Source organism: Cornus florida, unplaced genomic scaffold (genome assembly GCF_030987335.1).
Source record: "Cornus florida cultivar Cherokee Brave unplaced genomic scaffold, ASM3098733v1 CherokeeBrave_3.0.0_Hap2_Chr05, whole genome shotgun sequence".
NCBI lineage: Eukaryota > Viridiplantae > Streptophyta > Magnoliopsida > Cornales > Cornaceae > Cornus > Cornus florida.
Window position 1 is genome coordinate 69,094,562 of NW_026775575.1, and position 144,179 is coordinate 69,238,740.

Consider the following 144,179-nt stretch of genomic DNA (forward strand, 5'->3'; position numbering starts at 1 on the left):
AGAAGAGTGCAAGAACAATATTTGAAATAGAAGGATGCTAGCCACAATAATTGCAGAGTTGCTGCCTTTAGCAGCTGGCAGGCATTGTTACAAATTTCACTTATTACTTCTATAGTTAATTTTTCTTAAATCTCTCATTAATTTGTATTTACCATATTATCCTTATTACCATTCTAAAAACCTCTCTAAAATTTTGCCCTCTAAAAACCTCACCATCTCTCATTCTACACCTTTCTTCTTCAAAATTTACAGGATTTATAGTCAAATTTAGACCAAATTAATCTACTAATCTTGATATATATGTTCTGACGACATACCACTAATTTTAGAAATTCAAATTTCTTTAATGAATTAAATGGGCGAAATGAGCTTTGGTACCTCGTCGGTCCGATCATCTTTACCTCGATTGTTCAGCACTCCCTCAGTGCCATCACTCAAGTTTTTGCCGGCCATTGAAACTCTTCACCTTGCAGCGGTCTCTGTTTTGGTGAAGGAAGAAAATTTATCATTTTAGTTTTTAATTTTTTTAAATAAGTGAAGTGAGAGTATAAGAATCAAGTTTGAGTATCATTTTCCTTACCATTACACAAGTGTATAAAAAAAACATAAAAAAAAACACGCAGAAAGAATGAAAGAAACATGCTAAAATTTTACTTCTATTTAGAAACACTTAGAAAGAAAAAAGAAAGGGAGAAAAGATATAATAATAATAATAAATAAATAAATAAGAAAAAGAAAGAATGAAAAAAACATGCTTAAATCTTACTATTTAAAAAGGTTAAAAAAATAATAATAATAAATAAATAAATAAGAAAAATAAAGAACGAAAAAAACATGCTTAAATCTTACTATTTAAAAAAGTTAAAAAAACAAAACAAAGAGAGAAAAGGCAATATATATATATATGTATGTATGTATAATAAAAATAATAATAATATAAAGAAAGAATGAAAGAAACGTGCTTAAATCTTACTATTTAAAAACGTTAAAAAACAAAACAAAGAGAGAAAAGGCAATATATATGTGTGTGTGTGTAATAAAAATAATAATAATATAAAGAAAGAATGAAAGAAACGTGCTTAAATCTTACCGGTGCTTAAATCTTACTATTTAAAAACATTTAAAGAAAAAAAAATGGAAGTACCTTTAGCAAAGTTTATGGAAGTGACTGAGGAAACAGAGTTTTGAATTTTGGATACAAAACATGACTAACCCCCAATCTTCATACGCTGATTTTTTTCTCCAAGTCTGATGGGTACATAATACATTCAACTTTCTCATTTGAGTCATTTGACTTCTTATTTTTCGAAGTATTGAAATACGGCACAAGCAACTTTTTTGTTCAACTATATATTTCCGAGCTTGACTCTACACACAATGTTCACATGTACATTATCCGCCAGAAATTTTTCAAGAAATTTTTCAAGAAGTCACATTCTAATAGTATTTCAGGTTGAACACGCTTAATTATGGAATTCTGGTAAATTCATGACCATTAGTACTTTAAATTGCAGCTATAGAAAGATGTTAAATCTACATATAACACTTGCCGGCGACATGGGATTGTGAACCTGTAACTCTCCCAATATGATAGCTTGATGCCACCTACACGCTCACACACACCTAAGGACGGATCCAGAAATTATTAATGGGATGGGTTAATATTTTTTTTCGGTGATCTAATACTAATTTTTTTTTTTTTGCTGGGCTAAAATTGCCTATAGTAAAAAAACAAAACATACACATAGATCCACTCTCAATAAATATTTGTAACAACTCTCAACCTAACCAGACATAATGTTATTTATGAGTCACCCATCATCTTAGTACTATTCCGGATTAAGCACGCTTAACAATAGAGTTCTGGTGGGTTCACTACTATCACAGCTTTAAACGCATTATGTCATAAAAGGGTGTTGAATTTAACGATAATACTTGCATTTTTCACACCTAGGTGATATGAGATTGTGCACATATACCTCACCCAATGTGAGCATCAGCCCATGCACACCCGCTCACATGGTGGCCACAACATATATATATATGTATTGATACCAAAAAAATATGAGTAATAATAATAAATAAATAAATAAATTATATATATGTGGTTTCCAGGTCCCAAATACATAAATGTGGATTTGGTAGGTCTAGCTAAAATTACATCTTCCTTTAACAGTACTTGTCTAGCCTTTTTCTTACTATGAATGAACAAGTTTTTTCGTGAATTAATATTTCAAAATATCTTCTCCAAAGTGCAACGATACCAAATTTTCGAACCCAAATTGTTTTCTTCTCTGTCATTACGGATCATAGTATCATTTCTAGAAATTTAGAGATACAAAATTGTATTATCTAAAATTTCATAGTAAAAGCTCGGACACATATATATTATCTTCCATAACTGCATTTTCAAATTATTTCCTTGAATAATAATTAGGGAAGAAGTTGTGAAATGTTGAAAACAGTTGTGATGATGTAAAAAGTTTATTTTTTATTTTTTGCGTAAGGGTGGTGATGTAAAAAGTTTGAAATATAAGGGATCCTTCTGAAATATTACAAACTTGGAAGGGGGTAGTTGATAAAATCCTGGTGGGCACACGCCTTGACTGATAAAGATTACAAAACAACCCATAATATTATTTCATGTCAGACTAATCATTTCATGTTACTTGTGGTGTCGGAGTTGGAATTGGAGATGCACCAAATTAAAGAAAATTAAGTGCACAAGAAACATCAGCTATCAAATATCGATTTTAGAACGAAAAATTGTTATTCTATTCTATTTATTTATTTTTAGAAATGGAAACAGTGAAGTGTAAGTGTATATATCGGAATTACTTCTCTGTTCAGTATTTTTATTTGAAAAATTACGTTTAGATGTATTTGATAACAATTAAAAGAGCCGGTTACCAAATTTAAGTTATTAGAGAATTTGAATTTAGAACTTTCAAAATTGAGTTTTCGGTAGAAGTTGAATTTTTGAGGTAAGTCTTTTTTATTAGACAATTTAAAGAAAATTAAGTGCACACGAAACATCAGCTATCAAATATCGATTTTAGAACGAAAAATTGCTATTCTATTCTATTTATTTATTTTTAGAAATGGAAACAGTGAAGTGTAAGTGTATATATCGAAATTACTTATCTGCTCAGTATTTTTATTTGAAAAATTACGTTTAGATGTGTTTGATAATAATTAAAAGAGCCGGTTACCAAATTTAAGTTATTAGAGAATTTGAATTTAGAACTTTCAAAATTGAGTTTTCGGTTGAATTTTTGAGGTAATTCCTTTTTATTAGACAATTTCGTCCTTTTATTTTTTTTATAAATATAATTATACATATTCCTTAATAAAGTTATTATTATTAAATATGGTAACATCCTATTAAATGATATTATTATAAAATTAGGAATAAAAATATTTAAATAAATATTGTTACCAAATAAACTAAAAAATAATTTAATTATGAAAAGTACTTATGGGTTACGAAACACTATTTAATGGCTATAATTTTTTGACAAATTTACTGATAAAATCACTTTTTTATTCCAACAACAACCCCAAACAAACTCAATAAAGTTCAAATATCATTTTCTTTACAAATACCCAAAAAAAAAAAAAAAAATCCTATTATATATACAGAATGTTCAAATATCTTCAAAAAAAAAAATTCCCTTGAGCAAATAAGGACAATCTATCAATTGATTAAAATGTCTAAAATACCCTCACAACCAAAACAAAGAAAAAATGAAAAAGCAAAATGTCTTTTGTTTTAAAGGGTATTTTGGGATTTAAAGAGCTTTTTCGTCAAAAATGGTCAGAAGGTGCATTTTCCTGCAAGTTTTTTAAAATTAGGAATTTATGTGTACATACTAAATACTACTTAGAGTGTTTTAATATTTTATTATAAAAAACATTAAAAAGGACAAGGAAAAAAGAAAAGAAAGAAAGAACAAAGAAAAGATATGCCTTTAGCAAAAGTGGAGATTGCTAGTTCATGAAAGTGATCATCGAGTCAAGAGAGTTTTGATTCAAAGCATGACTGCGTATTCATGGACCCCGCAACCTTCATCTGCTGATTTTCTTCTGGTCTTGGAATGGGTACGGCCAAACTTTCTCATTTCACCTTTTCTACTTTCAAAGTAATGAAATAGTGCACAAACACCCTTTTTTATTCAACCATATATTTATTTCCAATCTTGACTCTATCTTATTTTCATTTTTTTATTATTTATTTTATACTTCCTTCTAATTAATATCATTTTGACTTCCCAACAACATAAATGTGGTGAATTTGATAGGTCTAGAATTCTAAATTACCATCTTCTTTTAAAACTTTTCTAGCCTTTTTGTTCTAAGAATTAGTAGTTTCTTTATGAATTTATATTTAAAAAATATATTCTCATTACTCTATGTTGTCTTTGGGAGCCCAACTTTGAACCTTCGCACCTCTAACTTTTAATCTAATATTCTTGCACTAAAAAAAACGAAAAAATAACTTTTTTTAAGAAATTTCAATCAATACGAATCATAGTAATTTTTTTAAAAAAAATTTGTTTAGTTCAGTTTTCTTTAAAATTGTATTTTATAGTTCTTAAAAAATTATGAGTACCTGATAATTATTTTCGAAATAACGATCCTTCACACGTTTGTCCACAGTTGAATGAAATAGATATTGTTGTGTGGTTCACACCATTATTAAAAAAATATATTCCAATGTAAAGAAAGTGTCCAAAACAGTCATCTAAAAAAGCTACTTCCAATAACAAAAGCATCCATTGACTACCTCTACAACATTTTTTGTTTTTTTCAATTCAAATAAAATGGTAGGTTGGGACACTACATTTACATTCAACCAACAACCACTCATAGTCACTTTCTTGGAACAATTTTTTGCCATATTGAATACCGTCGAGCTTTAGATAGAAAACTGATATAGTAGGTATGTGAGCAACCAAAGTTGATGGAATTCAATGCCACACATTAAAAGGGTATTTATGAGAAATTGTACGAATCATTAATGCCCACGTTGACCCAGCCATAAAGTGTTTTTATGCAACACATATCTTATAGTCAAGAACAGCATAAATGAATCTCACATTGTTTTCAATTTCCAAATATCTACTTTTTTTCATTATTTATTACATCACAAATGTACCAAAGAGGAAAGGCAAGACATTAAATGTATAAAGAACGGTTGAACTAGTCATATAAAATTAACCTAGGAACATTAACCAGGTATATTCTCAGGAAGGTTGAGTGTTCAAGCCTTGTTGGAGGCAATGTTGGAAATGTATCTATGGTATACGCATACCTTAGTATAAAGAGAAACCGAACTACGCAACCACGTATAGCTATTCACCAAGGTCCCATGACCTAGTGGTATCTTTTCTCCTTCCAAAGTGAAAACGTAGAGGGGTAGGGGGTTCGAGTCGAGTCTCTATTACAAAGAATAACAAGATTTAATTTGCAACGGATAAGGTGCAACTTGCCTCACTAAAAGGGCAGTATTGAATTATCTATACGCTGGTGTATATTCTAAGTAGGTTCCTATAAGGGCTTCCCATATGTAAAACCCCAAAAGAAGGCCGTAATTCGATAGCTTCTAACTGTATTTTCGTAATCCTCTGTATGTACGAATTTCGATAGCTTCTAACTTCTCCATTCTCAAGGACTTGTGTGTGTCGTACAGAAAATCTAGCCAGGACTAGCTAGAGTAGCGGCGTCTCAGATATAGGAATAATGCTGTTGAAGCAGCCACTGCATATGGGAAGACAGTCCAAACTCCCTGCATGACTATACAAATTAGAGTCCTTTAGGTAAAAGGTTAGAACTTGCTGCAAAGGAGTAGCTACGTACCACTACTGTTGCAACAGTAGCCAATGCGAATACAGGGCGTTCTCTCAACAAAAACCCAATCCCCAACTGAGCTTGGAAAGAAAAGAAAAGAAAAACACATCAGCTAGCAAGTTGGTCGATGAGCATTTCTATCACGTTTAGAAATGAGCAAAGGAGAACTTTGTAGAAATGATTGGAAACAGTAATACCATTTGATTCATCAGACTACATATTCAATTACTCGTATTTTTAATCTGGCGACATCCTAAATTTTGCAAGGATTTGTGTTCAATGCATGTGAAACAAAATTTTAAATTCTTACTAAACATTGTGATGGTGATGTGTTTCGTGTGTAAATGTGTTAGTCTATTCTAGCAGAACTCAAATAACCTGGAGTGGAAGGGTTAGTAAGCCACCACAACAGACACCGGCAAAGAAACAATCTGGAGAAATGTCCTGCATTCAGATAAAAGTATTCGCTGAGATGATCAATCCAATAATTATTCAAGATATAAAGTTAGGTTTCAACAGCCGTGCCAGAGAATTACTCAGGGAAAAAGGTCTAGTATTACACAAATCCATCGTTGATGAAAGCAAATTGTTAAGGTCACTTGACGATACAAAAATTTTGCATGTCCTTTTCAGATTCCAGATTTCTAAAGAATGTTCAATTGGTGTATGCAAACACAATATGAAAAGTGACACAAACTAATACACGATATGCTTTATCTCTGTCATAATCTTTCATGGATGTGCCTACCCAATTAGAATATAACCAGATAGTTAAGTGGATCAAGCAGATGCTAACATTAATGCATGCTCTGCTATATATATATATTCCTAATTGCTCTGCTGTGATTTTGAAATGCCAAAATCAATATATATAATTTATAACCAATATGCATAATCCAAATATATATATATATATATATATATGTTTAACATACTAATTGGATAACGGTTTACCATCTCCCTGGAAATGGGAGGTGGGATCTATATTTCAGACGAGGTTGACACAAGTATAGGTCTACCACAGCTCTTTTGTAGTCTCAAAAGGCCATTACCAGTGCATCCCAGCTACATGGAGCGCTTGGAGGGGAAGACTAGAGAAAACCCAACCTTTGAATATATTTTGCAGAAAATAGCTGCCCTCATACTCGAATCACTATTTATTAATGTCTCACGTTGTCAATCCAAGCTTTTACCATTACATCAAGTAATGGCTTCGATGTATTAAACTGTAGGGTAAAGTACAAAGACACCCCCTAAGGTTTGGGGTAAGGCCATGCAGATGAAAGTTTGGCTATCTGTGGACAACCACACCCCCTTGTGAAATTTGTCATTTAAACATAGCCTTAAAACATGTGAAAAGTGCATTTTACACTTCACTAATTTATTAATTTTAATTATAAAATATTAAAATACTTAAACGACCAAATTACCTTCAGCACCCAATCAATCCTACAACCCTACAACCAGATTCTGGCACTGCTACCACACCAAAATCCACAACCACCAACACATACCCGCCCCCACAACCACCACCATCCCCACCCCATCGATTCCGGCAGCGATCTACATATTACCCTTACCTCTCTCTCTAAATTACCCTGTCTCTCTTTCTCTCTTTATATATATACCCCCCCAAACAACACCCAAACACACACACCGACAGAGACCAACATAAATTTCTTCCTTGCAGAGACCAACAGAGAAAGAAAACTGGGTATGGCTTTTGGGTGTTAATTTTTAGGGGAGATGGTATTGAAAGCGAGTGGTGGTGGTCCAGTGATTACGGTGGTGGTGGTGTATATATGTATAGGTGTGAGGGTGTGGCGGTGGTTACAGTGGGTATTGTGTGGCGGTGGTTACAGTGGGTATTGTGTGGCGGTGGTTGGCGGCGACTGCAGTGGGTATTGTGGCTCACCGATAACCGATAACAGTGCAAACGCATTGGGCACGTGAGGGGCACACTATCTGAAGGAAGAAGACGATTGTGGGCGCGTGAAGTTCACGCGGTTTGCAGCGTGCCGGCGCGTGAAGTTCACGCGGTTTGCAGCGTGCCGGCGCGTGGATGCACGTCTGAAGATTTGAAAATTGTCGCCACCTCTGCCGCCCATCGACATCATCAAACCCATCTTTCCAACCAACCCATACTGGCCGCGGGGGAGAAACGACGACTGTGATAAAAACCCGTGGCCGCACCTCGTCGGCTCCCTTCACCAGAACCTTTTCTGCATAATGGAGAGCATGGACTGAACCGGTGAAATACTGCCCAGCGAGACCATCGGTAGATCTCTCTGCCATGGAATAGCTGGAGCTCTGTAGAAGATCATGCGTTGGCGAGGAGTGGGCCACGACTGTCGGTGGAGCTCTTTGCCATGGACTCGTCGAAGCTCTGTATAAGAATCACGCGCTAGCGAGGAACAGGCCACAACCGTCGACGGGTTCTTATCGACGTGCAACTTTGGCGTGTCCATTACAACCGTCCTCCTCCTCCGTTGTGAGGTCAAGAAGACACCGAGGTAAAGGATGCGCCGTCCTCTTCTTTGATTATATATATGTGTATATACAGATTATTGAGAGATAAATATAATATATATATATATATATATATATATATATATCTAAAAATATAGAGGTTAGAAAGGTAATTTCAACATTCAAATAGGTCAATATAAAAATCAAAAGGCAAAAATGTCAATTCATTACCATTGGGCTGTCTTAGGTAACTGTATCAAACTTAAGGGGGTGTTTTTGTCCCAAAATAAACTAAGTTTCATCTGTGTGTCCTTTTGGCAAACCTCAAGGGGTGTCGCTATACTTTACCCTAAACTGTATATATATAAATCCATATTCGATATTATTCACTCATTCATCAATAGAAATCAGTTTGGTCAAAAGTAGTCATAATGATAGACAAATTGGCTTGTAAAAATGATCGGTTCCGATGAAACCGGATGGGCGTGCCAGGAACTGCTGTAGTTTCAAAGAAAGATCCAAACAATATTCCAGATGGAAGATTGCTAGACTAGGTGATTGTGAAGAGGTCTAGAATGAACACCTCTGGGTTCTTTTAGCCTTTCAAAATGGACTTGGGGATTGTTACTTGGCTAAAGAGGATTGAACTACTTATGAAAGTAATTGGCATGAATGTAAAATACTGGAATGTAAAGCAATAAAGTGCGGAACTTAAGCTAAACATGTTGAAAATGCATTGCAATGAAAAGAAAGATTGTATTGAAATGCTGCTGTAATTGTGTTGTGTGTTTGAACAGTCCATCTAAGTAACAATAGCATGCCCTATTTATAGAATTTAGTAATGGTAGTTAACATGTCCCATGACTTTCCACTTGCATGTAACCGCTCGCTTTCTTGGCTGCCACATGTCCCATGACTTTCCACTTGCATTTAACCGCTCGCTTCCTTGGCTTCCAGGTCCCGTGACTTTCCACTTGCATGTAACCGCTCGATTCCTTGGCTGCCATGTATCCCATGACTTTCCACTTGCATGTAACCGCTTGCTTCCTTGGCTGCCACGTGTCCCAAGGTGGTTACTTCACCAAATGGATTTCTTAGATGAATCCACGTGTTGCTTTATGATTGCACCCACGTTTGCATATCACCCTTCCATTGGAATCGGCCATAACAACTTTCCATTGGAAAGTGACCGATGATTATGGTGCAAATAGTTAGAGTTGTGGCCTTTTTATTAAGCCACGTGTCCACCTTTGATTGGTTTTTAGCCAAAGTCTTTAGAAGACAGTGATTTCCACTAGAACGTCGTTCCATTGGAGTCGACCAGGGCAATCCTTCCACTGGAAAGTGTCTGAAAATTATGGTGTAAACGGAATTGATATATGGCAAGTCTTATGTAAAACTCGCAATGTGTTAATTAGTCATTGGCTGAAATATAGGGTGTAAACATTGCCCCAAATTTGATGTGCCTGATATTCTTTGAAGAATTGTAAGGCATATCAAATTTTAGCTATGAGTGAGAATTTGCCATGTGATATTCTTGTTGGTAAGGAATTGAACAACTAAAACTTTTCAGCTGGAATGTACCATTGGGCCGAAAACTTTAATCAGCTTATTAACTAGGACGAAAGTTATAAGCTTAAGGATTTGAAGCCTCACGTCCAATTTTGTTGCCCCCCCAAGGTTTGGAGGTTTACGAGGAGGACGAATTTGTACATCTTCTGGCCAAATACATAGTTGATTGGCCAAGTTTTGCCCCTAAAAGATCACAAGATGTGAATTTGGGACAAATAAAGTACTAGCATTTTTTTCCCAAAATTGGAAGAAAAATACTATGACATTTATATTCTTCGGATGGAAGTCTTCAGATGGAAGAATATACAACAATTAAGAAAATTTTGCCGTTTCCAAAAGAAAATCTGACTGTGGAAAATCTTCTTGCAATGGAAGAAATGGTAACGGCTTCTTATGAAAATGTTTGTCGGCCTTCCTCATGGCCAAGCCACAGTCTTGCTGGCTCAGCGAATTGGCTATGATCAAGTACCATAGGTTGGGGTACTGAAATTATATTTTCTGGGCAACCTTTAGGTAGGTTGTCCATTGGATGCCCCCCAAACACCACTGGAATTGGGTTTGGGTCTGCCAGAGAAATACTCCTCTGTCTAATTTGGTTATCTCCTTGGTCAGGAGGTTTCGATGGAGGGCGTTGCGTTTCGAATGCCATTGCGAAGGCCATAAGTGGCCTTGGTGGTGTGTTTGTAGGTTGTTGAATGTTTGAAAGTGAAACATTCTGTTGGACCTGAAATTGAAAAGTTGCTGGACTGCTGCTGGTGGAGGGTTCTGCACCTCAGATGGAGTCTGCACCTACGATGAAAGTGGTTGAGCTACTGCTGGTGGAAGGTTCTGCACTTAAGGTTCCACTTGAAGTAGAACTTGAATTGGTGGTGGAATCGACTTCACTGCTGGTGGAGTCGACATCACAGGTGGTGGTTGTTGCCGAGCTCGTGGCGTTGTTGACACCTTTTTCTTTCTCGGAGATTTTCCTTGAATTCTCGAGAATATTGCTCACATTTTTCTTCCATCCTTCGGTACCTTTGGTAGCACTCTTCATGTTCTTTGGCCATCTCTAGGTAGTACTCGTCACGTTCTTTGGCCCTCATTCGATAGTACTCTTCACGTTCTTTGGCCATCTTTTGGTAGTATTCTTCATGTTCAAGGCTTAGCTATGCCATAAGAAAGATCTTTTACTAGTTGTCCCACCGGGCGTGCCAATATGTTTGGCCTGTAAAAATGGTTGGTTCCGATGGAACCGGATGGGCGTGCCAGGAACTGATGTAGTTCCAAAGAAAGATCCAAACAATATTCCAGATGGAAGATTACTAGACCAAGCGATTGTGAAAAGGTCTGGAATGAACACCTCTGGGTTCTTTTTGCCTTTGAAAAAGGACTTGGGGACTGCTACTTGGCTAAAGAGGATTGAACTACTTATGAAAGTAATTGGCTTGAATGTAAAATACTGGAATGTAAAGCAATAAAGTGCGGAACTTAAGCTAAACATGTTGAAAGTGCATTGCAATGAAAAGAAAGATTGTATTGACATGCTGCTGTAATTGTGTCGTGTGTTTGAACAGGCCTTCTAAGTAACAATAGTATGCCCTATTTATAGAATTTAGTAACGGTAGTTAGCATGTCCCATGACTTTCCACTTGCATGTAACCGCTCGCTTCCTTGGCTGCCACGTGTCCCGTGACTTTCCACTCGCATGTAACCGCTTCCTTCCTTGGCTGCCACGTGTCCCATGACTTTTCACTTGCATGTAACCGCTTCCTTCCTTGGCTGCCACGTGTCCCATGACTTTCCACTTGCATGTAACCGCTTCCTTCCTTGGCTGCCACGTGTCCCAAGGTGTTTACTTCACCAAATGGCTTTCTCAGATGAATCCAAGTGTTGCTTTATGATTACACCCACGTTTGCATATCACCCTTCCATTGGAATCGGCCATAACAACTTTCCATTGGAAAGTGACCGATGATTATGGTGCAAATAGTTAGAGTTGTGGCCCTTTTATTAAGCCACGTGTCCACCTTGGATTGGTTTTTAGCCAAAGTCTTTAGAAGATAGTGGTTTCCACTGGAACGTCGTAGTACCTTCCATTGGAATCGACCAAGGCAATCCTTCCATTGGAAAATGGCAAATAATTATGGTGTAAACAAAATTGATATATGGCATGTCTTATGTAAAACTCGCCATGTGTCAACTAGTCATTGGCTGAAATATAGGGTGCAAACATGACCAAGATCAGATATATCAGACAAATGGCATTGTTAACATAGTAGCAAACGAATGTAAGAACAACTATTAGAGCTACAGGGATAATTAGTGATTGAAATCACCGCCAAGTGATTGAAAAGTAACACATGTAGAGCACAGATGAACACTAACCATCACCCCCGCTAGGAAAGCTGTTGGATTTCTCACTCCGAAGGAAAATCGTTCAACTGCAGGTCATCACATACAAAACCATCAATAAACAATAATGAGGATTCAGGAAAGACATATACAGGATACTCATGTTCAAAGAATGCAGAATAAGCTGTAAAGATGTCGAAATATATATATATTGTTATAAATACATGCCTCAATTATTGAAAGGAGCTACACAAGTTATGAAATAGATGGATAATACAAAAGAATCTATAGAAATATATCTTCTCTTGAGCATTTTGTCCAAGTTGCATCTCATCTAGGTAATAAACTTGTTTGGCAGAGTTAACTAAAAGAGTAAAAATAAGCGGGGTAAAAAGGGAAAGAAGAAAAAGGCAGCTAGCTGTTGGTATTTGGTAAGTCTACTGGGGAACAGGGGTTGTACCAAACAAATGGGTTCAAGTCTCCGCCTAAGTTTGAACGGTGTCTTCACAAACACTAGAACAGATGGGTTCATCTGCTCAAGCCTCAAACATAATTGCAATAATTTTTTTTGCAAATTGCAATGGAAGAAAAATCATCGGAAATTATGTTGTTTCATGATGATATTTTTGTATTGTCAGACAAGGATATATCAATGTCTTGAAAATACTGATGTATCCACGGTACATAAAAAATATCGTGTATATTTATTCAATGATGGGACTAACAATTAGGCTTTTGTACATGCACAATGACATTTTTTGCCGTCTTGACACCATTCCAAGCACTGAGACCTATCAAAATTCAGCTAATTCCAGAACACCATGTCCCATAGTTTGCTTTCGTCAATGGCTTCCGTTAGATGGTGAAATTCTTTGAAGATGATCTAGGAAAGGGTTCAAACTTCATATTAAATGGTCTAGAATAATCTTTAGCAAACTAATATGGAAAAAGAAGAGCCAATTACATGTGAATGTCCAATTATTTTGGGTAAATTTCACAAAGCAACAGCCACAAAACTTCGTCACCTATCTAATTGCTAAACATCCATCTGAATAATTGATAAACCGTAGATTGATCTCCCATACATTATGAGAAAATGATGAGGAATCTGGTGGAGGAATTGACATACTGCTAGACATTACAATATGTTGACTGACACTATGTTCTATGCATGCACATATAGAATTTAGAAATGAAAAACATGCACAAAAAAGTTAATATGGCCATGAAACTCACCGAAACCTGCGAGATTTCCATATCTTTGCACAATCCGTGTAATGCTCAGTGCTTTCTCTTTACCAATCCCTAACTACAGTCAATAGTAGGATTATATATAGTTCAAAACTTATTAATACATACATTAACACATAATATCCTTTTAATAAAAGCATAAATAATATATTCTCCATTAGAGAGCTTGATATAAGTTGTTGGGCCCATTTCATAACAGCTTAATATCAAAAGACCAGTTCCACACCCAAAAGGACTAGTCAGTTGTAACCCTCCTGGCACCCACTTAAGAACCCTATGACCTCCCAATACACAGGATTTGGGACTCAAAAAAAAGACTGTGGCAGGCTTCGCAGCCTAGACTCGAGTTCCCTCGCAAAGGAGAAATTATTAGATAGTCCTGAACCATATGCCACTTGGGGGTCTAGTCCAATCAAAACCATGTTCAAGTTTCTTTATAATATCTTATTAAACTTTTGGGTCCACTTTTCTTTATTGGAGAGTTTTAATTGGATTGGACCACATGGTCCAGGACGATCTAATAATTTCTCCTGGCTCCTTGCAAAGGGTATCCATGCCTCCACGGAATCACATAATAGTTCCCTCGAGCCACATGGACTGACTCTGATACCAGGGGTGGAGCCAGGATATATGGTTTGGGGGGAGCAAACTATTATAAATTTTATCGAGAAGATTTAATACAAGACTTTTTAAAAACCAAAAGCATTCCATTCTCTATTACATGTATACAAAAATATATCTAGCCAAAGTTTGGCATACTTGGTTACAAAATTAGATGGAAAAAGTTACATCAATCGAGTGCACGATAGTTTGAAACCACTGCACACTAGGGCTGTAAATGAACCAAACTTTCGACAAACAGCTCGAGCTCGGCTTGTGTTCGTTTGTTTAGTAAACGAACCAAACTCACGGTTTTTCTAAGCTTGTTTCGTAATCAAACCAATCTCAAACAGCTATGAGCTCGGCTTGTTTGTTCGCGAACTAAGCTCGTGAACAGGCTCGTAATCAAAGCTCGTTAGAGCTGGATTATTTTGTCTCTGAATAATCCAGCGTTAGAGCTGATATATATTTCTTGTATTACATATAATATATATTACATATAGAGTTGGCTTCCCAAGCACACTCCTCAGTCCTCAGACATTCAATAATACAGATCAATAATACGGCTCTAGAGACTTCCATTTTGCTACTTTTCAAGGTGTACTCAAGTACACTACAGATTTCAAAGTGACTTCTCTTCTTCTGAATTTGCCTTTAATTTTCTCTCCCTCTCTCACTCCTCTCAAATTCTCAAAGGCTTGTGGTCTCTTGAATCCACAGGCAACAAGTCGGGTGACCTTCTGGTGAATTTCTCTCTCCTTTCTCCCTCTAAATCTCTCATTCTACGATTTATATCTCTTCCTCTCTTATCTATCATTGTTTACTCTACTTTTAGGGTTTAGTTCTTTCTAAAATTTTACTCATATCAACGTATTACAGAAGGGTGTTTTAAACCAGTACTATTTCAACTTATTGTTTTTAAAAATATGTTCATTTGCAAGGTCTGCACCTCTGTTGACTGTTGGTGAAGGATTGGATTAACTAATTACAGAAGGGTGTTTGAGAAGATTGAAGTTGCAGCAATTTTTCTTTTTGGATAGTTTTTCTTATTATTGTGAAAGAAATTTTGTAATTATACACTGTTAAAACTTGTCAATGAAAATTTCTTAGTTCCATGTTTGATTATGCTTCACAATATCGTATAGTTCTTCTCTATCTATGATTCTATTCAGAGAGCAGCTTTAACTCATAGATAGCAAGCTTTATAACGAGCTCCTTATCGAGCTCGAGCTTGAAAACAAGCACAAGCTTGAGCTTGGCTCGTTAAAATAAACGAGCTAAGCGAGCCGAGCTCAAGCTTGCTCCTCTAAAGTTGAGCCACGCTCGAACAGTAATATGGAAGCTCGGCTCGAGCCCGAGCCGAGCTCAAACAACCTTGTAAAAAGGTTGAGCCGAGCTCGAACAGCCTATGGCTCGGCTCGGCTCGGCTCGTTTACAGCCCTACTGCACACAAATACACACAAAAAAAAATATTTATTAAATGTACAAAGGTATATAATATATACATATTGTATAAATGTACATGGATAAATGTATTATACTGTATATATAGTATTAAATGTCATTATGTATAGGTGTATTCAATATAGACAAGAGTATTGGAAAATCATAAAAAGAAAAATAGTATTAGGGCTTTGAAGAATGAAAAACTAGTGAAATTTTTTAATAAAGAAAATGAGAAACAGGTGAAAGAGGATTAAGAGAGAGAATGAACTTACATATTTAATCTTTATCTTTTCCCCACCAATGAACTCTCATTGCAATAATTCATACAGCTGATACAACTATACAAGCTTTTGCATCTTTGCATTCGTGTTTTCCATTTGGTGCTTTCCAAGTCTATGCTTTGTTATGTAGCTTTAGGTAATATTACATATATTTATATATATATATATGGTATCATACTGGGCAACTATATATATTACAAGAGGTTGTGATTGGGTTGGGCTTAAAATAAAGAACTAAATGTTACTTTCATGTAATTGGGTTGTGCTAATATTATATTACAAAAGGGCTGATATTTTATTTCTAATGGATTCAGCTAATATTAACTAACTAAATGTTTAATGTAAGTGGGTTGGGTTAATATATTTGGGGGAGCCAAGTTTGGGCTTACGCAAATTTAAGACTGATGGGCCATACTACTATAAAAAGTTTCAAAATTTTTGTGGCTCCGCCCGTGATACCACTGCCACCGGATTGTTTTGGCACTCAAAAAGATTACTCACTTTTGAGGTTCCTTGCACCTACTTAAGAAGTACTCCATGACCGCCCAATAATGAATAACCTGGTGTGGGATTCAGAACATGCTTATGCAACAGAACATTAAGCTTTAGAGATACTGGTTGTCTAAGATAATATAATAGCCATGGTTATGGAAGGTCTTGGGTTCAAGTTTGTTTCACCATTCTATTGGTGTCTAAGTTCTGTCTGCTTGCCTCTCTGCATATGAGAAAATATCGTGAGGCAAAATGCCAGAGAATTTGATATACATTGTTGGGTCCATTCTTCAACAGTTCAAAATATTGAATCAATTGATAGTCTAACATTCTCAACATTGTAAAGCTTAGGTTGAGTGCAAATAAATTAGCTGGATTATTAGTGTGCATGTGTCAAGAATGAGTAAGTAGAACAAACCTTTGAACAAACATCATCGGATGCTCCAGACTGCCTAAAGAGCTTCCCAAGGTAAAATGGTACCATATCACTTATACAAACTCCCCTGAAGAGTTATGGAAGTATCACATGATAGGGGAAATGAATACTAACTTTTACATAAAATTATGAAGCACCACCGAAAAGAGTGTTACAGCTTCAAGCATGTTGCTACAGCCAGAGAGCTCCTATATATAATAATATATAGACAACTGAAATTGCAACAATAGCTCATAGAGAACTAATGAGAGAAACGGAATTGTACTAACCAGTATACCCACAGAACTGTAGATATTATGTACGGACCATTACTGGAGAATGATGCAACAAATGACTTCCATGTCCCATCCAAAGATAACAACCGTGCTAAGGAGATTCCAACCTGCAGTTAATTAGCTAGAATATGGATTACAAGTTCAAATAAACAAGTGAATCATAAAACGCTTGATATAAGAGTATAAGACAGAAGGTCTAATAAACTACAGAGGCGTAAGGTAAATGAAGGGTAAACGCTCGAGTCTGTGAAACAAAAATACCAGTACAAAGGACAGACCCAAATATTTAAAGCCTCTTCACTAATGAAAAGCCCACAGCCAGCAGCCATGAGTAACCAAAAGTAGATCCATCTGCAACAAGTCAACTAGGCAAAGTATCAAAAAAATGGAATGGCATAAAAGAATAGGCTTTAAGAGGCAAGATAGTCTTGCCAATCTCTTACACATTGAAATAAAACCATAGCACCAACAGATAGGGTATTGTTCAATTCTTTATGCATTTAATAAACCCATCCCAATCACAATTTCTAGTGTAATCATTGTAATAACGTTAACAGAAGATGACAATCAAGTGGAAAAATACTTGAAAGAATTAACGAATATAAAGTAGAGTAATTTTTTGATGAATTGATGGAAACAATTTGGCATATAGGCATACTCAGAAGCAAAATACTGATTTCTATCAAGTGTGGAGTAGAACCAGATATATACCCTGGGGCATAAGCGGGAAGTACAACTTTGTATCCAAAAGCTTTAAAAGTGAAGCCCGAAGAGGATGCAGCTAAAGTGGAAGAGGATGAACCATCAGCCAGAAGCTGAATTCCAAGTGATGATCCATGAGCAGGCTGCTTCAGGCTGACAGATACTAGTGTCACTGTTGCAGCTATGCCCAGGGCAATTGCTAACTTTGCCAGGAATGAACCTTCTTTACCAGCAGTTTTACTTTCATGATTTTTTAATACCTCGCCAACAACCTGATCTTGTCCCTCTCGAGCAACTCCAGATCCTGCAGCCTCATAAGATTCTGCATCCTCATGCTGAGAGCTTCTGATCCTATCTCAACCAAATTAATATATTATATATTTATGCAAAAGTAATATGCAGTAAACATCAAAGGATTGCCCATTGATTGATCAACATGCATGAACTAAAAACATCAAATGAGAAACACGAACGTGAGTTAAATGAAAATTTGAGCATGCATCAGAAACTATGTTCCTTTGAGATGAGCAATCACCACTAAAAGTGATGTAGAAATGCTATTGACAATAATAAATCCGTAACAAAGGTAAAAATATTGACTAATTTTCAAATGAAATCCATTATTAATATATTGACTAATTTTCAAATAAATCCATTGTTAAAGCATTAAATAGAAGAATAGAAGATAGCACTGTAAATAGGGACTAGAAAATTAACAATAACAGGAAAAGCAATAATCTCAGCAGGACATGATTCAAGATCTGCTCCTTTAGGAAACACAGTTCATTTCCAATTAGTAGTTACGACCATCTTCAGATTTTCCCAAGAATGGATCTGCACAACTTGAAGTACTTATTATACTTAATATGAACTGAATTATTATCATTTATATTATGTGGGCTAATCAAAGGTCAAACATCACAACAGGGCATCACCCAAATTTCTTACCATATTCTCTACTATTACTCAAACACAACAAAATCAGTTGATCAATTATGACCAAGTGAAACAAAACTTTTTAAACAATAATCATGCAGAAATAATATAGCTTCTATATGTGTGGATAAAAATTATCATTTGAAGATTCTGAGAAATCACTACACAACCTATAAAACTACAGAACAGTTTCCAGTCATCAATCCATGGCTCACTTGGCCTAGAAGAATAATTACTACTATAATTGTCTAACTGTCCAGCTGTTGAAGGTTAATGGACTTGTGGATAAGAAGAACCAAAACTCAAGCGGCTGATCAATAGTCCCTAAGAAAACAAGTTGTAAGATGTAAGACCAACAACATTTTGGTAGATGATAAGCTAAAGATGTGTGATGCATGAGGTGAATGATTTCAGATCCTTTATATAACAGCAAACCTTTGTTTAGACTTTAGAGAAGTCAGGAAATCGTTAATGAGGATGGGTTAGTTCATCAAATAGTTGGGGGGCAAAGGCATGTGTTGGATCTTAGTTCCTCGCTGGACAAATTTGGGAACCTTGAAGGAGAGAAATGGTGAAAAAAGTAGAATTTTCTTTGTCAAAGACAGCTATCTCATATTTTGATAATGGTGTGGCAGATGTGGTCTTCAGTAATCAATATAGAGAAAACATTAGTTTCAAATCCTATGGAAACTTTTAATTCCAACTGAAGTAATATTTGGCTCGAGAGGTTGTACATTGGGGGCTCAAGCCGTGAACTCTGGAGGGTTACGCCTTTATGCATTTGGTGGTGTATTTGGCTCGAGAGAAATAGGAGATCCTTTGAAAGGAAGGAGAATCCTATTGGAATGTTGAAGTTCTCAATTATTAGTACGCTATTTTGTTGGGTTTTAGGAAAAATTTGAAAATCCATAGAGGAGTTTGTAGATCTTTTGGGTTCTTTGAGGGTTTAGAGGTCCTATTTGGCCTTTTGTATCTTTTGAGGGATGTATTCCCCTTTTGCAAGCTCTTTATAAATCTTTACTTAACAAAAAAAAAAATTCCAACCGAAGTAATAAAGACATGAATGATAGGCCAGTGGTTCAATTGGTTTAGGATGATGAGAGGAAATTAGAAATGAATCAACTGAGGTTTCAAACTGAATTCTCAGGAAGAATGAAGATTTAGTAGTGGTGAATAAGGTGGATTAGGCTGTTAGGTGTTCTACTTCAGTCCTGATTAGAACTTTACAAGATCTGCATTTGGCGTTGTATTGGAGGTGATTAATATGATAGGATCCTTTCTGAAAACAAAAGCCGTATCAAAATTTATGTATGTATGAGAAGTTCATTTTATTGATAGGAATGAGCTTCTAGATTTTCCATTATTAGCTGGGGGGTGTCATATGTGGCCCAATGACAAGAATCACGAGTGCTAAATCATGACCAGCTTAGGTGAAGATTTCTCATGACACCATGGGGGAAGCACTACTTTGATATGAAGAACATTCAGTATTACTGACCCATCTAAGACTATGCTCCTATCATGTTAAACTGTAGGGGTTTGAGGAGACCTAAGAGTCCAGATGGAGAAACTTCCTAGCTGTTTAATATTAGCTTCAGGTAGAGATGCCAGGATGGAGGATTGTGTAAATAAATCCAGAGGATCTCTTTTGTGATTAGAAGATGGAAGAGATGATTGTGTTCTTTAAGAAGCTTTACTCGGCCAATGAGTAATGTAAGAAGGTGAATGTAATTCAATTGTTTAATTTCTTGTGCAAAAACATCTTTCTGGATATGAAAGTGCAGAGTTATTTACATCATCCGGGGCAACAATTCCTTGTCTGTGTTTCATCACTGAATACGAGCGACCATTCATCATTTGATTGCAGGACTTATATTCTCTGAATTTGTGTTATATTTTACATGAAGAATAGAGATGTTAAGTCTGTCAATTATACCTTTTTCCTTTCAACTCCTCAGAGATATACAACAAAATACATCAGCATATTATTTCTAAGCTCATGTCAAGTCCCTAAATTAATAAGAAAACAGTAGCCCACCTCAGGAAACAAAAAATTAAAAACCTCCCACTGCACAACTCCTAAATCACAGCTCCATCCATGGTATCTTCAAATTAAACAACTAATTACATCATCTTCTTCATTAGCCTCTTGCATATAAGAATTTATTATCTATATTTGATGCTTCACAACTTATTATGCTTCTTCGCAACGAAATGACTGACAATAAACCCACTTAAAATTATAGCACAAAAAAAAAAAAAAAAAAAAAAAAAAAGACTCTGTGATTGCATAAACACAAATTTAGAACGAAAGAGAGAGACAAACACAATCAGTCAAAAACATACCAATAGCAATAAACAGGTATATATTTATATATGCACATTTGTATATATATACACACACACACACACACACACACGAGCTTGAATTATATTGAAGCTATATAAACAATCCGTTACCGGGAACTCGAGGATTTGAAGAAACGGGTTACATTTACAAGCTTCGCTTCCTCCGAGAACAATACTCTGCGACGAGCACTGAAACAGCTTGAATGCTTCAAATTTGGTCGATTAAAGAAAAGGGTAGTCGGCAAACTTGGTCGCAAAGAAGGCCCATGTGTAAGAGCCGCCACTGCAGACATTGGCGATCTTTAATAGACCCACTTAACTCAACTGAACAATGCTGATTCTACTACAGTTGGTGATGAGATTGGGCGCAGAGCAGTGGTAGTTCAGGAGAGAGGCGAGAAATTGACGGGGGTTTTGGTTCCATGTGACTGGGTTTGAACTTTGAATGAATGAATGAATGGTTAGGGAGAGAGAATCAGTGGGGATATGCCAAGTAATCTGTTCGGTGTGCTGTGGCTGGGTTGATACATTGTGGGCCATATTGTGAGGATTGGGTCCCCTGTCTTTGTAATATAAAACAAATATTTCTTTGCCATGTTAATTGCCAGTAAGAGGTTATGTTTGGTCCGCAAATTCGGGCCAACCACTGTTTAACAACGTACCGATCACAAGGGAGAAAATATGGTACGTGCTTGCTGCACCCATGAACATGGTAGTTGTCCGCACGTGTTGTATAAGATGTGTCCGATGCACTGTACACGAATACAACCACCGAATGAGAGATTGGACGTAATCAATTACATATTAATGACGTGGGATTGAATATTAATGCATAGTGATAAGATCCACCAAAGTAAATTCCTTTTACTTATATAGTAAGATATAATTGATTGTATCATCGGTGTAGAGAAGTCTTTCTCGTCCCGACCAATTACAACTCTATATATAGATAAATGTGTCTAATTTTTTTTTTTTTTAATAAATCACGACTCAACATACAAACAAATATAATTTCACTCAAATTTTTTAATTGCATAACTACTACTTGATTGGTCAAATCATGTAGGAGTTTCTCCTCAAAATAGGCTCGGTTGGTCTCTATGGTGCCATTACATCCACTCTTTTTTCTTTTTATGTTTTTTTGACTTCTTATTTTCTCTGTTCAAATAAAAAATTGTGTTTGATAACACAATTTAAATATCACTAAAAACAGTAAGAGCCACTTAAAATGGTATATAACATGACATCACTTATCAATTTCCACTTAAAAACTTTAGAACTTAAAATTCAACTTTAATTTTTTTTTTTTTAAGATAAATTCAACTCTTAAAATTGTCTATACTTAATTTTCAATTTTATCAAACATCACCAAAAATGTACATGAACAAAAATAATGGGACTGTAGTTCGATTTCAACTTTCACTCTCTTAAAATAATGAATACACAAATTTCTTCAATAAACTTGTCTAGAGTGTTGTGGAAAAGTCCACATATTTGTAGAAAAAATATAAATACAACATTCATACACAATGATTCAAACTAATAAACAATAACACCAATGAATAATTAAAGAATAATTCTTTATTAAACTGAATAATACATCATTTGAACAATATGGATATAACAATGAATATGAATTTAACAAGATAAATAATTCAGCAATATAATATTAATATTAGCTCAATAATATAAATTAAGAAGTAAAGCGATAATAAAATAAAATAATTAAGAAAATGCTGGACTGATTATTGAGACATATATAAATACATTGACCTAAAGCTGATAGTCCTCTCTTCGTGAGGGTATTGACAAAACTAGTCAACTCCAAGATACAACCCAATCAGCTTGCAACGGCGTCTTCTCCATATGCATGACCACATAAAGACTAGGTTCAAATATATATGTGTCTTATTGCTCACAAACTCAATATGTAAAAACACTTCTATCTAGAAAAATTAGAAATCTTCCTCTTTATGTAGAATGATAACTAAAATGGTTATTCACACTTAATATGATAATAAGTAAAAGTAAAATGATTAGATTAAATATAATTTAATAATATTTAATATATTATGACTGTACTACGTATTTATTTACTTTTATTAAAATATTTCTCAAGATCTACAATGTTTAACACATCAACTATGCTCACCAAAATAAGTGGAGTTCAACAGTAATCTCAACCAAAAAAGTTTAGGGATTCATTGTGGATTTCAAGCAAAAAAAAAAAAAAAAAAAAAATTGGGTTTTGGTCTCATTGAATGGGAAAAAATCAAAAGAGTATTTATAAAACTAATAAACTTAAAAATGATAAGCCAAAATTTTGAGTGGGTAAATGTAAAGAACTCGTCGCTGTAAATTACCAAATAAATTTTGAATGAAAACAAAGTAAAAATAAACGTGGAATGCAAGTTAACAATAAGAGCAATTTTCTTCATAAACTTATTGTTCAATTAACACGTGTTAGATGATGATATATTATTATCATCAACATCATGTTTTTTTTTTTTTTTTTTTTTTCTTAGTCTTTTTAAAATATTTGAATCAATTGATTTTATTATTTTAATTTGGTTTAACAATATTCAGTATTATTCACTTTCATAATTAAACAATATTAATTTACCAGCAATCAATATGACTTGTAGAATAAAAAGATTCGTTATCTATTTATAATGTATCTTAACATTTTTTTCAATGATTGATTTTTCTGTGAGGACATACTGATGAATATATATTTGTGTCTTAATTCTTGAGATATAATAATCACCTAAATTTTTGATGGGCTTCATACGAAATATATAATCTATATTTGTTTATAAATTGTAGTCACCTTTTTTTTTATTGAATGAGGTGACAAATTAATTAATTAAAGAAGTAGAGAAAATGAGATAATATATAGTATTATATAGTACAAAATAGCGAAAATATATAATCTTTATTTGTTTATAAATTGTAGTCCCCATTTTTTTATTGAATGAGGTGACAAATTAATTAATTAAGAAGTAGAGAAAATGAGTAATCTCTATTGATTTATAATTAGATATTTCGCATATTTCTTATTACTTTTCCATGCACTAGAAAAGCAAGTGTTAAAAAAAAAAAAAAAAAAAAGGGCAAAGTATAATAAACTCCTCTCAACTATTGGTCTTTTCAGTAAATTTTTTTTGTCTAATTTTTTACCAAAGAATCCCTTCCAACTATTCAAGAGGGGTAAAAGAGTGGATACGTGGACCAAAATATCCTTATTGCTGTTTTATTTAAATCCTAAATCATTCAAACTTCAAAAATTTATATATCACAAATCGTACATCCAAAAATTACAAATAATATATGTACGAAAAACTTATGAAATAAGGAATTCAGAAATATAAAATTTGTACAATAAACCATCATAACTAGAGAGAAATAAACAACCTAACAATCTACTCCAGTAATCTTATTTTATTTATAAAAATTAAAATACTCCGATCAGAAATTTTTTAGAATTATTCATTTGCATATGAAGCATAACATAAAAAAAAATTTAGCCCTAATAAAGATCGATTTTATGAAAAATCATATTGTGCGTTGAAGTATTTTTATTTTCTTATAGACTCATTATTTAAAAATAAATAAAAAAAATTCAAAATGAATAATCAACCTCTGCTAGAGCTAAATTTTTTCTAACCTCGGACTAAAATGAATTATCAGAGAACACAAGCTTATGAGCTTTATAGAACACGAGACGAGGAATTGAATCACATATACCAAAGAAACGTGGAAAATAGAAAGAAAGTGATGTTGGAAAGATACATTTAGAGGGAGAGAAAATGATGTAATCATTCATGCGCGTGACTCACGGAAAAATTAAACTAATGAAAAACATGTAAAAGTATACGATATTACAACCGACAACATAACTCGTCATATTATTTTTACACAAAACCATCAACATCCGACATTTAAGTAATTAATATTATTTTGTTAAAAAGGTACTCCAAACTTAACCCAAAATTAAGCTTAAAATAATAAGAAAAGGCTAATACTGTAGTCAAACTAGCTTCAGACTTGGTCCGAATATTTTTATATTTTAAATTGAGTTCTTGTTGATCTATGGATCGGTCCATGTTTGAATTGAAACTTAAAAATTCAAACAAAAACCTTTGAATTTCAAAAAGTTTCTAGTGAAATTTTGAACCGTGATTATAGTGGTTTATGGAAAATGATTTGAAATTAGGTTTCATTTGATTAAATGAATGAATTTTAAATGAAAAAATTTGAGTTTAAACAAAAGATTGTTTATTGAATGCGGATCACCAAAATCAAGGAATATTACAATCCTCGTTTTAATTACTGAAATTTTTGTCAACATGAATTTAAATAACTCATTCCATATAGTTATTTGAAATTCGACTCAAATCAATATATTTGGATTATTAAACTTGAACATAGATTACTCACTTTTTTAGGGGAAAGAAAAAAAGGAAGAAAAAAAAAATTCAATATTTAAGAGTTCTTTTATAAACTTGCTTCCAAAAATATATAGGCAGTTCTAAAGTACTCACAAACCAAAAAATTGTTACAAGTCCTTTTTTTTTTTAAAATTATTTTTATTTTTTTTCAGGATATATATATATATATATATATATATATATATATTTTAATCCGGCCAAATCGAGATGGCAATTTATTCCGTTTATGACAATTTTGGGAGGGCAGGTGCGGGATGAGATCGCTACACGTTTAAATAGGTAAATTATTAAATTATTTTTATTTTATAGACACATAACATTAGAAACCCTAAATCTCATATTTTCATTCGGCATTTGTAATGTTGAATTTTATGTTAAGGTATTGATGACTATTTTTTAATGAATTTTTAATAGTTATATAATTGTATTTGAGGAGAAAAAATTTTAAAATGGAGGAAAAATTATAGGACTAAATGAGCCAGGGCTAGCGCTAGCGCTAGGAAGGTGAAAAAGTGAAAAAAAGGGGCAGGATGTGGTGGGAAGATCCTTGGTTAGCCGGGCTTGGGCTTGGGCTTGGGCTTGGGCGGGGCGGAGAGGGTACACTCGTCAAAAATATTCTCGTTGCTATATGTGTTACCAAAATTAGAGGAGATGAATTCAAACACGGATATATCTTTTCAAAGATTGAAAAATCAACCAATTAAGCAACTAATAATGTCATTTTCCTAATCTAGAATATTCGATTGAGTGATCGAATTTTTTTGTACAGACTGAAAATAACTAGTGTCTCTCTTGTCACGATTATATAAAATTAGGCCTCTCGTCCTAAATGTTTACCCATGACACATCATAGTAATAACAAACGATCGGAATTCTCATCTTTTCTAAATACTAAAAAGAATTATTGTTAGACGCTAGTTATGGGAGTCCACAAAAAACAATTCAGTTATTCTAGCATTAATCTTCATAAAATAATTTTTATAAATTGATAATAGTACAAATTCTTTTTTTCTTCTAATTATTATTTAAAAATAAAAAAAAATTATAAAAAAATGGAACCAAACCAGCCTAATATTCTAATCCCCAAATGGACACACAAAAAAGTGAACCCAATATGCCTAACGTCCTTCACGCCTCATAACCTCCGTCCCTCACCAGACGGCGCGTTGCCTAGAAGCACGAAACGTTCGTAACATCAAACAACCCAAACAACTATCTCGCCGGTTTCCAGAACCGGCCGTTGCACGCTACAGTCCCTTTCTTTCTCTCTCTATACTCACTTTCTCTCTCTATATCCACTTAAGACATTATACACACATATAGATATAGATATAATTAAATAGAGTTATACATATAGAGAGAAATTTTATACAAAAAAGAGTTGCGAGAGAGCGCTCCCTCCCACGTAACCAGATAGCAACTTCAGCTCCGTTTCTCCGCTATTGTAGTTTTAGACAGAGAAAGAGCTAGAGAGAGAGAGAGTGACGAGAAAGCAACGCTAACTACGCTCACGCTTCACATCAACTATGCATATATAAAATATATATGTGTGTGTGTGTATATATATATATCGAAGAGAGTTTAGATACGATTGTTCGTTCTCCGCATACCTGATTACCTGCATTGTTTGAATGTGGCTTCTTTCAAGGTGTGTAGACTCAATTGATCGTCACTTTTCATCGTTAATCTTTGATCTTCGTTTCTGGATGTTTTCGTTTCAATCGATGTTGATTTTGATTACTTATTGTATTGAGATTATGCTGAATTTCTTCGTTTATACCAACTTTCCCTGAATTCGACTCGGATTTGACTGGTTCAGTGACTACGCGTTTTAACGGAGAATCTTGTAGATCTATGCATAATTTCTTTCTAGATTCATGACTTCTGTTTTATTGTTTGATGCAGAGACATTGTAGATTCGAATTGTGTGTGTTTGAGATACAATGCCAGGTACTTTTATGCTCATTTTTGTAGGTCTTGAATCAATTTGAGTGCCAAATTTTGGTTTTTCTTGTGTTTTAATACCTTTTGATTGTTTGATTTTAGGAGAAGTAGTTCTGAATCAAGAAAATGATGGAATGAGAAGATCTGACCTTGACACCTCCGAGGACGAGAAGAGAAGCACTCGGATCAGATCTTTGAAGAAGGAGGCAATGAATGCCTCATCGAAATTTAAGCATACACTAAGGAGGCGCAGAAAGCGCGTTGCCCATTGTCGTTCCGCGTCGATTTCGATTGAAGATGTTCGAGACGAGGAGGAAGAGAAGGTGGTGAATGCGTTTCGGGAGGCCTTGATTGCGAAAGATCTACTTCGAGATCGCCATGATGACTACCATACTTTTCTGAGGTCAGAAAAGTTAATCACTTATGTGAACAGTAATCATAAAATTAGAAACAGAGTTTTTCTTTAGCCAATACATGGAACATTTATAATCATTGCGATGACATTAAGTTTTGAACTTTAGGACATTTCTTGCTATGATGCCATGTTAGTCACCATCAATTCAACAAACTTTTACTATCATAGAGGGAGACTTAAATTATTTATCCTCTAACAGCTATCATTTGTTTGTAGCATCAATTATAATCATTGAGATGACATTAAGTTTTGAACTTAGGACATTTCTTGCTGTGATGCCATGTTAGTCACCATCAATTTAACAAACTTAAGTTATCATAGAGGGAGTAACTTAGTTATTTATCCTCTAACACCTATCATGTGTTTGTCTGTCTTAAATATTTAATGGACCATATGTACAACTTTGTTCCTCTCAGTCCCTGCCTCCCTGGTACAGGTTGTGGAGTATAGAAGAAATACTTATTTTGTTTTATGGGAGAGTAATATGGGAATTACGAGCTTGAGTCAAGTTCATAGATGAACAATAAGATTAGCTGACCTTGTTGGATTAAACTTAAAAGAAAGAGTCACTACCCAGTACTGATCCCGCCTACAATTGGGACTTAGGAGGAAGAGATTGTAGAAAGACCTAAGTTTTGGCATTGTTTGGCACAAAATGGCTGTCTCAGCCTTTTTTTTTTTTTTTTGGTTGACGATTTCTTAGTCTGAGACTTAAAACCATGTCTTCATGCTTGTCAGTCTAACTTATTGAATTTATATAGAAATCAGATGTTTTTTTCCCAGAAATCTACAAAAGATAATCCTAGTTGGTTAATGATACTATTGATTTTATATTTACGAAAATTTGAGATGTTTTTTCTATTCATATTTGTTCTCAAGGATTTGTCTACAATGGACTCAACTTGGATTTCTGTTTTTGGCCTATTTGAGGAAAGAGGCTTGGCAATTTGGCTTCTTTCCATGTGGGAAATTCAGCACTAAGCACCTAGGTTGTGATCCAAATAAAGTTCTTTTTTCTAGTTTATATTTGACTTGAAAGATAATAAAAAATTTGCCAAAATCAGTACTCAACTTGAGTTTGAAATTTGGTTCCATACAATTTGTCCACCTAGGGTGTTGAAATATAATTAATTTTCTAGATTCATCATTTTATGCACCTCATTGAGTAGAAAACCCTTCGAACAAAAGGAATTCCTAAAGTTCTCTTTTTTTGTACATGGTGGTGCATGCCTTCCTTATGATAAATAGAAAGAAATAAATTGCTGCAGTTTTCTCCTATGTCTTCTTGAATCGCCCAACTATTATGGAGATATAATTGGTTGGTGATAGATTTGGTGGATCTCATATGATCATAGTTATGGAGGATCTCTAGAATCTCTTCTCTCTTCTGATTACATCACACTTTTGTTCTTTTATCTCCTTTAAACAGTTTAGCCAGTCAGAATTTCTTAAAACTTGTGTTCTCTTCTCTCATTCTCTACCGAACATGGTGTAAAGCTCTTTCTACAATTTATTTATTAATCAATGAAATCTTAATCGGTTTGATATGCTTGTATTCTGTCTGTAGACTTCAGTATGGTAACTATTGCACCAAAATCCGTAGTTTTAACAGGATCAATAGATTAAGTATGTGACAAGGCTTAATTGTCCAAAAAAGCTTCTACTACCTTGACCGTTCTGGATAATGAAAATTTTGCTTCTATTATCTTTTTCTATTCCTTTTCTTTCTCATAAGTTGTTAAGAGGAAACATGGATCTTATTCAGATTTTTGAAGGCAAGAAAGTTTGACATTGATAAAACAGTCCATATGTGGGCAGAAATGCTCAATTGGAGGAAGGAGTTCGGAGCAGACTCTATTATACAGGTAACATTGTTAGTTATAGCATTGTTTTAATTTTATTATTGGTGCATTTTTTTTCAATGGTTCTGATGAATAATGGGGATTTTAGCCAATATGAGCTCCAAGGAGGGGCAAGTAATATAAACAATCATGGTAGTGATTATAACGTAAAGTTTATCTTACCTGTATGTGCTGCATGCAGCTTTGGACTTTTTAAAATCTACTCGACGTTGGCCCTTCATAAAAGTTTCATGGTAACAGCAAATGTTTATGATGTAACAATTATATTAGTTGCTAAAAACATTGGGATTGTCAAAAGGTTTAAATAAATGAATAATTGCTCCATTTTTATTTTTATTTTCGTTTATAGGAAGTCAAAAACTCAATAATTTCTCCATTTTTGGATGTGGATAATTATAACTATAATATGTTGCCACTCGTCCTTTAGTTCCCCAATCTTTTGACATTGAAATTAACCTTGGGACATGATGAGGAAAGTGTGGAACTATATTCACCTAGGGAATAGTCAGAAACAAATTCCAAAAATTGGACATTGACTAGAACACAAGTTAATTCTGGTAATTTTTTTTTTTTTTTTTCATTGGCTTAATTCTGTTAACTTACATTACATGTAAATGTTTTCCAAGGAGCATTAGGTACTACCAATGAACCATGGTTAATAATATTGTATCAGATATCGTCAACAGGCAGGTTCACTGGTTTAAACCTTGTGACAAATATGATAAACCTTGTGACAACAGTCAGTCAACAGGCAGGTTCAACCAGTTATATAACTGAAAAATTAAAGAAGATAGAAATATATAGAGAAAATAGAAATATATGATAAAAATAATTGGTATTAAATTGTGAACAAAGATATGCAAATTGCTGGGGGTGTGTGGACTGTAAAAGAGCCCACTATTACTATAATTCCTTGAAAACCACTTATTTGAGTACTAGATTACAACAATTGACATATAAATGATAACATTTGAAGCTAACCCAAATGTTATTACATATACCTAAACACAAAATATATATAGGAACTTAAAGTGGAATGAGCCATTTCTAAGGTTTCGTTATATCATTTGATCGTCCTATTTATTTTCTTTATGTAAAACTCTTTTATACTAAAGACTAGAACTCTGAGGTTAGGTAATAATGTCCTTCAGACAGTATTACTAAACCCAGTCGCTTAACTCGCTTCTTATTGAGCTTGCTGGTTTGAGTGGTTCATCAGCAAACCAATCAGGTAGCTGGTTCCTATCAGTTCTTTATTTAGGCTGTGCAATAACTGAAACATGCTAGTTTGGGTTCCAATTCCCTGATCAACAGGTTAAATCGATTGGTTCAGTTCGGTTATGATAACCCCGTATGAACGATATCAATGTCCAGTCATCACTTGGTGCGATTGTATCCGTAGAACATAAAGACAAAAAAAAAAAAAAGGACTGGAGGAGCTATTTTGAGAAGGATCAGGATAATTAATTTAAGAATGACCACTGGTAGGGATATGGATTGAGTTTCAGTCAGTAGTTTTAGATTATTGACCATTCCTATTTGGATCATACCATCATGACATGCATCTGTTCCCTTATGTAACCTTGTTAGATATGTGCATCTATCTGATCTGTCATTCTTACTTGCATTAAGTGGTTGACATGAAATTATTGCCATTTGCTTACTGCCTTATTTTGGAAACCATCTATCTACAATACTTTCTCCAGCGAAGGCTCTAACCTGGTAGATTACCTCATTTTTGTATATTTGTCCAGCATTAATTTCTATTATTTTTTCTTTATGAGATTAACTTGCTTCTGAATCCGAAAATATGACAAAATACACGGTGGTAAGTCTCCCAAAAATTTAGTGAGAAATGTGCGACCTTTCAAGGTTGTTACGGTTTCATGGTAAGAAATTGGTTGTTGGACTGGTAGTTTACCTGCTAAAAGTTGTAGATAATCTACTCACATTTCAAATCAATTTTCCATTCTCTTTGTTTTGGGTCTGAATAAACTCAAAGCCGGGGTCTAAATTATGCCCGATTGTTTTCCCAACATTCTTCAATCTGGGTTTCCGAATTAATACAATTTTCCATTCAGGAAGGTCTGTGCATTAACAGAAACTTTAATTTTGTTTTTTTAAGCCTTGCAGAGAATAGATGTGAACTGAGTGGTTTTATATGATCTTTACTGATACCAATACTTAAAAGCATGGTGCAATTCTTGTACCAATTGTGATTGTCAGGGGAGATGGTGTTTAAATTTATCAGCCTGTCAAATGTTTGCTGTTGCTGGTCATTCCCTATCTCGTCTATCACAATGTGAAAAGTTCACATGTTGGTTTAATGTGGAGGGAGATTGTGAATTACTTGATTATGTATTTGTTCTTACTCCATAGTCCTTTTTGAGCAGTCCATTGTTTTCATCATCTCACTACTTTGGAAGCCAACTGTAGTGCCTGAACCACTCACCCAAAAAAAAAAAAAAAACACAAAACAGGGAGAAAAGAAGAACTGCAGCACAAAAATTTGTTAGTTAAAATATGAACTCTAGTCCTGTGACCTGAAATTATGGTGATTAAACTAGATGGTTTTTCTTAAATCAATTGAACAAAATGAGGCAGCTGCATTCAGAGAGCGAGAGGCTTCAATAGCATCAAGGAAAGAGTGGGTATCGTCAACTTCACTTTTTGTTTTCTGTTGCAAGGGATATTCATAAAGTTCCTGCCTCACTATTTTTATTATTATTTTTTTCAAGTTTTCATGTGAAAGCTATGGCTTCTTCACTCAGTACACTATACAAATACTTATCTATCTATTTTCTTCCTATTTCTTTATAACAAAGGGGAAAAGAGAGAGATTACTGGAGTAGTGGAGTGTTGATTTCTTTAACCATGTGTATAGTCTATTGCGCGATTTACAAGAAGTATCTGCTATATTTTGCCTTCTTTTTAATGATATTTCTCAACAATTGATAGATGCTGTGACACGATGTTCTATGTGCAGGACTTCATATATGATGAATATGAAGAAGTTAAGCATTATTACCCTCATGGTTACCATGGTGTAGATAAAGAAGGACGACCAGTTTATATTGAAAGACTTGGCAAAGTTGAACCTAATAAACTTATGAGTGTCACCACAGTGGACAGGTTCTTAAAATACCACGTCCAGGGGTTTGAGAAGGCTTTCACTGAGAAGTTTCCAGCATGTTCAATTGCAGCCAAGAGGCATATAGATTCCACAACAACGATCCTGGATGTTCATGGGGTGGTTAGTTCTGAGCCTGCAAAAGTATCAATTCACTTATCCATAACATTTTTATTTTCAATTTCTATTCTTATTATTTCCTTGATTCTGCAGAACTGGATGAGTTTTGGCAAGGTTGCACATGATCTAGTTATGCGCATGCAGAAAATAGATGGTGACAACTATCCTGAGGTGCCTCCTCTAAAAACTAAAGTAAAAGATAATTGAATATTTTATTATCTATGTGACCTGATATTTTTTTTCTGATACTAACTCATTCTTTGCAGACATTACATCAAATGTTCATTGTTAATGCCGGTCATGGATTCAAATTTATATGGAACACGATAAAAGGCTTTCTTGATCCAAGGACAGCATCAAAGATACATGTAACATGACCTTTAAATAATTTTACATATTTTTAGATATTTGGAGGTCATATGAACTCTGTTAGAGTATGATATGTATCCATGACACAGGTTCTGGGCAACAAATTTAGGAAAAGGTTGTTGGAAGTTATAGATTCAAGGTTAGCCTTCTGTTTCTGTTATTGTATCATCCTTCATATGGCTCCTGCTGGATAGTTTGGGGACTCTCAAATTTAATTTTAACTCCTTTAATCCAAACAGCCAGCTGCCAGATTTTCTTGGTGGAACCTGCTCATGCCCAATTGATGGTGGGTGTCTGAGCTCTGACAATGGGCCCTGGAATGATCCAGAGCTGATGAAGGTAGGGTCATAGTCTTTTGGTAGCACTATTTGATCATAAATACTGATAAATGAGCAACATAAGCTTCAAATTATTCCCATATTGTTTCGTAAGGTTTTGTACTGCACACTTATGTTACTACTTGTCTGACTCTTACCTGCAGCTGGTACATATTAGAGAAACAATGCTTTTAGAGGAAAATACTAGTTTATCTGATGGTGATGATTTTGAAGTCACTTCATTTGCTTCCAAGGTGAATTGTTGATAAATTACCTTTGCATACTGACTCTCAGGCACCTTATAGCCATATCTTATGTTTTAACCAAAACTTTTCTTCTTTATACAGGTTCCAAGTACTAAAATAATGTCTGCCAAGTCAGGATCTGATATAGGAGTTCATAGTTATGACATAGTGCAACAAACGCTGCTTATAGATGAGGTACATGTTACTGACTTCTGTTTTCAAACTTTTGAACTGGGTTTAATTTGAAAATAGTTAGTTGGTATATATTTCCATCAATTTGTACACTCATTTAACTGTTTCGAGTGTCAGTTTTCAAAAATTGGAGTTTCCACTCAAAAAACATTGCTACTTTTTCCAGGAACAAAAGCAACATCTCTATAATCTGAATGATCTTTGTATTTTCATGATACAATCACAGAAAAAATTATTTACTTCTGTATTCTTTTGCTTTGTGCCTTCCTTGCTGTAGGAAAGGATGGAACCTGAATCTATCCGCAGCCTTGTTGAACCAGTTACTGGTGGGGCTGATGATGAATATGCCAGTTCAACAAGTAAGTGACCATTCAACCTATTATCAATTAATTAAACTTTTATTTTTATTAATATTTTTCAAATATCTACTTCATGATTAATAATGTTCAAATATCCCCGGAGATTAACTCAAGATTCTCAAGATATACTTCTGTAGTGATCGTATGGTTTGATACTCAAAACTTATAGACCGGTTATTCACTGCCAAATTGTTGGGTAGTAAGCGTCATGATGTTCAAAAAAGGATAGGCAAAAAAGCAGTTGGGATGGAATTAAAGAAAAGTAAAACCATATCAATAGGGTTGACAATGGTCAGTGCTTTGTCTCGGATCACGTTAGGACATAGTCCTGTAGGGTGAATTTGCAATTGAGCTGGGATTGTATATATATGGCCTCATCCATATTTCAGGGAAGAAATGAACTATAAATTCAAGTCTAGCTTATTCTAATCCTGTGATGATGCTTGATCCTTTTACTTTTTTCTTTTTCTTTTTTTTTTTTTTCTTTTCTTCTTCTGAGGACTGCTCTAGCGATGCTTAACTTTTGTAAATCTATTATTGGAAGATATGGCTTCATATACGATGTATATGAATATACGTATCTTATATGACAAATGAAGATAGATGGGTGATGTAGTAAGTATGATTGGAGTAGGGTGGACAAAATGGAGGCAAGCTAATTGTATCCTATGTGACAAATGAAAATCAAATAAATTAGGAAAATTCGATAGGATGGTTATTAGGATTTAGGCCACTATATTATATTAGTAATAAAAGAGTGAGGGGAAAACTAGGACTAGCGTCTATTAATGATAAAATTAGAGAAAGTAGACTTATGTGGTATGGTCATATCCGAAGATGCACCAGTTATAGGAGGAAGGGTTGTTTGCCTAGAAGGTAAGCGATAAAGTGGCCAAGCAAAACTTACACGGGATGAAGTAATTAAAATGATTTTAAAAAATTAAACATAACAGGAGACATGGTATATAATGAGAAATTGGAAAATACATAATTCTCAACTATTACATTAAAAAAGTGTGGTAAAAGGTTCTCAATCTGTCAATGAGATTGCAATTTGCAAGTATCAAATGAGAACCTCTCTGATTCAGAAAACCACAATCTCTGGTGCCGTTTTTAAGTTGCATAGGAAAATGATTTATGAGCAAAGAACTAGGTCAATCACGTATATAGTGTTTGATGTTTGAAATTGTGAGGCTTATAGTTTTTCTTCATATCTTTAATCTTCCTTTAGCATGTATTAGTGCCAATAGAAACTTTAATATTTTCTTTCGGAAAATGTTGTTTGAGGTCTAGTATAGAAAGCATCAATTATTTACTATTCAATAAAATTTTGTTAGCTTCTCATTATCAAGAAATTTAATTTTATTTAGTGCTGAGCTTTTTCACATCACTTTTACCCTTGCAACAGATAATGTTATAAAAAGAAGGCTGCCAAAGAAATTCATAACAAGTTTGGTGGTTGACCTCATATTCAAATTATTAGCATGTATTTATGTATTAGTCCCAGTCTTGGGCAAATTTTTTGTGGGGAATAATACGGACGAGCAGTTGAAAAGGCAACAGAAACCCGAGTTGTCAGATTTAAATTCTCAAGAACAACAGATTTCTCAGACTAAAGAAATGGACCTACTCGATCCATGCTGTCAGAGATTGCAACGTTTAGAGGCACAGATAACTGAGCTGTCCAACAAACACACAAGTATTCCTCGAGAGAAAGAGGACATGCTGCTCGAGTCCATGAGTCGTATAAAATCCATAGAGTACGACTTGCAGAAAACAAAAAAGGTTAGACTTACTGGTTCTGAAATCTGATGTTTATATTGCTCAGAAGTCTCTTATACTTATCTTGATTATATATATATATATATATTTTGTAAGTATCCTTGTTTGATTATTCAACATCGAGTGGTGGAACGAAACCTTTATTTTTTTCCCATTGCTGTAGGTGTTGTTTGCAACTGCATCAGAACAATTGGAGATTGCTCAGTCGCTGGAAACATTGAGGGAGAACAGCTTGAATGTAGTAAGTTCTTGTTGCCCAAAGAAATACAATTTAAGCTATGTTCGGTAGCATGGGATTGGAGTTCTTCAAGCTCATAAAATACTCGTTCAGGTATAATTATTCCGGCAGTCCCTTAACTTGTTGCTATTGCTTTGCTTATAACAGGGGACAAACTCCTGCTGGCTGAGAAGTTGCAAGTCCATCCCCCGTGGAAGATAGATAATTGGCATGGATTTTCAGAGACAAATTTTGCAGAAATGTTCATTTGGCCATGCCTCTTATGTCTCAGCAATGCTTGGCACGTAACCTCTCATCTCGAATTTTGGACATGAATTTGCTGAATTTCTTGAATGATTTCACTTTCGAGACTCGACAGGTTAGCACTCTTAATAAGGTCATCGCTATCACCAACGCCACATTACCATCGTCTTTCTCTGGTATATCGTTTCAAATCTTTTTTCTTTCCCTTTTTTCAGGTTGTCGAGTTGGCAGTGGAAGATGCAGGTTATTTATCTCTGGACTGGTTTCTCCCAGAAAAATTTATAGGCTTTATTGTAGTGAGTTGCTTGTTCAAAATTGCCTTGTGTACATAATATGAAATTCGACATCATTGTTTGTTTTTTAACGGAATAAACTGATTTACAGAAGTAGAAAATGGTAATCCAAAAAATGTTATGGTTCTTTTAATAATGAAATGTATCATTACCTTGTTCGAACCCAGATGGTGCAACAAATGCAAATGAAATTCTTTCGACAGCAAAATGAAATCCATTCTCCTCCCATTCCGGTAAATTTACCAGCATCATTTCCTTCCAGTATGTTTCTTAGATAAAATATATACACAACAAACTTCATTATCGAGTTTTTTATATTTCATATTTTTTAATTTTATCATCAAATTTTATATGCAATAGTTTCTATTAATGAAACAGTCAACATTTAAACAATCCAAATTGGTAAAAAAATGTTTAGACCATGAAATTTGAATAATAATAATAATAATAATTGGAAAATAATATTTTAAGTTGATAACATTGGACGTCTAAAACTGCTCCATGTGGGAAGTCAACTTCAATTTTGGTCAGTTACATTTTTGTACTGTCAGCATTCCATGATGCCACAGCATTATGGTTTTATGCTTGTGGTATACATTTTTTTCTGAGTCAGGATTAGTTTTAATTGGTATCTATCTACAAAAAGAAAAAGATTCTACGTGTTGACGAAATTTCAAGTGAAAATTTGCAGCACGAAGCTTTTGCTGAGAAACCCAACATGTAATACCTAAATTGTATCTTTGGATCGCACAAGCTCCCATAGCATTGACAGATGGTGATTGTTCAACATTGCTAATTGTATACACTAGAAATTGTATTCACAAAATTTCCCAAAGGCTTTGGCCCTGACAATGATAACTAACCCCTTAATATAAAGGGGAAGCGGCTACTCTTTTTTCTAAGAAAGGAAAAAAAAAAAAAGTAATTGAAAGAGAGACGAGACCCTGTACACATACCTTTATATCTGTCTCTATCTTCCTGAAGCTCCAAGGCAATGGTAATATACATAATGCCCAAAAATAATTAACCTGCTAGTATCCCTTCATTAACTCTTAACAGAATCAGCAGATAACAATCAGACTCTCTTTCCTCCTTGATGGAGTGATGAACTTCATCTGCACAAAACACCATTATACATCAGCCTCTTGTTCCATTAAATTGTGTAACAATATCCAGAGCTCCCACACCACTTACAATTCAAAAGCCCAGATTCAGGTGCAGTGAAGCCAAAATTGCCGTATGTCCTTCAACATATAAACATAGAAAGGATACACGAATTATTTCTGGAATTATTTTCTAAAATGAATATATATATATATATATATATATATATATATATATATATATATATATATATATGGCCTTTTAGATGCCCCCTCCCCTTTTTTTTTTTGCAAAAACATTGGTAATATGATTTTATGAAATTTATATAATCAAGATAAGTATAAGAGACTTCATAAGTGAATGTCAGACTACAGTTGCCGATATCTGACATAAAAGGGAACTTAACATACCTGTACACTGCAGTTACAAAGGCATGCCGACCTAAACTGGACCAGACCTGCCGTTCCAAGAATTGCTCAATCCTTTAGAATGCATCATTCCAGTCTAGAGTTAGTGGGCCCGATATACAAACTGTTGTTCCCTGCTTCAAGATGCTGCATCTGCTGCTGAGATTGCTGTTGAGGTGGCAGCTGTTGTTGTGGTGATTGTTGCTGCAGCAGCTGCTGCGGTGGTGGTGTGGGAGGTGGTTGTAGCAGCGAATGCTGCTGATGACCCTGTGCACTAACATTATGCCCAATATGCGGCAAGCTGCCTGACGATTGCCTCTGGTCTAGCCCTTGGCTCACCGAGAGTGTAGGCTCACTCCCAGCAGAACTTGTTAAAGGTGGACTCTCAATGGGAACCAACTGTGTCGTTGAATGTGACATACCAGAATCATATAATGGTTCTGGTGCTTTCCGCTGAGAAGTGCTGGTGGAAGAAATCACAGGTACTACATTAGTCCTATCTACGCAGGCCTGAGGCATTGCCACTGTGTTACTCATCTGCGATGAGTTGGTCACAGGTTGTTGGTCACCTTGAGCTTGATTGACTTGCAACTTGCTCTGTGGGTTAGAATTCACTTGACGATTCTGTTGTAGCACTCTTTGAACAGCCGGCTGAGTTTGATTAACCAACTTTTGGTGCGGCTGCTGATGGTTGGAAGAAGCAATGACCAAGGGTGGAACAGCTTGCTGGGAAGCTGATAACGTGGGACCAGAAACAACTGGTTGAAGATGACCTTGATCTCCATTATCAGGATGAAAAGAAGGCAGCCGGAGCTGCTTTGACGAAGAGACTGTTTGGGCAGGATACATTTTCTGCTGATTATTCAACATTCTTGGAGGGCCTGTAATAACTTAAGTCCTCTACATACAGTCATACACACCTTCTACCCATATTATATTAATTAGGTTATGACCTCATAATCTATTATTTGATTATCGACTCAATTACATTACTCTTAAATTCACTAATCCAGACCAGAGCAACCAGCTATACTGTAGTGCACATTCTCATCATGAGAAGGGAACATTTGAGCAGAGTTCAAATATGGATATCCCACTCCATTGAATTTCTGTTTGCTGCTGTCAGCAAATTCTATCTTCAATCGTCAGTCAACTTTAATGGAGGGGAGGTTTCTATAACATAGTATAAAGTTAAAGGGAGGTCAGTAATTTTTAATACGGATATCTTGTGTATTTTTGCCTAATATCAGGGGAAATTAGTGTACTTTACCCCAAAAATAAAAACGTAATACAACATGACAGAATGATAGTGCCCCTTCCCTTTAAGATGCTATGCCAGCATCTTTTAGCACTCTGACAGAATTACACCTAAAACATAAGAATTGCTAGCAATTCAACTTCACTCTTTATCACTCTCAAATATAAAGTACAATTATTAATAGGAAATAGAGGAATAGCTAGCGTCATCAAAACAGAGGAAATTAATCAATACAAGTATGATTCATAATGCGATTCAAACCCAATACTGACCTACGGATGATAAAAAAAACAATTATTAAGAAGGCCATATTAGTCTAGAAGAGGACTACAGTAGACAACTAACCCGCATCATATGCAAAGCATCACGAGGTCTTAACATTGAACTTCCCTGACAAGAACCAGCTCCAGAGTGCATATTTACAGGGCCTGGAATCGCCACCATACTAGAAGAAAGCATACATCCAGAATTCAGCATAGATGATGAGGCCATTCCTTGAAACCTGGGCCTCGCCATTGGCATGCTTCTATTCGCTCCCATAATTCCCAAACCATTTCCACCAGGTAACATACGAACACTACGATCAGTTCCTGGAAGAGTCCCAGGTATAGACGAGCTGGATTGCTGAACGGTTCTACCAGATCACATTTGATTATATTGTTGCATTTTCTGGTGTTCATCAATAGATAAAGCTGCTGTTCTTGGAACGCCATATCTACCATCCCTAAGAGAAATGACGAGTACATAAAATCAGAATGTGAAAACATCCCAAGGGTAAGACCATCAGGGTTTGATACAATTGCATCACAGAGATCAAGAGGCCTTCATTGATGAAAAAAATTAAAATAAGAAAAATAAATAAATAGTTACTGTAACAGTTCCTCAAGAAAGACAAAAGCCATTACATGTAACAGAACATGAAAAAATGATACAATTATACTAGTGAGAATGAATTAGTGGCAATGGCCAATAAGTAGTACACAGAAATTGAACCATTATAATTCAGAGCACCACCAAAAACTTACGTCAGAGGAGGCCCGTTCACGTTATTTGGGCAGACTTGGGAAAGAGCAAGTGAGTGAGAATTGTGCGGCTGGATTGGTTTTATGTCCTGGCTATCATTCTTCAATATACAACAAGAAAATATAAATCAGTGATAATGAGTTCAAGTGAGAAGCAGATAATGTAAGAGAAGTTATTAGGTAGTAATCAAACTATATTTATGTGGTTTCCACCTTCCATGACATTTAACACAATATTTTCTCTATATTATTTCACTAGCTTTTCTGCTACTACACTACACCAAGATAAGCTATCAATTACTGCCATGGGGAACAAAAAATACGAACGCTGCTCAAAGGCACCACCTTGAGGAAACAGAAAATTAACAAACTGAAAGACATAGGAAATGGAGGCAGTTCTAATTTTATAACCCGAATCACATGCAACCAGCACACACATATGTATAGTCAATTGTTTAGACAGAAACATGCCTGAGTCCTCCGATAATGCTGGTTTTGCCCAATCACAATGATTTTCTCAAAATGAGATTTGAGGGTTTCCTCTTCCATTGGCCCCTGCAGACGTTGAAATAACTGTCTGGCACTGCCCTGTGTGACATGCAGCACCAACAGCCAATTAAAGCGGCTAAAATTAACTCAACAGAAGGTAAAGATATATAATGCCAATAAATAAAGCAAAAAATATGTCAAATTTTAAAAATAATAAAAAATATTGCCTTTGGAATGCCAGGTAAGGTAGATGGATATGGTTGAGAAGACCCTGAATCTTCAGCACTATCAGCTCCATCACCATTAGTCCTATCAATTAAACGGCTGTGGTGCTCTTTGCATTCTTTAGGCTTGCGAAATATACACTGCACACGTTGAATAAGACCATGAGATTAGCAAATTAAAATGCAAGAAACAGAAATATAAAAAATAAAAGATTAAATAAAGAAAAACGAAAGAGCACTTAAAAATATAGGTAAAATATGATCGCACCCTTTAAGAATATATATATATATATATATATATATATATAAGTATTATAGTGAATAACTTCTTTAAGTTAAAGCTTAAACTGTTTTATGAAACCTAAAAAAGGCAGGATAAGTGAAATAATAAAATCTAGCACACCATGTTGATTTAATATGTGTCGTACATCTTACCTTGAATTGCAAAGTACTGTTGATAGCATCGCTCACAAGCTCCCAGTTAGGACCCAAATCATGTACCAGGACAACAAGTGCCTAAGATGTCAAAACGACATTGCAAACACATGATAATATGTCTTAACAAAATATATGTATTATAAATTAAAGAATGAAAACGAAATATTAACCTGCTCTTCAAATAGCGACCATTCACTTCCTGAACCTGGCAGCCCAACAGGCATCTGCAAAGAGGATTAAAAGCTCAATTTCATAGATATGCTCAAATAAAGATAGAACAACGACAACAACCGGGACAGGATCAGGCACATGGTTGACTAGCTCTCATAGAGTACCTTTGTTGCTTCGGCTTTCCTACCTCGATCCCGGCCACCAAGCAGTTTGATGAACTTATTAGGGTTGGACATATTACTCATCTGGGAAGCCACTGGAGAAGGAAAAGACCCAGCCAGTGGAGTAAGATTGTCAAAAGAATTATCTAGTGATTGCTTTGCCAGCTTCGGCTTCTTTATAATTTGTTTGGTAAAGTGCACTAAACTCCCTAAATTTTCTTTCTTTCTCAAAAAAAATCTCCCTAAACTATGTGAAATACACTTAACACCTTATCGTATTCCATTTATTGCAAATGTTAAATCACCATTAAAATTTTAACAGAAACTAACGCATGTCTGTCACGTGATGGGGCAAAAATTTTAAAATGGCAAAATTAGCCCTCATAGCAATTAACAGATAATAAAGAGAAATGCTAAATGACCCGACTACTGTTCACCGACTTTAACGGACAACCACTTGTCAAATGTTGATTGATACAGCTAGGCAGACAATTTTACTCTCTCTCATCTCTTTCAATCCTCTCATCTTTCTCCCTTCTCTCTCCTGCGGCGCCTCTCATCTCTCTGCCTTCACAGTACTCCAGATCAGTTTGAGCTTAGCCGAGGATTGCGCCAAAAGGACGACACGAGTTGATCCCAGAGGCCAGAGCTTCGTCCAATTCTTCTCTTTCAATTGTCCTTTCTTTGTTCTCTCTCTTCCTCCTCTTACCGCCCCCAACCACAGCCGCCACTAATTCCACCAAACCACCCCAAATAGTATTCTTCTCAAGGAGACCACTGAGAGCCGCAAACAACTGGACTCACTCCCCCAGGAAAAATGGTCTTTGGAATCGGAGATAACACGGTCTGAAACGGAAAAGGGACCGGAGTTGGAGAGGAACTTAGTTTCTGAATTTGTTTTTGTGTGTGTTAATCAACAGGTTGAAGTGATTGCGGAGGAGAGAAATCGGTTTGTGAGAGAAAGAGCAGAGAGTGAGGGGAGATTGCAGAAACTAGAGAGAGAAATGAGGGAGGTTGTGAGGGAGAAGTGTGAGATTGAGAAAGGGAAGAGAGAGAGAGTCAGAAATTGGGTTGTTGGAGAAGAAATTGAGCTAGCTTCTTGTTGAAATTGATGTTCAAATTAAGGAAACAAATGGGCTGAAAGCAAAAAGCAAATCGTCGAAGGCCTCGCCGGTGATGAAGCTGATGCACTCCAACTCGCACTCTTGCACCGTCTCTTTCGCGTCCTTCGAGATCTTCGCATTCGCCGGCAGTGCCTTCATGATCCGGCTCACGTTCTCGCTGAAGCTGAAGCCAAACCCAGCAAGTGGTAATCAAAGCAATCTAAAGAATCCATCGTCTCCGTTTGGGCAGTATATGATTTCAGTTGGATATATGTGTGTATGGGCCTGTGTATATAAATATATGTATGTATATAAAACACAGAAGAAATAGAGGGAGAAAAGATGTGGTGGTTATGGAACCCAAGGGGTGATACTGTGTGGAGAGAGATGGCGGCGGCCGCTGTGGTGGAGGAGAAGTGATGGCGGCAGCGATTGTGGTTGAGAAGTGGTGGCGGTATAAGGAGGGAGATGATGGCGGCAATTTTGGTTGAGGAGAGATGGCGGCGAGGGCTATGGATGAGTCAGAGAGAAGATGGCAACGTGGACAGCCACGTAGATGTGTCGGTAGATGTCGGGTGCAATACAGTTAGGTCGTGTAGCACCGCTTGATAATAAACTATGAAGCACGGACACTCCTCCCAAGGGTCCTGTACCCGTGTCGGATACTTTTCAGACACCGACACCCGTGTCCGAGGTTCGAACACGTATCCGACACTTCTATAAAGTATCTAAATATTATTTTTTATTGGACACGCGTGTCCGAGGCTCAGACACACGGTCCGACACTTTTGTGAGACAAAATTTATTTTCTCACTCCTCTCAGTCTCTCCTCTTCTTCAATTATCTCTCTTCTTGAACAAGATATATATATATATATATATATATATATATATTTAAGTTACATTAACAAAACTTTGTGAAAGACTGAAAGTATACATGTTTATTCATATACATATTTAGTTCATTATAGCTATGTCTCTTCTGCACATCTTCGTTTAGAATTTGGATCAACTTTATTTTTCATTTATTTTATGTTTTGTCTTGTCTATATTTTTCTTATAACAGAGATGAAATTATTAAAATTGATTCTGTTATTTGTTATTGTTTTATTTATCTGTATAAAATTCTAGTAATTATATTTTGAATATATAATTATATAGGCGTTTCTCCGCCGTGTCCGTGTCTTATTTTTTTGAAATTTGTCGTGTCGCCGTATCCGTGTCGTGTTATACTCGTATCTGTGTCTGTGCTTCATAGATAATAAATGATATATCATCTATATATATATATATATATATGTATTGACAAAATTTGTCATTTTCCTCTTCTTTCCCTCAACCAAACCCTCCATCTTTAAAGAAATATAAGAAAGACGAAGATATCAGTTTTGCTCGGCACACATTATGGTGCCATGGTGGGTTAAAAATTTCTTCCACTTCCAACTTTGGTAATTGGTGTTGAGAAAAAATGTATCATATACTATAGTATAATTTATTTAAATATTATTTGTAAATATAATATTTATTATAATAATCTATATATATTTATATAGTTTAATATTAAGAAAATAAAACTATAAAAGAACCTGATAAAGTCGAGGCTAGAATTTAATTTTATAGCCTTAAGACAGATACGCCCCGCTACGGTGCTAACGGACTCTTCGGCGTCTATCTCCCAGGATACAACGACTTTTCTTCCTTTGGTAGTAGCACTTCAAACCAATGGAATAGGCGAACCGGCTCGGTGAAGTACTCTCAGACTCGGATTCAGACTCGAAGTAAGTGACTAAGTTCGAACCCAATTAGTTAGGGTTGAACCCAAACAGAATCCCTAAGGTTTGAACCCAATTGGTTAGGGTCGAACCCAAACAGATTATAAAAGAAAAAGAGGGAAAAGTAAATTCAGAAGAGAGAAGATTTTGTTCTGAATTTGGTGTGTATTGAAATGAATCCAAGGAGGGTTATTTATAGGCTTAATGGTGCCTATTCCAAATAGGTGCACCCATATTCCGAATGGATGCAACCATTGTGGACCAATGAGACATTAGAAAGCCAAAACTGATTTAGGTTCAAAAGGTGCAACCCTTGGTTCAAACAAAAACTGTTTTATGGATTTTAATTTGAATTTAAACCCAAAACAGATTAATCCGATCCAGCCCAGCAAGCAAACTTCGGCCATTATTCCAGCCCAGCCCAGCGTGCTCCACCCGCAAGCCCACTTAAATAAGTCCAGTAGACAAATAAAATAAATTTCAACCACACAGGCCCAGTCCAACTTTGTGTAAAAAGGTTAGACTCATTTTACAATTAAGCCCCGCCCCGCCTAAGCCCGGACCGGGCGGGCAGTGCGCGCGTGGTAGTTGGTTCGAATCCAGGCTAGCCTAGGTCCTCCCCCTCTTAAAAACTTGGGTGCCCTTGGGCCCAAACCCAAATCTCATACTAGATATATATATACTCAAGGTTGCTTTGCTACTTTTTCGATGTGGAACAAGCATTTCCCACTTTATTCACACCCATTTAGGTTTTATAAACCACTTACTTTGGAACCAATTTCTCATTCACCCGGAAACGGATTTCAGAAAATAAATATACCACATTCATCTCCTTGCAGAGAGGAACGTGCTCGTCAATAAATTCGCAAAAAATTCTTAGCGGAATCTATTTAAAAATCCTTCCAAAGTTTGCGTTTTCTAATGCCATTTCCAACAATTGGGTGATAAATGGAAACATGTACAATTTGGAAACTACGTTTTTTTTTTTTTTTTTTGGGAACTCGTTCCTTCATAACACCACCACACTGTGAGGAAGAAGAGTAAAGCAACATAGGGAGTAAAAAATGAACTGAAATCCCACAAACCCAGATCACCAAAGATCCAATTTCATCGTAATTTGAACAACTTCAGCAAATCGGACGGTCAAATTGCGATGGCACGTATGGGTTCTCCACAGTAAATTATCCTGACTGTAACGGGGATTCGATTCCATCGGATTATTGGTGTTCGATCACGCCAGTCTTCATCGGCGTCTCCGATGATGATTGCTCTGGCAGTGGGCGCGACGGCGTAAATATCACTGGGCTATCGTGTTTCTCACGAACATGGAGCAGCCGTTAGATTGCAACAGTTAGGGATTTTGGTCACCGAAAAGGACCTGCCTCTTCCTCCTTTCCCCGGAGATGGTGGTTCTGTCCACCGTCAGGAAATAGCCAGAAAAAGAGGGGAACGATAGAAGGGGATAAAAAAAAAAAATGAAAAACGACAAAAGGAAAAAAAAAAAAAAAAAAAAAATGAAGATAAGGTTGATGTGCTGTCAAATTTCTAGTGGACAATGAAATTGTTTTGCCAAATCAGCAGGTGGAGTTGGATGGAATTTAAAACGAGGTAGTTCAATTTAAGGGCTAAAAAGTAATTTACACTTTCTGTTAACGGCTCACTAACGCTTTATACTCAAATGCAACAAAATAATAGTTTAAGAAAGTTTTACTTAATTTAAGGGGGGGTTTTGACAATCAGGTCATAATTTAGGGGATTTAGTGTACTTTACCCTAATTTGTTGTCCAAATAGACCTTCACAGATGACATACAAAAACTTTAAAGTAGTATAATCTTCTTCTTCTTCAAAGGAGCAAAAAAGTGATGACCGAAATTTTCCACTAAACAAAGGAAAAAAAATCTTTAATTAATTTAGGATAAATTGCACTAATACCATGCCATTCAGCTCTGATCAACGATTATAGTGACATCCTTTGAAATGTCATAAATGCCCTTAATTCAATTTTATTCACAAAATATCAGCCTATGAAATGACCAAACTAACCATCCCTCCGCCTGATAAACTAACCATAATTGCATTGCAGAGAATGATGAAAGAGAGAGCTCTGGTCTGGAGTCGCCACCACCCCCCACCATCGCCACCACAACCCACCTCCGTTCTCTCTCTCTCTCCACTCACCACTGCAACCTCTGCCCCACAACCACCACACACCATCGCCACATCCACCACTGCCGACTCGTTCATTCTTTATCTCTCTCCACTCACCACAACATAGAACATCCTAGCAAAGATTCGAACCCAAATCAAAATCCCATTCAACGTGTAGAATTTAAACCCACAAACGATAGAAACCAAATCGAACCCCACACACACACACATATATATATATATATCACCGCCACCATGACGACCAAACCCAAATCTCAATCGAACCCATGATGAACACAATTAAACTAGGAGGAACCCCAAATCGAACCCACTTCAACGTGCAATACAAATTTGCAGGGCGTGAGAGTTCGTTGGGTGCATTGAAAGCCCATGATGCGCAGAAGAATTCTCACTGCGGTCGATCTCCCCTTGGGCGGTGGTAATGGCCATCACCTGGCTTTCATAAAGATTGGTATTTGTGGATTGATTTGGGAGCTGGACCGGTGGATTGCGAGCTGACTTTGTCTGATGATGGGGTATTGCGATCACCACTCGTAGTCTGAGCCCGAAGATTGAGCTGCCAGACGAATAATCAAATTGTGATTCATGATGGTCAAAATCGATTAGTTATGTGTGTGTATACATGTGTGTTATATAGTTTACCTTCCAGAAGATGCGGTGGCTGTGGGTGGTAGTGGTGGTGGAGATGGCAGCATTACGGATAGGTGCTTGAGGTGAAGAGGTTAGTTCAAGTCAAACGGTTAAATTTCATAGTGTATCAGAGCTCAGTGTGTCGATGCAAAATTTTGAAACCTCAGGAGTGGACAACACTTGCGTTGATTAACCCTGAGTGACATTACCCGCGGTGTCGATACATTAAATTTTGTCACAGAAATGCATCCTTTGTCTTTGAGTAGGTATTAATATCTATTTGCTTTTTCCCTTCTTTAAGGAAAAACACAGTGCACAAAAATGTAGGAATTTTTTTATTTTTTATTTTTGGGTAAGTATATTAGAAAATGATATTCACATTCTATTTCTTTTAATTTGCACTATACTTGCCTCTTCTAAAATTTAAATTGACAAAATTACCCTTCAAAAAACACGGCACCCCACCATTATTTCAAAATGTAAATAGATTCACTTCACTTGTGCATAGGGTAATTTTGTCACTTCAATTATCAAAACGTGATGTAAAATGCACTTTGAATGCAAGTAAAGAAAAAGGCAAAAGCGCATAAAACCCATTTGAAGTTTTACCAAGTCAACACTAGACCCGTCGTAGAAAAGTTTCAAAAGTGAACAACTTATTTCCTTATATTTCTTTATAATAAATTAAGACATTGTATGACCCTAAATTGACTTAAGTATTGTAATTCTTCATGTAGGCCTCTGCCTAATTTATATGAACTCGGGCTCAGGTCGAATGGGTTTCTTACTTTTCTTTTCTTTTTTTTTTTTTCTTTTTTTTTTTTTTACAAAGTTGGAAAACACAAGACCACTGACTTTTTCCTCGTATGTATTTTATTTTTTTGTAACACTTCCTCATTTGTATTCATGGCCTAGTTCAATAGAGTGAAAAGACGAAAAACAATTCAAGGCCCAAAAGCAACTAGCAACTTGTTGAAGCTTCAAGCAAATGAAATTCTTGAAAGTTATTTTAAGGTAAGGAATGAGGAAGGCTTTGAGGCCAAAAATAAAATAAAAAAATAATTATTTACAATCTCACATTTCAAATCATATGTAAGAGGGGCTTTGACTACGTACTTTTCATAATTGTATTATATTTTTGGCTATACCATTATATATAAGTCTACTTCTCAAAACTCTTCTAGTAGTTAGAAAAGACAAAAATGAAAGAAATACGCATGAACATATATATATATGGTTCAATAATAATGATATAAATATATATATATATATATATATATATAGAGCAAAAATAGATTTGATTGGAACAAAGATATGCAAAAGCCCTTTTTTATACTTGCTCATTTGAAATTAGTAAAAATGTATCAATAATGTGCATTAGAATATGGTAAGTGACCGAAGGTAAAATGAAAAGGAACAAATTGTTCATTTTGAAATTATACTTGCTCATTTTTCTATCATAGGATGTATTGTGCTTGCTTGGTGAAACTTCAAAGGGTTTTTTTTTTTTTTTTAGCATTTTTGCAAAAAGAAAATAATAATAATAATGCATGCACATCATCTTCCTAAATAGCAAAACGTAAATTACCAAAAAAAAAAAAAAAAAAACATATCATATCCACCTGTCACCTGTCACCATACTTGATGTGGACAAATCTTCCATAGTGTGACATTGAAATAAGACCTTTTTTTTTTTTTTTTAATCATATCCAATGATTATCATTACTCTTCATCTATATATTCATGTCTAAGACAGGTAAGTGGAGTTTAAAAACATGAAAATACAAAAAGGCAAAAAAATGCTTGACCTACATTTTTTGTTGTTGGAAATTAGATAAAGTTCACGAACCAAAACGCAAGTCCAAACCTATTTATATGATTATCAGGTAACCCTTGACAAAATCTCGGATTTGAGTCCATTACTTGGAATTTGGTACGTACACACATAGAATATTTTCAACAAATTGCAGGAACTAGGCGTAAAATAAAATTAAGTAACAAAAACGAATGCTTCTTGATCACAATCGAAAAATAGAGTGCTGATAGAATTTTAAACTAAACATCAAAAATACTAAAAAAAAATTAAAATTTTCAGCTCAAAGATTTTGCATATAGAATATTTTCAGCAATTAGCGTAAAGCCTAAGACGTTAAAATTAAGTGGCAGAAGAATTCTTTATCAGAATCAAAATTTGCTCTAGGAGCCAGAACCCAAGTACAAATATGTCAATATCAGCAGGCTCTTTAGTGTTCTCAAATCCGGGTCCATTACCATCCCATACTTACCTGGATATTTTAGAACTCACCAGTCCCCAGACAATCAGCCACTTCCTCCACCCATTCCTTCTCACTCAAACCACCACCGCCACCGCCATCACCACCGCCACCATACCCATCCCACAATAAAACCAATCCTCCCCCAAATCTTAACCCTGCCACATTTTATAACTCACCAGTCCCTAGCCACTTCCTCCACCCATTCCTTCTCATTCAATGCATCACCACCACCACACCCTTCACGCCATAAAACCAATCCACCCCATCTGAATCTTTAACCCTAGCACCCCCACCAAACCTACCAGAAAAAAATGATCACCTGGCCTGTAATACCCCATACTATTACAGGACAAAAATAAAACTATAATCTCAACATCTAAATTATGACAAGTTCCTGTGATTTCACTATACTTGATTAATAGCAAATTGATACCAAACCTAGTGAAAGATTTTTGTACTGTCAGCATTCCATGATGCCACAACATTATGGTTTTATGCTTGCGGTATAAATTTTTTTCTGAGTCAGGATTAGTTTTAATTGGTATCTATCTACAAAAAGAAAAAGATTCTACGTGTTGACGAAATTTCAAGCGAAAATTTGCAGCACGAATCTTTTGCTGAGAAACCCAACATTTAATACCTAAATTGTATCTTTGGATCGCACAAGCTCCCATAGCATTGACAGATGGTGATTGTTCAACATTGCTAATTGTATACACTAGAAATTGTATTCACAAAATTTCCCAAAGGCTTTGGCCCTGACAATGATAACTAACCCCTTAATATAAAGGGGAAGCGGCTACTCTTTTTTCTAAGAAAGGAAAAAAAAAAAAAAAAAGTAATTGAAAGAGAGACGAGACCCTGTACACATACCTTTATATCTGTCTCTATCTTCCTGAAGCTCTAAGGCAATGGTAATATACATAATACCCAAAAATAATTAACCTGCTAGTATCCCTTCATTAACTCTTAACAGAATCAGCAGATAACAATCAGACTCTCTTTCCTCCTTGATGGAGTGATGAACTTCATCTGCACAAAACACCATTATACATCAGCCTCTTGTTCCATTAAATTGTGTAACAATATCCAGAGCTCCCACGCCACTTACAATTCAAAAGCCCAGATTCAGGTGCAGTGAAGCCAAAATTGCCGTATGTCCTTCAACATATAAACATAGAAAGGATACACGAATTATTTCTGGAATTATTTTCTAAAATGAATATATATATATATGGACTTTTAGATGCCCCCTCCCCTTTTTTTTTTTGCAAAAACATCGGTAATATGATTTTTGAAATTTATTTAATTATATGCAATAAAATGGAATTGCTGCACAAATGAAAAACAATAAAAATGTATGCATGTAACCTGAAAATTAAAATTTGTCTATAAAATGCCAACTTCATAAGTGAATGTCAGACTACAGTTGCTGATATCTGACATAAAAGGGAACTTAACATACCTGTACACTGTTGTTACAAAGGCATGCCGACCTAAACTGGACCAGATCTGCCGTTCCAAGAATTGCTCAATCCTTTAGAATGCATCATTCCAGTCTAGAGTTAGTGGGCCTGATATACAAACTGTTGTTCCCTGCTTCAAGATGCTGCATCTGCTGCCGAGATTGCTGTTGAGGTGGCAGCTGTTGTTGTGGTGATTGTTGCTGCAGCAGCTGCTGAGGTGGTGGTGTGGGAGGTGGTTGTAGCAGCGAATGCTGCTGATGACCCTGCGCACTAACATTATGCCCAATATGCGGCAAGCTGCCTGAAGATTGCCTCTGGTCTAGCCCTTGGCTCACCGAGAGTGTAGGCTCACTCCCAGCAGAACTTGTTAAAGGTGGACTCTCAATGGGAACCAACTGGGTCGTTGAATGTGACATACCAGAATCATATAATGGTTCTGGTGCTTTCCGCTGAGAAGTGCTGGTGGAAGAAATCACAGGTACTACATTAGTCCTATCTGCGCAGGCCTGAGGCATTGCCACTGTGTTACTCATCTGCGATGAGTTGGTCACAGGTTGTTGGTCACCTTGAGCTTGATTGACTTGCAACTTGCTCTGTGGGTTAGAATTCACTTGACGATTCTGTTGTAGCACTCTTTGAACAGCCGGTTGAGTTTGATTAACCAACTTTTGGTGCGGCTGCTGATGGTTGGAAGAAGCAATGACCAAGGGTGGAACAGCTTGATGGGAAGCTGATAACGTGGGACCAGAAGCAACTGGTTGAAGATGACCTTGATCTCCATTATCAGGATGAGAAGAAGGCAGCTGGAGCTGCTTTGACGAAGAGACTGTTTGGGCAGGATACATTTTCTGCTGAGGCTGTGACACATTTGAAGAATGAGGCACTAATGGTTTTGATGGTTGAACAGGATTTAGTCCTGACCCTGAATATAAACCCTGACCTTGCATCAAATGCATGCCCTGCTCCCCTTTCTCTGCAGATTGGCTTCCTGGTGTTGTGATAAGTCCATTCAGAAGAGAGGGGTCAATGGAGAGGCTCTGATGCATCTGCATGTTTCCTCTACCTATTCCCTTCGACAGTTTAGTCTGCTGCTGAGACTGTGAATGTTGGCGATGTTGAGGGTGATGCCTGCCTGATTGTTGTAATTGCTGCTGCTGCTGAGCTTGAAGTTGCCTTTGCTTCCCCATCTGATTGGTCAAACCACCGCCACCAGTTTGAGGGTTTCGTCCAAGTCCATGAGGCATTATGTGATGTTTCTGCTGGTTCTGAGACATGGGTGTCATAGTAGATGATGGTGCAAGAGAGGATAGTGGTACTGGTGGGGAAGAAGTTTGTGACTGAACTTGGGAACTGTTTTGAAGAGAAGATGAGATGGGGAGTTGGGGCTGTGTTTGTACATGTGACATCAAAGAATTGGATGCAGCAAATTGCTGTTGTTGTTGCTGCTGCTGTTGTTGCAGCAACCGTTGCTGCTGCTGTAGATGCCTCTCTTTAGCTAATCGAATTGCATAGGCTTGATTCGGTCCTTGATGAGAATGATGAGGATTACTAAGCACGTGGGACTGTTGCGGGGACATATGATGCTGCTGCTGATGTGGGTATGTTTGAACGGGTGAAGGGGCTGCCTGATTAGAAAAGGCAGAACTTAATGTACCAAAAGGAGGAACTCCTTGGCCATTCCCTTGTGTGGCATGCATCTGAAGGTCTGGCACCATCATTTGCCTTTGATGCTCCGGATTCTGGGTAGGCTACAGCACCACATGAACAGTGTAATTAGAGAAATTATAATTGGGAATTCCATCATAGGTGCAGTTGTTACAACTAGAACGAGCAAAGGAGATTTGCAAATCAAATGGCTTTGACGCAACTTCATAGCCGATAATGCACATAAGAACAATTTTTACATCTAGATTATTTTTTAAGCAAATGAAGAGAGTAAGAGATCATTGAAGGCCATATTGTTTTAATTTAAAGTGAAAAATCCATATGTATGTGAGGAACAGCAATTATTAGAAATGATTCTGATTTAGAGTTATTGCCAGTAGCAGTGTAGATAGTCTAATGAGAGAATGCACGTGCAGGACTTCTCAGAACTCTTAGATTATTAAACATTTTTGGAGGGCCTGTAATAACTTAAGTCCTCTACATACAGTCATACACACCTTCTACCCATATTATATTAATTAGGTTATGACCTTATAATCTATTATTTGATTATTGACTGAATTACATTACTCTTAAATTCACTAATCCAGACCAGAGCAGAGCAGCTATACTGTAGTGCACACTCTCATCATGAGAAGGGAACATTTGAGCAGAGCTCAAATAGATACTACTAGTATGTTCAAACATGGATATCCCACTCCATTGAATTTCTGTTTGCTGCTGTCAGCCAATTCTATCTTCAATTGTCAGTCAACTTTAATGGAGGGGAGGTTTCTATAACATAGTATAAAGTTAAAGGGAGGTCAGTAATTTTTAACACGGATATCATGTGTATTTTTGCCTAATATCAGGGGAAATTAGTGTACTTTACCCCAAAAATAAAAACGTAATACAACATGACAGGATGATAGTGCTCCTTCCCTTTAAGATGCTATGCCAGCATCTTTTAGCCCTCTGCTAGGAGACTGACATCTGCAGCGAGTAGTTTAGAGTATTCTAACACCTAAAATAACAGAATTACACCTAAAACATCAGAATAGCTAGCAATTAAACTTCACTCTTTATCACTCTCAAATATAAAGTACAATTATTAATAGGAAATAGAGGAATAGCTAGCGTCATCAAAACAGAGGAAATTAATCAATACAAGTATGATTCATAATGCGATTCAAACCCAATACTGACCTACGGATGATAAAAAAACAATTATTAAGAAGGCCATATTAGTCTAGAAGAGGACTACAGTAGACAACTAACCCGCATCATATGCAAAGCATCACGTGGTCTTAACATTGAACTTCCCTGACCAGAACCAGCTCCAGAGTGCATATTTACAGGGCCTGGAATCGCCACCATACTAGAAGAAAGCATACTTCCAGAATTCAGCATAGATGATGAGGCCATTCCTTGAAACCCGGGCCTCGCCATTGGCATGCTTCTATTCACTCCCATCATTCCCAAACCATTTCCACCAGGTAACATACGAACACTACGATCAGTTCCTGGAAGAGTCCCAGGTATAGACGAGCTGGATTGCTGAATGGTTCTACCAGATAACATTTGATTATATTGTTGCATTTTCTGCTGTTCATCAATAGATAAAGCTGCTGTTCTTGGAACGCCATATCTACCATCCCTAAGAGAAATGACAAGTACATAAAATCAGAATGTGAAAACATCCCAAATTGATAAATTTGAAGCTACATAATGATATATTACCTAACAGAGGCATTTAGTGCACCAGATGGCGATGAAAAGTTATTGCCGAGAATTACACTGGAAGATCCTTGTAACGAGGAATTTGCAACAGAAGCTGGAAGCACAGATGCTACAGTACCCTGATTTGACATTGCTAAACCACTAGCATGTGAGCCTTGATACCCAAGGGTAAGACCATCAGGGTTTGATACAATTGCATCACAGAGATCAAGAGGCCTTCATTGATGAAAAAAATTAAAATAAGAAAAATAAATAAATAGTTACTGTAACAGTTCCTCAAGAAAGACAAAAGCCATTACATGTAACAGAACATGAAAAAATGATACAATTATACTAGTGAGAATGAATTAGTGGCAATGGCCAATAAGTAGTACACAGAAATTGAACCATTATAATTCAGAGCACCACCAAAAACTTACGTCAGAGGAGGCCCGTTCACGTTATTTGGGCAGACTTGGGAAAGAGCAAGTGAGTGAGAATTGTGCGGCTGAATTGGTTTTATGTCCTGGCTATCATTCTTCAATATACAACAAGAAAATATAAATCAGTGATAATGAGTTCAAGTGAGAAGCAGATAATGTAAGAGAAGTTATTAGGTAGTAATCAAACTATATTTATGTGGTTTCCACCTTCCATGACATTTAACACAACATTTTCTCTATATTATTTCACTAGCTTTTCTGCTACTACACTACACCAAGATAAGCTATCAATTACTGCCATGGGGAACAAAAAATACGAACGCTGCTCAAAGGCACCACCTTGAGGAAACAGAAAATTAACAAACTGAAAGACATAGGAAATGGAGGCAGTTCTAATTTTATAACCCGAATCACATGCAACCAGCACACTGTATAGTCAATTGTTTAGATGGAAACATGCCTGAGTCCTCCGATAATGCTGGTTTTGCCCAATCACAATGATTTTCTCAAAATGAGATTTGAGGGTTTCCTCTTCCATTGGTCCCTGCAGACGTTGAAATAACTGTCTGGCACTGCCCTGTGTGACATGCAGCACCAACAGCCAATTAAAGCGGCTAAAATTAACTCAACAGAAGGTAAAGATATATAATGCCAATAAATAAAGCAAAAAATATGTCAAATTTTTAAAAATAATAAAAAATATTGCCTTTGGAATGCCAGGTAAGGTAGATGGATATGGTTGAGAAGACCCTGAATCTTCAGCACTATCAGCTCCATCACCATTAGTCCTATCAATTAAACGGCTGTGGTGCTCTTTGCATTCTTTAGGCTTGCGAAATATACACTGCACATGTTGAATAAGACCATGAGATTAGCAAATTAAAATGCAAGAAACAGAAATATAAAAAATAAAAGATTAAATAAAGAAAAACAAAAGAGCACTTAAAATAATAAGTAAAATATGATCGCACCCTTTAAGAATATATATATATATAAGTATTATAGTGAATAACTTCTTTAAGTTAAAGCTTAAACTGTTTTATGAAACCTAAAAAAGGCAGGATAAGTGAAATAATAAAATCTAGCACACCATGTTGATTTAATGTGTCGTACATCTTACCTTGAATTGCAAAGTACTGTTGATAGCATCGCTCACAAGCTCCCAGTTAGGACCCAAATCATGTACCAGGACAACAAGTGCCTAAGATGTCAAAACGACATTGCAAACACATGATAATATGTCTTAACAAAATATATGTATTATAAATTAAAGGATGAAAACGAAATATTAACCTGCTCTTCAAATAGCGACCATTCACTTCCTGAACCTGGCAGCCCAACAGGCATCTGCAAAGAGGATTAAAAGCTCAATTTCATAGATATGCTCAAATAAAGATAGAACAACAACAACAACGGGGACAGGATCAGGCGCATGGTTGACGAGCTCTCATAGAGTACCTTTGTTGCTTTGGCTTTCCTACCTCTATCCCGGCCACCAAGCAGTTTAATGAACTTATTAGGGTTGGGCATATTACTCATTTGGGAAGCCACTGGAGAAGGAATAGACCCAGCCAGTGGAGTAAGATTGTCAAAAGAATTATCTAGTGATTGCTTTGCCAGCTTCGGCTTCTTTATAATTTGTTGCCCAAATAAACCTTCACAGATGACATACAAAAAATGTGAACAAGGAACGTGAAAGAAACTATTAGTTATCAAATAATTAAGCACTGAAGCAGATATGGGACGAGAATGCAGTTTACCACTGCTTCCATTAGATTCAAGTTGATAACTCTCCAATCTCTTTCTTGAATGATCCCTCTGCATTTAGAAAAATAAATATGATTAGATTCAAGTTGATAACTCACCAATCTCTTTCTTGAATGATCCTTCCGCAGTTAGAAAAATAAATATGAATTTCAATTATTACTCTAGAAAATAGTATTTGGCTGATCAAATGAGTAAATATGTAACCTAAAACATTGCCCAAGGAGTAGCTTTTGCAGGACCGTGAAGTTTTCTAGGGGGAAAAAACTCCGTTAAGACAAATAACACATTAATTTAGAAGATTAAAAGCATGATATTCACTTTGGTCATTTAGAGGAAACAGAGCCATAGTTTTCCACAAGTTCACATCAAAATATCCGCAGCATTAGGCATTTGCCCTTCTATTAAAACTGAAAAGAAACCTAAAGACATTTCTAAATCTCCAGCGATTCCCTTGTGATCAATAGAACAATCTAAGTACATTCACACACATCCAAACTCAATGCAGCTCAAAGAAATAATCACTTCTGTACATTTCAATTTGTTTAACTTAATGTTCAAATGTCTTTCTTTGGCAAGTTTAGATAGAACATTATAAGAGTTCTGTAATAATTTTGATATATATAATCAGGAAATGAATGGCTTTCTAAAACCTTACTGTTATTGTTTTCTAGTGAACATATAACAAATGATTTTGTCCATTGCAACTTTATGTGTGCCCCTGAGCATTCTAAAGCTTCATATCGAAAAAGATCAAGAATCAGACCTCTCTCATCTCTACCAAGATGCACTCTCTCAACAACTACTACAATCCTGGGGTCCTCCCTCAAGACCCGGGGAAAAGTTTTAAAATCTTGTGGGCATAGCTAAACCATCAAACTACATATACATTACAAATGCTCAACAAGTGAAAAGTCATGAATCAAACAGAAAATAGACATAAACAGTTGAATACTGTACTCAGCAACCATAATAATAACAATAATAGCAATAATAACAACAACAATAACAACAATTAATTATTATAAATAAAGATACAGCCCTTCTGAAGCCAATTGAAGTGTCAACACATAACAAATGCAAAGACTTAAACATAGCAAACCAAAACAAATCATCCTTAAAAAACTTAGTAGACACCATGACAACTCAATTTGCTGAACTACTTCAGCATAAAGTGTGAGTTCGTGAAAAATGTGAGTTGAACATTTGAAATATATGCATCACACATCAAGCTACTAAATTCTTTTTTTTTTTTTTTAGATAAATCACACATCAAGCTACTATAATTGATAAATGGAACAAAAATCACCTGCTCATTTTGAAAATTGGGATCAAGCTGCCATCTCTGCTCATATGTGGAACCCTGCAACAATACCGAATTCATGAACTGAAAATATCAAGAAGAAACCAACAAGGAAAGTCATGACACTTCTCCAAAAATAATGAATCTATGGTTTCTAATGGAAAATATAATTTATATTATACCAGATGTTTTGCCTTCTTCTTCTTTCTAGGTCTCGTAGATACTTCCGCGGAGTCAAATGGTAATTGCTTTTCAAAGTCCCCAGCTGACTCAAATTCCAAACTATTCTGCATGCCATGCAAAGTACTCTGGTCATCCTGAAAAGAATTGGTATCATCACTTGATGCATCTGTCCTATTTGGAGCCTGAACACAACCAGAAGTTCCAGCACTAAAAGGACTTCGAACCCTCTGCCTGGAAGCAGCAGTTCGCACGCGTTTTTTGGTTGGAATTGAACCAACATTAAGACTGTTGGCAGGATGTTTTCCCATTAACACAGATTGTTGGGTCCCAACTTTATTTTCCATGCATTGCATATATGGCAAATCAGCTCCAAGTTCATACGATCTAGCACCATAAGAATGTGTCAATTTTTTCCGTTTCTTCTGGGCAAAATTGGATGCCTTGCTACCTTCAAAGTTTCCATGCAAAAGATATGTGCTTGTTTCTCCTTCATCCTCTTCATATGCATTCTCTTGAATTCCGAAGTCTAAAAGTTGGAACAAAGTTGTCAATAGAAGATTGATAGACAAATTTAGCAGAAATAAATCACAATAGATGGATACCTGCTACAGCATCATATATAGATGTTTCAACTTCCTCTTGCATGCTACTGCCAGTTTTCTAAATAAGGACAAAAAACCTTCAATAAGCTAGAGCAACCAGAAAAAAGTACACATAGCAAGTGGCTGCAATAGTTTTTGCTCACTGATTGACTGCAAAAGGAAGGGTGTATATATATATATTTTTGATAAGTCGAAAGGAAGGGTATATATATATGAGGAATTTACATCTTCTTTCAATTATTACATTCTCTTTCTGATTTAACCCCGGTTGGGCGGGGGGTGGGGAAACTTCCTGGAAAGTAAGAGACCAGGCAGCATAACACCACAGAGTCACTTGACAGTTTAATCTATAATATCATGAGACTCAGATCTGAAGGAAAAATAGGCCACAGCTATTCAGGAAACAAAAAATAGACTACAGCTAAATCAAAAGCCTGATTTTCTTAATTGATGCCTTGGAATTGCAAAACCAAAAAATAATTCAGATAATTTCCAATATTTACTCATTTTCCTTGACTCATATTAATATCATTCTACCATCCAAGTTTTCTTCACACTCCATTATCTTCATGTATCCTAGTCACCTTCCTCATAATACAATGAGAAGCTCTCCAACTCATAGAAGTAACTCAATTACACATCCAATGTTGCAAATGAGTATTCGAAATTTTCCTTCTCTCTCAAGTTGCCACAATTTCCTGCAAAATTATTTGACACCCTTCCTTCCCCCACCAGACACCCCCCTCCCCCCCACACACAAGCTACATTACAAAGATTGAAGCTTGCTTGGCAGTGTCAAAATTTGTATACTAACTTCCTCTTCTTAGCCAATCGAAGCCTCATTGACATCAAGATCCATAAAGAGAGAACTTTGGGGCCATATTTTATGTCCAAAATGTGGTTAAGCAGTCACTTAAATTCAGTACACTCTGTTCCTATTGGTTGTTTCCATTCTCTGCATGTAGTGTGACGTGGCTGATTCCTGGGTCAATTTTTTTGCTGCCGTGCCTTCACAATGCGGTATTCTCCATGTCGGGCTTGGATCAGCTTGGATCAATTATCTCGCAAATATTCTCAGAGCTTTTAATTGAGCCAAGCTGAAGTAAATTGGTGCATTTGACAGCCCTAGAAGTATCTTCTAAGGTCATTACCAGCCAGCTCTCTTAATCTCGTAGTTCAATTGTAATTTTGTGTCATTCCTCTAATGAGGAAAAGCAATTATCAATTTCCAGCATTATTTTTCTTCTGACAGATAGTGTGGTCGTTTCCTACTCGTGTGCTCTGTATAGACCATTTCTCCCCTCCAACTTTTAGTTTTTCCATTATCAAGTAGTATGTAGTAAGATTTAAATTTAAATAAGAACTTATGATATAGGCATCGACTGTAACTTAACTCTATGGATAGGAAGAAGCATAGCTAGAGCGGGGAGGGGGGGGGGGGGGGGGGGGGGGGGGGGGGGGGGGAGAGAGAGAGAGAGAGAGAGAGAGAAACAGCTGTCAAGGTTACAGAAAGTTAAGAGAAGTAATTGACTGTTTACCCATCATTGACAATAGTTTAACTCATGTTATTCATCTCACTTCACAAATGGAAGGTTTTCCTAAAAAGAAAAGTGAGAATTTATTATGTAGACACCAAAAAAGTAAGAAGTAAAGTTCCCTTGGATTTTATAGAACCTTAGAAGAACTCAATGCCTGTTAGTAACTGTGATTACTATTCTATATGTCAGACACAAGACACAGTAGACTGACATGTTTGGTTGGACATGCACCTAGCAAGCAAGCATATCCAATATTTCAAGTTTATTATATAACTGTACATTTAACTCTCTTATTGTGTTCCTTTTGTTACATAACGATTAAACACCAATTTATCCTAAAAATATAAATATTTAGCCATGTCTTAGTGTCCTTGCACTTACATGCCCACACACGATGCACATACCAGTATATAACATAGTTCAGTCATAGAGCACATGAAAATGAAGAAAGAAAATAGTGACCTATTCTTACAATGTTACTTCACAATAAATAAACATCATGATGAGCAATATGCTTACCTCACATTGAACCAAATAAGATTCAATAGATTTTCTGTAGGTCTCTATTGCACCAGGGGGAACCGTATAGAAGAGGTTTTCCTGCCCAAAAAAAAAAAACCCAATGTCATAAGTCCCTAATTGATAAAAAAATAATACATACGTAGAACAAGTGTATTTGAAAAGTCATCTCCTTAAACTACGAAATCAAACCCAGCACTCCAAAAAAAAAGTCAACATTGATTGTCTAACTTAATATGCTGAAGTGTTGGTCCATATATCTGTAATGTGGCCCTCGAATGACAATTTGAAAGAATAGTAAAGTAGAACAAGTGGGTACACAAACTTCAAAAGATGATACCCAAGATAGGTGATCTACACATTTGAAATAGATATATGTATAGAGAGAGAGAGAGAGAGAGGTTTAATCGTCAGCATTGATGCTTCAAATAAATACATAAAGTGTATGCCCATACTTCTGTAAAGTGATCCTCCCATGACACTTCCTGAATGCCCAAATCTGACACCCCCTCGGGAGTCACTGGTGTCTCGACTCGGCCTAGCGGAACAATGGAGCTATTATATTTCAGATATTTCACTGCATATTCCTGTATGGCAAGTGCAAACTTTTTCCCAGGACATTGCAGCTCCAGCCCGTTGCTTGTCTCCTGCTCACAACCACCACATAACAGCACATTAAGTATGAAAAACTCTGAAATTTACCACAACACACCCCACCAAAAACTCTATAATTAAATAATAAAATAAATAACAGAAATATAACGATATACATTAATTTTTCAGCATATTTGATTGGAGATAAAAACATGAACTGATCCACCAGAAAATAAAATGAAAAATTGCATAGAGACCCAGATAATTAAATTAATATGTTTTGTATTACAATGTTGAATCAAAGCTATTCCATTCTAGTATGTCGGAAACATATCCTCACAGATGTTTGAAGTTGGTCGGTGCATCTTGTAGCTTTAGAAGCATTCCTTACTTTGGCTACAAGGTGCAACTTCTAGAATCTATCAAGGAAAAGAAAAGGTAATTTTAAGAAATAAAATAAACGGCGGATTAGGACACAAGTGCGGGGCCATTGGTTGATTAGCCTAATTAGAGAGAGGATAAATGACCTTTAAGGCACAGTCTTTCTTCATGAATTCATTTCAACAGAGATTGTTAACAAAAAGCAGTTAATTTGTAGTTCATATAAAAAATCACTAGACGTTTTACTAAATTTTGAGTGGGTCAAAAGAAACCAAGTCTTCATAAACCAATGCTTCCAATAACCACACAAAAACATAACACAAATTTTGTTCTAGTAAAGACTAATTTGTGACGCAATCCATCTATATTTCCCTCTATTTGTTGCATTATCTACTCTATCTTCCCCAAAAACTATGTTCCAACTAGGAATTCAATCCTGCACCTCTCCTTATGGAATGGCAGGAGATATCACTCAAGCTAGACAGCTGGTGATACATATATTTACACACACAAAGACATTAAAAGTTTATTTTCCACAATGTTTCTCCCACCATATCTATTGAATAAGGACGTATATGATAACAATTGTCGAGCAACACCATTCTCTCTCTCTAGGCTGAACATTCCACAATTGAATTGACGAAACTAGTAACAGAAAATAAAAGAAAGTAAATAACCAGCACAAATAATTATCCAATCCTGTCCTCAGCAAACTCATTCCAATTAAACCTCCTTATCCAACAAAACCATATTTGCAGTATTTAGAATTAACACTTGACTTGGGGAGAGAGAGAGACAGAGAGAGAGAGAGAGAGAGAATAACAATTGCATAATGACTTTTTAGAAGTACCTCCGCTGTATGCCAGAACTCCATGATAGCTTTTGACAAGGTGTGAGCTACATTTTTTTGCTTCCTAAGCAAATTTTCTTCTTCAAATCTTAACCGAGAAGTAAAAGCAACTCGACGACATATTTGAGCAGCAGCAGTTATTTTCCAAAGCCGCTCCTATTTGAAGAGGGAAATTACTGAATTAGAAAAAGCAGGTAAAGTTGCAAAAGTTGATTAAAATAGTTTTCTAAAAAAATTAAGTACTTGTGGCTAATATGCAAGACTAAGCCATAATTATATCCTCCAAAAGCTTAAAAGAAAAGCCACAAGGGAGAAAACAACTTTATGTTTCATAAATAAAATCAAACCTGCGCAAAATCATTTGCCAACCATGCCATTTCTTCAAGGACAAGATCCCAGTGAGATTTCTGATGATTCTCCATGGGTAAGGTACCAACAGATAACTCAGCTATCCTCTTACGCTTTGCCTGTTTACCACAAAAGTCATTGGGGCCAGATGAAGATGGCAAAAACAAAAGTTTCTTTCACATTTAACAATGTAAATGTAATAAAATAGACTGGAATATTAAAATATGACCTCTATAATCCGGGCTTCTTCCAAAATAGAATCTTCATTTGCCTTGTTTGCCAATTTTAAGTGAATTTGTTGCTCGGGAGCAACAGTGGGGCTCCTAACAGACAATGTAGTCTCAGGAAGCTCACTAATAGAGGAATCCATAGAACATTGAGGTCTATTAATGCAAGCATTTTCCTTTGGGGTGACAGAATTATCACCCAACAAATTGCTAGGTTCTCTTTCTGTAGCACATGCAGTTTGGCCATCTGGTTCCATTCTTTCAACCCCGGTATGATTTTTCAACTCATTTTGCAAACTAGAATCACTTCCATGTAATACTTCCTCATCTTTGAGTATAGAACTCTTGTCTTGGTGGCTTTGATGAACAGAATTTCGATCGTCATTACTAAAAGCACAACTGTCCTCAGCTTTTGTCTCATTTTTTTCTTTCACACTTTCATCACCTTCTATATTTGGATTCTCTTCAAAGACTAAGGTTTGTTCTCTTGTAGTGCCATTAGAATCAATATTTCTTAAATTAGTGCAGAGGCCACTATCATTGTTTCCTTCTAAGCTAAGGCTTGTTTTTGTGCAAGAGGACTCCGAGTCTAAACCTTTTGTGCTCAACGCTGCACTACTATTTTGAGCTTCATTTGGTATACTTTTTCTATCTCCCTTTGCATTATTGAATCCATTCAGCGGAGTAAAATTAGTTTGATTCTCAACTTTTGCTGTAGTCACACAAGGTGGGCATTCAAGACCAGCAGAGACTACCTGTTCTCTTCCTCCAACCCCAACAGGTTCGGGTAACCCAGAAGTCATACAAATAGGACTTTCCTGAGCATCAATTTGTGACGGTTGAGAGTGTTGGTCATTTTGCAAATTTTTGGAAGTGTTGAAATCATCAACACACTCAGGCGGACCATCTTTGTTCAGTTCAGTAGCTGAGTCTACAGCTCGCACATCATCCAACTTCATATCTAACTGGCTATTCAATGTTACAGCCTTGGGAACCATACTAGCATTTGGACTTGCAGGCTTCAAATTACAATTTGAAGGAACATTCTGGTCCTTCTGGTTGTTTGTATCAGACACTGCCCCCTTCACATCCTTCAGACCATGGCGTGAAGGCAAATAAGAAACACGACCACCACGAGATGGAACTATATCAGTAGAACTTGAACAAGCACCATCACGATTTGGTCTTGACCTATTTCTCCGCCTATATGCTTTTTTGGGGACACCAAAAGGAGCTGAGTCCCCTGATTCTTTTGCATTTAGACTCCCATCCAACTGGGAAGACTGTTCTGATGGAATAACATTACTCCTATTAGGATGTACAGAGTTCCTTTCAACTTCAGCAAACTCACTTTCACCATCAAATAACAATAGGTTATCAGCAGTATTGGGTTCACAAACTGTAGGGGCCCCTGGTCTGCCACTACTTTCAACAGAATCTCCACGAGGTGAAGCAGTCAATGCAAAACTACCTTTTGCTTCACTGTAGTACCGAGAAAAAACAAAAGGATAGTCCATAAAAAATGAAGAAACTGAATGATTCATCAATTACCCAATAACACTAAGGTGCTGTTTGATAAAACTAAAAATTCCAAGAGCTGAATTTTAAGTGATAATTGCAAATTGAGAATTTTTTTTATCTTGTTTTTGGATTCAAGTGTTCAGCATTCAGTGATAAGTAATGTCATTGGCACTTAAAATTTTACCACATTTTAAGTGGCATTTTTTAAAGTGGTGTTCAAATTGCGTAATCAAATGCACTTAATGGAATAAGCACTTAATTTGTTCATAATTAAGTGCCGAATTGTATTATCAAACGGCAACTAAGTGCAGAATTGGGGGGAAAAAAAAGTTCACAAACTTTTCAGGATGTTGATCCATCAGTGAAGTAGATTGGACGCTAACTGAAGCAGCATTCCCAAATTTGAAGTCCAAGGGATTGCCACCCTGTAAATAAGAAGCATTTAGTTGCTGAATATGTTTATAGTGGTCCCATATCCGAACAATTATTTCAAGAAAACAAGAGAAGGATCAAATAGTCATACCTTCTCAAGGAATTCGAGCTCTCTTCTCCTTTCCTCCCGAACATCATACTCCAGTCTGTTATTGACAAACAATAGTTTGCCATATTTAAATTTACAACAATAAAAAATCTCTCTACTTAGTAACTTGTAGCAGGTAGCTAGTAAACACAAAGTACCAGTTTGATATTACCTAAGCTCTGCTTGAGCCTTCTCAATTGCTGCTTGCCGTGGAGAGGTTTTGATACCAATGCCAACTCCGGCGTCAACAACTCCTCCCATGGAATCAACCTCAGCATTGACTAAAACAGCAGATCCTGAGCTACATCCATGCATTCCTGCATTAATTGTTACAAGTGTCTCCCTCTCATTGGTTCAAGGCTTCAATCAAATTTCTTAAAGCAAAAAAATAATAATAATAATTAGGAATAGTGAGATAAGAATGAAGAATACAAATAATTTTGCCAAAAAAATAAAGAAATACATAGAAATAGTGAGATAAGAATGAGGAATAAAAATAATATTGCTAAAAAGTAGAAGAATGAAAATATAAGATATTATAGTCTCAGTCTCTCAAAGATAACATATATTTCTGCTATATAAAAAGGGGGAATATGCAACAATATTAATAAAAAGGGGTAAAAAAAAGTTCATGCTTATATGTGACTAGAACAATTCAGGCTCAATAACATTCTAGTTCACAAAAATTTCCTGTGTTTAGAGTAGAGGGGTGTAATCAGTCAAGTTGCAGATTTGTCATCCAAACACAACTTTCCCTAGTAATAACATGATACTAACACTCGTAACATACATATGACATCCTCCTAGTTTAGTCTATTTCAAATCCAAGGTACACAAAAAGAAATATTTGCAGAATAAAAACTAATAAAGGGTATTCAACTGGAGGAAATAAAATAACAAACAATTTATGGCAAAACAAACAATGTGTTAAAAGAATACATAAACTTCCAGTGTGAACATCCAATATCTAAATGTGTTAGTTGTACAATTAGTCTATAGTAAATAAATGAGTATCATAAATAAATAAAATCATGCATATATTACATAAATACTTAAATAAATTAATTGCTTGGCCCAAACCGTCGAATGAATGAAAGATTCTTGTGTACTTAAATTATTTAATGTAGCAATATTAGCATAACATGCCAATGATACTATCAGTCTATTGTGTAGTACTATTATATCATAAGAATGTAACCATCAGAACCCTAAATAAGAATGCATACACAAATATGTGAATTGCCGAAGATCCTTTCCGCAAAAGTACGAATCAAAACAATGTAACACTGGAAAAAAAAGTTATACTGAATTTCCATCAAAAGGCCAGTAAGCAGTGAGTTAAGAAGCACAGATACTTCTACAAAAGCCATGTCCATTTCGAACACCTAAAGTTATGGGGTCCTCCTCAATATGTGTCCCGAACTTATTGCAGTGATGACAATACAAAAGAAACAACAATAATTTCAATAAACTTGTTTGGCATTTATTCGATACCCTTGGGATGTCTTACATACTTTGGACCCTAAAACACACCTTTCTCATAGTTTATCAGAGAAGAGTATAACTGTTTATTCAGATATATACATAAAAACAATTTTTTAAACATATATATTTACATTTGTACTCATATCATATGTATAACGTTGCCATGCCCCCACATGCTAATGTCTATCTTAAAATGCTTCAACCTCTTTGTGCGGGTATGTACATGCACACAATTTTATAAATATGCATGCATGCATACATACATACATACATATGTATGTATTTATAAACATACACACATACATATATATATGTGTGTGTGTGTGTGTGTTTGTGTTTGTCTTCGTTTTATTTGTATAATGTTGTCATGTCCCCACATGCTAATGTCTTACTTAAAATGAAGACAAACACATGCTAATGTCTATCTTAAAATGCTTCAACCTCTTTGTGCGGGTATGTACATGCACACAATTTTATAAATATGCATGCATGCATGCATGCATACATACATATATATATGTATGTATTTATAAACATACACACATACATATATATGTGTGTGTGTGTGTGTGTGTGTGTGTGTGTGTGTGTGTTTGTCTTCATTTTATTTGTATAATGTTGTCATGTCCCCACATGCTAATGTCTTACTTAAAATGTTTCAATTTTTGTGTTCTCCCCCTGCTTGCATCAATGCAGCATGGCTAATAAACAGGAATGCGATCATCTGCAAAAAAGCTCATTTGATATGCTAATATCATACCCGTAATCATCAAACTCATGGGCAAGCATGGAGAAAGACCCTATTGATTACCTAATTAGTCGCGTAGATGTTGTCACACAGGATTTGTGTCAAATATGCCATGCATGATAACTATTGTATGATTCCAACCATCATATTAGTTCAACCAATGCAATGTGGATGCAGGGAATAAATAAATAGAATGTCATAGCAAGAAATTTTCCAAAAGGTTTAATTAGACAGTCCACTTTTTTTTTCATTTTTTCCTTTTTGGTGTGAGAGAGTATTAATAAATAAAAAAAATCAAGCACGAAATAATAAAAGATTAACCGAGTTGCAAATATCCAAAAAAATCTGACCACAATAAGGTCAAGAGAACAAGACATTTTAGCAATCACTTAACCTAAAGTCAATCTCAATCAAAAGAAATTTCTAGTAAAAGACTACAAGTTACAACATAACATTAACTCTTATGTAAACAGAGAGAAGAGAGAGAGAGAGCGTGTGTGACTGAAGATCAAACAAATATCATGACAAAACATCAACTTTTGGGTGCAGACTTAGAGGAATGAGTGGGTAAATACTGAATATACACGGACATATTGACTAGTTTATGTATAAATCTGCAGCGATGAAAGCATAATAATCATTCAACCTACTAAACTTACACGCATCGTCAGAGTGACTGACCATGGCCAAATAAAATCAAAGGGCAACAATGAGATGTCAAATGTTTGAAATTTCTCAATTTACACCCCTTCTTTGTACTCCTCATTCTATAATTAGCATAACTATATCCTTCAGAATCTCATATGAACAGCTTTAATAAATCAACTAAAATTCAAAAAGCGCCTAGGCTTGCAATAAAACATGGTCCTACTTAATTCACCTGTAAGAACACACACCAAGTTCCAACATTTTATTACATGCTTATTAAATAAGCTCCATTAATGACATGACACTCAGCACGTTAACCCCTAAACATCCAAACGAAATTGCAAAACACAATCATATTACCCACAATTTGGCATTCAATGCGTCAAACATAAGTCCCTAAGAACAATTTGAGAAGTAGTCCTAATTCTAGGGTTTGCACAACATGAACATTAGTCCAAAATCTAGGGTTTGCAGAGAAAAAGATCAATAAATCACCTGAATTGCGAACAGCTCTGCCAGAATTGCCAGCTAGGGCTAGCACTGAGCAAGACGCGATACCCTCTCCCTCTTCCAAGTGTTTGTTTGATGCAACGTGCCTCAATTCAAAGCACGCGAATTTGCCCTAGAAAATGTCAGCCATGGAAGAAAACATTTGAGTCCTCTCAGAAACTCCTCTCTCTCTAAATATATACACACACGTATATACCTCTATATGTATATATGTCCTGGTTCTCCTTCGTGCTCCTTCGTAAACTCTCTCTTTCTCTCTCTCTAAAGTTTCTTATTGTAAACTATGCGTCCTCTGCGAGTAGAGTGGGCTGGACATGCAGAAGACGAAGAAGAGGGCTTTGCGAATTCAGCCTATTTGGGCCTTTTTTGTAATTTAAATTTATATTTATAAAAAAAATATTACATTTTGAATGCAGATAATAATTTCTATTTTTGCTTCCTATTAGTCTATGACTTTTTAAAATTTCTAATTATATTGCAATATTATTACTCCGATGTATAATAAATACAACAAAATATATGTATATATTTTAAGTATACTTATGTTTTGAGGATTATTATGACGTTAATCCAAGGGTATTTGAGGAATTTATATTTACCTCATGTTATTTGAGCTATTTTCTCATTTGAAGTCAAAATGTTCTTGTGGGAATAGACTTGGGATAGTTAATTTCTAAATTATAAAATCACATTGCATTTACTAAAAGGGACAAAAATAAGTAAGGACCCAATAATTTGAGTGGGCAAATTTTTTTTATATGGCTTAAACTACTTAGTTTTTTATATAATTTGTCCCCCTCTTGTGAGAGACTATTTGTGAAATGATTAAGAATGAAAATATAATTTAAAAAAATCTAAGATTTTAAATTCAACAAATATAATAAGCCTCACTATCTTAGCATGACATTTAATTGTCGCATGCTAGTGTATAATAACAAATTGAATGTAATTATCCTATGGTCTAATGAAACTATATTAATACATAAGGGATGTATTAGGCACCCCACGTGTCCATACTTATGTCTAGTTATCAATTTATTTTCACGATTTCTTAAATGTGTGTGATTTATTAGTGAACATGCAAAATCTCGAGAAATTTTTTATTACTTTAGTTTTTTAAAGATATGGTTAAACCTACTAAGAAGACCTAATTTCATGCTCATTAGACGTTATGCATATTGATTAATTGATCTATGCGCAGGGCTGACTTGATGCAGTATGACGCCTAAAGCAAAATTACTAAATTAGGCCTTCTCACATTGATTATATTAATACAGTATTAATAATTATTCTCTTTACTTATTTTGCAATAAACTCAAGGAAATATAAAAATACTATTTACTTTTTTATAACTTAATAGATACTGATTTAATTGTGCTGAAAATATATGTGAAAGAAAGTCAATAAATTAAAAATTACTAATTTTGAACAAGTATTGATATGCGAGAGAATTTTAAAATTAGAAGAAGATCAAAATGTGTGAAATTGTTGAAAGAAAACAAAATGAGGTAATTGTAAGATAAAACTAGAAGAAACTTGGATGGACTAAACAATTGTATTTATTTGGTAATTAATAAGAAACACAAATGATTCATTAATACACATATATACATGTATATAACTAATATAAATGAAACTTGTATTGACTAATAGGAAAGCAGTTGTATTTATTTTGTAATTAATATAATACACGAACCATATTTAATTCATTAAAAGAAATATATAAAACTAACATAATGAAATAGGGGGGCCACTTCTCTTATTGGAGAGCTTTAGGTGACCACCTTAATTGCCTTATGGTTGAGTCGTCCATGCCTATGCGTTATCTTATTGGAGGCTTTAGGCGACTACTTTAATTACCTTATGGTTTAGTCGCCTATGCCTGTGTGTTCTCCTATTGGGGGCTTCAGGTGACCGCCTTAATTGTCATATGGTTTAGTTGCTCAAGCCTATGCGTTCTCCTATTTAGGGCTAGGCAACCAAGTCTTATGGTTGAGCCGCCCATGCTTATGCGTTGACTCAAACAAAGTAATGGCAGGTTCGGGCCTATTTCAAAATTACCCAGACATTAAATGCATGTAGAGTACAATGTAAATACCACCAACTTATAATTAGACAAATTAAATGAATTACATGGTTATAATTTAATAATGGCGCCATCATCTTTTATTAGGCTTTTGTTCTTGAGAGTCGGTTTGTGAGAAAAATACTCAGGAAATAAGAAATTGCATTAGACATAAAATCAATTTCTCAACATCATCTACACTCTTATTAAAGAATACGCTACGAATTTGAAAGTGTCTTTGTACTATGTTGTATATCTTAGAGGAATGTCAAGGATTTGGGCATGTCTGCTTTAATTGGGAGATCCAAAATTAATGTGTTTCAGTTTATGACTCAAAAAGTTATTGATCAACTTGCAAATCTGGAAGTCTTTTCTCCTATCCAATGTCGGAAAAGAGATATTGCTAAAACTAATGTTAAGTGCCTTTTCCAGCGTATATTATGTCTTGTTTCAAATTGCCCAAAAAAACTCTGTTAGTTGACCTCCCTTTTCAAAAGGTTTTGGTGGAGTAGTGGGGAAGATCATCACAATACCTATTGGGTGGACTAGGAATCAATGTGTGAAAGGAAAAAAATAAAGATTTGGGATTCCGCCAACTTGAAGTTTACAATTAGGCTCTTTTGGCGAAGCATGGTTGTAATTTTCAAGTGGAGAGAAAAGGCTTGGCATACCAATTGTTGAAAGCTAAATATTTTTTCAATTGTTCTTTTTTGCGGGCTAAGTTGGGATCCAACCCATCCTGGGCATGGTGTAGCATCTCGTCCATGCAAAGACTCATTAAGATGGGGCCCGAATAGATTTTTGGTAATGGGTGTAAAACGCAAGGGGAGACACATGCTACTCTTTTGATGTTTAGAAATAAGTGTTTGTTGTTATTTGATGCTTGAGTGTTGAAAGATTGATGATTGTGAGGGGGTTTCATAATTTGTTGATTTGTTTTGAAGTCAAAATTGGATGGACTGGTGCGTTCCAGGATTTATTTACAAATTAAATCTATGGTCGGCTTGTATTGAGCAGCAGTTGGTGAAGGAATTAATTGATGAGCTCAATAAATGTTGGAAGGTCAATCTGATTGATAATCTTTTCTCTTTCTCATAGGCGCATACAATTCTCCTCAATCGAGAGAATACTTTTGGATAGGGTCCAATCAATAATGGTTATATACAGTCAAATATGCTTATCACATTACCATTCCTTTTAGAAATGCAATTTTGGGAATTTTAAATGTGAGGAAGCTAAACTCGTCTATCGATGATCAGGTCATCTGATAAAGGATTTGGGCGTGCCTAACTAATACTAAGATTCAACACTTTATTTGGTGTTGTTGTAAAAATGGTCTCCTTGTCGGAAAAGCTTTGAAGATTCGAAGGGTTGTGCAAGATGTTGTGTACCACTGTGGTTTATTTGATGAGTCTGTTGAGCATCCCATTTTTCAATGTCATAATTCTCTTACTATATAGAAACTTTATCCGTTCCGGCTTGATTTTGTAAATTTGCATTTTTAGTCTTTTTGTTAATTAGTGGCTCTCATTGATTAAGAGATGGAATTAGTAAGAGAACAGTTAGATGATGCTCGATTTTGTTTCTTTTTGTTGTTGGATTATTTGGGAAACGAGAAATCATATTGTTTATAATGGTGAGCGTTGGGAGGCTGGCACTGTAGTTCATATGAGCTCAAGTCTATTATGGGAGTTTTTGGATGCCATCGGTTAGTCGTCGTCCTTTCATAAGATTTTTTATTTGTTGAGCCCAAAATTCATTCCACTTTGTGTCAGTTTCCTCTTATTAAGTGTAATATAGACACTTTCTTTTTCTCAATCAACTAACATGCATTAGAAACTGACTCTAGGTCTACTGTACATGTGATAGTGTTTAAGGACTTTTCGGCTTTAAATGACAATATTGTTGAAACTGATTGTTTTCGCAAAACGGTCTTTTAGGTTTAAGGTATTATATTCTCTCACATATGCATTCAAATTGACTCTTTACCTATGTGCAATGTTGTTCTGGGTTTTCTACTTGGACAATTAGATATTCAAGTAGTTGTTTATGATATTTAGCTTACGTTGCGGAGATTTTCCTTGGTCCAAATTAGTCATTTGCTTCATCATGGCAATGAGGTTGTTGATGTCGCTGTTAAGTTGTCCAAAAGGCATTTGTCTTATCATGTTGTTCTTGAGCATATTCCGTTTGATGTTTTGGCTCTTGTTTGTAATGACTACACTATCTCTTAATGTATTCTTTTCGTTGCCAAGTTAAAAGAAAATGCGACTTAGGTTGCATATGTATCTTGCTTTTAAAGAGAATGGGAATCAAATCATACATACGTAGTTTTTAAATGTTATGATTCATAGTACTTTATTGTAACTTCGGCAGAGTTTTGTTTTACAAATACATTTTGTAAGCACGTTGAAAATAGTGATTTTTGGATATAAAATGATGAAATATATTTTGTAAACACGTTGAAATTTGCGATTTTTGGATATAAAATGATGTTAAAAAGTATTTATGAATCATTGAAAAGGCGCCGAGAGTTTTGAAAGATTAAAGAAGTCTTCTTTCTAGTGGTTAAAACAATTTCGAATAAAATTTTGACAAAATCCCATCCCATGTTTATATGTTAACACGATGACAATGATTTATGCTTCTTTCGGTAAGAAGGAAGAAAATTGAATAGAAGAATAAATGAATGAGATATCCCTAAAGAAGAGATTATGTTCTTCCCTCTTTTTTTTTCCCGGTTGGATGGAAGAGAAGAGAAGAAGCTGACAGTTTAGTTGATCGGTAGAATAAAAGAAAAGAAAGATTTTTAAGTTGTTTTTACCATTAAACCCATTATTTATTTTATTTGTAGGATTTATTAAATATTTATGAAGGATGATATAGTAATTTAAAACCTCCTTTATAGGTCCTCTTGTCTATATAGTAAGTTATTTTTTGGACGGATGAAAGTTTGTAAATAAGGAAGGATGACTTATCCATTCTTTTATCTTTTCTTTTATTATATTATCTCTATCGAACAAAAAAAGTTCATTCATTTCTTCCCATTTTCCTTCCTCCGCTATTCTTTACCGAACAAAGCATTAATGAAAGATTATAACCTAAAGGTGCTTAAAAATGTCTAAGAATGTGACGAAAATTATGTTCCAATTAAATTACATGGACCTCCCTTATGATTTGCCATAATTACAAGGACCTCCCCTATAATTTGGAAAATTACTCGAACCTCCCCTAAAAATGAAACTAACCTATACGGACCTCCTTTATGTGACAGTCAATGCGATTCAATGATAGATTTTGTTGATGTTATGTACTTAATAAATTAAAATTCCTATATTACCCTTAGTGAAAGTATACTTACATATATATGACTTTGTAATCCTCTCTCTCTCTAACTTCTTTCTGGAAGCCCATTTTTGGGGAAACTCTTTTGTAGTGCCGATGGTGCCTGATTATTGGCTCGGAGAGAGAAGTGATCGATGGTGCTTGAAGCAGCAGTTGGTGACTTTGGCATGTGTGAACACGACTGGTAAAGAATAGGCGGTGGTGAGATGACATGTGAACCCGGTGGGAAGATTAGGTGAAGTGATATATGTTCATCATTCGGCGGTGATGTTGAAGTCGCCGGAGAAGTTGTTTGGGTGGATTGGTTTCGGTGCAGTTGTAAGGATTTGTGACAAACTGTCTGGATTCTTTGCTAGCTGTCTTAACATCGTTGAGGACGTTAATGGAGCCAACGTACATTGAGTCTTTGGTGGGAGGAAGACCTTGGTGATGATGATGCACCCAAGAAAACGAAAGAAAAATAAAGTTATCATAGAGAAATTTATTTTATTGCCAGGAGAGTTTGCTGCTTATGTCGAGGACCATGGTGGTGAGGGACACGTTGACGATCCGTTAGTCCATTTGACGGTTCGTCACTAGGAGGGGAGGTCTGGGTAGGTTAGTTTCATTTTAGGGGACATTCGTGTAATTTCTCAAACCATAAGGGAGGTCTCTTTAATTACGACAAACCATAAGAGAGGTCTGTGTAATTCACTCTATAAAAAAATAATGTAATAGTGAAACTGCATGTTAAAATTTGGGATTATGCTAAAATTCCATTTTGAAGTATGACTTTAGAGTCGGTAAGAGTTATAAAATTGAGTAGTTTCATAAAAGAAATAGTAATTAATAGTGCTAAAAAATACTAAAACTAATTTTAGCGGACCTTTTAACATGTCATTCACAAAAATGTAGATCTCGCACACATAAAAATAATTTGTGAGGGTAAAAATTCTAATGAGTTATAGGGTTGAAAAAGAATAGGTTAAACAAAATCACTTATTTTACCTCCCATAAGTGCCATGATTCCCAAGTGATAACACTATCAAGATTTATAGTATGAGTAGTGATACTCACACTGAACACTTGTAGTGAATTGTCTAACTTGATAATTTTTAATTGGTTATTTATATCAAGTACAACTAGTTGGAGGGATCCACTTCGAATATGGCCCAGTGGTTTGCTTGCTGGGCTTTGGAGCTTCGTAAACCCAATGTCTGGGGTTCGAGTCCCGCTGAGTGTTCTTTGTGGCTATCATCCGCTACCCCTATAGTGACTTACTCTGCCCAGGTAAGGAGGTGCCCTTCCGGATCCTCGGGGATTAGTCGGGTTGTTGAGGGGCCCTAAGGATTCGTGCCATCCGGACACCCCGGGTTAATTAAAAAAAAAAAACTAGGTAGAGGGTTTCACTTTCTTATTTGTTACATAATTGACTAATTAAAAAAGCATGTTTATCAATTCACTGCAATTATTCGGTGCAAGAATCATTTTCCTTATAGTAGTAACGCGAATGGTAGAAAGTTCAACAAATGTGGGTATTTAACAAACATACATGAGATAAAATTCTTTGAATTTCACTCTGAAAGTGTCAACTTTTGAAGATTTTATGGTAACAGGATGGTGAATGGTGATCAAAAGGAAATCTTAATGGTCAATTTTACTGATATTTAATTTAGGATTTACATTTTCCTTTTGTTCTAGAGTATAATTACTTAATTAGTATTATAGGGCATATATTATTTACTTGAAAAATATTTGCCTATTGCTGAAGATGTATATAATAGTTAATAGAAGAACAGTTTTAGAATCCGATACTTTTCTTATTAAAATATTTTCACACACACATATTTTAGAAAATTTCTATCCAAACAAAATTTCAAACTATTTTTAATTATATTATATGATATACGAGAAGGAAAAAAAAATGATTCCCAAAAAGAAAAAAATGAATCAAACATATAATTAAAGTTGATTAAAGACAATAACGTAATGTCTAAATTTTAATTCATCGATTCTGAATTTGATGTTACTTTTTGATCTTTTTCTTTTATGATGACATGTATCATTTGAATTATAATATTTCTACAATATGTATTATTGTCTTTGAACATAAATGCATCTGATTAGGATAAAAAATGAGGTAATATACAGAATTTATATATTTATATGCAAGTCTAGAAGTCCACATATATTATTATATATTATATGTATTATATGATTGTGTGGAGCGTTGTTGACGATCATGTGAGGTGCGTAGATTGCGGAAAGAAGTCCATGACAAGCATGTGGGGTCATCTCTTCTTATCACTACACATGCGCCTAAATTTTCTGAAAACTGAGGGTGCCAAAATCACTGTATTTCTCTGTTTGGTTAGTTTGTTCAGTTATATTCTCCATTAGTAGTTGGAAAAGAGAAAAGAAAGGAAATGTGCCTTTCTTCAAGTTTGAAATTTACTTAAAATCTAATTTTACCTTTAAAAAATTAATTTTATTTATTTATTTATTTTTACCTATATAATGTAATGATAAATAATAATACAATACAATAGTATAATAGTAGTTATTTAACACCTTTATGTCAAAGATGCGATAAAAGAGGATAGTATTATTTTAAAATTATAGGAGAGGTCCAATGGGATTTACCCTTGATTTTTTGTTCAGCAACAATCTGTATATTGATATTTAACCTTTCAGGCAAAAAAAAAAAAAATCTGAATATTGAATTTCTTTTATCTTCCAATCATTCTCTTCAAATCACTACGTTCCTTTATCAAAAAAGATGATTTTATTATTATTTTTCTTACATGTTCTTGTTGATTCTGTTCATTTGCAGGTAATCTTACCTAGTTTTTTCTATATATTGTTACTGCCCAGTTGAGCGCAATAAACTCGCGAAACTCAAGCATTCATTTGCCTTATGGGGACTTGAACCCTCACCATCCACTTTGAGAAATAGATGAGATACCAATAGGCCGCAAACTCTTAGCGAGTAGATTTCTTGAACTTCTTGCACTTTGATTGCAGTCATCTTTGGTCCCAATTTCTACTCCTTGCCTCTTCTAATATTTGTTTCTCAAATTATAATTTTCTGTTTCACATAGCCAAACAGAGAAGCTTCTTGTATCTGAGCAACATTAGGACGACAAGAAATGGCTGATCATGGTGGAGTTAGAAGGGTTGTTGGAGGAGTTAGGAGGGACTTGGTGGCAGATCAACGTCTCTTCGGAGTAACTCTGGAGAGGTTTCCTGCATTGTATCATGAAAACAGATTTGCAGTAAGTGGTAATTAGGTAAGAACTCATACACACGTTTACAAATTACCCACTACGAGGCTCGAACCCCTCACCTCCCCTTTAAAGAAGGAGAGTTTATACCATTGGAATACCGATTTCAAGTCTTTATTATCCTTCAATTATACCACATTTTCACTAACATTGCATTGTTTGTTGTATAGTTTTACTTGTTGAGGACTGGAGTAACTCTTTTAGCACTTCATGAAAAGCATGTAAACATATGAAGTTCCTACTCTCTTTCAATGAAATGGTTTGTTTGGTTCTTGAGAAAGGTTTTCAAATTGGAAACCTATAAGAATTCTGGATCTTTCTGCCTTTCTTTGTCTCTTCTTGTTCCTTTTAATTGCTGAGGAGATTGAAATGTCTCTTTTCACTCTTTCGTCTCGTGCTCTGTTTAGCTGCCAAGGGACCTGTAATCTTTGTCAAAGACACCAACTTTATTTTCCCTCAGCATCTCTGCAACCAAACAGTTCAATTTAAAATACAGTTTTTGCCTTTTTATTTTGAATTCCCCCCGACATTAAATAGATCGGTGGATAAAAATATTTGTCCATCAGTAATGGAAATTACATTTTCTTTTTCCTGAATAGAAATTATATAAGCCAAAACATCTCCCCATTGCATACTTCCTTCACCTAAAAGAGAACCCCCTAACGCCAGTTAGGAAAAGTGACATAGTCCACATTGAGGGTAATACTAGGGAAAAGAGGAAGACAAAACTTAACATGGGTAGAGTTAGTGAAAAAAGATATGATAGCATGTGAATTTACGGAGGCTATGACCTTGAATAGAGCGGAATGGAAATATGGGATTCATGTAGGTGGCCCTAAATAATTGGGAAAACGCTTGGTGGTGGTTGTGCATATTCTTCCCCCTTTTTTTCGTGGATGCAGCTACATTGGTCTGCCTTCCCCTAGTTATCATTTTACTGGAATCAAATTTTCTCTTTCTATTCACCGGCACATGAACTCTGTACTCAACACTCAAACATCTTCCAGGGTAAAATAAGTAGCTCAATTGAAAAATAACTGAAGATATTATCATATAAGAGCACACACAGTGTACATGCCAGAACTTCTAGAGAAAAGAAACTGCAACACAATGCAGAAATACAACTAGTAGTTCTATAGAAGACATTTGATATATAACTACCAAGAAACAACCCACATTGATAGTTCAAGGCAATTTAAAAATTATATTACTGGCTGCTTGAAGATTTGGAAATGGTCGATAGGCATGTTGCAGCTTAAAAGAGAAATCTTTGGTCAAATACATCTCTTCTTATAGTGCCCCTAAACTTCAAAATACTTCTGCTGTGCCACCAATGGCTAGCCATATCCAGAATGATTTTGTTGCTGATATTTTGGCCGGACAATTGGACGAGGCATACGTTATTTTTCCTGCAACTAAAGACTCTAATACCCGGGTTCAACTTTGCAATTCATTGCTTCATTCCCTATGAACGAATTTTTCTCAAAGAAGCACGTAGGAACTCTATCAACAGGTGGGTGCTATGAACTCTGAAATATTCTTAATGGTCATCAAGTTTCTCTGTATCAACCTGAAAATACTTTCAGATCCTCGGTAGAGTTATTATTCAAGACAGTTTTCAGCTCAAAACCGTGGGGCCATGTGTTGGAACTCATCTTCCACTGAGGGGATTCTGGATCTTCTTCTTCTTCTTTTTTAAATAAAAAAATCCAAATATGCTTCCAGCTCCTCAGCAGGTTTACTCTGAAATACCTGTTCCAGTGCGAAGGGTGGCCAGACAAGGACCAGGGTAACCATATTCAGAAGCGCAAAATGTCCCTTCTAAAAGAGGGAACTAAATAATCATTTAGGACTCTAGTCAAATTGATTTGCAGGACCAGTCTCAGATGGACATCAAAACAACACGCATTCAAATACTCCTTCCGCTTGTGGGCGCGCCTATTTTTTGTTTTTGAATGTTCTATGTTGCTGTCCAAGAATGTATCACTCCAAATAGATTTCTTAGTTTCACAGCCACGTTCATCTATGGGAATGGTTTAGTTCATGGGCTGTGCAGGATTTCTGCTCTTTTTTGAACGCTTTATTTTGCCTCTAGAGCTATTACCAGTCCAGAAATGTTTCTCAGCTTCTCTGCCTAGTTAATAACTTAATTTGCTGGAACACTTTTGATTGCAGGGATGGATTTGACCAGATTTACCTTTGGCAGAAGCTCAAGTTGTTGCTACTCAACATAGGAAGTTAAACATATCAGCTCCTTGTGCAAGTGCATCTACAAGACTACGTCAGGGTCGGTACAACAAAGCAGTCACTCAGAACTCTTCCTCTGCTAATGACTGCGGCATCTAAGATGGAAAATGGCTCCACAACTAGGGAGAAAACTCCTAGAGGATCAGATATATGTAAAAAATAGACCATAGCTTGTAACTGCGTCATACTATAAAACAGTGCACAGAAGTTTGGCAATAACTTGGTTCAGAGGGGCTGCGACCTTTTTGTTTTCCGTTTCTTCAGTCATGGTGTTTGGCCACAAAAAATCTCAGTTCCTGTGGAACCGCGGGCGTGCCAGGAACTCTGAAAGTTCCAAGTGAGAGTAATCCAAACTATATTCCATATGAAACTTAGAAGGATCAGGCGATTGAATGAGGGTCTGCAATGACCACCCTCAAGGTTCTTCAGGTGATTGAATGAGGGTCTGTAATGACCACCCTCGAGGTTCCTTTGGTAAAAAGGACTTTGGAGATTTTCTTATTACTGGAATTGAAAAGGAATTGCAATACAGGACATGAAATGTAATGTGCTGGAATGTAAGGAATTGAAGTGAAGGACTTGAAATGAAACTTGTATTAATTGACATAATGGAAATACATTGCAGGAATGTAGAGGATAAATGAAAGTGCAGGACTTGAATTGAAAGATAACTGAAATGATGTTGAGTTGTGTGTTGAACAGGGTTTGCAAGTTACATCAAAGTGTCCTATTTATAGAGTTCTTGGATGACAGTTTTTGCCGACGGTTCCATTGGCAATTGACACATTCCACGTGAAACAACCGGATTTTGCCAAGTCATCAAAGTGTCCTATTTATAGAGTTCTTGGATGACAGTTTTTGCCGACGGTTCCATTGGCAATTGACACATTCCACGTGAAACAACCGGATTTTGCCAAGTGACCCACGTTGCCTTTGTTCTTCTCAGCTTGTTTTTTGCATATTTGAGACCACGTTCTCCCATGTTTCTAATATTTTCTGCAAGACCTTCCACTTGCCCTAGAATAACTGCTCTTCCGTTGAAAATCCTCCACGTGTCCCATGTTTCCAAATTTTGCTCATCTTGTACTCCACGTTTGACCCACGTTTTGATGTTTCTGCTACCTTTTTCGCACGACCTTCCAACATGATCGTCCACGTGCCACTGGAATAACTGCTCTTCCGCTGGAATTTTGCCACGTGTCCGATGTTTCCTTGCTTTCAGGAGCACTCTCAACAACCATGCTCAGTTTGTGCCACATGTCTCACTAAAAAGTCACGAAACTCACGACCTTCCATATGCAGGTAACTGCTTACTCCCTTGGCTGCCACGTGCCCCACTCGTCAAATACAACATCCAACCATAACCGCCATCCTAGAAACCTGCCACTTGTCTCTACGCGGTTACTTTTATGGCTTCCTCAGATGAAGCCACGTGTCGCTTTCTAATTGCATCCTCGTCTGCACATCAATCTTCACTGGAATTGGCTGCGGCAGTCTTCCACTGGAAAGTGGTCGATAATTATGGTGCAAACACATGGAATATGGATGTTGCGATAAACAGGATATGGCCACCCATTCCTTCACTACAGCATCGATACACTCTTTTCCTGACCATATATTTTGTCCAAACAATCAGTTCCAGCAAGATAGGCGTTCCCTCTATTCTTCTAACCATTGCTGGTATGATATGGCAATTTATAAATTACATGTTTACGACAAGAGAGTAAAGAAGATGACTAGACGAGATACGAAATAAATAAAAAGAGGCTAGCTGGAAGATATGGCAATCTGAAAAGCAAGAGAGAAAACAACATATAGTTTTGGCAAATGTAATATGAAGGGTGAAAATACTTAAAAGTGAGGATATGGATACTAAGTTTCTCTACGGTGATAACAAAGTAGAAAAATGGAGCAGTACCACAAGGTTAAGCTCATGCAAAAGAGAGGGAACAGAAAAAATGGCACCAGATCAAGAGCCATGTTTGCAACTAGGCCTTCCCAATTAGGGTCTAAGCTTTCTCTCTTTCCCAATTAGGGTGTAAGCTTTCTCTCTTACATTATTAAAGCTGTTAGTGTAATTCAAATCCTAACATTCTTCTTTTTGCCACAAAAAGATCAGAATAACCCCCTTACATTATTAATTAAATTCAAGATTAAAACATTAATTAAATAAGGGCGGGCCATACAACGCTAAGGTTGCTCCATTGTGCCTTGGAGGTCACAGGTTTGAAACGGGAAATAGCCTTGCTGTGTACCCTCCCCAGACCTCACAATGGCAGGAGCCTCATGAGGTGGGCTAGCCCATATCATTCATTAAATATGATTATAACACATTACTATACAGTTACAAACAGTTTTTTTTTTTTTTTTAAATCATTAGTAGCTCTTGATCCATGATCCATCTACCACTTGGGCCACATCAGGTAGTTTGCCCCTTTAAAATTATATTTTCTTATTCCCTGCTGGCTATGGACATATTTATAGTATTTTTTTGTTACAAAAAAAAATTTGCATTTATATTGAAGGAAAATTGTCAAAGTCCTAGTAAATTTCAAGGAACACTCCATTCTATTCAACAAATTAAGTAAAATTAAGCAGAAACCAGAAAATATAATTGCACTAACCTTGATACTAAATTTCCATTAATAGAAACTTGATCTTCTGATCATGTAGTCAATGGAATTTGCCTCTTTGTGATGACAGCTTTGGGGTCATCTCTTTCAATATCACCAATGTAAAGTTGTTGTTAAGTATCCTGCAAATAACGTTCAAACATGATATATAATAGCAGGATATGACTGTTAATCTAACTACCAATGTTCAGGAGAGGTCAATAAGAGGTTGAGCACAATGGTCAAGCATACCTGCATAGATAATTCTTTCACTTTTCATACATAGTCAACATTTTTCATTTCTGAATTCCCACTAAAGATAGTTTGATGTTTGGAAGCAGGTCTAACTTATTTTCTTACAAGACATGAATATTGAAAATCGAGCGAGGAGAGATGGGTCACATTTCTTGCTTACAAAAAATGTTTGCCAGCCATCAATCTCCAGGCTTACAAAATCTACAGTCCCTTTAAAAGTAGCAGAAATCTAAATCTTACGAAAATTAGGGAAAATATAAATGGAATGAGAATTGAGAAAGGGAGACACAAGGTCATAGCTTTCAGACTAAAACATCAATATAAATATGTTACATGGTCAAATAAAAAATCAATAAACGGCAGTGCTAGTTCCCTCTTTCAATTTTTCATTAAGTTTTCACATAGTTCACATACAAAGTTAAGAATTACTGGGAAAAAATAGTGAGAATATACATTAGATTGAAGGGATGTTATGCAACCTGTGAAAGTTCTCATTTGAAGTTGTTTTCAATCTCCAATGTAGTCCCCTCAATCGAGGCAAGTACATCCCGGAGCTCCTTTATGCAGCTAGTCATTCCACTCAGAGAATACGCTTTAACCATGGTTCTATATGTAACCTTATCAGGCTTACATCCTTTCCTCTCCATCATCTCAAGCACCCCTTTCATCTCCGCAAAACATCCCATCATCCCATAAGCATCCACAAGGCAGTTAAAAAATACAATATCAAGTGTCACATCTGAGTTCTCAATAAACCGCAAGACACCTCCAATTTTTTCAACTTTCCCAGCTTGCCCATATGCCCTTACAAGCGAACAAAGTGTAACACAGTTTGGTTTTATCCTCTCTGACTGCATCAGCCTGAACAAAAATTCCACCTGTTTCAGATCTCCAGCTCTTCCAAATGCATCTATTACTATATTGTAAGTTACGATTGTCCATGAGAAGTGGTATTTCTGCATGTATTCCATCACAGCACTCATTTTCTCATAGTTCCCTGTTTTCCCATAGGAGTCAATGAGTATGTTGAAGGTCTTGATGTTAGGTTGAATTCCAGCACACTGAAACTTCTCATAACATTTCTCCATAGTTTCTATCTGCCCGCTGCTGCCAAATGCTCTCAATGTTGAGTTCATGGTCCAGACATCAGGCTCGCATTCCCCCTCACGGAGCATTTCCACAATTGTTGCTTCCATCTCCGTAAACCTTTTGGGGCAATGGAAACAACGAGTCAGTAATAAATTAATAATCACAACTTCCTTTCACTTACAAGAAAGTTAGATAAACTTTAAGGGACCAGAGAGCTATTCCAATTTATTTTCTAACACTAGGTCAAATGAATAAAATATTAAGAAAAAATGCTGTTGCTAAAGGTCACAGAAGTTATGTGACTGCATGGGAAGGTGAGTGGGGGCAGCCACAGAACTGGTGGAGGGGGTGGCATGCGTAGAAATGGCAGAGGAAGCAATGGTGGAAGTGATGGTCCTGGATTCTTGTTCCATCTTCCTCAACAACTTTAATGAAATGGGATCTACCACAATAGGATTTGGTTAGATCTAACATCTCATGTTTTCCACATTTTTTGAAAAATACAATAGAAAATTTAAGATTCTATAATAGTGGTTCAATCACTTGTTTCCATAATTAGATTGAGCATTAGACATTGTAAGGAAGAGGAAAGCTGTCACAATACCTTCTTGCTTTTCCATAAGCATCGATGAGGGTATTGTATGTAATCGTGTTGGGCTTGATCCCCTGTAATGCCATGTCAGAAAGCAGAGTCTGCACTTTGTTGAAAGCAAAAACCTGCAGGCATGATTTTATGAGAATTGAGTATGTGAAGACATCAGGCTTGCAATCAGGAGTGTTCTTCATCTCCTCAAGGAGTGAAAATGCTTTGTCAAGAAGGCCACTCCTACTGTAGGCAGATAAAAGGGCAGTGTAGGATTCATGGTTCACAACACAGCCTTCATCAATCATATCATGAAACAGGGAATGGGCTTTCACAGGTTGCTTACATTTTCCAAGCATGACAATTAACTTGATGTACATACCAGGGCTGGGCCTATACCAAAGCTGCTCACGCAGTAGTTCAAAGACCTGAATATACAGACATGTAATATGTAAATAGCACATGAGCTAATTTATTCAATTCTATTTCTAGAAATACATGTTAGAATTAGAAAATGACAAAAAAAACACTGCAACTACTAATATACATAAGTGAACGAGAAAAAATCAGGAAACATTTAATAATTAACCAAAGTCTAGATTCCAGAAACTGCATATAATAAAAACACATACATATACATAAAGCATCCCCAAAGTAGAAGGAGAAGAAGAAAAGGAACAAACAACATATGTATACATACATACATACATTAAAGCACAAAAATAATACTTAAGCAACAATTTTTGACGCACCCCATTTGGATCTCTATGTGTTACCAAAGCTGTTATAATCAGAGTAACATGCTGTCAGGACATCCAAAACCAAAAGGGAGGAATGCAGTTAGAGGGTCAATTATTGTCACTAAAGGGAAAACCCAGTGCATGAGGTTCCCGCCATTGCGGACTCCGGAGAGGGTTAGATGTACACAGCCTTTCCTCCTCTGCACGCGGAGAGGTTGTTTCTTTGTTTCAAAAACGTGATATCCAGTCTCAATGGAGCAGCCTTACCGTTGCGCCAAGGCACGCCCTTGGTCAGTTATTGTCACTATCAATCAAAGGATCAAAAAGAAACCTTGTGCCTGAGTATATTTTATATTTCGTGCTCTACGTATTACAGGAGATTAAAGTGTATTATGGCCATTGTAAGCTGTCAAACATTAACAAAGCTTATAGCCAACAAACATCTGGAAAAAAGAAAAGCACCACAACTAAACAAGAGCTTTGTGGAAGGTGTTATATACTTTTACAGGATACCATGCCCATACATATAATATTTATATAAGACATATTTAATATTCATAACAGCATCTAATGGTTGTCATACTAAAATTAAGTTCCCAAAACATGACAGAATAACCCACTCCAAACACAAATCAACAAAGCATTTATTCAACTCTTTAGGATCAATTGAATGACATTAAGGATTCATGTATAAAAATTAGCAGAAATGCTAAATTATCCACACACCAAAAAAAAAAAAAAAAAGTTTCAGATGATGTCCACGAAACAAGCTCGATACTTCAAACTAACATTCAAACTTGTAGCACTCAACAATTTGACTGATGAAAAAAGTGCTCAAATGATTAAATTCAAGAAGACAACAATAAATTCACATCAACAAGATAGAATTGAACTTTATTAGGATTATTTTTTACCATGAGAGCAGATTCCCAGCGCAAAGCCGTGATTCGATCGTGAAGAGCTTCGAGGACAGTTCTGGGCAAGAGCTTCTTGGAGTTATTGGGGCCTCTCTTCTTCTCAATGACGGCCTTCGTGGCCTCCCTTCTTAAGATGATCGATATCGCTTTCTTCGACGCTACCTTTCTGTTCACTTCCTCCTTTCTCTCTCTAGCTTCTCTCTCCTTCAGCCTGGCCATGTCAATTCTTCCTGGGCCACTCTCCTTTACAGTCATCTCCATTGCTCGTTCCACAAGCGGTTTTAGTTTGAATTCGGATGTGGGTTTGTTCCGTACAGTCACCGGTTTAGTTCCTGGTCTCCGGTTAATCACCGGCGGGAATGGGCCGGTGGGATTGGAGAAGGAAGCCATTGGGTTTCTAAGTTTGGGGTCGCAGAGAGGGAACACTGGGAACAGCAAATATGTATCATTCACTCTCTGATATGTTTGGTATGGATTAGGTAACCGCTTGGTGAGCTAGAGTAAGTCTTGCCTAATCAGAGAAGGGCAGGCAAGTTTAAGAAAGACAAATTTATTTATTTATTTTTTTTGTTTTTTTCCAATGCAAGAAACACTCAACAAACTCAGTTTTGATCCTATGAAGACTTGAATTTTGACGCGATATCCTGTGATTTTATTAGGTCTTTTAATCGTGCTGAGTTTCTAACTTTGCCTTTGTTCCACATCTTGACTCTTAATTGTGCTTAGTAATTCTTAATCATGCTCAATGACTTTTAATCATAATTAATTATTTTTATTGATTTCTAGTCATGCTTAGTGACTTTTAATCATGATTAGTAACCAGGCAAAGTGCATAAAACTCCCTCGACTTGTAACATTTTTTAGTAAACTCTCGTCTAATTTTTTACTAAATAACCCCCCTCAGCTTGTAACTCTTTCCAATAAATTCCATTGTCTAATTTTTTTTTTTTACCAAAGAACCCCTCCAAACAATCTAAAGGGAATATAAGAGTTGATATTTGGACCAATATACCATTTTATTTAAATCTTAATTTTTTCAAACTTCATAAATTCATATTTCACAAACCGTATATATAAATATTACAAATAATATATGCACGGAAAGCTTATAAAATAAGGATTCCATAAATATAAGATTTGTTTAACAAAACTTTATAACCAGAGAGAAATAGACAATCTAAAAATCTACTTCAATAATCTTATTTTATTTTATTTTTTATAAAATATTCAGGTTATATGCAAGAAAATTTTCAAAATGGAGCATAACATAAAAAAAAAAAAATTAGCCCCAATAGATATCGAATATTCAAATTTTTTTTTTTTTTTAAATGGTGAGTCTCTAAAAGAATTAAAATACTTTGACGCAAAGTATGATATCTCATGAAATCGATCTCTGTTGAGGCTAATTTTTTTTTTTTTTTTTTTTTATATATTCGGCTCCATATGTAAATGAATAATTCTGAAAATTTTCTTACAAATATCTCGAGTTTAAATAAAATAAGATTATTGAAGTAGATTTTTGTATTGCATATTTCTCTCTGGTTATGAAGGTTTGTTGTACAAATCTTATATTTCTGAAATCCTTACTTCATAAGCTTTTCGTGCATATATTATTTACAATTTTTAAATGTACGGTTTGTGAGATATGAATTTTTGAAGTTCGAGAAAATTAAGATTTAAATAAAAGGACATTTTGGTCCAAATATCAACTCTTTACCCTTGAGATAGTTTAGGGGGGTTCTTTGGTAAAGAAATTAAACAAGGAGGATTTATTAGAAAAAAAGTTACAAGTTGAGGGAGGTTCTTTGATAAAAAAATAGATAAGGAGATTTCCTGAAAAATGTTGTAAGTCGAGGGGAGTTTTTTTGTACTTTGCCTTGGGTAACTTTAATCTTGCTTAGTGAGTTAATCACTTTTATTTGGCCAATTACATGATTATACTTATAGTGTGATTGGGGTTGTGGAAAAACAGAAAGTTTGGAAGGATTAAATGTTAATTTTACAACTGGGGGCATGTGTCATTACTATGTGAGAGTTGTAACTAGGGGTGTGAGTCATCTTTTGCATATGCTTCCTGAAAGAGATAAAATAAAAGAAATGAAAAAACAAAGGAAGAGTTGGCTGAGAATTAGAGGAAAAGGAGAGAAAGAGAAGAAGAGAAAGACAGGAAGAGAAAAGGGGATGGATTGTAATTTCTCCATCATCGTCATTATCTCACCATTTTCAGCTTCAATTTGGTAGGGATTCTCTAACTTTTGCATGTTTGGGTGATTTTTCTCTAAATCTTCTGTTTGATTGTTAGCCAATTGTTTTGAACTACTGTAATAGCCAGTTTTATGGTTAATTTCAAAAGATTTTTTTGGTGGCAACTGGCAAGATATAAACTGAAGTTCTTTACCTGTTTTGATAATGCATAACCGTTTCAGAGTGCATAAACTTGTTAATACAGATTGCTAGTCATGGTTGATATTGTGGGAAATGGGGTAAACATATTTCTATAGGCTATGTATTTTGGGTTAAATGTTAAATGCTAAGAACAGCTATGTGGCTGCATTGGAATTCGAAATGGGTGAAATGATTGAAGTAGGGTACGAGTTACCCTACAATGAAAGTCCCAAAACCCTTGTGGAAGACCTTTGTATGGATAGGGATGGCTGGTACCATACTGATTAGAAGGGGACTTGATAGTATGGAACACTCTCAGTTGTGCACAAACTGTTCGTAGAAATGATTTATTGAGTGAAAATGGAGAGAGGTTCACAAGGGAAGGAGTTGTGGTTTGGGGTTGTTCCTTATTCGGTTTTTGAAATGAGAAATGCAATGGTTTTGGTACTTTCAGTATATGAGTTTAAAATTGTTTTGTGAAGTTATGTTTATTTGACAAAAAAATAATTTGCTGAACTTAAATACCCATATGAATTTCAAACCCCATTTATGCCACTGTTAGATTATCTACTGAGCTGTATAAGTTCATCCCTATATATTTTATTCCCAAGTTTGTTCCAGATAGATGGTTAAGGAAGTATTAGCAATATTTGATACTTGGTGTTTTCTAGGTGCCTAGTCGATGTGACAATAGTTTTATTTGGATCACTTGTATTGAATTTATAATGGTATGTAATAGAATTAAAGATGTAAATGTTATTGACTCGAAAACCTTTGATTATAGTTTATCAACTAAATATCTTTTAAATTATGGGATTTTGAGTATAGTCTTTCGATATATTGATTGCAGAATTTCAAGATTTTATACAAGTTTCTATTTCTTTCAAAAGTTCAAAAGTTTAGTAGGCATATTGCTAAAAGTTGCAACTAATGAATTTTATTAATTGAAAAGTTTTTCATGAATTTTAAATGTAAATTCATTGAAGTTATATGTTTTTTTTTTTTGTTAAAAAGTAAAATAACCATAATATACCCTAACTACAAAGGCAGTAAGTGTAATATACCCTAACCACAAAGGATGATAAGTGTAATTTACCCAAATATGAATATATTATTACATCTATGCAGTTCCAAGTAGATGGCATACCAATTCAATTGTTTAATGATATTTTCTTATCTTTTAATATCAAAAGTTGATAATGTAATTCCCTTTACTAATATCAAGAGTAGAGAGTATTGTTGCAACTCGGGCAAGTTAGAGATACAACTTGAGTCAAACCCGATATATGAAATGTTCGACCCTAACCCGACTCTAACCTGACCTTCAACCCTAACTATTCAATCTAAGCCCAACCCAGTTTTATATTTTTAAACTCGGGTTTATAACTCGGACTGATATTTCAAGTTAAAAATTTGGGTTATCCATATGAACAATCTCCACACTGAAAACTTAATTTGTTCTTGAGTTAGTTTGAGATGAAGTTACTCTTAAACACAATTATTTTATTAAAACTTATTGCAGGTTTTTAATAAATTACAAATAAATTATTAAAAATATATATATATATATATATATATATATATATATATATATATTTAAAAAAGGCGATCATAATTTAAATGTTATATATAATGCATTTAAAATAAAAATATTATAAATAAAAATATATATGAAAATAATGTTAAAATTTTGGATTCGGGTTCGGCTTGGGTTGCTCGCACCTCAACCCAAGCCCAGCCTAATCAAGTTTTGGGTTGAGATTTTTCAACTTAGGTTCAATTGTAAAAATGATTATCCAAATCCACCAAAAAATAGGCTGGGCTTGGGCTGGATTCGCGTTGCTAACCTCGAGTTGCACCTCTAATCAAAAGTGATAAAAGTCTTCATGAAAAGAATTTTGTTAGAAGAAATTCATAAGGAAAAAAAATAAAATGCCTTTCCTGAATGCATTTCTTAAAACATACTTTAACTTTTATTTTATTTTTTTCACAATAGATTCGTCACAAGTGCAATGTGAATACGTTTAATAACATAGTATTAGTAATTAAACGGATTAATAGTCCCTTAAAATTGGATAGGATTTACAACGGCGGTGGTGGTTTATCACTTAATTTTTTTTTTTTAACAACACTTAAAATGATTTAGTGCCACTTAAAATTGGGTAGAATTTTAAGTTAGCAAGACCAAAATGAGGTGGTTGAATCTTCGAAAAGGCAGCGGGAATACCTTTAATAACATAATATTAATATCACTTAAAAGGATTTAGTGTCACTTAAAATTGGGTAGGATTTTAAGTGAGTAACTTACCCATAAATAAGGTGATGTTTGATAACTCAATTAAGTGATTAATTTTAAATGAATTAAGTATTTATCTAATTAAGTGCATTTAATAACACAATTTGAATATTATTAAAAATGATAAGTTTTATTTTAAATGAGGTAATATTTTAAGTGACAGACATATCACTTATCAGTGATTGGCGAATACTAAAAAATTGAAAAATAAATTATCTAATTTAATAATAACAAAAAAGGGTAAATTACACATACCTTCTTTATGATTTGTCACAATTATAGGGAATCTCCCCTATAGTTTGAAAAATTACTTAAACTTTCCATAAAAATGAAACTAACCTACACAAACATCTCTTCTGACCGTCAACAGCAAATTTTGCTTATGCCATGTATTGAATAAATTAAAATTCTCATTTTACCATTGGTTGAAGGATACACTTATATTTACCAAACAAGTAGAATACAACCAATAAATTGCTTAGACAACCACCATTAAATCATTCCATTCAAACTATGAAAGATACCCAATTCATATATTAAGTCTTTGGTAGTCACCAGAGAAACAATTGGCATGTATTGATTGGCGAGTTCCATGGTTTTCGGCGAACATGGGTTCCATTGATTCAGGTGAGATATGATAGTCCGCCACCACCATACATACCCATATCAGCAAAGTGGAACATATATATATATATAGACCAGAAAAAAAATTCAACACTAAATATGGTGAAATTAGTATTCAAGTGGTTAATAGACCAGAAGTAAGTTTTAGAGAGAGAGATATATAGGCAAGTAACACATCTGAAGTAGGAATGACAGAAGAAAAGGAGGTGAAATGTTTGAAACCCAGATCAATTCTTTCGAGACCTCGTCTTCTTCAAGCTTGATGATCGGGTCCATTAGAGCTCCGGTGTCTTTGTCTTTGTGGGCGGCAGCTTAATCTTCCTCTCACTACAAGCATCTATCTCGACATCGTACGATGATACCACCACTGACCACAATTAGGACGGCAAGTTAGGCTGGCATAACCTAGCCCGGTCCCAACCCAACTTCAATCTGAATCGGATTGGATTGGCGAGCCCAAATTGTATCCAACATGGGTTATGGTCAAAACCCAACCCGAATATTTTCGGTTCGGGTTGACGGGTTGAGTTTTTTTAAATAATAATATATATTTTTTCGAAAAATTATATATATTATATATTTGATTATATTATTATTAAAAAATAACAAAATTTTAGGGCAAATCATTTCAGCCTCCTCAATCGCCTTAGGTCTCATTCTCAACTCTCTTTCTCTTTCTCTCTCTCTCTCTCTGCAACTGCAAACTACAAAATCTACAAGAATCAAAAGTTCAAAACCCATATATTTTTAGATCTGTTTACAAGAATAAGAAGTTCAAAACCCATATATTTTCAGATCTCTGTGTAAATTTTATTTATTTATTTATTTTAAAAAAATAATCTTTACATTGTAGTGGACAGGCCTAGTAGGTTTTGTCTGTTTAGTAATATTGTCCATTTCTGTAAACTCTATGTTCTTGAGTAGGTTGGTTGGGATGAGTCAACTACTGGGGAAAGGCGCAACCGAGTCTCAATCTGGGAGATTGAACCTGTAACAGCTCCCTTTTTCATCTGCCCAACTCCCTCATTCTTCGGATCAAACCTGAGACCAGATGAGTCCCTTTTTCATGTTCGGGATGGTGGCAAAGAGAGAAAGAAAAAGAAGAGAGAGGAGAGAGAAAGGAGAAAAAAATAATAATAATAATTTTGGGTTTTGGGTTGGGTTCGGGTTGAGCCCGAGCCCAACCCGAATATGTCTTGGTTTTGACAAAATTCAACCCAAACATGAACCCGATTTATGAATTGTATGTCCAGATTTCAAATTTTCTGGGTTGGGGTTGGGTTGGGCTGGGTTAGCCCGCCAAAGTTGCAGCCCTAACCACAATACCCATCAATAATTTTGAAATTTGGGCTTAAAATATACAAATTGGGCTCATGTTTAGGTTAGGTTTTGTCAAAACTTAGACATGTTCAGGTTGGGCTCGGGCTCAACCCGAACCCAACCCAAAACTCAAAATAAAAATAAAAATTATTATTATTTTTTTTTTTATTTTTTTTCCTTTTTCCTTTCTCTCTCCTCTTTTTCTTTCTCCGACTCCATTCCCTTTGTGGCCGCCGCCGCCGTCCCTCTGCTATCGCTGCTGTCGTCCCTCGACCTCAGCTTCTGATCCACTGCCGCCGCCATCCCTCCGCCTCTGCCGTTGCCGCCGCCGTCCCCTCTGTTGCCGCTTCTATCCCTCGCCCTCAGCTGCTGCTCCACCACCGCCGTCACTTCTAAAAATTAAAAGAAAACCCATATATACAGTTGCAAAGAGAGAGGGGGGCAAGCTTGAGAGTTGAGAGACAACGGCTGAAGCTTGCGAACTGGAACAGCGGGCGATGGAAACTGAAAGATATGGGTTTTGATTTTTTGAACAATCTGAAATGATATGCCAATATGGGTTTTGAACTTTTGATTCTTGCAGACAGATAGATAAACTGAAATATATGGGTTTTGAACTTCTGATTCTTGTAGATTTGTAGTTTGCAGTTGCAGAGAAAGAGAGAGAGAGTTAAGAATAAGACCAGAGATGAAGGTGATAGGGAAGGCTGAAATGATTTGCCCTAAAAATATTTTGTTTTTTAATAATAATATAGTCAAATATATATATATAAAATATACTAAAAAAAAAAAAAATACTCAACCCTTTAACCCGACCTAATCCGCCTCAAAATATTCGGTCCGGGTTATAACCATAATCCATGTTGGGTACAATTCGGGCTGGCCCAACCCAACTCGATTTGGGTTGAGGTTGGGTTGGGACTGGGCTAGGTTGGGCCAGCCCAACTTACAGCCCTACCCATCAAGCAAACAAACATATGTAATTCCAACACCGAACCCAAACTCGCAAGACCCAATTATAACCTGTGATACCCCTCGACTCTGAGACATGGTTGATCAGGTCTAAACCCAAACCCGAAGGAATACCAAACAATTAATATTTAAATGAACACAGAATACAAAAGAATTAAGAAAGAAATAAATAAATACGCTGAAAAGAATTCTAAGTATTAAAATCCTCAAAAGATAAAACCAATAAAATCCAAACTTCTATTATCTCCAAAAACGTACAACTCGGGAATCCATCTAGTGGACCCCTAATAACATCCCAAATGAAAGTAAAGTACGGAAACAAAAATCCAAAACTAAAATATGAAAAGTAATCCTACGTAGCCGGAGGAGTGAGTAACTGTATCTGCTCAGCATGATCAAGCTTTAAGCCTGGAACTGACGGACACCTGAAAAATAAGAGTGGGTCAGGCTCACAGCAAGTTTTATCTTACTACAATCCATTCTGAAACCCAATACGTAGATACATCCTAGATAACTCAGTAATAACTAAAGTAGTTTATATATGTATACATACACACTATAGGACGCTCACTAGCCCATAGGTTTGTCTCAGTCTGAGTAAAGATAACATGGAAATCGCACGTAATGTGGGCATGTATACCTAGACCTACCAGGGGACCAGGTGTCTATGTCCAGTTATCCATCCTAGGCGATATACGCACCTTAACCATGATCCTGAAACTCAAGTTCATATCACGGTACCATAATTATATGTATATAAAGTTCGTATAAGTCTAATACAAAAATATCATCCATCTAATACAGTGGCCTGACATCTGTATAACAAACCATCCAAAAACCAAAATATGTCATTCAATTGTTTATTGACCTGTCACAAATATGAGTAGGACTTAACTTTTATAGTTAATCCATACCTCAATCCAGAATAGGTAGAACTTAATGTTTTGAATTAATCCATCCCTAATATGCCACCGTCTCATACCGGTGCATATAATCCACAAAACAAATAATTGACGCAATAAATGCTAAATTTAATCATCAATTTATAAATCCAGAGCATGATATAATGATAATCAGAAATATAAACTGAGCACATTATACTAAAATTCCAAATATACTTTTATACTAGTCCATTTAATTTGCTAAAACAAAACTAGCAATTTAAAGCTTCCATAATCCCTGACAGCATGCAATTTAGTATTTAAATTTCATGACATCCTCTACCATAGCATAAACCAATAATCCTGGGTCTTTAATATGTTATATACATCATTTAAAAACACCCAGTTAAATTTCAGAATTACACTTTACCCCTTGTAGTCTGAAAAATACCAAAAATATAGACCCGTAGGGTGTTACAGCAAGGGAGCCGGCTCCCCCTTCATGGGAGCTGACTCTCACACACCTAGAGCCGGCTCTCTTCTTGAGAGCCGTGCTACGCTTCTCTTGTTCATCTTCTTCGCCTCCAGTGAAGTCCAGAGTCCTTTGTACTGATTTTTTTCTTAGAATTTTTGGGGTTCAATCCAAGTCCCAAAGACTCCAGAAACTCATCGAATCCCAGTGCGAATTACTAACAAACATTTAAAACATAACCGATAACAGTTTATGCAATAAAACAATTTCAGTTAAGCAAAACATAAAACAGTTTACAGTCTGATTTAACATGTATAAAACATCCGTTTTTAAAGTCTAATTTAATTCCTGGAGACTATATAGCATGCACAGAACACAGGTTTAAGAGAAGAAGTTCGGTTTTAGTTTTGAAACCTTAAACTACCGTCTCTGAGTTTTCCGACAGATTCCTAGTCTGCCGTTCAACACCTTCGTTGTTCTTGGTTCAATCCAGAAGCAATCCCTTCCTTTCTTTTTGGTTCGACCTTTAACCTACGGCTAGTTATCTCTGTTTCTCTCAAATCTCTCTCTGTTTGTGAATAAGGTTTTCAACCCTAGACAGACGTATACTATTCTTTATATAGGCTTAACCAAAAACCTAATTCTAATATGAATTATATTGAGAGAAGGAGAAAGAAAAACAATTACTTATTTAGCTAAGTCGGCTAACTCCCCAACGTGACTTAAGAAAATAAACCCTAATTTGACATGATTTAAAATGATATAAGTAAATTACCCTCAACCGAATCAAATATTTAATGATAACAAATAACTAAATGTCCACATAAGTATATATTAATGAAAGCAAATAATTTAAAACAAATAATTCCTTTAAAGAAACAATTACCAATTAAACAAATAATGTAATTAAATAACAAACAATTAAACAAATAATTCAATTACCAATTAAACAAATAATGCAATAAAAACAATTTAAACAAATAGACAAATAAACAATAAGCAAATAAAATGCACTAAAACAATTAACTAAAAGGCCGAGACTATCCTTTTAAAATTAGGGATATTATATAACCCAAACACCAAACGCAACCCATCTCATCCTTACCCAATAAGAAAGACTCATTGGAGCCTCATCACCATTGTCTAATACCAACTTCTTGGTGGTGGTTCTTCGTCGGAGAAAAACAGTGGTGGATTGTTGTGTGTGTGTGTGTGTGTATATATATATATATATATATATATATAGTTCAGTCATTTACCATAGTAACTTAAAGGAATTTTAGTAAATTAGATAGGTCCGTTAGTCCATTTGATGGTTCATCACTAAGAGGGGAGGTTTGTGTAGGAATGTTTTATTTTTAGGGGAGGTTCGTATAATTTCTCAAATCATAAGGGAGGTTCTTGTAATTATGATAAATTATAGGAAATGTCAGTGTAATTTATCCAAAAAAGAAGGAACAAAAAAAGTTCTCTCTTAAATAAATTATCTATTTTGGCCGGAGTCAAAAATAAAAAAAGTACAAAAATAACAAAGAACCCCCCCAAAAAAAAAGTTATCTCAATTCAATAAATTTCTCTTTTGACCGGGAATTTTTTTTTTTTCTCTCAATTCAATAAATTATATCTTTTGACAAAATTCAAAATTCAAAAAGAAAAATTTTATACACAAAAAATAGAAAATAAAAAAACAAAAAAAAAAAAAAAATTATCTTGGAGCATTTTGAGGAGATGCCTCCCTCTGCCGGATCTCGTATCTGCTTTATTTATTTATTTTTAACAGGGTTTGAGAAAGCTCCTCCGTCTTTCTCCACAATTGCCTGTATCCCAATTAACATCTCCCGTTTGACCTTAGGCAAGGATTAGAGATTTGAAAAAAGTTCATCCAATCTTCAAGCTTGACCTTATTTTTGATTGAAATTCTTTCCTTTCCTCTTCCAGCCTCTCTAATTAATATACTTTACAACTAGAGGGATGGAAAGTTGAATTTCTTAGAGTTATGGGGTCACACGCAGGTAAAACATCAGTCAACGGAAGAAAAATAAATAAGGTAAAAAAGGGGTTAAATTTATAGTATATATAAATGATAGTTATAGTGTTTTATAATAAAAGATAGTTCATTAATGAGTTTAGAGATTTTTATTTTATTTTATTTAAAAGAAAAAGACAAATAAAGGGTAAGTGTTGAAAAGTGGAATACAAATAGTACCTCCCATACAAATAATAATTGTTTAAAATTCAAAATGTTATCAATTTTTTTTTTTTTGGATGTATCATCAACACTTAAAATTTCAACTAAAAATATTAATTATTAAACTTCAAATGGGTAGTTTGAAAAATCAGAAGAGAATAATATATCAAAATGCATGTATGATAGAAGAGTGGGAATTTTGAAATGGGATAAGAACTTAGGAAAGAATGGAGTAAGTAATTAGAAATGCGGTGAAAAAAAAAAAAAATTAGAAATGCTATGCGCACTTTGTCACTGATGTTTCTCAGTCACGAAGAAAATTTTGAAGTAAGACTGATACAATTTGTCACACCGGAAATTTTGGGACGTAATAAATAAAATAAAGTAAAATAATAGAAAATAAAATAAAATAAACTTTTATAGTTTTATATCATTAAAAATTAATCATCTTCAACAATATTGTACATTTCAAAATTTAAAACGATAAAAGTCTGAAAAAAACTTAGTTTTATCTCATACGAATAACTCTCTCTTACATCATAACTCTAAAAATAATGACACGTCTTTTAAAACTTCTCGTGCAACAAGCAAAACAGTGTCATGTGAGTTTCGATAATCCTTCATTACTCAATTTTGTAGGACCTGAAAAATATTTGGATAAACACGACCGTCTAACTAAGGGCGGATCTAAGGATGGGTTAAGTTGGACTTTAGCCCACTCCAAAAAAACAATTTTTGACCATACTATTTTATGCTCAGCTCAAAATAATAATAATAATAATAATAATAATAATAGTAGTCTAGTCCAAAGTTAGCCGATCCAAAATTAGCCCACTCCTTTCAAAAAGGCTGGATCCGCCCTTGCGTCCAATAAGTAAAATCTTCTAAATACATGTATACAATAAGATAGAATATTAAGTATATTATTATCAGAAATTTTAAACATACTTATTATATCCATGCACGAGGAACTAAAAATAAATAAAATTGTACAAATACGCATTAAATACTAATACTAAAAACATTATCCAATACTAGATAACATATCCTCAATATTCAAAGTTAATAAAATAAATTTTTGGCATTAAGTAAATAAATCATCGACATTAAATGAATAAATCCACCGATTTTCGATATTCCAATGCCAGATAACATATTCTCAATATTCAAAATTAATAAAATAAATTCCTGACATTAAATAAATAAATAAATAAATAAGTCCTCTGCACATTCCAGCGGTAAATAAATAAGTCCTCCACACACACCAGCAGATTTCCGTTATTCCAATGCCGGATAACATTTTTTCAATATTCAAAGTTATTAAAATAAATTCTCCATGTTAAATAAATAAGTCATCTGTACAGATTTTCAGTCATTCTCCATCGGACAGAACCCAAACAAAATTCCAGAATAATTCTTTCAACCGAAGAATTTTCAATCCTTCCTATTTTCAATATGAGCGCACACAATTAAATTTAATTCCATTCATGAACCATACATTAGAATCCGTCTCTTGTATGACTTTCCACAAGAACATACTGAAACGAAAAGGGGGGCAAATCGAATTTTTATTAATTTTCAATAAAAGAAAGAGAGTACAATCCTCGTTAAAATTCTTTAAGAAAGAATAAAATATTCTGATTCGATATCTTTTATTAGCATGATTTGATGTACTTGTTGTTGATCACCGTAAAACGTTGACAAAGAATACAAACGTAAAACGTGTCCTTTCTTAATAAACATACAATCATAACCGGGCCGGACCAATTATATTGTGATAATTAATTATCCATTAGACAGAAAATTTTATGAAAAGTGGAAATGAAAAAAAGTGAAGTGAAAGAAAGGAAAATCAAGTTTCTATCATACATTTGATTAGCAAGAAATATTTTGAAGAAAGTTATAAGAAAATATTATTTTATTTGTTTAGATGGTATGAAAAGGAAAAGAAAATGAATCTAATTACCGAAAATACCCTTATAATTTTAAAATAAATAAATTTATGTTTGATAAATATTATTTATACTTAATTATTTATTTTAGTAAGGAAATAGTGAAATATGAAAATAGTGAAATATGAAATAGAATAATATGTGGTATCATAATATAATTTTTTTTATTTTCTTCTCTCTCTATATATTCACTTGTTCCTGTGTAAACTTGCATTCTCGATATTTAAGGTAAGAAAAATAAGTTTTTGGTAGAGTGGATTATCAAAGTTCAAGTATTTATTTTCTCTTTATGTTAATTTTATTATTTATTTTTAAATGATGTAACTGGATATTAATATCTAATTATAACTTTCACATTGAGAAAATAAAGTAATAGACCGATTATGTAAACTATTTACGAATCATCAATTATTAATTTTAAGATAATGTTTGATGTTAGGTATTAAACAAATTGTGTTAAGATAATATAGACTAGTTTTTACCTAACACTCTTGTTATCAACAAATAGTTATTTATATATATAATAACTCTTAATCATTATCAATTATAGAAAAAAATATTTTACCTATTTAAGACATTTAAAAAAAATGAAAAAATAAAAAATTAATTAATTTTGGATGCACATATAAAAAAAAATACAAACAATTTAATTAGTAATGCATGATTTTATAAAAAAAACAATTTATAGAAGAAATAAACTCTCATTTCCAAAGAAGTCTATGTAATTAAGTAAAGAAGAAGAAAGATAACTAACATGGGTGTAATAGAAAAGTAATATACAAAGTGCACAACTTTTGCGAGAAACTGTACGAAAAATTTTGAAGAAAATTTTGAGATGCGGGAATCCTACTTTCCCCAAAACTTTCACTTTCCCTCCAACCAAACTTTCAAAAAATTTAAATATTTTTCTTTTCTTTTCTTTTATTTTCTGGTTACTTGACGCTAACCAAACAAATCCAGAATAAGTATTTCCAAATATATTTTATTGATAATTATTACTATTTTTATTTAACTAATCCACTTAAACCGGGCTTGGACTAGTTAAATGACTTGAGACTACCCAAAAAGGTTTGGGCTGATTAAATAATTTAAATTAACCCACAACCCAAAATATGGGGTGAGTCCAACTTGTCATGAATAAAGACGCACAACATCCACACAACCTACGGCAGCTTCTGGGTTTGTGTGTGTATATCTCTATATATATATATATATTGTGGAGAAATTAAAGATCAATATCAATCTGGCAGTTGATCATTTGTGGCTTATAGGTATTGTAGTTGGCGTTATCATAGACAAATGGTGGTGGTGGGCAGGGGTGGTTCATTATTTTTGAGAAAGTTAATTAGGATTATAGGTGAGAGGTATTATAATGTAGAGAGAGAGGTTGAGTACATAGAAAGAGTGGTGGTTGGTGATCGGCATGGTGGTGCTGGTTCGCTGGGTGGATTGTGGTGTTGGTGAAGGTGAGAACCGGTTTGGCTTGGCCGGAAATGGTGTTGGTCGGCAATGGATTTCACAGGGCATTTTGAGATTTTTTCAAAAAATTGGTCCAAATGATTAATTAGAGAGCAATTTGGGGAAAAAAAATAAAATATTAAGGTTTCGTTTGTTTGGACGTAAAATATATTTTTTAAAAAATAATTATTTTTTTCAGGTAAAATATATTTTTATTTTGTTCTTATTTGACAAATGTTTATGTAAAGTTGAGTCTTTCGGGCGAAACATGTAGAATAACTTATCGAAAATTAATAAATAACTTATTTTTGTTAAATTTTAATATATATATTTTTTTGTAAATATTTTACGACAATCAAATATTAAAAAATAAAAAAAATAATTTTTTAAAATCGTTCGACATCCAAATAAACGAGCCTAAGGGGTTATTTGCATAAAAAAATAATAATAAAGAATTTTTTATTTTTCACAATTTGTATATAATGATTAATGAAGGTGTTTTTTGCACCTAATTATACTAATAAATTGGTAAGAAAACCATACGCAGCCACTATAGTCAATAAAGCCTCTTGAGAGCAGGAAGTTCTTTATATACGCACCCCTTTGCAGAGAAATATTATATATATATATATATATATATATATATATATATATAGACACACACAAAATTATAGACTCTCCTCCTCCTCCTCCTCCTCTCTCTAGATCTCCTCCTACTCCTCCGTTCCAGCAGAAGATCAGATTCACACACACATTATGGCTTCGGCCGAAATAGAACCAATGGGTAGATGCCACGTGGTGGCCTTGCCTTATCCAGGAAGAGGACACATCAACCCTTGATGAACCTCTGCAAACTACTAGTTTCTCGGAGCAGCGACGATCTTCTCATCACCTTCGTCGTCACGGATCAGTGGCTTGGCTTCATCGGCTCCGAGCCCAAGTCGGCTAACATTCGGTTCCTCACAATCCCCAACGTCTTGCCTTCCGAGCTGGTCCGAGGCGCCGACATGTCCAGCTTCATCGATGCCGTTTTGACCAAGATGGAGGAGCCGTTCGAGCAGCTCCTGGACCGGCTGGAGCAGCCGCCAACGCTCATCATGGCTGATGTTTTTGTTCCGTGTGCGGTTAACGTCGGGAATCGGAGGAATATTCCGGTGGCTGCGCTTTGGCCCATGCCGGTTTCGGTGTTTTCAATCTTTTACCATTTTGACCTCTTGGTGCAGACCAGCATTATCCTTCTGATGTGTCAGGTACGCCAATTTCTTAGAAATGTATGGGATTATTACATATAAATATAAATGGTATTAATAATTCATATTTATCACAAATCAATTTCGAAAAAATAAAATTACATAAATTTTACAATTCCACAAGTGATATGGTAACTTTTTTCTCTTTTAGTACTAATAGTAATTTCTAATATTTGTGTTGGATAAGTTTTCATAAAAGCATCGAATAAGTTGTCATTTTGAAATGTCACTATGCACTCCGTTAAAATGACTTATTCTATGTTATGCTACCAAAATGTTAACATGAATATGAAAAAATACCGCTCATTTGTTAGAGGATATGTACCATTTTTTTTTTGTACGTAGATATCACTTTTTATGCACATAGGTACCACTTTTCAGCATGCATGTACCATTTTTTTGTGCAACACAAAAAATGGTAGTATACAAAAAGTAGTACTATGAATTTAAAAGTGGAATCTTGTGCACATAGGTACCACTTTTCAGCACGCATGTGCCATTTTTTTGTGCAACACAAAATATGGTAGTGTACAAAAAGTAGTACCTATGAATTTAAAAGTGAAATCTTTTAGCAAATAAATTGTGTTTTTTCATGTCCACGTCAGCATTTTGGTTAACTTCATTTTTTTAGACTTTATTAAATGATTACTTTGACTTTATTAAATGATAAATATGGGTCATTAACACTATTTATATGTAATAATCCCAATATATATATATATATATACACACACACTATGGCCAAGCAATCTGATTACACTTTCTTGGTACTCTTATTTTATTTTATTCATTTTTTTTTTTTTTTTGTGTCAAGAAAAGGTTTTTAAGGTTCACTTGGGCTCCGTTTGGTTAGGTGAAAATTAAGCAAGAAAAGAAAAGAAATAGAAAATGAAAGAAAAATGAAGGCTCCGTTTGGTCAGGTGGAAAATAAGCAAGAAAAGAAAAGAAGTGGAAAATGAAAAGAATGAAAAGAAATTGGTTTTCTAGTATGTATTTAGTTAAGCTAAAATTTATGCAAGAAAATTGTAGGAAAATATCATGTTATAGTTTAGATACCTAGATTGTCTTTATTTTATAAAAATGATAAAATAATAAAAAATTAATTAGTAGTATGTATATAAAAAAATGATGGAGTTTTCCAAGAAAAGAAAAGAAGTGGAAAATGAAAAGAATGAAAAGAAATTGGTTTTCTAGTATGTATTTAGTTAAGCTAAAATTTATGCAAGAAAATTGTAGGAAAATATCATGTTATAGTTTAGATACCTAGATTGTCTTTATTTTATAAAAATGATAAAATAATAAAAAATTAATTAGTAGTATGTATATAAAAAAATGATGGAGTTTTCAATTAATTTAGATTTTGTAAATTACTATTTATTTCATTCATATATGATGAAAAACAACTAAAAATGAAAGTCAAGTTAAATAAAACCCTATTAATGATAAAGTTGTTGTTGGACTATAATTATTTGAAATCCAGTAAAAAAAAATACGATAAAGTTGTGTAAAATAATGCAGTGAAGTTATTTGGTAAAATAGAAATACAAAATAAAAAATATGTTGTTTTCATGTTAAAATAAAATTTAAATGTTTTGAGGAAAATAAAGAGGTACGAGAATCTTAATTTTCCAGAACTTTCCCTTTTCTATTTAGCCAAAATCCTAAAAAGTTTCAAAAATTTCTATTTCTTTTCTTTTCTCGTTGATTCTATCTAACAAAACGAAATTAAAGTGAATGAAAAGAAAATAAATTTTCTAGTATATATATGGTTAGTATGAAAATTTATTCAAAAAAATTGTAAGAACATATTAGTTAGTTAGTTTGAATAGCATGAAAGTGAAAAAAAAATGATTATACATATCAAAACCATTCTTATGATTTCAAATGCTAAAAAAATAAATGAATTTGTATTTGATGATATCTATTTTTATTAAAGAAATAGTAATATGATGGATTATTAAATTTCATAACATAATTGTTTAATATTTATTTCTACTATTTAAATTTAAAATAAGGCTTCATAATATATATATTTTTAGATAAAACTAATTTATTAGTTTAAGAAATATAAAACTTAATTTTTTTTTTTTGATTATATGTGTGTTTTTTTTTTTTTTTTGGTTAGATGAGCCTCCCATTTATATCGTAGTTTATGGCTCACGCACACAAACAAACCCAGTAAAAAATAAAGAAAGAAATCACGAAACAAATTGCGTCTTTTTTTATAAGTTGTTTCGCACGATTTAATTTTTGGATAAAATAGAAATATCGAATACAAAAGGAACTCATTTAAAGCTTCCCCCGTTTTGTACAGGAAAAGTTTTTTGGGAAAATAAACAAGTGCTAGAAATTTTCTTGTAGGTTTATCTTTCTTTCAAACTTTAAAAAATTTAAAAGTTTTCTATTTCCTTTCTTTGTAGTTGATTCCATCTAACCAAATAAAGCCTTGTTGTTAATGTTATGATGAAAATCAGTTTTATTACTAAAGTTGTCAAAAATTGCTGTAGTAAAAAATATGTAGGCATAGTTTTCATAATTAAAGTACTTTTTAATTTGTTTGGCAATAATACTTTTTTAAGTACTTTTATTGCTAATTTTATAATAATGTATTTTGAAAGTAAATAGTAATTTTTTTTCCCTAAAACATGCTCACGTTATTGATTTCTTGAATGCCAAAACCATTATTAACGATGTGTCCAAATACCAAATGATTTATTTTATACAGTTTTATTATTTTTTATGTAAATATACGTTATGATGTAAAACATTTTATTCAAAATGAGCAAGAAAAGATTAATAAAAATTTGTTGTGTATGTGTTTTCATGTGACAGAAAGAGGAGATGAGCGGATGGGTTACATTCTCGGAATATCATCAATCTGTCTGGTGGACCTTCCTACAATCTTCTACAACAGCGAACTCTTGCACAAAGCTATCGAAATGATTTCTCATGTGGACAAAGCACAATTTTTCTTGTTCACCTCCGTTTTTGAGCTCGAAGCTCAAGTCTTCAATGCTTTAAAAGCAAAAATGCCAATACCCATGTACTCTTTTGGCCCTTTGATACCTCATTTCACACTTGGTGACGGTGCCTCTGATCATATGACTAGCCACAATGACACCAACTACTACAAATGGTTAGATTCTCAGCCTCAAGGCTCTGTTTTGTACATTTCATTGGGGAGTTTCCTCTCTGTTTCAAGTGCCCAAATGGATGAAATTGCAGCCGGGTTGCGCGCTACTGGTTTACGGTTCTTGTGGGTTGCCCGTGGGGAAGCTTCAAGGCTAACGGAGGCTTGTGGAGACGCAGGAATGGTGGTGCCTTGGTGTGACCAATTGAAGGTCTTGTGCCATTCTTCGGTGGGGGGATTTTGGACCCATTGTGGATGGAATTCAACTATGGAAAGTGTTTTCGCTGGCGTGCCAATGCTCACCTTTCCTATACTTATGGATCAAGCCCCGATTAGTAAGACTATAGTCGAAGATTGGAGGATTGGGTAGAGGGTCATGAAGAGGGAGGGGAAAATGGAAAATTTGGTGGGGAGAGAGGAAATTGCTGACCTTGTGAGGAGGTTCATGGATTTGGAAAGCCCGGAGAGACAAGAAATGACTAGCAGGGCAAGAGAACTTCAGAGGATTTCTCGACAAACAATGGCCAAAGGAGGAACTTCTGAAGTCAACCTTAGCGCTTTCATTAGGAACATTTCACAATTGACAAGAACATTTAGTTAATTTACTTAACGAATTAAGTTTTATCGAAGATTATGGATACTACTGTATTAATGCATGGATTCTTTTTACGACTCTACACACATGTACATATTCATGATCTGAATTTTGTTTTGAACATGATTGCGTTGTGACCTGGCTTTGACCAAGTTAAAAATTGTATGTCCCATTTTGTTTTGCGGGTTATGGGTCCATTTGTGTATATGTAATGCATGATTCCAAAAAACTTCAGACAAAAAGTGGTCCCAAAAGGCCCTATGCATGTCAAACCATGTAGAGTGGACGATCGGAAAAGGATAAGCACAAGCACCTAGAAGTATTGGCAGTCATTTGTGGGATTTTAATTATATATGAATATATATCTACAGTTAGTATATACAATAATGTCATTTTGTGCACCTTATTTCATGCTCTTGAAATTGTTATTTTAAAAAAAAAATGAATATTTTCTTAGACAAATATTCATGTAACACCTATCAATATCAAATTGTAACCTTGTCTAATTCTGTCGAAAGAAATATGCAATAAATTTTCATGCGGGAGTGATAAATTTAGCTATGGAAAAAACTCATTAAAATGACCACCAAAGACTCATATCCTCTTCTTTTCAAGCAGAGGGTTGAGATTCGAGTCCCTTATTCAATTAAAAAATATATTAAATGCAAACATGATTTACTTAAAATAAAATATATTGAAATGTGTGACACTCCATTATAAAAATTTAATATTTAGGATTAATTTGGTTTGTCAATATCATACATAGATAGAGAATTTAATTTTAGTTTTCATTAAATAAACTCCAAAATGTTTGTCCTATTTTACACAACCACCGTCACATGCACATGGTATCAGAACTCCAACACAATGTAAAATGATTTGCTTTGTTTAATCACAATTTTTTTTTGTACAAAGACTAAAATGCCCTATAGATTCGTTGTAGATTTACAATCACACCCTTTCACTTCAATACCTTGTATTTTATATACTTCTAATTAAATATTTAATATGCATATTAAATGCAAATTTAATTTATACATTACCCTTCCACTCTAATACAAGAAATTATTTATTTACATAAATAATATTGTTAACACTAAATAAAAAATGTAATTAAATAGTAGTTATATTTTAAATATTAAATACATAATTTATTAAAGAATAACTAAAAATTGAATATGTATTTAACAGTAATATATTAATAAGAATTTAGGTAAAAGTGTATAACAATAATATATTAAAAATTAGGTAAAAGTGTGTAACATACTTAGGAGACCCTTACGAGATTCGGCTAAAAGGGTGCACTGCTTTAGATGAAGAACACGGGTTTGCTGCGTTTCCATTGTTGTTAATAGGACAAGGATCACCTCCACTTGCACAGTAATTCATTTCCTCTATTTTTGTAAGTAAAAGTGCATCCCAACATTTTCTTAAGGAGCATTCCAACATTTTCTTACTATGCATCCCAATATCTTCCTACTATGTGTCCCAAATTGGGGTGACGTGGCCATTTCTGGACCACTCAATTCAAAATGGAGTAAATGGTACACTATTTCACTGGAGGTCATTTTCACCCATTGTTAACATCCTTATGGCCCCCACTATTAAAAGGAGTTAATTGGGTTTGTGAAGACCCAAAAAGCCCCTGATGGGCCTGGAAGAGAACTGCTATAGATCACTTTATGATCAGGGTCCACCTCACAAATAGGGTAGCGTTCTTTCACGGGTGCTTCGCAATTCGACTCAAAATTTTAAATTATTAGGTGATATTAACACTCAATCTTCTGTTTAAGACGTTTCCTATCCATATCCGATGTGAGATAAGAATTCATAACATTCTCTCACATCCAAACTTGCAACGACCTTGTTGTGGTTAGCCCACCATATCTACCCAATCCACTATAATGACGGGAGTCTCAACATCCTCGTCTCTTAAACATTATTTACTTTACTTGCACTTTTTGTTTTGTGAATTTGATTTTAGTTTTATTTCGGTAAAATTAAAATAAGTAAAAATTGGTTATAGAAGTAAGTAAAATTTATTCATCACCCATCTAAGTTATTTTTAATACAAACTTCTACATCTTTATTCCGCTGCACAACTCACAAGAATAAGAGCATCTCCAATGCTAAAAGCTATTTTCAGCTGCCAAATCTATATTTTGACATGTGGTACAGTGTCAAAATGCTACATTTTAGCAATTCTGCTCCAATGGTGCATTTCATGCAAAATGCTAATTTTTGACACAACCACCATTGTTTTTTAATTTTCATTCCCACCATTCATATTTGTATCAGTAATATTAATATTAAGTACATTCCAAGTCAAGTTGTAGACATAAGAAGGAAACTAAAACTAAACCTAATTAAAAAGAAACAAGAATCTAAAATATCTGGTCAAAAAAGGACCAATATATATATATATATATATATATATATATATGTATGTATGTATGTATAAATTTATATATTTGATTATATTATTATATAATTTTTTTTTCTTTTTCAGAAATTCATATATATATATTACATATATATATATATATATATATGTATATTATATATATTTGAATATATTATTATTAAAAATATATATATTTTTAGGGCAAATCATTTCAGCCTCCCCACGCCTCCATCTCTATTCTCGTTCTCAACTCTGAACTCCCCCTCTCTCTCTGCAACTGCAAACTAGAAAATCTACAAGAAACAGAAGTTGAAAACCCATATATTTCAGTTTATCTATCTGTCTGCAAGAATCAAAAGATCAAAACCCATATTGGCATATCATTTCAGATTGTTCAAAAACCCATATCTTTCAGTTTACATCGCCTACTATTCCAGTTCGGGTTCGCCGTTTGCAAGCTTCAGCCGCTCTCTCAACTCTTAAGCTTGGCCTCTCTCTCTCTCTGCAACTGCTAAATTGTATGTATGGGTTTTGTTTTAATTTTTTTTCCTAAATCAACTAATCAAGGTTTGTAATTCTTGTTTTGCAAAAAAAAAATTATTTGGTGAAATTTTTTATGATCTTTTTAATATATATATATATATATATATAGAGAGAGAGAGAGAGAGACGAATTTGGGTTAAAATTATATATGTGTGTGTGTGTGGGTTGAAATTATATATATGTGTGCGTGTGTGTGGGGGGGGGGGGGGGGGTTGGTGTTATAGAGCTGCCAAAAAAATTTGGCAACTCTTATATTTGAGAGAAATTTTGAGATTTTCAAATTTTGAGAAGCCAAATGAAAGGCCATTGGAGTAGCTTTTTTTACCTATCTCTCAAATTATGTGTTTGAAAGCTCAAAATGAAAGAGCATTGGAGATGCTCTAACAATTAAAAATGTAACATTGCACCATTAATCGAGTGGTAATTTTAAAACCAAAAATTAAACCCATAATCCCTTAACGATACAGTGGCATGGGTCCTACCACAATTGTGGTATGATATCCACACACTCTTATAGTTGGTCTTGGATTTTTGTACTCCAATTATATTTTTATAAATAAATTATGAAAATTGATTTTTAAACTTATTTCTCACGGCGATTTGTGTGATCTAATTTTTTTTTCCTCTAAGGTTATGTTTGGTACAGTAGAAAAGAAAAGAAAACATAACATTTGTTACGAGGGAAAAGAAAGGAAAGGAAAAGAAATGATAGTTTTAACCTAGGATCGTGTTTGGTTAAATGATAAAGGAAAATAACATAACATTAGTTACGAGAGAAAAGAAAGGAAAGGAAAAGAAATGATAGTTTTAACCTAGGATCGTGTTTGGTTAAATGATAAAGGAAAATAAAACAAATGATAATAATCATGTTTGAGAAAGAAAAGAAATGATGTTATTTTAATGAATTTACAACTCTAAAGTTTATACCTTTTTATATTTTAAAAGACAAATTTATAGGGTTATACAGGGGTGGAGCCAGGATTTTAATTCAGAGGGTGCTGTAGACACTAGAATTTTATGGACTTTTGTTTTGACAAATTGATCTATCAAATATGAGTCTTATGTTTAATTAAATTATTTAATTGGCCCAAACTTGGTCTACTTAAATTATTTAATTAGCTCAGCCCAGATGATTAAATAAAAAGATAATTATTCATAATAAAATATATTTGGAATAATTATTTTAATATATTTGGAATAATTATGTTATAGATAATCATCATAAGTTAGCTGATCCAGCCAGTTATGATTTTGTCCTTATCAGAAAACGACAAATAGCATCATCCTATTAATTAAAGAAGCTTATAAATAAAGGCATGGAGAAAGGAGAAAGGAGGTCCAGAAATTGAGAGACTCGGAAATACAGAGGGTACATAAATTGAGAATTCTAGAAATCCAGAATTCTAAAGATAAATACAGAAACTTTGCCAATATTCAATCCCAACATCGAAGAGTAACAAGCATATCAAATTGTGCCGTTCTTCATCAAAATTCCACGGTGATCAACAACAAGCACATCCAAAGCTGTGCCGTTCTTCATCAAATTAAAAAAATTCTCTCTGAAGATGAATAACAAGCACATCCAAAGCCGTGTCATTTTTCCTCAAATTCAATAAAGAACAACAAGCACATCAAAATTATGTTGTTCTTTCTCCGTGATTCAATAAGTTCAAAGAATCATCAAACAACACTGTTTGAGGTCAAGCTTCGTTAGCTCTTGATCAGAAATTATCAGCGATCTTCTTCAACTACAAATACTTGAAGAAGATTGTCAACAACACAATTCAAGATCAAACTCTAACAGCCCTTGAATCCAACCACCAACAAAGGAGATTGAATCAGAGGATATTTTCTTTCTTTTGTAAATAATATCTCAGAGGATTGTACTCAAATTTTATAAATTAGTAAATTACTATTTGCTCCTTATTTCTATCTTTAATTTGTAGACTACAAATTTTGTGTGTATAGGGGCGCAGTGTAAAATATATATATATAATTTAAATAAGAAGAACCAAAAAAAAAAAAAAAATTACATACTATATACATCATTCTTAAGTGCAAAAAGAAGAATGGTAAGAAGTAGGGGGCCAAAAAAAAAAAAGTTATAATAATAAAAAGAAGAAGAAGAAGAAGAAAAATGGGAAAAAAAAAGAGAGTTCGAGTAAAATAAGAAATTATTATTATTATTTTTTAAGGAAATCAAAAGAATATTATTAAGAGCAAAAGAAAATGGAAATAAAAATTTAGAATACAATTTTAGAAATTTAAAATTTTAGGAGGGTATTATATAAAAATTTTCTTATAAATATATAAATTAAAATAAAAATTATTATATTTTATAGTGGATGGGCTAGGCCGGGGGCATGTACCCCTCTGGTCACATACCTGGCGCCGCCCCTGGTTAAGTGTGTAATTTTTTAGTATCACACCCACTGACAACTAAACTGAAAAATGAAAAAGAAAAATGAGCCCATGATTAGAAGGAACCCCACCACAAAACAAGCGTCTATGTTAAAAGCTAAGTTTGGAAAATCAGCAGAAGCTATCAACATCCGGACGCCGTCGGTTTAAGCAATCACACGGTGCAACACACTCTTGTATTTGCCATTAGTGACCACTTATATAATCTGTATTTGTTAGAAGTACGCATGAATAGTAAATAATTAACTATGTGATATATTACAACACTCTGGGTTATAAAAATGTAATGATGTTACTGAAGATGCAAGAACTTCCTTCGATTTTTCTCTCTCTAAAATTCTCACACTTCAACAGAATGAAAAAGTCCAAAAAACCTCCCTCTCTCTCTACTCGTATGGTCTATTTATAGACTAGACCATCACCAAAATTCTCACCAACTTACTGTATAGGGTTCTTATTCTAGGGCCTTCTTCTTTTTGGGCCTGACTTTATTATGTGAGCCTTAGATGTTGGGCCTAACTCTCAGTGTTGTGTTATGGGCTGAGCTCAACTGTTCGGTCCGATCCTTTTTTCGTAGGTGTTGGGCTCATTGCGGTACCCTTTTTGCTCGGGCTCAGACCTACTATTCAATCTGATGCCTTACTCGTGGGTAGGGTCTGGTCCAATCCGTAATTGGCATCGTCAATTGCCCCCATAATTACCCCATAGTAAATAAGGGGGTAATTATTATCGGTGGTCAATCATGACACTGACGGCTCAAGAAGACCTTGTGGGAAAATGGACGGTCGGATCTAAAATCGATGCTTCGAGATTCCAAAGAAACTCCTCGTTTTCCTGACGCTTCGACCTTCGGGCCCACTCTGTCCTTATAAGTATCAAAGACGTTCCCTCAAACCTCTTTTACTGTCTCCATCTTGCATCACTGTTAGCCAAATCTTTGCTTGCCTCTCTTCCTTTTTAGTTGAATCAAGTCAAATCAAATCTCCTCCGGCGAACCTCTGCGAAAGCTCCTTTTTCCAGCGATCTTGCAGTAATTTACGTTTTCTCCTTCTGAGGTTAGTTTCGTTTGCCTTTTTCTTTTGGAAGATCACTTTTTCTCCCTTAAAAACCTCATTCATTTTCACCATGCCTTTAGATCTTGATGTTCTTTGCATGAAACTTCATCTCCCTGTCGATATAGAAATTAGAAACTGCCCTAAAGATGTGGATATCAGGACTGGTGCCGGCCTTCTTCCCGGTGAAGTCTTGTTTACCCATCTTCAGTTGAACATCATTAGGTTTCCTTTGCATCCTTTCTTTAATTATGTTTTCAACAAACTAGGGATTTCCCCTCTGTAAGTAAATCCAAATTTTTTTAGGATCCTATCCGTTCTGCTACTACTGACCCGTGACAGAGGTCTGGATCTTGACATCATAGATCTTCTTCTTTGTTACAAGGTTAGTAAGATCCGACTTGAGGAACCATTCTACCACCTCTACCTGATCGAAAAGATGTCCATATGCAAAGACACACTCAAGTCTGAAAAGGGTTGGAAAAATAACATAATAGGGGTTAGGGGGGCCTGGTCTTCTCCAGCTGCAGAGGATTATCCAATCCCGAGCACCTTTGGCATGTGTTCTGTCTCTTCGTATAAGAAATTCAAAACCCATAAGAACGATTGTCCTTGCGAAATTTGTGTTCCTCGCTTTTGTACTTTCTTGTGCCGTTCCTTCGGCATTCCTTGTAACGATTTGAGCTACAGTGTTTGCAGGGATAGGGACAATTACTTGAAGAATTACGTTCTGAATGAAGTTCCTTCCTGCTTAGACCTCCTTACCTCAGACAACCTTCTCGCCATTTCAACCCTCGGCCGCGCAATAAGCTAGCTCCAGATTCCTTCATTCGGCAGAAGGAAGAACCCTCCCCGAGTTACTGTTGTTGTTGCTGCGGCAACCTTTTCTCTTGCCTCGGCTTCTTCTTCGGCCACTATTTCTGACACCACTCCGAACGTAGTGGCTGCTGATCCTGCTATTAGCCTTCCTTCTACCAATCCGAACGCACCTCCTCAGGTCAATACTAATTCTGCTGTCACTGCGGGTGCTCAGGATAAAGAGCGAGGCAAAAGGCCTCATCCTGGGAGTGCAGCTAACCTTGATAATGCATCTCATACAAGAATGATCCAAATTTCTGGGCCGGGTACACTCTTGCATCGCCCAGTCAATTCTCCTGCCCCCTCTGGGCCTGCTACAGCTGCGGCTTCTACTTCAGCTTCTGTCTCTACTTCTGCCTCTACCTCTGCAACAGCACCATGGACTCCTCGATTCGCCCAAACGGATGGGACATTCGTGAAGACGAACAAGACCATGTTTAAGGATGGTCAGACCGCTATGGCATATTACAGGGGCATGTGGACTCCCAGGGACATTGAAACCGCCAAATTTCTATCCCAGAAGGAAGTGTTCAGCCGCTTTCCCTTATCTGCCATGGAGGTAATTTTTATCTCCTAATCAGAAAAATCTTTATGCTTAACCCCCTCGACCATGCGATCGATTTAACCGGTGTTCATGCATATCTCTGCAGACCCTGTTCGGTATAATGGCCATGCAAAAGCAGGTGGAAATAGGGAACGCCAAGGCTCGAAAGTTCTTTGACAGCCTTGAGGTGGCCCATAAAGAGAATAACATCCTCGCCACCAAAAACACGGAACTGCTCGTCCAGCTTGGAAAAGTTGAAAAAAAGAGAGACGCTCTGAAAAGGGAAACCAATTCTCTTCAGGATGAGAGGGATGCCCTTCACCTTGAGAAGAGCGTTTGGCAGATCGAGCGCAACTCGCTCAAGAACGAAAAATCTGAACTCCAGCGCCTTCTGGCTGACGAACAGTCCGCTCGGATGACCTTCGAGAAGAGAGCCCTGGAGGAGCGTGACGCTCTGCTCAACACCATTAGCAAGGTGAATGGTGGTATGCTGGCTTTTCACGCCCGGTTTTTAAGGGTTGGGGCTCTCAAGTATGTTCAGGGGTACAAAGAGGGTTTCTCTGACCGTGCTCCTGTCGACGGGTAGACTGGTTCCACTCCGGACGAAGTCGATAAGGATCTAGAAATTGATCCTCCAGGAGCCTATGTTGACCCAGACTCCACTCCTACTGAACACATTTTTGATGAGTGTCAGGAGATTGCTTCGTCCAGGGTCACTACAGTTCCCTCCGTCGTTCAGCCTCTGGATGTTCCTCTTCTGTCTACTATGGTCCTCTCTTCAACCGCTACTGAGATCGGGCCCCAACAGAATGATTCAGTTATTCATCTCGACTCCCCACCTCATGAGGATGGGACGACCAATGAAAATGAAGAGGCGAGTCAACACACTCAAGAGGCTGACAGAACAGAGGCAGCTAGCTAGGACTCTTCTGATATTTTAATTTCCTGCTCCTTTGTAGTTATGTCATCTGTATGCTTTATCTTTTGTAACCTCAGATCATATCATGAATGAGATGACAAAAACATTAACTTTATCTATGCATGGGCGGTAACAACCAGCTTCACATTCATCTACTTTGCAATGTCTGGCGCTCGGCTTATAATGCCAGCTGCCACTTACTTTTTGTATTTGAGCAAATGCTTAGCAAGTGTCTGGCACTCGGCTAAAATGCCACTTGGCTTTTTTTTTTTTAGCAAGAGTTTGGCGTTTGACTCATAGTGCCAGCTGCCACTCACTTTGCTCAAGTGCCTGGCGCTCGGCTAGAATGCCACTTGCCACTTGGTTTTTTATTTTTTAGCAAGAGTTTGGCGTTTGGCTCATAGTGCCAGCTGCCACTTACTTTGCTTAAGTGCCTGGCGCTCGGCTAGAATGTCTCTTGCCACTTGGCTTTTATTTCTTAGCAAGAGTTTGGCGTTCGGCTCATAGTGTTGATAAGCGCCGAATATTGTATATTCAAGCGCCCTAAATTGCATTAGTAAAGTCCTTTGTATGTTAATTTATGTAGATTATCTCCATTTCTATGTTTTTATGCAATTTCAGGTTCATTGGCCAAAATGGAACAAGAATAAGGCCTTGTGGAATCTTGAGCAACAAAAGGTGCCAATGCTGAATTCTGGCAGCAGTAGGACCTGGACTTTGCTTGCCATTTTGACCTTCCAAACTCGAGAACTGGACTTCCCTCATAACATAAAAGATTTATAGCTCTGAATTAGCTTTCTAAATCTTCAAACGGTTTGTCATTCGGAGCTCGGAGCAGAGAGTTATGGCCTTGTTACCAGAGGTGCGCAGAACTGCCTGGCAGCAATGAAATTCTGCCTTGATCTTCATTTTCTACCAACCATCCTTGAGATTTGGATCTCCACCAAAACATGAAATATTTAGAGATCTGAATTAGCTTTCTAAATCTTCAAATGGTTTATCATTCGGAGTTCGGAGCGCAAAGTTATGGCTGTTTAACCAAAGTAGGTCTGGGCGGAGCAAGTGAAGCATGAAGCTTTTTACACTAAATTCGAGTGCTCGAGGCCTTGCTTAGAGTGCTCGAATTTTGGGCAGAATGCCCTTCGGAAATGGCTCATTTCAGCCCACTTGCACCTTGGTTTCTTCATTTTGTTTTCCTCTTTAATGAAGTGGTTGGAGATGTTGGTTGGTGGCATTTTGGGTGGTAAATAAGAGGGATATGAGCCACACAATAGAGGGGAGCTTCATTCTACAAGATTAGAGGAGAGAGAAGAGAGCAAAGGAATGAGAGTTCTCGGAGCAAGAAAGGGGAGCTCGAAAATGGAAGGAGGATCCATGGTTCTTCTTCATTCTAAGGCTCCCATGTGTAACTAACTCCTCCTCTAGGGAGGTAATGGAACCCCTCATTGTAAGCATGCTTTACTTTTGATTCTAGTTTGGGAAAAATAATGTATTTTTGTGGTGATTCCATAATCTAGAACTCTTACTTGATGTAATGAATTGATTTTGATTTAATGATCATGTTGGACCTACTTTCTTGTCTTAGAATGTATGTTTTCATGGTTGTATGGTTTACATTTTCATGGTGACAATGAAGATGAGATTTTTGGAATGGTTTTAATGGCATGTTGTTGAGAGATTTGATAGGCCATAGCTTAGGTTCTTCCTTTGATGGCTTATTCTTAATTCTTAGCTTCATGTGCTCTTTTCATGTGATTGATGGTTTGACAATTTCTAGCTTAGTGAACATGTCTTAAATTACACTTTAGTTTAGGTAATTGAGCATGTAAAATCTTTGATAAATTGTTCTTGCCTATTGATTCCATGAATCCTTTGAAGGTAATGTAGTAACCATGAGTAACTACTTATCATAGCCACATATTTATGTTGTTTTTCCCCGAATGAATCATATTCTAGCATGTTTATATTGTAGGTGGTGAAGTTACTTCCCTAGTCTCTTTTACCGACATTTTATCTCTTTTAAATTCTTACAAGTTCTATTTTATGCATCTTAATTTCATAGCTTTAGTGACAAACCAAGCAAACACCCAATTCCCCCTTATCATTCTAAAACGATTCTAGACGCTTAGGTTGCCTTAAACTAGCGCAGTCCCAGTGGTTCGACTTACCCGACCAATAGCCCTATTTTACAATGATTCGTGCTATTGCGAAGGTTGATGTATAGTTGATCAACCGATCAAGTGCCAGCTGCCACTCACTTTGCTTAAGTGCCTGGCGCTCGGCTAGAATGCCTCTTGCCACTTGGTTTTTTATTTCTTAGCAAGTGTTTGGCGTTCGGCTCATTGTGCCAGTTGCCACCTACTTTGCTATTTTTACTTGATCAATCTCTTAAAGAGGAACATTACTTTTATAAATCTCAGAAACTTATACATTCGCTTGTATTCAATTGAAAATGAACAAAATTCAACATTGAAACTCTTAATTTTCTATTGATAATCTCTCTTTAGAAACGTAGCATTCCAAGGCTTGTTAACCAGCCTTCCGGCCATGGTCTCTAGGATATATGCCCCCTTTCCTATGACTTCTGCAATTCTGTATGGACTTTCCCATGGTGGCATCATCTTTTTGACTATCCCTACCTTTTTTTCAGAACCAGATCACCTGGTATAAAGTCTCTGTGCTTTACCTTTTTGTTATGGATATTCGCAAGCATCTGCTGGTAGGATGCGAGCCTTACCACTGCTGCATCCCTTTTTTCCTCCAGCAAATCGAGGTTAAACCTCAACATACTGTCATTATGCTCTCGGTTCTATGCCAAGCTTCGAGCAGTCAGGACCAAGTGCTCGACTGGTATAACTGCCTCGGTACCATACGCCATGGTGAATGGGCTTTCTCCGGTCGGTCGTCTTGGGGTCGTTCTGTAAGCCCATAGGACGTTCGGCAGTTCATCTAACCATTTTCCTTTCTTTTCTTCCAGCTTCTTCTTGATACAAGCAAAGATTGTTCTATTTGTGATTTTCGCTTGTCCATTGGCCTGTGGGTGACTTACTGCCGCCAGTTTTTGATTAATTCCATATTTCTCCAACAGCCCTCTTACTTGCTTACTGTCAAGGTTGGTCCCATTATCCATGACGATTGACCTCGGGACACCAAACCGGCAAATAATATTACTCCAAATGAATCGTCTCATATGAGTTTGAGTAACGCTCGGGTATGGCTCTACTTCCACCCACTTAGTAAAGTAATTTGTAGCCAGCAGCACATACTTGTTCTGAGCTCTTGCAGTTGGTAGAGGACCAACTACATCCATCCCCCACTGTGTGAAAGGCCATGGTGTGGCCATTACGTGCAAGTCCTCAGATGGTTGGTGAATCAGTGGTCCGAACCTCTGGCACTTATCGCACCTTCTGGACAATTCTTCCGTATCTCGAGACATGTTCGGCCAGAAGTACCTTTGCGTCATTGCTTTGTGCGCTAAAGATCTCCCCCCTGAGTGGTTTCCACATACACCTTCATGAATAGCTCGTAGTATCTGCCGAGCCTCTGTGGGAGTGACGCATTTTAAGTACGGCCTAGAAAAAGACCTTCTGTATAACTGGTCATGCACTATAGCGTATTTTGCAGCATTCGATTTGATTTTCCTAGCTTCATCTTTTTGCTCGGGCAGAATACCTCCCCTGATGTAAGTTATGATCGGATCGATCCAACTTGGCTCATATGGAATAACATTTACTTGCTAAGGATCTGGATCCGAAGGCTTTGCAAAAATGGATGGCTGGTTTAGTATTCCTACTGGAATTACCCTGGCCAATGCTTCTCCAGAACCGGAGGCACTACACGCTAGCCGGTCGGCATCTTCGCTATACTCTTTCGGTATTTGGATGAATTCAATTTTTCAAAGTTTTTGGCCTCCCGCACAAAAGCAGAATGATAGGCCTCCATTGTTTTATCTTTGGTTTCATACTCGCCATTCACCTGCCGAACAACTAACTGCGAGTCACTAAAGACAATCAAATTCCTGACCTTCAACTCCTTGGCAAGCTTAAGTCCTGCCAGCAGTGCTTCATACTCCGCTTCATTGTTGGTGGCTCTGAATTCAAGCTGGAGCGCTTGACTCAAGGATGTACCTTCTGGTGTCTGCAATTTGATCCCAATGCCTGCCCCCATCTGATTTGAGGATCCATCGACGAAGAGTCTTCACAAGCAACCTCGAAGGTTTTCCTCTATGTCTTCTGAATCACATTCCAGTATAAAATCTGCCACTGCTTGCCCTTTGATTGCCGTTCTGGGTTCATATGTTATGTCAAATGAGCTTAACTCTATGGCCCACTTCGTCATTCTTCCTGAGAGGTCTGGCTTATGCAGGATTATTCTGATAGGGAAGGTGGTTAGAACGATGATAGGATGGGATTCAAAATAATGCCTGAGCTTTTTTTTCGCATGCACTAGCGAGAGTATCACTCGCTCGGCCTTTGAATAACGTCGTTCGGCCTCAATCATCGTTTTGCTAACATAGAACACTGGATATTGCTTCCCTTCTGGACAACGGATCAGAACGCCACTTGTCGCGATGCTGGATACCCCGAGGTGTAGAAATAACTTTTCTCCTGGTTCTGGAGCTGACAGGATCGAAAGGTTCTGCATATATTCCTTCAAACTTGTTAATGCTTTGCGCTGTTCATCTCCCCAAACTTGTCTGCCATGGCTTCGTATTGTGTCAAAAAATGGTTTGCAACGGTCTGACAGTTTTGAAATGAATCGGCTCAATGCTGCGATCCATCCTGTAAGTGTTTGCACTTCCTTGACTGTTGTCGACTCGGCATTCTTAGTCAGGGCTTCTACTTGGGCTGGGCTAGCTTCTATGCCTCTATGATTAACCACGTGTCCTAGGAATTGACTAGAAGTCACGCCGAATGAGAATTTGGTTGGATGGAGCTTCATTCCGTAGTGCCTCAACACATCAAATACGTCCTGTAGATGTTTCAGATGGTCAGCTTTCTTCTTACTTTTTACCACCATGTCATCAATGTAAGCTTCTGTAATACCCCTAGTTTTCAAAAAGGATAGGATTGAAAATTTAATTTAATTTTTTTCATTGATTAATTGATTTAGTTATGTGACTTAGTTATTTTGTTTTTCATTGATTAATTGTGGTTGCTTAAATGATTTTAATTGTTTTGTTTCCTTATTTGAATTAAGTGTTGTATTATTTGTTAATTTATTTATTTACGTGTATTAATTGGCTGTTATTAATTACTGTAATTACATAATTGTTTAATATAGTAAATTCACGGTTTATGGGAGCTGGTGTATCGTGACTTAGGGTTTTAGGTGTCAAGATGTAGCCGCCTTGTTATTTTGCCTATTAAGATGTTTTATTCTCGGAATACAACTAGAATTAGGGTTTAGGGTTTATAAGTCTATAAATATACATATGTACATTCTACCTAGGGTTGCAAACAAATAAATTTCTCAGAGAAACAGAGGGAGGAGTTAGAGAGAAACGCAGAGTATCCTTGGTTGATTATTAAAGCAATTCAAAGAGGAAGGCATGGGGTGTTTCTAGGTTGAACTAAAACACTGGAGGTGCAGACTTGCTTTTAGGACACAAACGTATCTTACAGAAACTGTGGAATTAGAGTTTTAAATCTGAAACTCCAAGGCAAGTCTCTGTTCTCCTCTTTCTCGTTAATTCGTGTTCTGTACATGCCTAGTTAGACTCCAGGGATTAAATAAAGGCTAAAATGGTTTTAAACAAACATAATAACATGTCTTCTATGCATATATGATTTTATTTGATCCGGTTGAATTAACTGTTTTGCATGAACTTATGTTTTTCTATTATTTGTTCCTCTGGTTGTTTACTTTTAAGTTTTGTTTAACGGAGGTTGGTAATGCGAATAAAGGCCTTGAAATTGATCTGAGTCCAAGATTAAACTTTAGAACATGTATTTAGTACAGTATTTAAAATTCAGGTATAAATCTGTTGTAAGTTGTCTAAAGTTGCTATCAGAAATTATGTAATCGTTGCTGTAAGACTGGTGTCTAGTTCAGATCGTGGTTGCATATCAGTGGGTTAAGATTACCCTAGAACTAAGATTGAACCTTAGAACAACCATTAAGAACCTTACAAAGGTCTGGAAAACACCGCAGTCGAAGAAGAAGCAGCAGAACGGACGACGGCAACTAAGGGGAGAAGAGCAGGCTCCAAGAAGAGGAGGAGCCGGCTCTTTCTACCTTAGAGCCGGCTCCAAAGGAAGGTGGAGCTGGCTCTAGCATCTAGGAGCTGGCTCCTAGATTAGTTGAGCAGGCTCTTTTGAAAAAATAGAGCAGGCTCTTTGTTTTGAATGAGCCTGCTCTCAATTGAACGCACCAAATTTTGTTTTTGTGCACTGTTTGGTCTGTATAGGTTCTTGGAACTTTGTTTAGGCTGTTTTAAATTGTTGTTGGATCTGGAATAAACCCGTTATACTATGGAAAATATTAATCCATGATTGGGTTAAGGATTGGAGCAAATTAAATTTAAGGAAAAAAATCGGGTGTTGCTAACTGTTTGAACATTCAAACCATTTACTGGAACTTGGAATTTTTCTGGCATATATAATTTATGGTTTCATTATATCTAAACAGAAGTATAAGAATAGTAAGTGCTTGAAACCATCTATTCTTGATTTGGAATTAATTGATATATTTCTTTTATAAATTCTGTTTAATATAAGGAGTTTATGGAGGATTGGATTACTACGCCTTGTATTAGCATTTTAAATGGTTAAAATGTGATGGTTGGATTCTGTAGTAATTCCTATTGACTTTTTATAGGTATTAAGTGATAATTATGCATATAATAGATTATGGTTGATTAGTATCTAATACTGTTTTCGTCAACTAGGTTAGCTGGAGGGGCTAATTGTACAGTCTTTTTATATATATGAAGAACTGTAATGAGATATCTAAATGTTATATTGGATGCATAAATTGATTGTATACGTGCTAAACTATATTTATGCTTATTCTGGGATGTGGTTGATAAATAATTATACTGTGTTGATAACGACGTGAACTGGAGGATTGTATGTACCGGTATGGGACGGTGACATACTAGGTATGGATTAGTTCAAACACTAAATCCTACTTAATTTGGAATGAGTTGGATTAACCATAAAAAGGTTAAGTCCTACTTATATGGATATATATGAACCGGTATGGGACGGTGTCATATTAGGGATGGCTTAGTTCAAAACACTAAGACCTACCTATATTGGGAATGGATTAGTTCAAAACACTAAGCCCTACCTAATTTGGATTAAGGTATGGATTAACCATAAAGGTTAAGTCCATCACCTACTTGTGTCATGTCAATCAAATAAATTAAATGACCTATTATGATTTCAGGATGGATTTGTTATACATATATCAGACTACTATACAGATGGATGATATTTTGTATGAGGAGTATAAGGATTTTATATATATAATATATGATGCCATGGTATGAGTTTGAATCTCAAGACCATGGTTAGGGCGCGTATATCGCCTAGGATGGATAACTGGACATAGGTGTTGTTCCCTGGTAGGTCTAGGTACTCATACCCACCTTAGGGTGCGTATTTGCGTGTTGCCTTCTATTCAGGCTGAGACAGACCTACTGGACTAGCGAGCGTCCTATAGTGTGTACTATATATACATATATGGACTACTCTAGATATTATTGAGTCTTTCTAGGATGTATCTGCGTATCGGATTACTGTTTGGATCGTAGTAGATCAGGACTTGCATGTGGGCCTGACCCACTCTATTATTTTTCAAGTGTTCGATAGTACCAGTCTTAGAGCTGGATTGTGTTGATGCAGATACAGACACTCACTCTTCCGGTTACATAGGATTTCCTTTCTATTTTAAATTTTGGATTTTAATTCTGTAAATTTATTCATGGATTTGGGATTAGGGGTCCACTAGGTGGATTCCCGAGTTGTACGATTTTAAATCATATTAATTTATTTATTTCAAGTTTGAGGATTCTTATTTTAGATTTCTTTCAACGTATTATTAATTTGTTCTTAATTCAGTTTTATTTCTGCTTGTTTACATATTAATTGTTTGGTATCCCTCGGATCTGTGCTCAGACTTGATCACCCGTGGCTCTAGAATCGAGGGGTATCACAGTTGGTATCAGAGCACTCCAGGTTCTAGTGTCCTTAGGAGTGTCTTTCGTTAGAAGTCTTCCGCATTGCGTCTCTTAAAAACTTAGAGCCATATTAGGATTCATAGTACTCTTTTACGGTTCGTTAGGAGGAGCAGCTGATGTCAATTGTATTCCATAATTATGGAATGGTTGACACTAGAAGGAGGATGGGGTCCGCGGCAATAGCGAATCAGACCGAAGAAGTAGAGGAGTACGTTATCGAGTTCTCGATCAGAAGCACAACTTGGGATTGAAGGTTTAGTTTCGGTTGGCGCTATTTTTAGAAGTATAAGCCAAAGAGGGATATAGGAGTACGTTTTAGGTCACTGCATAACAAGACCAACATGATTTTAGTGGTTCTCGTAAAGGAGACAACCGAGGAATGGGAGTAAACAGAGGGTTCTAGTAGAGGAGATTTCAACATACCCAAGAAAGAGGGTAATGAATCTTGGAAATTAAGGATCATGCGAGAGTGATCTTGGTCGCTAATAGTATAGTGAACGATACTTATAGAGTTGGTGTGGATTGACCTACATATAGTTAACCTTGTGTACTACCTTTAAACGAGGTAGATAAAGGGAACTCTTCAGGGGTTTGGGAATCGGATGAAGTTCTTCTCAGAACGAAGCAAAGATTATATAGCACGTTCCGGGGAGTATGGGGATTAGGTTTCGACGATCTAAGTTGCTTTATACAGCTACATTAAACGGTTTGTATCCTGTGTATAAGGAGGATGAAGGTTAAGCCTTTGGCATTTGTTGAGGCAAATGGAGTTGGTTTTGAGCTATGTTTCAAGGTTGGGTGATTATCTCCGAAACTGTAAAAGGGAGATTGTGAACCAATCAGGTAAAGTTGATTGCTAAAAGGAGATTTTCTTTGCTAGGAGGAATGGTGTTTTACGTAGGGTTCTATCGTGTTTTATTGTGTGTGCTTTATGTGTTTCCTTTTTGTTAAATATTCAGGATTGAAAATATGGTTTAGTTGGGGACACAAGTGAGTGAACAGTCAACTACCGTTTTGGAGGAATAGCGTTAATTACTCTAAGATTTTGGGCATGTGGTCATAGGATTTGGTAAGTATATCTAACTTTAGCTAATCTGATGAATCAAGACATGCGTAGTTATAATACGTTTTCGGGATGGGATAGGTAACCTAGTGGTTCGAGTCAAACGATAAAGAATCATTTGATAGACTGTAACGTTTGTCGGAAGAAATGACTTGGCTGAATATCTTCTCAGAAACTTTAAGCGGGTGTTCCCAAGTCAGCGGGAGGATTTTGGTACTGGTTTAGGTACTTGTAGGAACGTCACCAATTGAGGATAGTAGATGGGATTAACTATTCGTCAGTCTATCCTTAATCAAAAATTTGGTTCCTAAGGGTGTGATTGAACATCTAAATATGGGAGCTGGTGTTACCAGACTAGGGATACTGTCGTTAGACAAGTTGGGAGGCAAGTAGGAGGAGGGACATAATGCTTTGTCGCAAAGTCTGATATCTAGTAAATAATCTAGATGGACCGTCAGAAATCGTTAGATCCTTGTGGCCATTTCTCGTGCTAGAGCGGGCCTGACAGAGTAGTTTCCACAGATCTAGATGAGAGATTGCTGATTCTACACAGGGATCAGGATTCTGGGTGACTGATACAATTAAATCAGCTTTGTGTTGACTATTTTAGAACTGGTAAGATATCAATTCCTACGAATAGTGATCACGAGATGGCCTAGATGGACAGGTGTGGTGATTCACACTTTGCATTAAGTTGCGTCTAGTGGAGGTGCTGGGGAGAAGGCTGATTTTATCAACCGTTATGGTAATTAAACCTTCGGTGGATTATTTTGGAAAGTTAGTTAAGTTTTCGCATGAGAAAATAATAACACTTGCCATTACCAGGAAAATGGAGGCGATCAACTTTGAATGTTTGGGCTGACCTCATAGGAGGTAGTACCTTACTCCGATGAGTTTAGGGTACTGAAGGAGGAGGAGTGGTTGTCTTTCTGATTCTAGTAAGGTCGGAGTGACTAAGGTGTAAAATTCATAAATTATACATTACAGTTAAATGGATAGGAGTATAGTACGACTTATCAGGTTCGTCTTGGTGAGCCGGTACGGATAGAGACAGGTATATCACTGTTTTTAAATGTATCATCTGCTAACAAGGTGAAAAATTAATACTTGGATATCACTGGAGGTTTTTAGCCACTTCCTATATCGAGATAGGAGTAGGACTAAACAGGAGGGGATGGTTGGTAGAGGTTATTAACATTAGTTGGAATTTTAATTCCATATGGTTTAAGAATAGTGGATAGAACAAGTTCGCTTAAGGACTACACTATAGTGGTGTTTACTTTGGCGCTTCTTATCTGTTCTCCATTGCGTTGATAACGGAGTTATAGCTTGTAGTTATTCAATATAGAAGATAACCGGTGCTGTGTCCAAGGAGTCTTCTGAAGGTGTTGGAGCAACAGCTATGCTTCGCATCTCTGGACGGGATATGTGATCGTGATATTATATTTAAATCATGGCAAATATGCTTAGGAGTTATCCTAGGTTGGCATGGGTAATTGGAAGCGTTACCTAGCTTTTCAGATATTATCTGTGCTATTGTTAGCACAAGGGGGTTCGTGCAACAATATTTGGGATTTTGGATAGTAGGTGGTGTCGATCTCTCACTGGTTGGTCCGGCCTGGAAGCAAGGTTATATGATAATACCTTGACTTTATATAAGGATACATTGGAGAAACATACTCTTTTTTAGGAAGGAATGTGTATGGGTTGGAGGCAGCAATCGGATTTTGTGGATAATTGAACTCGTACATAACAGTTCTCTATCAGGAAATGGTTGTTTTGGAGGAAGGTTAGTTTTCTGTATTACACTGCCTTTTCACGGATTTTGCTAATTGAGTTAGGCAGTTGCTTGTACTATAGCGTTACCAACTTGTTAAAGTGCTGCATGTATAAGAATTCTATGCGTTTGTTCTATAGAACATGGAGGAATAGTAATCATTACCCTTCGCCAAATATTGGGTATGGTTGGATCGTTGATAGATACAATCTAGGAGTTGTACAAATATGCTATATATATTTTTTTATATACATGGTATATTGTTGGATATGGTGAAAATTGGTGGAGCTTATCTAATGAAGCTGTGCCACACGAAAACGGAAATGAATTAGGTAAAGTCCTTAATTCAAAGTTTTGTGAATTCCGAGGACGGAATTCCTTTTGTTAGGGGGGAAGAATGTAATACCTCTAGTTTTCAAAAGGATAGGATTGGAAATTTAATTTTATTTTTTTCATTGATTAATTGATTTAGTTATGTGACTTAGTTATTTTGTTTTTCATTGATTAATTGTGGTTGCTTAAATGATTTTAATTGTTTTGTTTTCTTATTTGAATTAAGTGTTGTATTATTTATTAATTTATTTATTTATTTATTTACGTGTATTAATTGGCTGTTATTAATTACTGTAATTACATAATTGTTTAATATAGTAAATTCTCGGTTTATGGGAGTTGGTGTATCGTGACTTAGGGTTTTAGGTGTCAAGATGTAGCTGCCTTGTTATTTTGCCTATTAAGATGTTTTATTCTCGAAATACAACTAGAATTAGGGTTTAGGGTTTATAAGTCTATAAATATACATATGTACATTCTACCTTGGGTTGCAAACAAATAAATTTCTCAGAGAAACAGAGGGAGGAGTTAGAGAGAAACGCAGAGTATCCTTGGTTGATTATTAAAGCAATTCAAAGAGGAAGGCATGGGGTGTTTCTAGGTTGAACTAAAGCACTGGAGGTGCAGACTTGCTGTTAGGACACAAACGTATCTTACAGAAACTGTGGAATTAGAGTTTTAAATCTGAAACTCCAAGGCAAGTCTCTGTTCTTCTCTTTCCCATTAATTCGTGTTCTGTACATGCCTAGTTAGACTCCAGGGATTAAATAAAGGCTAAAATGGTTTTAAACAAACATAATAACATGTCTTCTATGCATATATGATTTTATTTGATCCGGTTGAATTAACTGTTTTGCATGAACTTATGTTTTTCTATTATTTGTTCCTCTGGTTGTTTACTTTTAAGTTTTGTTTAACGGAGGTTGGTAATGCGAATAAAGGCCTTGAAATTGATCTGAGTCTAAGATTAAACTCTAGAACATGTATTTAGTACAGTATTTAAAATTTAGGAATAAATCTGTTGTAAGTTGTCTAAAGTTGCTATCAGAAATTATGTAATCGTTGCTGTAAGACTGGTGTCTAGTTCAGATCGTGGTTGCATATCAGTGGGTTAAGATTACCCTAGAACTAAGATTGAACCTTAGAACAACCATTAAGAACCTTACAGAGGTCTGGAAAACACCGCAGTCGAAGAAGAAGCAGCAGAACGGACGACGGCAACTAAGGGGAGAAGAGCAGGCTCCAAGAAGAGGAGGAGCCGGCTCTTTCTACCTTAGAGCCGGCTCCAAAGGAAGGTGGAGCCGGCTCTAGCATCTAGGAGCCGGCTCCTAGATTAGTTGAGCAGGCTCTTTTGAAAAAATAGAGCAGGCTCTTTGTTTTGAATGAGCCTGCTCTCAATTGAACGCACCAAATTTTGTTTCTGTGCACTGTTTGGTCTGTATAGGTTCTTGGAACTTTGTTTAGGCTGTTTTAAATTGTTGTTGGATCTGGAATAAACCCGTTATACTATGGAAAATATTAATCCATGATTGGGTTAAGGATTGGAGCAAATTAAATTTAAGGAAAAAAATCGGGTGTTGCTAACTGTTTGAACATTCAAACCATTTACTGGAACTTGGAATTTTTCTGGCATATATAATTTATTGTTTCATTATATCTAAACAGAAGTATAAGAATAGTAAGTGCTTGAAACCATCTATTCTTGATTTGGAATTAATTGATATATTTCTTTTATAAATTCTGTTCAATATAAGGAGTTTATGGAGGATTGGATTACTACGCCTTGTATTAGCATTTTAAATGGTTAAAATGTGATGGTTGGATTCTGTAGTAATTCCTATTGACTTGTTATAGGTATTAAGTGATAATTATGCATATAATGGATTATGATTGATTAGTATCTAATATTGTTTTCGTCAACTAGGTTAGCTGGAGGGGCTAATTGTACAGTCTTTTTATATATATGAAGAACTGTAATGAGATATCTAAATGTTATATTGGATGCATAAATTGGTTGTATACGTGCTAAACTATATTTATGCTTATTCTGGGATGTGGTTGATAAATAATTATACTGTGTTGATAACGACGTGAACTGGAGGATTGTATGTACCGGTATGGGACGGTGACATACTAGGTATGGATTAGTTTAAACACTAAATCCTACTTAATTTGGAATGAGTTGGATTAACCATAAAAAGGTTAAGTCCTACTTATATGGATATATATGAACCGGTATGGGACGGTGTCATATTAGGGATGGCTTAGTTCAAAATACTAAGACCTACCTATATTGGGAATGGATTAGTTCAAAACACTAAGCCCTACCTAATTTGGATTAAGGTATGGATTAACCATAAAGGTTAAGTCCATCACCTAATTGTGTCATGTTAATCAAATACATGAAATGACCTATTATGATTTCAGGATGGATTTGTTATACATATATCAGACCACTATACAAATGGATGATATTTTGTATTAGGAGTATAAGGATTTTATGTATATAATATATGATGCCATGGTATGAGTTTGAATCTCAGGACCATGATTAGGGCGCATATATCGCCTAGGATGGATAACTGGACATAGATGTTGTTCCCTGGTAGGTCTAGGTACTCATGCCCACCTTAGGGTGCGTATTTGCGTGTTACCTTCTATTGAGGCTGAGACAGACCTACTGGACTAGCGAGCGTCCAGTAGTGTGTACTATATATACATATATGGACTACTCTAGATATTGTTGAGTCTTTCTAGGATGTATCTGCGTATCGGATTACTGTTTGGATCGTAGTAGATCAGGACTTGCATGTGGGCCTGACCCACTCTATTATTTTTCAGGTGTTCGATAGTACCGGTCTTAGAGCTGGATTGTGTTAATGCAGATACAGACACTCACTCTTCCGGTTACATAGGATTTCCTTTCTATTTTAAATTTTGGATTTTAATTCTGTAAATTTATTCAAGGATTTGGGATTAGGGGTCCACTAGGTGGATTCCCGAGTTGTACGGTTTTAAATCATATTAATTTATTTATTTCAAGTTTGAGGATTCTTATGTTAGATTTCTTTCAGCATATTATTAATTTGTTCTTAATTCAGTTTTATTTCTGCTTGTTTACATATTAATTGTTTGGTATCCCTCGGATCTGTACTCGGACTTGATCACCCGTGGCTCTAGAATCGAGGGGTATCACAGCTTCCACGGTCTTTCCTATTTGTCTCTTAAAAATTTTGCTAATAAGCCTTTGGTAAGTTGCTTTGGCGTTTTTCAGTCCGAATGGCATGACTTTGTAGCAATAGGTCCTGCGCTCGGTAACGAAAGAAGTTTTATCTTCATCAGCAGGGTCCATGGGGATCTGATTATAACTGGAATAAGCATCTAAGAAGGTTAAGCGCTCATATCCAGTAGTAGTATCCACCATTTGATCAATTTTCGGCAGTGGAAAGCTATCCTTGGGGCAGGCTTTGTTTAAATTGGTGAAATCGATACACACCCGCCATTTCCCATTCTTCTTCTACACAACAACAATATTTGACAACCAGTCAGGATAACACACTTCTCTTATAAATCCTGTGTCAAGTAGCCTGTCAACCTCCTCGGCTATGATCTAGTTACGCTCTGGAGCAAACCTTCGTTGCTTCTGCTTTACAGGTCTTGCATTGGAATTTATGTTCAAGGAGTGGCAGGATACGGAAGGATCGATTCTAGGCATGTCTAGGTGGCTCCACGCAAATACATCGGCGTTCTGAGACAATAAATCAACTAACTCATGTTTCTCTTGCCATAGCAAGTCGTTCCTCCACTCTGGTTGTTCGTTCGGGTCAGAACCGATCGATCTGTACATCAACCAAGGGTTCTTCGGTCAAGTCCAGTGGCTCCTCTTCCCCATTCTGCTTGGGGGGAGGTTCCTGTAATTGCTATCTTGGGCTTGCCGAATAGATGGGTGCTTTCCCTTTTCTAGCATGCTTCAGCGTTACCGAATAACATTCCTTAGCTACAACCTGGTCCCCATGGATGTTGACTACCTTGGCTCCGTTCGGTCCCAGGCATCTCATTACTTGATGCAAAGTGGAAGGAACATCTTGAACTCTGTGGATCCATCCTCTGCCCATCAGAAGGTTGTACGAGGGATGGATGTCGACAACCACAAAGGTCTCTATCAGAACCCTCTCTGCAGCGCGTACCGCTACCTCCACCGTACCGATGGGTTTCACTCGTTTTCCATCAAACCCTAGTAGAGGATTCCCGGTAGATTTGAGCCGGTCCGGCTTGATTTCGAGCAGATCAAATGTATCCCTCGGCATGACGTTCGCACTATTTCCAGGATCAATCAGAATTCTACGTACCAAACATTCGGCCACTGTCAAACTAACGACCAACGGGTCCTCATGAGGGGTCTGAGCACGCAATAGATCTATTCTGTCAAACTTTATCTGTGCTTATGCGCTCTGTTGGTGCAGAGTGTTTACACTGCCCACCCTTCTCTTCATCCGTACATGGCAAAGGCGTGTTCGAAACAGTTCATCCAACTCCTCAGTAGGCTCAGGCCGACCGTGAATTGCATTGATTATTCGGACTGGTTGCGTATTGTGAGGGTTCGACTTCTGATTCCTCTTCACATGCTCCATTGGCCGGTTCTGTTCCGCCACCGGGCCTTGAGTATAACTTGCGAACTCCCCTCTGGCTATCAGCATCTTTACCTGTCTCCTTAAGTTCCTGCATTCGTTAGTCTGATGGCCGAAGTCAGAATGAAATGCACAATGCTTAGACTGATCCCTCTGTTCGAGGGGTTGTCTGATTGGTAAAGGTGATCGGAACTTATCTTTATTTTCTTGGTACAGCCTTGCTAAGGTGACTTTTAATGGAGTAACCAGCTCTTCCTCTCTGGGCCTCTTCTTAGATTTTCACAAGGAATGCTGTGGCTGAACCTGCTTTCGTCTGATCTTTACTTTGGTTTTGTCCTCTGTTGATATGACGGATGTTTTCCGAGCGTTTGCTGCCTCTTCTTCTTCCAAGCGCACAAATCCATCGGCTCTTTCATTTAGTTCATCCATAGTCTTCGGCGTGTTCACTACCAAGCTTGTGTGGAATGGAGTGCCACGAGTCATGGCCAATATAAATGCTTGGACCGCCGTAGAAGGGTGACATTCAACTACCATACTCTTGGTAAGGTTAAACCTGGTTAGGAAAGCTTGGAGGCGCTCATCCTCATGCTGCTTCATTATGAATAGGCTTGAAATGTCCTTTGCCGGACGCTTATTTCCATAATATTGGCTTATGAACCGATCACATAAGCTTCGGAAACTATCTACTGAGCCCCTCGGCAGGTTCTTAAACCAATTGAGGGCTGGTCCAGCTAGACTTGTAGGGAAACACTTGCACATCAAGGAATCATTCTCAATGTTCAGAGCCATTTTCAACTGGATGTGATACACATGATCAATCGGATCGGTCATTCCGTTAAACAGAATGAAGATGGGCATGGAAAATTTCCTCGGACTCGGAGCATTCAGAATTTCATCAGTGAACGATGAGTCAACCGTTCGAGCTGCTGAACGGAGGGCTTCATTTTCCCTCTGGAACCCCGCGGTTGCTCTCTGATCTACAGATCTCCTTTCTAAGCCGCGATAGTCGAACGTCGCCATGGAAGGCCGATAGGTCGGATCGAATGATCTGTCCTCTACGAACTCTCTGTGCCATGGAGGTATAGCCTTGTGACGATCAAACTCCATTGCTTCACCTCGGTTGAGCGTTTCTTGATGTGGATCAAAGGTCATGGCTTCGTTTCGCTGATCTGTTCACGCCGTAGATCCACATGAGTTGATCCTTCACGATTATCAATACGACGGGGATTTGGCGGTAAATCGTTTGGTCGGACTTCCTCGCGGTGAAGATCTGTCTGATTGTTCCCTACCTCCTCGCCGTGATGTGCCGCATCGGTATGTGCAATTTGTTCTCCAGCCGGGAGTAGTCGCGGAATCACTGGGACTTCTTGACGCTGCATTTCAGTCCTTAAATCTGCATTCTCTCTTCTGAGAGCTTCGATCATGCTCATCAACTCATCAAGCTTCACCTGCTGGACATTCTCTACCGTATTGGAGTTCTCACCCCCAATTATCATTCCAAAACGGAGCAAAGGCATGAATCGTAAGTTCAACTCTAGATCGGAGCCTCTCCAATGTCAATCACGGTAGATCTGAACTCAAATGTTACGAGTTTTGCTTTCCTTTCAATAAATTAGAGTTGTTCCGGCGTTTGAGCTTGGCGGATCGAGTCGCGATAGAGTGGATCACGGCTGCGTAAACCTAACGCCAATCTCTCAGAATCAATCAAGAATCCAGAATTTCTTCCAAAGCCAACCGCAATCTCCTAGATCCGGACTAAACTGCCACAAATTAAGCTTCGTCATCATCAATCAGTCGGAATCAACATGACGTTGATCAAACAGGAATCAATCTTCCACGTTTCCCACAGACGGCGCCAATTGAAGATGCAAGAAGTTCCTTCGATTTTTCTCTCTCTAAAATTCTCACACTTCAACAGAATGAAAAAGTCCAAAAAACCTCCCTCTCTCTCTACTCGTATGGTCTATTTATAGACCATCACCAAAATTCTCACCAACTTACTGTATATGGCTCTTTTTCTTGGGCCTGACTTCATTATGTGAGCCTCAGATGTTGGGCCTAACTCTCAGTGTTGTGTTATGGGCTGAGCTCAACTGTTTGGTCCGATCCTTTTTTCGTAGGTGTTGGGCTCATTGCGGTACCCTTTTTGCTCGGGCTCGGACCTACCATTCAATCTGATGCCTCACTCGCGGGTCAGGTCTGGTCCAATCCGTAATTGGCATTGTCAGTTACAAAAGCCAAAAACACGATTTATAATAAAATTAAACTAGCGCGAAGAAGCAGAACCTGAAGCACATCAGAAAATTTTTGACTAACCTAAATAGTGTAATTGTCAGAATATCATGCATATTATACCACCTAACCTAAAGTAAGGGTAAATATGATATTAACAAAATCACATTAGCTTCTCATTCTCTTTCCTTTTTTCTTTCATCGCCTTTCATTTTTGAAAGGATAATAAAAGGTTGTGATTTATGTTTTAGTTTTTCCATTCGAATACCTCCGTTCCCTTTCCTTTCCATCCGTTCCCTCTCTTTTACATCCAATATTTTTTACTAAATACAACTTTTTATTTTCTTCAAATCATTTCATTTTTTTTTTCATTGTACCAAACTGGCCTAAGCGACAAATAACGTACCTATCACAACACATAAAGTATTTATTCTCGGTCAATCACAAAATCATTTTCAACAACTTACATTTGTACTCACATAATTGTAATGATACAAATCGACAATATGAAGAGAAGTACACAAATCTATATAATATATTGAACTCGTAAAAAAGCCATATTAGGTGACGCAGCCCACCATAATCAATAAAGTTTATTTGAGAGCAGGAAGTTCTTTATATGCACACCCTTTTGCAGGAAAGATTATACACACACACACACATACACACACAATTGCTGACTCTGCTCCTCCTCCCTCTCTCTCTAGATGTCCTCCTCCTCCTCCTCCGTTACAGCAGAAGATCAAATTCACACACACACACACACTAGTATGGGTTCGGCCGAAATAGAACCAATGGGTAGATGCCACGTGGTGGCCTTGCCTTATCCAGGAAGAGGACACATCAACCCTTTGATCAACCTCTGCAAACTACTAGTTTCTCGGAGCAGCGACGATCTTCTGATCACCTTCGTCGTCACGGAGGAGTGGCTTAGCTTCATCGGCTCCGAGCCCAAGCCGGCTAACATTCGGTTCCGCACAATCCCCAACGTCCTGCCTTCCGAGCTGGTCCGCAGCGCCGACATGCCCAGCTTCATCGATGCCGTTTTGACGAAGATGGAGGAGCCGTTCGAGCAGCTCCTGGACCGGCTGGAGCAGCCGCCATCGCTCATCATGGCTGATGTTTTTGTTCCGTGTGCGGTTAACGTCGGGAAGCGGAGGAATATTCCTGTGGCTGCGATTTGTCCCACGTCGGTATCGGTGTTTTCAGTCTTTTACCATTTTGACCTTTTGGTGCACAACCAGCATTATCCTTTCGATGTGTCAGGTACACAAACTTCTTAGAAATATAGGGAATTATTACATGTAAATAGTTTTAAAAATTCATATTTACCACGAGTCAATTTCGAAAAATTGAAGTTACATAAAATTTTCAATTCAAGACATGATATGCTAACTTCATTCTCTTTTAGGTGCTGTCCGTTTCGGCCTAAGATATTATTTTTAAAAAAGATTTTTTTTTTTAGTAAAATATTCTTTTATTTTTACTTTGTCAATGTTTGTAAAGGTATACGTCGAGATTGAGGTCGAATTTATTAAGTATGTCATATAAAATAACTTATTGAAAATTGATGAATAAGTTATTTTTGTTAAATTTTAATATATATATATTTTTTCGTAAATATTTTATGACAATCAAATACCAAAAAATAAAAAATTACTATAATCAAACACCAAAAAATAAAAAAAAATATTTTCTGAAAAATATTTTACATCCAAACAAACGAAGCATTAATACTAATATTAATTTCTAATTTTTGTGTGGAACAAGTTTTCGTAGAAGTATTGAACAAATTGTCATTTTGAAAAGTTATGATGACTGTTGTTCTATGTTATGTGACCAAAATGTTGATGTTCATATAAAAAAATACTACTCATTTGTCCAAAGGATAAGTACCACGTTTTTGTCATTAGATATCACTTTTATGCATATACATATTACTTTTTATGCACATAGTTACCACTTTTTTTGCAAGTATGTACTATTTTTTTTTGTGTTCAGCAAATATGTACTATTTTTTTGTGCAACACAAAAAGTGATATATTCGTGTAAAAAAAATAATACCTATGAGCTTAAAAGTGGTACCTTTTGGCAAATAAATTGTATTTTTCTATGTCCACGTCAGCATTTTGGTCAATTTCATTTTTTTTTTTTTTTGAAATTATGAGACTTTGACTTCATTAAATGATAAATATGAGTCATTAACACCATTTATATGTAAAAATCCAAAAATATATTACACTTTCTTGATATTCTTATTTTATTTTATTATTATTTTTTTCTTTGTGTCAAGAAAAGGTTTTTAAGGTTCACTTGGGCTCCGTTTGGTCTGATGGGAAATAAGCAAGAAAAGAAAAGAAAAGAAATAGAAAATGAAAGAAAAATGAAGGTTCCATTTGGTTATACGGAAATAGTAAGAAAAGAAAGGAAAGGGAAAATGAAAAGAAAAATGATTTTCTACTATGTATCTGGTTAAGCTGAAATTTATTCAAGAAAATTGTAGGAAAATATAATGTTATAGTTTAGATACCTAAATTGTCTTTATTCTATAAAAATGATAAAATAATAAAAAAATTAATTAGTAGTATGTATATAAAAAATGATAGAGTTTTTAATTAATTTAGACCTTGTAAACTACTATTTATTTCATACATATATGATGGAATGCAACTAAAAATGAAAGTCAAGTTAATTAAAACCCTATCAATGATAAAACTGTTGTTTGACGGTAATTCTTTGAAATCAATAAAAAAAATACAATAAAGTTGTTGTGTAAAATAATGCAATAAAGTTGTTTGGTAAAATAGGAACACAAAATAATAAGATGTTGTTTTCACGTGAAAATACAATTTTCTTCTATTTTATGTATGAAACGTTTTGAGGAAAATAGAGAGTTACGAGAATTTTAATTTTCCAGAACTTTTCCTTTTCTATCTGGCCAAACTTCTAAAAAGTTTCAAAATTTTTTATTTCATTTATTTTCTAGTTGATTCTATCTAGCCAAACGAAACTGAAGTGAATGAAAAGAAAATAAATTTTTTAGCATATATTTGGTTAGCATAAAGATTTATTCAAGAAAATTGTAAAAAATTAGTTAGTTAGTTTGGATAGTATGAAAAAGAATGTAATTATACATATCAAAACTACTCTTATGATTTCAAATGCTAAAAAAATAAATTAATTTGTGTTTGATGATATCTATTTTTATTAATGAAATATTACAATGATGGATTATTTAATTTAATAACATAATTGTTTAATATTTATTTCTACTATTTAAATTTAAAATAAGGCTTCATAATAATTTTTTTTAGGTAAAACTAATTTATTAGTTTAAGAAAAATGAAACTTAAATTTTTTTTTTTTTGATTATATGTGTTTTTTTTTTTTGTTGGTAAAACTATATATTGTTGTTGGCAAATATATTATTATCAAGTATTAGATAATACAAATATGAAAAAAAACAAAGGGTTAGATGAGCCTCCCATCTATATCGTAGTTTGTAGTTTATGGCTCACACAGACAAACAAACCTAGTAAAAAATAAAGAAAGAAATCATGAAACAAGTTTCGTCTTTTTTTACAAGTTGTTTGGCATGATTAAATTTTTCGATAAAATAGAAATATCGAATACAAAAGGAACTCATTTAATGCTTTGCCTGTTTTGTACACGAAAAGTTTTTAGGACAAATAAACAAGTGCTAGAAATTTTCTTATAGGTTTATCTTTCTTTCGATCCAAACTCTAAAAAAAATTTAAATGTTTTCTCTTTTATTTCTTTTCTAGTTGATTCCATCTAACCAAACAAAGCCTTGTTGTTAATGTTATGATGAAAATTGGTTTTATTACTAAAGTTGTCAAAAATTGTTGCCAGTAAAAAAATATGTTGGCATACTTTTCATAATTAAAGTATTTTTTAATTTGTTTGGCAATAATACTTTTTTAAGCACTTTTATTTCTAATTTTATAATAAAGTATTTTTTGAAAGTTCAAACAAATGCACACAGTGTCTGTACCATATGCTTTGATATCCATCAATTGCAATAATGCCTTTTGATGGGATTGTTATTATATAAGAATTACAGAAGATACAAGACATCTATTTTGAAAACAATTTTAAAAGCTACAAATTTTAACTTTATCCAAGCTAAAATTTCCATCATTTTTAGAAGAGGTATTTTTTATTTTTTATTTTTATTCGGTTTCCAACAATTTTAAAAACAAAATTTCAAAACAAAAGCATTTTTAAGTGGTTCATCACTTTCCAAACGGGCTTAATGTTTTTCATATCCTTAAAAGAAATGAAGTAATTTTTTTTCCCTAAAACATGCTCACATTTTTTATTTCTTGAATGCCAAAACCATTATTATCGATGTGTCCAAATACCAAATGATTTATTTTGTACAATTTTTTTTAATGTAAATTTACGTTGTGATGTAAAACATTTTATTTGTGTATGTGTTTTCTTGTGACAGAAAGAGGAGATGAGCGGGTGGGTTACATCCCCGGAATATCATCAATCCGTCTGGTAGATCTTCCTACAATCTTCTACGAAAGTGAACAACTTTTGTACAACGCTGTCGAAATGATTTCTCATGTGGACAAAGCACAATTTTTGTTGTTCACCTCCATATTTGAGCTCGAAGCTCATGTCTTCAATGCTTTAAAAGCAAAAATGCCAATACCCATGTACTCTTTTGGCCCCTTAATACCTCATTTCACACTTGGTGACGGTGCCTCTGACCAAATGGCTAGCCACAATGACACCAATTACCACAAATGGTTAGATTCTCAGCCTCAAGGCTCTGTTTTGTACATTTCAATGGGGAGTTTCCTCTCTGTTTCAAGTGCCCAAATGGATGAAATTGCAGCCGGGTTGCGCGCTAGTGGTTTACGGTTCTTGTGGGTGGCCTGTGGGGAAGCTTCAAGGCTAACGGAGGCTTGTGGAGACGCAGGAATGGTGGTGCCTTGGTGTGACCAATTGAAGGTCTTGTGCCATTCTTCAGTGGGGGGATTTTGGAGTCATTGTGGATGGAATTCAACTATGGAAAGTGTTTTCGCTGGCGTACCAATGCTTACCTTTCCTTTACTTATGGATCAAGTCCCAATTAGTAAGACTATAGTCGAAGATTGGAGGATTGGGTGGAGGGTCATGAAGAGGGAAGGGAGAATGGAAAATTTGGTGGGGAGAGAGGAAATTGCTGACCTTGTGAGGAGGTTCATGGATTTGGAAAGCGCAGAGAGACAAGAAATGACTAGAAGGGCAAGAGAACTTCAGAAGATTTCTCGACAAGCAATGGTTAAAGGAGGATCTTCTGAAGTCAACCTTAGTGCTTTCGTTAGGGTCATTTCACAATTGACAAGAACATTAAGTTGATTTACTTGTTACTTTAGATTTTATGAACATTATGGACACTACTGTATTAATGCATGGTATATGTTCTTTCTGCATTCTTTTTACGTCTCTACACACACATATACATATTCATGGGCACTAATAAAGTCATTTTGTGGGATTTTAATGATATATATATATATACACAGTTAGGATATACAATACCATGTCATTTTGTGTACCTTATTTCATGCTTTTGAAATTATTATCTTTTTTAAAAAATTAATATTTTCTTAGACAAATATTCATGTAACACTTACCAATATCAAATTGTATCCTTGTCTAATTCTGTCAAAAGAAATATGCAATAAAATTTCATGCAGGAGTGATAAATTTAGATTTGGAAAAAGCTCATTAAAATGACCACCAAAGACTTAATCATATCCTTTTCTTTTCAAGTAGAAGGTTGAGATTCAAATTCCTTATCCGATTAAAAAATCTGTTAAATGCATGCATGATTTACTTAAAATAAAATATTGAAATGTGTGGTACCCCATTATAGAAATATAATATTTAGGATTAATTACAGTGACACTCTACGAGGTTTGTCAATATCGTACATAGATAGAGAATTTGATTTTAGTCTTTAATAAAAAAATCTCCCAAATGTTTGTCCTCTTTTACACAACCACCGTCGCATATACATGGTAACAAAGCTCTGACACTATGTAAAATGACTTGAATATCCTTTGACTTTGTTAAATCACAAAGAATTACGTAAAAAGACTAAAATACCCTATAGATTCTTTGTAGGTTTACAGTCACACCCTTTCACTTCAATACCTTATATTTTATATACTTTTAATTAAATATTTAATTATTAAATGAATATTTAATATGCATATTAAATGCAAATTTAATTTATACATTACACCTTCACTCTAATACAAGAAATTATTTATTTACATAAATAATATTGTTAACACAAAATAAAAAATGTAATTAAATAGTAGTTATATTTTAAATATTAAATACATTATTTATTAAAGAATAACCAAAAATTGAATACGTATTTAACAGTAATATATTAATAAGAATTTAGGTAAAAGTGTATAACAATAATATATTAAAAATTAGGTAAAAGTGTTTAACATCGTTAAGAGACTAGACGAGATTGAGTTAAAAGGGTCCACTGCTTTAGCAATTCTAATGGACTGCTATTTAGGCTGCTATTTTTAAAATATAGTATGTGGATTTAAAATGGACTCTTTAATGACATGTCAAATGGGCTGTCAAAATATAACTTTTCCAAATGTTGTGCTAAATATAACACAACATATAACTATTACCAAATCTGCTATTGCTCTCTTCCTTCTCTCTTCTTTCTCGCATGGACTGCTAATTTGGTATTGTGCTTGTGTATATATATATATATATATATATATATTTGTCAGTTGTGCTTGTATATATATGTGTGTGTGTGTGTGTGTGTCAGTGTTGTGTGCATATATATGTATATGTCTGTTGTGTGTGTATATATATATATATATGTCTGTTGTGCTATGTATATATATATATGTGTGTGTCAGTGTTTTTATTTATTTATTTTTAATAAGGTAAATAAGCTAAATAAAATACAAACATTCACAAAAAAAAAAAAAAAATTGTAGTCGGGAATAGTAGTTGAAAAATAATAGTTGTTGTGTAAAAAAAAAACATTTTAGATGTGATGCACCATTGGAGCAGAATTGCTAAAATATAGCATTTTGACACTGTACCTCTTCTCAAAATATAGATTTGGCATGCAAAAATGACATTTTGCATTAAGATGGCCTTATGACCCCCACTATTAAAAGGAGTTAATTGGGTCTGTGAGGACCCAAAAAGCCCCTGATGGGCCTGGAAGAGAACTACTACAAATCACTTTATGATCGGGGTCCACCTTACAAATAGGGCATTCTGTCACCAGGTGATTCGCAATTTGACCAAAAATTTTAAGTTATTAGGTGGTGTTAACACTCAATTTTATGTTTAAAACTCTTTTCATTCAGATCCGATGTACGAGAAGAATTCATAATATTCTTTCACACTTAAACTTGTAACGAATTCGTTGTGGTTGCCCACCATATCTACCCCCATCTACTCTAACAACTCTTAATATCCCAGTGTCATCTCTCAAATCTTATTTATTTTACTTGCACTTTATTTTTATTTTGTAAATTTAATTTTAGTTTTATTTATGTAAAATTAAAATAAATAAAAATTAATTAAAAGAGTAAGTAAAACCTATATACCACACATCTAGATTATTTTTAACACAAATTTCTATATCCTTATTCCGCTGCACGCTCACAAGAATAAAAGTTAAAAATGTAACGTTGCACCATTAACCAAGAATGATAATTTTAAAACCGAAAATTAAACCTACAATCCCTCAACGGTACGGTGGCATAGGTCCTACCACTATTATGGTGGGATAGGAGCCTAGGATCCACACACTCTCATGGCTGGTCTTGGATTTTCGTACACAATTAATATCTTTATAAATAAATTATGAAAATTGACTTTTAAACTGATTTCTCCCGTCGATTTCTGTGATCTAATATTTTTCACTATAAGTGACAAATAACGTAGCATCATTACTCATAAAGTATTATTCTCAGTCAATTACAAAATCATTTTCAACAACTTACATTTGTACTTACGTAATTGTAATGATACAAAATCGACAATATCAAGAGGAGCACTCAAATCTATATAATATATTGAATTGGTAAAAAAGCCATGTTAGGTGACGCAGCTCACTATAATAAATAAAGTTTCTCTGAGGGCAGGAAGTTCTTTAATTATATACACACCCCTTTGCCCGGAAAGATCACACACACACACACATATATATATATATATATATATACATACATACAATTGCAGACTCTCCTCCTCCTCCCTCTCTCTCTAGATCTCCTACGTTACAGTAGAAGATCAGATTCACACACACACATTATTATGGGTTCGGCCGAAATGGAACCAATGGGTAGATGCCACGTGGTGGCCTTGCCTTAATAGGTTATGCTAACTTCATTCTTGTTTAGGCTTCATTTATTTTGACGTAAAATATTATTTTTAAAAAATATTTTTCTCTTTTAAGTAAAATATTTTTTATTTTTACTTTATCGATATTTAGGAAAGGTCTACGTCGAGGTTGATGTCGAGTTTATCGAGTGGGGTATGTAAAATAACTTATCGAAAATTGATGAATAAATTATTTTTGTCAAATTTTAATATATTTTTTCTTCGTAAATATTTTACGACAATCAAACACCAAAAAATAAAAAAATACGACAATCAAACACCAAAAAATAATAAAAAAATATTTTCTAAAAAATATTTTACGTCCAAACAAACAGAGCATTAATACTAATACTAATTTCTAATTTTAGTGTGGGACAAATTTTCATAGAAGTATTAAACAAGTTGTCATTTTGAAAAGTCACGATGACTATTGTTCTATGTTATGTAGCCAAAATGTTGACGTTGATATGGAAAAATACTGCTCATTTGTCAAAAGATAGGGACCACTTTTTTATCATTAGATATCACTTTTATGCACATACATACTACTTTTTGTGCACATAGTTACCACTTTTTCAGCAAGTATGTATTATTTTTTTGTGCAGCACAAAAAATGATATCTTCGTGTAAAAAAAGTAGTACCTATGAGCTTAAAAGTGGTACATTTTGGCTAATAAACTGTATTTTTTCATGTCCACGTCAACATTTTGGTTAATTTCATTTTTTTTTTCGAAATTATGAGACTTTGACTTCATTAAATGATAAATATAGGTTATTAACACCATTTAGATGTAAAATCCCAAAATATATTACACTTTCTTGGTACTCTTATTTTATTTTATATTATTTTTTTCTTTGTGTCAAGAAAAGGTTTTTAAGGTTCACTTGGTCTCCGTTTGGTCTGATGGGAAATAAGCAAGAAAAGAAATAGAAAATGAAAAAAAAATGAAGGCTCCATTTGGTTATATGGAAATAGTAAGAAAAGAAAGGAAAGGGAAAATGAAAAGAAAAGTGAAGTGAATGAAAAGCAAAGTGATTTTCTAGTATGTATTTGGTTAAGCTGAAATTTATTCAAGAAAATTGTTGGAAAATATCATGTTATAGTTTAGATACCTAAATTGTCCTTATTCTATAAAAATGATAAAATAATAAAAAAATTAATTAGTAGTATGTATTTAAAAAATGATAGAGTTTTCAATTAAATTAGACCTTGTAAACTACTATTTATTTCATTCATATATGATGGAATGCAACTAAAAATGAAAGTCAAGTTAATTAAAACCTTATCAAAGATAAAGTTGTTGTTGAACTGTAATTCTTTGAAACCCAGTAAAAAAATACAAAAAGGTTGTTGTGTAAAATAATACAATGAAGTTCTTGGGTAAAATAGGAACACAAAATAATAAGATGTTGTTTTCATTTGAAAATAAAATTTTCTTATATTTTATGCATGAAACATTTTGAGGAAAATAGAGAGTTACGAGAATTTTAATTTTCCAGAACATTTCCTTTTCTATCTAGCCAAACTCCTAAAAAGTTTCAAAAATTTTCATTTCCTTTCTTTTCTAATTGATTCTATCTAACCAAACGAAATTGAAGTGAATGAAAAGAAAATAAATTTTTTAGCATATATTTGGTTAGCATGAGAATTTATTCAAGAAAATTGTAGGAAAATATTAGGTAGTTAGTTAGGATAGCATGAAAATGAAAAGAATGTAATTATACATATCAAAACTACTCTTATGATTTCAAATGCTAAAAAAATAAATTAATTTGTGTTTGATGATATCTATTTTTATTAATGAAATAGTATAATGATGGATTATTAAATTTAATAACATAATTTTTTAATATTTATTTCTACTACTTAAATTTAAAATAAGGCTTCCTAACAATTTTTTTTAGGTAAAACTAATTTATTAGTTAAGAAAAATAAACTTAAAAAAAAAATTGATTATATGTGTTTTTTTTGTTGGTAAAACTATATATTGTTGTTGGCAAATATATTATTATCTAGTATTAGATAATACAAATATGAAAAAAAAAAAAAAAATAGATGAGCCTCCAATCTATATCGTAGTTTGTAGTTTATGGCTCACGCAGACAAACAAACCTAGTAAAAAATAAAAAAAGAAATCAGGAAACAAATTGCGTCTTTTTTTACAAGTTGTTTGGCACCATTAAATTTTTGGATAAAATAGAAATATCGAATACAAAAGGAACTCATTTAAAGTTTTGCCCGTTTTGTACATGAAAAGTTTTTAGGGAAAATAAACAAGTGCTAGAAATTTTCTTGTAGGGTTATCTTTCTTTCGATCCAAATTCTAAAAAAAATTTAAATGTTTTCTCTTTCCTTTCTTTTCTGGTTGATTCCATCTATCCAAACAAAGTCTTGTTGTGAATGTTATGATGAAAATCGGTTTTATTACTAAAGTTGTCAAAAATTGCTTTCAGTAAAAAAAATATGTTGGCATACTTTTCATAATTAAAGTACTTTTTAATTTGTTTGGCAATAATACTTTTTTAAGCACTTTTATTTCTAATTTTATAATAATGTATTTTTTGAAAGTTCAAACAAATGCACACACACACTGTCTGTACCATATGCTTTGATATCCATTAATTGCAATAATGCCTTTAGATGGGATTGTTATTACATAAGAATTACAAAAGATACAAGACATCTATTTTGAAAACAATTTTAAAACTACATATTTTAACTCTATCCAGCTAAAATTCCCATCATTTTTAGAAGAGTTTTTATTTTATTTTATTTTATTTTTTCAGTTTCCAACATTTTTTAAAAAAAAATTTCAAAACAAAAGCATTTTTAAGTGGTTCATCACTTTTCAAATGGGCTTAATGTTTTGCATATCCTTAAAAAGAAATGAAGTAAATTTTTTTCCCTAAAATATGCTCACATTTTTGATTTCTTGAATGCCAAAACCATTATTATCAATGTGTCCAAATACCAAATGATTTATT

General features: G+C 35.2%; 6 protein-coding genes and 1 pseudogene across 16 annotated transcripts; 3 read left to right on the forward strand and 4 right to left on the reverse strand.

Annotated features, from left to right (window-relative positions):
- Positions 1-5,081: 5,081 nt before the first annotated feature.
- Positions 5,082-21,459, reverse strand: LOC132306744 (uncharacterized). 2 transcript variants are annotated; one of them, XM_059804290.1, is made up of 10 exons: positions 21,105-21,459; positions 17,718-18,053; positions 17,285-17,357; positions 17,001-17,113; positions 16,714-16,798; positions 13,462-13,534; positions 12,259-12,314; positions 6,229-6,294; positions 5,860-5,925; positions 5,082-5,788 (listed from the first exon to the last, which is right to left on the reverse strand). In XM_059804290.1, exons 1-10 carry the CDS (start codon positions 21,284-21,286, stop codon positions 5,708-5,710), a joined length of 1,131 nt encoding a protein of 376 aa, XP_059660273.1. In that variant the 5' UTR covers positions 21,287-21,459; the 3' UTR covers positions 5,082-5,707. The 2 variants fall into 2 exon arrangements, with proteins under 2 accessions (XP_059660273.1, XP_059660272.1); XM_059804289.1 differs by having other exon boundaries at positions 17,718-18,059.
- Positions 21,460-26,333: 4,874 nt separating this feature from the next.
- LOC132306745 (phosphatidylinositol/phosphatidylcholine transfer protein SFH9-like) lies at positions 26,334-37,094 on the forward strand. Its single transcript, XM_059804291.1, has 16 exons — positions 26,334-27,092; positions 27,350-27,394; positions 27,491-27,791; positions 29,569-29,668; positions 32,652-32,918; positions 33,009-33,086; positions 33,182-33,283; positions 33,374-33,423; positions 33,524-33,623; positions 33,766-33,855; positions 33,949-34,041; positions 34,316-34,397; positions 35,806-36,182; positions 36,343-36,420; positions 36,565-36,775; positions 36,876-37,094. The coding sequence occupies exons 2-15, from the start codon at positions 27,388-27,390 to the stop codon at positions 36,616-36,618; spliced, it is 1,779 nt and encodes a 592-aa protein (XP_059660274.1). The 5' UTR covers positions 26,334-27,092; positions 27,350-27,387; the 3' UTR covers positions 36,619-36,775; positions 36,876-37,094.
- A 638-nt stretch (positions 37,095-37,732) lies between these two features.
- On the reverse strand, positions 37,733-42,447 carry LOC132306746 (chromatin modification-related protein EAF1 B-like). The gene is made up of 9 exons (XM_059804292.1): positions 42,231-42,447; positions 42,066-42,119; positions 41,893-41,973; positions 41,461-41,598; positions 41,216-41,332; positions 40,748-40,845; positions 38,468-40,446; positions 38,148-38,197; positions 37,733-38,068 (listed from the first exon to the last, which is right to left on the reverse strand). Exons 1-7 carry the CDS (start codon positions 42,309-42,311, stop codon positions 40,365-40,367), a joined length of 651 nt encoding a protein of 216 aa, XP_059660275.1. The 5' UTR covers positions 42,312-42,447; the 3' UTR covers positions 37,733-38,068; positions 38,148-38,197; positions 38,468-40,364.
- Positions 42,448-50,998: 8,551 nt separating this feature from the next.
- On the reverse strand, positions 50,999-69,528 carry LOC132306747 (chromatin modification-related protein EAF1 B-like). 4 transcript variants are annotated; one of them, XM_059804294.1, is made up of 25 exons: positions 69,387-69,528; positions 69,176-69,302; positions 65,972-66,173; positions 65,803-65,857; positions 65,619-65,704; positions 63,761-65,240; positions 63,531-63,650; positions 63,184-63,339; positions 61,814-62,005; positions 61,359-61,439; positions 59,302-59,359; positions 58,699-59,225; positions 58,523-58,576; positions 57,210-57,267; positions 56,908-57,104; positions 56,743-56,796; positions 56,570-56,650; positions 56,156-56,293; positions 55,910-56,026; positions 55,447-55,544; positions 55,028-55,243; positions 54,566-54,944; positions 51,643-53,391; positions 51,289-51,338; positions 50,999-51,209 (listed from the first exon to the last, which is right to left on the reverse strand). In XM_059804294.1, the coding sequence occupies exons 3-23, from the start codon at positions 66,112-66,114 to the stop codon at positions 51,727-51,729; spliced, it is 5,955 nt and encodes a 1,984-aa protein (XP_059660277.1). In that variant the 5' UTR covers positions 66,115-66,173; positions 69,176-69,302; positions 69,387-69,528; the 3' UTR covers positions 50,999-51,209; positions 51,289-51,338; positions 51,643-51,726. The 4 variants fall into 4 exon arrangements, with proteins under 4 accessions (XP_059660277.1, XP_059660278.1, XP_059660276.1 ...); XM_059804295.1 differs by having other exon boundaries at positions 65,972-66,116; positions 69,176-69,528; XM_059804293.1 differs by having other exon boundaries at positions 69,176-69,528.
- A 7,807-nt stretch (positions 69,529-77,335) lies between these two features.
- On the reverse strand, positions 77,336-86,831 carry LOC132306748 (pentatricopeptide repeat-containing protein At5g48730, chloroplastic). 7 transcript variants are annotated; one of them, XR_009482090.1, is made up of 6 exons: positions 86,304-86,831; positions 84,671-85,077; positions 83,457-84,183; positions 82,735-82,865; positions 78,162-78,328; positions 77,336-77,825 (listed from the first exon to the last, which is right to left on the reverse strand). XR_009482090.1 is itself a non-coding variant. In XM_059804298.1 (4 exons), the coding sequence occupies exons 1-3, from the start codon at positions 86,694-86,696 to the stop codon at positions 83,469-83,471; spliced, it is 1,515 nt and encodes a 504-aa protein (XP_059660281.1). In that variant the 5' UTR covers positions 86,697-86,831; the 3' UTR covers positions 81,803-82,865; positions 83,457-83,468. The 7 variants fall into 7 exon arrangements, 2 of the variants coding, with proteins under 2 accessions (XP_059660281.1, XP_059660280.1); XR_009482087.1 differs by lacking the exon at positions 78,162-78,328 and having other exon boundaries at positions 77,340-77,825; XR_009482089.1 differs by lacking the exon at positions 77,336-77,825 and having other exon boundaries at positions 77,881-78,328.
- A 14,617-nt stretch (positions 86,832-101,448) lies between these two features.
- Positions 101,449-105,966, forward strand: LOC132310202 (UDP-glycosyltransferase 87A1-like; annotated as a pseudogene).
- A 27,145-nt stretch (positions 105,967-133,111) lies between these two features.
- Positions 133,112-138,292, forward strand: LOC132306750 (UDP-glycosyltransferase 87A1-like). Its single transcript, XM_059804299.1, has 2 exons — positions 133,112-134,054; positions 137,263-138,292. The coding sequence occupies exons 1-2, from the start codon at positions 133,496-133,498 to the stop codon at positions 138,162-138,164; spliced, it is 1,461 nt and encodes a 486-aa protein (XP_059660282.1). The 5' UTR covers positions 133,112-133,495; the 3' UTR covers positions 138,165-138,292.
- Positions 138,293-144,179: the final 5,887 nt, after the last annotated feature.

Excerpts from the sequence above, each read along its gene's own strand:
- LOC132306744 (XM_059804289.1), bottom strand. The coding sequence starts at position 21,286 with ATGTCTGCAGTGGCGGCTCTTACACATGGGCCTTCTTTGCGACCAAGT. Across the intron at positions 13,535-16,713 it reads CCGATGATGTTTGTTCAAAG|TTAGGGATTGGTAAAGAGAA; the intron begins GTTTGTTCTACT and ends TATTGACTGTAG. Across the intron at positions 5,926-6,228 it reads TACTAACCCTTCCACTCCAG|TTGGGGATTGGGTTTTTGTT; the intron begins GTTATTTGAGTT and ends TTCCAAGCTCAG.
- LOC132306745 (XM_059804291.1), top strand. Across the intron at positions 33,087-33,181 it reads ATGGTGACAACTATCCTGAG|ACATTACATCAAATGTTCAT; the intron begins GTGCCTCCTCTA and ends CATTCTTTGCAG. Across the intron at positions 33,424-33,523 it reads TTGGAAGTTATAGATTCAAG|CCAGCTGCCAGATTTTCTTG; the intron begins GTTAGCCTTCTG and ends TAATCCAAACAG.
- LOC132306746 (XM_059804292.1), bottom strand. The coding sequence starts at position 42,311 with ATGAGTAATATGTCCAACCCTAATAAGTTCATCAAACTGCTTGGTGGC. Across the intron at positions 42,120-42,230 it reads GGAAAGCCGAAGCAACAAAG|ATGCCTGTTGGGCTGCCAGG; the intron begins GTACTCTATGAG and ends TCCTCTTTGCAG. Across the intron at positions 41,333-41,460 it reads CCTTACCTGGCATTCCAAAG|GGCAGTGCCAGACAGTTATT; the intron begins GCAATATTTTTT and ends CATGTCACACAG.
- LOC132306747 (XM_059804294.1), bottom strand. The coding sequence starts at position 66,114 with ATGCATGGATGTAGCTCAGGATCTGCTGTTTTAGTCAATGCTGAGGTT. Across the intron at positions 62,006-63,183 it reads AGTTCTGGCATACAGCGGAG|GAGACAAGCAACGGGCTGGA; the intron begins GTACTTCTAAAA and ends GGTTGTGAGCAG. Across the intron at positions 56,797-56,907 it reads GGAAAGCCAAAGCAACAAAG|ATGCCTGTTGGGCTGCCAGG; the intron begins GTACTCTATGAG and ends TCCTCTTTGCAG.
- LOC132306748 (XM_059804298.1), bottom strand. The coding sequence starts at position 86,696 with ATGGCTTCCTTCTCCAATCCCACCGGCCCATTCCCGCCGGTGATTAAC. Across the intron at positions 85,078-86,303 it reads GCTGGGAATCTGCTCTCATG|GTCTTTGAACTACTGCGTGA; the intron begins GTAAAAAATAAT and ends CTGTATATTCAG. Across the intron at positions 84,184-84,670 it reads GCTTATGGAAAAGCAAGAAG|GTTTACGGAGATGGAAGCAA; the intron begins GTATTGTGACAG and ends TTGCCCCAAAAG.
- LOC132306750 (XM_059804299.1), top strand. The coding sequence starts at position 133,496 with ATGTCCTCCTCCTCCTCCTCCGTTACAGCAGAAGATCAAATTCACACA. Across the intron at positions 134,055-137,262 it reads TTATCCTTTCGATGTGTCAG|AAAGAGGAGATGAGCGGGTG; the intron begins GTACACAAACTT and ends TTCTTGTGACAG.